The 128,217-nt window shown below is 42.4% G+C and overlaps 1 protein-coding gene and 1 pseudogene across 7 annotated transcripts; both read left to right on the top strand.

The window, feature by feature from the left end:
- Window positions 1-21,612: 21,612 nt before the first annotated feature.
- SEC24B (SEC24 homolog B, COPII coat complex component) lies at window positions 21,613-99,827 on the top strand (the record flags this gene model as incomplete). Of its 6 annotated transcripts, none has more annotated exons than XM_084252176.1 (24): window positions 21,613-21,739; window positions 42,213-42,968; window positions 47,116-47,289; window positions 55,431-55,535; window positions 66,567-66,647; window positions 70,822-71,045; window positions 73,679-73,863; window positions 76,272-76,374; window positions 78,535-78,661; window positions 79,358-79,467; window positions 81,640-81,752; window positions 84,822-84,940; window positions 85,313-85,368; window positions 85,642-85,848; window positions 88,137-88,260; window positions 88,652-88,810; window positions 89,926-90,099; window positions 92,009-92,119; window positions 94,105-94,280; window positions 95,201-95,338; window positions 96,068-96,172; window positions 96,950-97,042; window positions 99,364-99,467; window positions 99,713-99,827. In XM_084252176.1, the coding sequence occupies 24 exons, from the start codon at window positions 21,613-21,615 to the stop codon at window positions 99,825-99,827; spliced, it is 3,786 nt and encodes a 1,261-aa protein (XP_084108302.1). The 6 variants fall into 6 exon arrangements, with proteins under 6 accessions (XP_084108302.1, XP_084108303.1, XP_084108304.1 ...); XM_084252177.1 differs by having other exon boundaries at window positions 73,682-73,863; XM_084252178.1 differs by having other exon boundaries at window positions 47,122-47,289.
- Window positions 90,842-91,329, top strand: LOC311182742 (transcription factor BTF3-like; annotated as a pseudogene). The gene has a single exon. The product of its transcript is annotated as a transcription factor BTF3-like (transcript).
- Window positions 99,828-128,217: the final 28,390 nt, after the last annotated feature.

The raw sequence follows: 128,217 nt of genomic DNA on the forward strand, positions 1-128,217 counted from the left end.
GTAAGTTCCTTAGCATCTTAAATGCTTCTCCTGGCATTTTTGCCTTAGAAATGTTTTGGTTGACTCATGATTCACAAATTATTTATGAACTAAGATTGAATTAAGGGTTGGCTGATATTTCATTTGTCTAATTCAGCAGTGTTTATTTATTCCTTTGCTAATTCATTCTATAAAAATTTTTGAGCCCTGATTTTTGTAGACACTGTTTACACAAAACAGTCCTTGGAGTATTTGCCGTCCACTAGAAAAGACAGATGCTAAAGAAATTATGCACGATTAAATATGTAAATGATAATTTTATATACACAAGGTTTCTGCCATGTGACACAACCAGAAGGTTCAAATATTTCAGTACTGATAAGGCCAGCTTCAATCTTCAAAATACTTCCTGCATATAATAGCAATTTCTAGTGCATGTTATAAACAGGAGCCAAGAAGAGCACTAATTTGGTCTTTATGTTTGCTCATTTTTAATGGAAGCACTAATCACTATTCATGTGAAACTCTAAATTTTTATTCTAGATGAGTCCAGGCCCGTTGGATAGACTTTGTGCATTAGTAACATGACAGAATATACTGCAGGGAACACATAAAAATGTACAGATTCATTTCCTTTTAAGTTTCAAAAAAGGAGTCTTTGACTCAAATGGAGCTTCTGTTTGGTGAATTAATGGGTCACCATAACCAAATGATTGTAAGTCAAAATTTAACTGAAAACCAGAAGGATAAAAATAGCAAAGACTAAACATATAATATCCTTCTTTCTTCATCTTTGCTTCTGGAAGGTGTGTCTTTCCTGAACTATGAATCATTGCCACAGACCTTGCAAATTTGTTCCAGAAGAGGGAAGGACCAGAGCAGCAGTAACGCTCTCCTTGTGGGCCCCCGCTCGGGAGGCACAGGGGACAGTCTGCAGTTCTGATGGCCTCCTTCCCACAGGTTCATGAAACAGAGGCCAGCGTTCCAAGAGAAATATCCATGTTGTTTGAACTTGTCCTCTCTATAACCACTGGTGGGACCATCCTCACACAAGGCAAGATCTTATTGCCTCCTAGCCTTCTTGAACTTGAGTACTATCACAACCAACACGCAGAACTTCCAACATCTCAATCCTAAAAGGTAAATGCAAACTTGGACCACAAAATTGGCAGTTTATGCGTGGTATTTGGGCAAATAGCACTGTTTGGAAAGCCTGGACATAGAATGAATAGGACTTGAATTTTGGACCACAATCAAAATTAAGGGTTTTTTTTTTTTTTTTCTAGGTTCTGTTTGTTTGCTACAGGATTTTACCAGATGCCCAAATTTAAAATCATTGTATTAGCCAGAAGTTTTTTTAATACAGTTACACGAAAAGCATTGTCTAAAGTCTATGTACTTTACCTCTGATTTTTTTGCACTTCTTAAAAGTTCTATTACAAATTCTCTTTGGTTTTATTAGAAAATAAAAATTAGTATTGACTTTTTAGCTTTCCTAAGACATTTTTCCTTCCATATATGAAACTAAAGTTACAAATGACAATATTCAATATTATATAGAAATAATATATGTACCATTTATTTTCTTATTTGTCTTCCTAATAATAATTACTTAAATAATTATGATAGTAAATTTGAGTTTAAATTTCTTTAGCCTCTTTTGACTAATTCAGTGTACAACAGCAACACCTAGTGGCCATTTTTACAGTTTGCTGAGAAGAATCTTCACTGCCTTTCTAAGCATGGAATTGGCTAAGGAATGCAATTAGTATGAATACTGCTTCTGATTATGTCTTTCAATATTGCTCTGGTGAGAAAAAGTGTGGAAGGATTTATACAATTCACCCATTGCAAAAAAAGGGCAATCAGTCTCACAATTAGTGAATATTTAAAAAGTGAAGTATTTAAAATAAGTTTGAAGATACACCTGTGCTTCGAGTTTAGTATATCCTATTATTTTCTAAAATAGACTTACAAGGGAAGTGGAGCAGTGTCATAATTGCCAGGAATAAAACTTCGCAATTTCCGGACATTCATTCTCACTTACATCTCTGTGTATCAATGAAAAGATGATTAACAGAGGTAATTTCTGCTCTTGTGATAAATCTAAGGCAGAAAGGAGAAAATCATGCATGCAATCCCAGGAGTAGATATGTAAATGCAGTTTACAAGGAAAAAAGTTCTGCAAGTACCAACATTCTTATTTTCTTTTCCAATAGTAAGGTTGGGTTTGTCAGATGTTCAATTAATTTGTTGTTGAATACTTACTCAAAAATGAATATCATAGGTCAGTGCTTCTCACCTGAAAATTAATCAGTCTGGGTCTGATTTGGGCTTTACAAATGGTCTGTTTATATATCTATTCATTTATTTTAAACATCCTTGTTTATTTTTTTCACAGTACGGGATTTTTCCCTCAGGTACTGTCACCATAGTTTTTCCCACCACCAAAGTGCCCACAATCCTCCACCACTCCCCTCCTTACTCTCATCTACTGTTCTCTACTCTCTCCTTTGTCCTTCCTTTCCTTCTGCCCTGCTGACTGTCTCAGATCTATGGTCCGCTTTCAAGGTCAGTCTTACAGTTTGTCTTGTCTGATCCTTTGGCTTCTCTATAGTCCACATCTAAGTGAAATAATCCAGTATTTATCTTCATCTTCTGTTTCACTTCACTTAGAATAAGTGTTCCATCCATGTTCCTGCAAATGGAATGAGTTTGTCTTTTTTGATTGCTGAGTAGTATTCCATTGTGTACATCTACACCATCTTCTTCATCCACTCATCTGGGGCATTTGGATTGTTTTCATAGCTTAGCTATTGCTTCTATAAACATAGCAGTACAGGTTTCCTTTCAAATTAGTATTTTTGTGCTCCTTGGATAAACACCTTCTCTTTACCTCAACCATCTTTTTAATTGTTACTCAAACACCTTTTTTTTTTTTTTTGCCATGTTATAGATCTATAACCACTCTTTAGTCTCTGGTGGCTACCCCCACTGCTTAGACATAGCTGACCTGACTGGAATGAGCTTGTAGCAAAAGAGGGACTGTGGTTTGGTAAATCCTGAGGGGTGAAGCCACACAACGAAGGATGTTGTCACCCTGTGCTTATCTGTGAAGTCTTAGAGCAAAGAGGAAAGATGTAGGAAAAGCAAATCCTGAAGCCCAGAGAGGCTAGATGAGGTGTTGAGCTGAGAGCAGGGTGAGGACCAAGCCCCAGAGAGGACTGGTGCCAAAAGCCAGGAAGGCTAAGATGTGGAAGCTGGGAGCCAATGAGCGGGGTCCCTGTGCAGCAGTGCGGTCAGGCCGGCCAGGTCTGCCGGGGGGAGGAACCCCTTACAGAGGACACCAGGCTGAACTGACGCAGTCCACTCCCCCGACTGTGTTCCAGATGGCGGGCGTTACAGGAAAGTGGTGCTAACACATCCTGGCACAGACCTGCTGGCAGGTCAGCCAACAGAGTAGCAAGAGATATGCTCTCGGGATGGGTTTGGTTTGGGTTTTTGGTTTTTTTTTAATGTGTGAACAGTATTTTTTTCATGGTAATATTGGTTTACATCATTGTTTGCAATTTGGGGACGAATAGGATCCCTCCTTCAGGTGTTACTACCATAGTGCAGCCTCACCAAAGCACCTGTAGTCCACACCACAGCCTTGACTTGGCTTTTGAAGCTCATATTCCAGACATATGCTGCTGACCCATCTGGCTCGATTCCCAATGGCAACATGTGACTTTTCTTTTGCCCCGGGGTTGCTGTCTCCCGTCTTCCTCTGCCCTCTCTGCAGGATGCACGGAGAAGGCTTCCCGGAACGGAAGCAAATCAGGATGGTGGGAGCAGCAGTTCTGGAGAACTTCCCCTCATTCTCTGGACACTGCTTATTTCACACGGTGGATTTATAATAGAGCAGCTGTGTTTCAACTTCTCCTGGAAGACAAGCAGCAGAGAAATACCGCAAATTAAAACAGACAAAAGGAGACCACAAATTACTTTACCAGCTCCTCCCAAGTTGACAGTGTGTTGAAGATTACAACCGAATCTTAAAGTGTCTGCAGGCCAGTTGTATCTTTCTGTAGCTCGTACGTGTCTGTGTGAAGACCTAAAGCAGGTGATGTTTTCGGCCCAGATCCAGAGTTTAAAACTCGCGTAATATAATATAAGCCTACCTACAGTTTTATGAGAATTTCTGCTAAGCTTTTGGAAGTTTGGACTCAATGCTGTCATCCTTCATTTCAAAGAATCCATTTTTTTATGATGGTGTTTTCCCATATATCCTTCTCATTGTCGGCAACATCTACCCTGAGTTCTTTATAAACTGCCATCAAACTCCCAAAACTCTTCTGCCTCACAGCATACTCAGCCTGATTCGCTCCCTTTTTTTTCTCACCGTGGTTTGGAGAAACAGATGATCATAAAACTTTAAGAGGCGGTTGATGGGTTTGTGTAATAGGAAAAAGCTTGCAGAGGGAAAGGAGGGATTGGAGCATGAAGATTTTAGAGGTTCCTGGCAAGAGGTGCAAGCCTCTAGGAAGACAGGCAGTATGCCCCCCATGGTGCTGGTCACTGGGAAAGAGGGGTGTTTCCTGTCCATGGGAGCGGGAGTTTGTCCTGCCTCTTCAGAATGCTGTCAGCAGCCTTCTGCAGAGCAGCTCTTTTCTGCCCTGGCTGCCTGCGGATCCATGACCATCCTGACTGACAGTCCTGATCCAGACCAGGAAGTTCATGGCCAACCCCCTGCTTCAAATGGTCATCATCATGCTTCACTCCAAGGTGGCAGCGGCACCTCAGACAGAAATGCAGGTAAAACTTGCTAAAATGTACGAGATCAGCCCCAAAATCCTTTTTGTATTTGGATTCAGTGTACATTTTGGTGACAAGCCAACTGGCCTTGGCACAACCTGTGGTTCCTTGGGTTACGGATAGAAAAATGAACCCAAATATAGACTTGTAAGACATGGCCTGTTGTTTTTTTTTAAGATTTATTTTTATTTATATAAGAGCTGGGGTATAGGCCAGAGTCGTGGGAGGTGAGAGGATTCACCAGAGACAGAGCGGGGAACAGAGCAGGCAGATGGACCAAAGCAGCAGGCGGGACAGGAGAGGTCTGCCCTGCCATGTGGGATTCTCCCTGGCCGGCTGGGAATCAAACCAGAGCTGCAGAGGCTGTGGACAGCTTCACAGCATGGCGCTCAACCCGCTGCGCCACTGGGGAGGCCTGACATGGCCTGTTTGAGAAGCAGATCTCAGGAAAAATGAAAGGGACCCAAAAACAGAACAGTGAGCCAGGGAGACAGTGAAAATTAATGCTGACAAAAAAAGGAAGAAAGATTCAGCACTCACTTATCTGTGCTGATTATACAAATTTATCATAAGGGATTAATAATTTAAAAACTTTTATGTGTCTGGTTTTTTTGGGGAGAGGAGGAAGACTTCTCTACCCATGAATGCTTCCTTGGGCCACTGCAGGGGACAAGTGGATTCACATGCAACCTTCCTGATGAGAAGCATACAAAAAAGATTTTGTCTCTCCTGTATCCAGGAGACAGGCCTAGGTCCTTGTTCTGATTTTCACTAACCACTAGGCGTGTGGCCCAGGTAAAAATCACTTAGCTATGTATCCTGCTATGTTTTGTGAATAAAAAGGGGATCAGAGTAAATAATCCTCCTGGCCCTAAAAATCCCAGGGCTTCTCATCTACCCGTGTTGCTGGCAACTTGGCCAGAAGTGAAAGTCTGGTGCAGCGGTTCTTCTAAAACTTCTATCGTCTAGTCATGTCTATAATCAGGCCAAGTCCCGTAGTTGGTGGGATTAACACGAGACACAAAATAGCTGTGTATCATCAGAAGCGAAGAGTTTGGAAAAGACATTTCCCCTAACTAAATTAAATGTCACTGCTCAAAAATAATAAAACGCTACAGAAAGAAAATATCAACGTCACCACAAATCAGCATCTGCGGAACAACTCGAGAAAACATCTGGAAAATAGCATTCAGTTAACAAACCACTAGGTGAAATGTTGGATTTCCCAGTCACTGATGTTCCTAACTGCAAAAGCACTTACAAGCTTTTATGAGGAATAAGATCTTGGCACTGGATGAACAGCAAGAAGACCAGCTGCTCTCGCTTGCTGTGTAACCAGTGCCAGTGTGGATACGGTTGTCCACCCCATCTTTGGAGGACGGAAGAGCAACCCACATCATGAGATGGGACCCCCTGACTCGGCAGGCAGCAGCCATCAGGCTACTGGGACTAAGTAATGAGCCAATGCTGCTTTTTACGACAAACAGCTCACTTCCCAGACAACTTCCTTGTGACATGATGTTTCTTGCTGTATATTCTTCGTTTGCTTTTACTAGAAATTTATATGATGGCCTGGAAAGAACTTCTATTTCCAGGGTAGAGTCTCTGTAAACCATAACAGATGTTGAATATGCTATGAAACTGGCCAAAAAAGAAAAGGAGGAGGGGATTTCAGCAGCGGCTATGTCAGCGAAGGAAAAAGAAGGGGGTTGGCAGGGGAGCACACAAGGAGAGAGAGAAACGGAAAAGCACTCTCAAGGAAGAGCGTGCCATTCCTTGAAACTGTCCACCTCACAAGTCCAGAGGATTATACCATCCTATCATTGAGATTTTGAAAAAGACTAAGGGAACGTTTCAAGAGAAAGGAGAAAGGAGCGTGTTCATGCATCCGGACAAGAAGCTTACTTGCTGTACTACTTAGCTGCTCATTGAAATCAGCAATTCTTTGGAATTTAAAAGGAAAAGTTCGATCCACTTTACTATCGTTCATTCAGTGGTCTATTGTTGAGTTCTTCAATATGTGTCAGGAAAACTTAGTTGCAGATCGCAGTGAGAGAGGAATAATAGTGAACACAGCAGACATGGTCTCACATGGCAGACACATTATTCCTGTAATTTCATGAATAACAGATCAGTCATCACCTATAATAAGTGCTATGAAAACAGAAATGACTTGTGGGGAAGAGATTTCTTCTCTTTCCTCTATATAGCAGAAGGTGGATAATGATCAAATAACTAAAAAATAAATGTAAAGTTGCAGCTGGAAAAGGCAGATGGTTCTATAAGAAGTGAACAGAAGATTTTAACATGTCAGAGCTAAGAGATAGCTTCCTTGAGGAAGGGATAGTTCAATTTTAATGTCAACTAGTGGTTAGTGGAATGTTATGAGGTGAAGGAGGACCAGGCATGGAGGAAGCATTCTTTAGGAAAAGTCAGAATAGGTAGTATAACCCAAGAGTCACAAGGTCATTGCTCAGGAGTAAAGAATGCACAATACGGAGCAAGCTGCAGGCAGAAACTGGAGAAAAATGTAAGAGCAAAATTTGGAAGAACCTACAGACCATACTTGTCAGTTTTCTGAAGGCACTGGAGGTTTTTTTTTTTTTTTTAAAGATTTATTTATTTATGCATACAAGAACTGGGGCACAGGCCAGAAGTGTGGAAGGTGAGAGGATTCACCAGATACAGAGCAAGGAACAGAACAGGCAGATAGACTGAAGTACACTGCTGAGGGGAGCAGTGGGAGAGATAGGAGAGGTCTGCTGTGCCATGTGGGTAGCTCCCTGGCTGGCTGGGGATGGAACTTGCGCTGCATTGGCTGCGGACAACTTCACAGCACTGTGCTTAATCCTTGGCACCACCAGGAAGGCCTGTGGAGGTTTTTGTTGGGGATAACATGATGGGATTTGACCTTTAGAACCTCACTCTAGCTACAGTGTGTCGAATGGATTACAGAAGTGAGAGTGGAAGCAGATGGGGCAGTCCCTAGATCATTTCTGGCCAGGTGATAGAAGATGGTAGCTTGCACTAGGAGCGTGGTGATGTAAAGGAGATGGAGTTTCTTCAAGACTAAAAGTCAGTACATGGTGTCTACCTAAATAAAGAGGTAAACTAAAGCAAGCTCAAATTACCAGAAATTGAATTTATTCAGTAAAAGCAGATGAATTGTTATTTAGGAAAAATGCTGTAAGGAACCGCAGGCATATTCTTTGAGGGTTTGGGGCTGGGTGTGTTTATGGTCAAGGAGTGCAAAGAGGGGGGAAGTCCATTCAGAGTTCAAACATTAAGTTTATTGACTTTTGGAGAGAGATTCTTGGCAGATGTTCATTGGTCTAGAGGTATTTGATTACTATATATTTTTAAATTTTACATGATTTTTAATTACTATAGCTTTTAATTATAGATTTTAACATTACAACTTTTAATTTATAGTTTTAATTACTGTAGCTTTGTAGTGTAGTTTGAAGTCTAGGAGTGTGAACCATCATTCTTCCTCTTTTTTGTCAGGATTGTTTTGTCTATTTAGGATCTTCTGGTTTCCATAGGAATGCATCGGTCAGACATTTACGGGAAATCAGTCTCTCAAACCTTAAGTTCTGTTCCTCTGAGGGCACGTGCATGAGAGTCTTCCTTTCACTTCTTCTGTTCCAATTGTGATTGCAATCCTTTCACAAAGTAATCATGTTAGGTCCATGATTAACCAGGAGGGGGTGCTAAAAAATTCCCAGAGAGCCACACTGTTCATTAAAGAATGTGAATTCAGAATGCTGAAAGAAGACAATGGTACTCTAAGAAGCACAAGGAACCTCCTATGTCCTTTCTTTTTTGTATTATTAATGGTTCCTTTTTATTATTATCAAAATAGGCATGATTTAATTTTCTTTTTTTTTTAAAGATTTATTTATTCATGTATACAAGAACCGGGGTATAGGCCAGAAGCATGGGAGGGTGAGAAGATTTACCAGAGATAGCAGGGAACAGAACAGGCAGACTGACTGAAATACACTGCTGAGGGGAGCAGCAGGCCAGTCAGGAGAGGTCTGCTGCGCCATGTGGTCTGCTGTGCCATTGCTCCCTGGCCAGCCGGGATGGAACCCGTACTGCAAAGGCTGCAGAAGCTTCACAGTGCTGCGCTCAACCCACTGCACCACCAGGGTGGTCCCTAAATTTCTTTTTTTCCTTTCCTTTTCATTGAGGTAATGTTGGTTTACATTGTTATTGGTATTTTAGAAGTATAGGGCCCCCCTTCAGGCGTTGCTACCGTAGTGCACCCATAGCCACTACCATAACACATTGTGCTTCCTTCTCTGTTTGTCCTTCTCTCATGTCCTCCCTGCCTGGATGCTTCAGCTTTATAGTCAGCTTCCAATGGTTAGTTTTTAAGCTTGTCTTTATATGACCTTTCCCTTTGTTTCTCCATATTCCACAAAAAAAAAAAAGTGACACCATCAAGTATTTGTCTTTTTCCTTTTAGCATCATCCCTATGACTTTTCTTAACATAACTTCCTTCACTTAACATCATTTGCACCAGTTGGTGACTTGGAAGGAGGGGGGTATACAGGGGAACCCATAGTTCTTGCTTCTTTTATCCTCCCTTGTTCACCAGGATGCTGAAAGTAGGATGTGCACATACAAATGAGTGAAAGAGAATTGAGGTGCCTTATCCCTTATTTCCACTTTTCTGTTAAGAACAAAATGCATATTCATGTGCAGGCTAAGAAGCACTAATAGTGTTATTTTGGTGATTCCACAAATTAAGTGCTCTTCTATTTATCTAAGCGGGTATTATGTAATACAAAGATAAATGGTAAATTTCAAAGCAATAATGAAACGTTTTTATCTTTATTTAGAATGACATTAAATTTTACTTTTTATTTTATTTTATTTTTTTTTTTGTGGGACCCTCACAGGCATCCAGGGAACAAACTGGCGCTGCAGAGGCTGCAGGCAGCCTCGCAGCCCAGCGCTCAGCCGCTGCACCACCAGGGGAGGCCCGACATTAAAATTTAAAAACCATCATACATTGAAAGAGACCAGGCAAGAAAATACAAAACCTTTTTGGAGCCTCTAGTACCACTTTTCCCTTGCTCTTTTGAACATGGCACCTGTGTTTTTATTTTGCACAGAGTAGGAAAAAATTATGTTGCGCCCAATGTACTACTTGCTAGCTTGTCAGTGGCTATGTGTACTAGATTGACCTGCTGCTGAACACATAGTAGACAGGAAGGAAATATCCAGTGAAAACTAATCTGAACATAGGTAAGGAGAGTCTGGGTTTAAAAGAGTTACTGCAATAGGAGGAGGGGGACTCTTGCAGCAGAGAAAATGCTCTGTCCACGCCAGAATAGTAGTGGTCTTGATAAGAGCAGATTAGAACACAGAAATGCATGCCTAGAAGAAAGATCACATGAGCACACAGAAGAGAAGCTGAGGACGGAGGCTTCCAAGAACCCCAACCTACCATCATTCTGATCTTGGACTTACAACCTCCAGAATGGTGAGAAAATACCTTTCCTGTGTTGAAGCCACCCAGCCCAAGGCATTTTGTTACAGCAGCCGTTAGCAAACCAGTGCACACTCCTAGAGATACTTACATATTCTGTACACCAGTCCTTTGTCAGATATGGGAGTTGCAATGATTTCCTACTCAATCTTGCCTTTTAATTTTCTTTCTTCTTTTTTCATTGTTATTGAAGTACCATCCTCACTAGGGTTTTGACAGTATAGGATTGTTCTTCAGGAATAGCCACAGTAATCCTCCCGCCACCGAATTGTCTTAATAGTGTCCTTTAAAGAAGAGAAATCTTTAATTTTCATAAAGTCAAATTACTTAATTGTTTTATGTCATGTTTTGGCCTTCTTGTAGCATCATTCCAAACTACCCCCGTGTTCCCCATCCTATCAGCCAAGGTCCAGTCAGGAGATAAAAACTACACCAGTGACTTAAACAGGAAAGTTTAATGTCAATCATTGTTCAGTAGCAAACCGTGATCAATCACATGCTATGAAAACTTGCTGTCTGAAATGTCACCAAATTCATCCAAGGTAATTATATTTTATAACAAAACTGATTTTGTGCTTGGCTTATCAACTGGTTTTGAAAACATTTCCTTCTATAACTCATTTGACTCTAAGAAACAGGAATAAATAGAAAAGAGGGGAGTTTCTTAGGAGGAGGAGCAGGTCTGCTGTTGAAACTCTGGAACGGACTGGACTGAGTCCTGTGATCACTGGCAGGAGCAGTCAGTGTCACCCTGTGCTTCAGGCTTCGGTACTGACAAGCATAGTCATCCTTTCTTCGTTCATTCATCCTTCTCCTTTTCTTACCGCCCTGGCCACAGTGATGGAATTACAACCGTTGGCAAGAATCTCCGTAGACCAGCCTTCCATAGCTTCTCCATTCAAGAGATTCCAAACTGAGGTTAGATTATTTTATTCACACCGAAACCCAAAATGAAGGGACTCTGATTTACCTAGTTTGGGCCCAGTATTGCCTACTCCGATTCCAGCTGCCAAGACATGGCTAAGTGCTATCTCTATAATTACAGGAAGAGAGGTGAAGAAGGAATAGAAACTAAATGATTCTAGAGAAAAGGAACCAAATACATGATCCACTGGACCATGCCACCAGGCCATTGTTTAAAGAAAGATCAGGTCTGTGTAGAAGGAGAATCCTGTACATCTATAGGGTCACCCCTAAATTTAATGTCAACTAGCCAATGTCAGTAGGGTGGGGCCAGGTTCAATGTGATGTGGTAGACATGAAGGGCGTAGAACTCATTCATAGTGAGAAAAAAATTCATCCATGTTAACTTAGAGGCTTAATTGCCTTAGTAAAGGATCGTTGAATGGACAGCATCCCAGACCCCCACCCCCAGCCAGTAGAAGGGTGCGCCCAGGAATTGGTACACAATGGAAGGTTTTATAGTCAGCAAGGCAGAGGGCTGTATTATTGGCAAAAGATTGTTTCAGGGCAGGTCACCATTCCTTGGGGAAAGGTTATTGTCATGCAGATGATTTCACAAGTGCTAATCAAGAAACTCCAGGCCAGCTGGTTTAAAGTTCCACTTTGGGGAGAGACAAACTGCACTATGTTAGGTAGTAAGTTTTCATGGGGCTTGGCATAAAAGACTCCCTTTTGGTCCTGTTGTTCTTTTCTTCACACCAGTCTCCTCACTACCACCTCTGGCGCTGGCACCCCTCAGACAGCTCCCGTATTGCACAGCAGCGGCCTAGAGATTGCTGAAGGCTGGACCCAGGGGAAGGCTTTAGGGCTGGGGATACATGGAAGCTTTTCACTTCTGGTGTGAGTGAGTCATCACCCAAATTGACCATGCTGAAGGTAGCATTTATTTACAAAGCTGAACAAGTTCTAGTAAGTATGAAGAAAATTATATTTTAACACATCTCATACACTTGTCATATATGTATTATAGGGGATGAGGATATTGGGCAAGCTGTATATTCCACATCTCACTTGTTTTACTAATAAAAAATGGCTGAGATTATATATAAAGGAAAAAACCCCGAATATTCCAACCTGTTCTGAAGCCTGTTGTCAGCTCTTAACCACTATCCTAAAATCATACAGATTTTCAACTTTTTTTAAGATTTATTTATTTATACAAGAACTGGGGTACAGGCCAGAGGCATGGGAGAGTGAGAGAATTCACCAGAGATAGAGCAGTGAGCAGAACAGGCAGATGGACCAAAAACACTGCTGAGGGGAGCAGCAGGTGCAACAGGAGAGATCTACTGCGCCATGAGGATATCTCCCTGGCCGGCCGAGAATCGAAACCATACTGCAGAGGTGCAGACAGTTTCCCAGCACTGCACTCACCCCGCTGTGCCACCGGGGAGGCCCCTGGACCTCCAAATTTTTAATTCACAATTCATTACCCAAAAAGGGCCTCACAGCCCACCTAACCCCCCATGCCACATAACCACGATGGAGTTCTGGGACTACTAGTGACTTGATTGCTATTCTCAGTAACACGCGTTCCCCAACCACATCCCCACCCTAACATTTTAGAGACATGTCATATCCAAAAGGATTGTCTGCATTTTAAAGTTAAAAGAAATAGGGCGGACTTCTCAGAAGGTAGATCCAAATGTTGACGTTTTCCTGTAGAAAGGGGATTGTAGACATAGAACTGGTGTAGATATGGCATGGAACTCCCAGTCTTTCTGATGAAGCTGCTGGGCAGGAATCTTTATTTATGGTGGTCCCTGGTGCTAGGCTTTTTATGATGTGTTATATGCTGTAGAATACAGGTTGTAGGATGCTAGCTGAATTAAATAATATTTTATTTTGGTTCCATTGCATTCTAGCTTATAATCCAATACTTAAAAATAACACCCTTTGGTAATTACCAAGAAACAGACTATCTTTCATCTATGTAATATTTATTTTCCTGTACATTCCTTTCAGATTAATTGCACTAAGGCAAATTTTCAGTCTCCACAAACCAGTGTCCTTGGGTTGAAGCACCTCTAATGTTGTCCACCAGGTGGCGATACACGCCCATGGATGTGGGCTATACCCCAAAGGCGGAGACTCATTCCATAGAGGGAAGGGAGGTTTCTGATCTGTTTTTATTTTATTTTAAAATTTTTTTATTTATATACATATTTTTCACACCATTTGTTCATTTTTGTACAGTGCATGCTTGTATGCTTTCTCCTTTCAGGTGTATCCCCCATAAAATTCCCACCACCAATTAATCCATGAACGATCACCACAGTCCCTTGTGCTCTTCTCTCCCTTGTTTTGATTCCAGTCTGTTTTTTAAACCTAAGTGTTAAATGGAAGAGGGCTTCTTGTATTTTCTAGCCTGAGACAATGGACTTTTTTAAAAGCCTGAATTACAAAAAACAAAACAAAACAAAACAAAAAAACTTTTAGAAATACGTGTTGGTGGCAAAATGTTAGTAATCTAACTCGATTACATTTTCTGTTTTTTTAAAAAAAAATTTATATTTAAATAGCAGGTTTATTGGGGAAAGGGACAGAAGAGTAAAGGGCACTTGCATAGGCACCAGCGGGCAGGAAGAGCTGCCCCGAAAGGGATAGGTTTGCTAAGAGAGGCCTGCGTGGCTGCAGGCGGGCGGCCTTGAGGAGAGCTGTCTCCACTGAGGGAGGTCAGTAAAGAGAAGTCCTGGCATGGTACAGGTCACGGGCAGGCAGGAAGCTGCTGCCCGGCAGGAGAGAGTTGGTGAAAGGAAGCACATGCATAGGTGAGCAGAGGGAGTGCTGCTCTGGTTATTTTTTAGTGAAACAAAACAAAACAACACTGAACACCACTGCCTGGGTAAAGTTTGCTAAGATGTTTGTCTAAAAGTATTCAGCAATGGGCTTTGTTAAGCTTGTTGGCAGTAGAATGGAGTGGATAGAATGAAAAGTGATATTCCACAATAAGCTGGAGGTAATGTACTTTCCGCCTCTAAGGCAAATGAGAGAAAATAGAAAGTAAAGCTTCCTGCAATACCGCTACACATCTCCCCTATCTTCAAAGTTCCCTACTCACTACAGCTAAATTCCTCCTCTGTCAATCCCCCAGTCCCTCCATGTTGAAGTCTCACCGTTTTGCTTCCTCTCAGTTTGCTGCTTTCTTCCCACGCGGAGTGAAGTGAGGAGCCTTCGGTTCTCCTGCCCTGCACACCAGCCACATGTGGGGAACAGCTAGAGGCCTCCCTGCTCTGCTTTTCTGGTAAGAAAATGTGAAATCCCTCGAATATAGATTTTACTCTTCCTGGTTATTTTCCCCCAAGAGATATTTTTTCTCATAGAAAATTTCTGGGGAATAACATTCATCCCCATTATATATTTAAAAGGAGAAAATCTCACAGGACAAATTCCTGTGTGAAAAAAAAAAAAACCTTTCCCCATGCCAAGCTTCCTGTAGCTCAGACCCCATAATCTCAGAATGCTGAAGTCTGATAAAGACTTGTTTTTGTGTGTTAATAGCAACTCTGTAGAGAAGCTTGACTTCTACTTTTTATTAGTGAAGAAAAAGTTATCAGAAAAAAAAAAGCTTTCTGAAAGAAATGGTAAATCAAAAAAATCTATTTCAATCCTTGAACATAATACAGAGGAATGTGAGGGACATGGTATTAGTTTGTTAGGGCTGCCCTAACAAAATACCACAGACCAGTGGTCCACGCAATGAAGTATATTTTCTCGCAGTTCTGGAGGTTAGAAGTCTAAGATCAAGGTGTTCAAGATTTGGTTTCTTCCGAGGCCTCTGTCCGGGGCTTGCAGATGGCTGCCCTTCCCCTGTGTGCTCTCTTGGGCTTTCTCTGTGCCTGCATGTCTGTGTCCTGATCTCTTCTGCAGGGACACTAGTCATAGCAGATTAGAGCCCACCCATATGGCCATGTTTTACCTTAATCACCTCTTTGAAGGTCCCATCTCCAGATACAATCACACTGGAAGGAATTTGGGGGTTAGGACTCCAACATATTGAATTATGAGGGAACCTAGTTCAGCCCCTGACAGAGATTTAAATTATATTGTATGTGCCTTTAAAGACTTTAAAGATATTAAATATCTGTCATTGCTGAAAATATTGAGATAAATGAAAATCAAAGTGACAAATAGAATGACATGTTATGGTATGTGGAACTGGGAGAAGTCCCATGTCCTTGAACTTCCCTCCCAAAGTGGGGGTACCTTTTAGGGGTTCGTGTCATACCTATGTGCTTGAAGGTATGGCATATATTCAACTTCAACTCATTTATCCTTGGTGTGCCTCTTTCCACGCCTCAGAAGACCACTTTCCAGTGTGTAGGGAGTTGATCATTTTCCCATGGTCGTATCTTCTCTAGTCCATCTTCCCCAATTCCTTGATGTTTTTGGCAAGGTAAGCTTTTCAAACATCTTGCCATGTTTTTTAAAAAGTATGTCCTTCACTCCTACTCACTAGTATGCTGATAATATCTTATTTTTAATTAGACGTTACTGAGGTAGTAACCAATGTCACCGCAGTAAATTAAATTAAAATAAATCTGCTTTCCAGAGCAACACTATGCCAGCTCGCCTGCTTCCAGACGGTGGCGCTATTGATTATGCACAGTAATGTCAGTGTAGGCAGCGCCACCTGGCCCTTCATGTCACAGCACTGGCTAGAAAATGCCACCTGAGGCATCCTCAACTGTCCCCAAGTCTGGGAAGGAATGAGATTTTGACTCATCTTGCAATGCACTGCAGCCCACAGTATGTGCCTCTGTACTGAGTGGGAAGTTCTGAGCTGGCCCGCTTACTATTGATATGGAACCTATAATGCGCTTACCTTTTTCAAAATGATTTCATAAATATCAATCCCAACATTTATGTCAGTGAGAGTTGTGAAGGTTGTTTTGAAAAAGAATAATTTCAAGAAGATGAGAATAGAAGCAGAGATTTAACCATGGAAATTCCTCAATAAATAAGTCAATAAACAAGGAAACTCATAATAGTGAAATGGGACAAACCACTTGAAAGTAGGAAAAAGTCTTAAGGACAAAGATTTGAGTCATGCCGTTGCAAAAGTGCCATTTGCTGTAGACTGTATTATGTCTCCCCGAAATTCATATGTTGAAATCCTACCATGCCCTTGTGTCTGTATGGGTAGGGCCTTTACGGAGGTGATTAAAGGTAAGGGAGGCCATCAGTGACCACACTTCCAGCCTCCGGAACTATGAGAAAATACATTTGTGTTGTTCAAACTCGCAAATCTATGGAACTTTGTTGTGGCAGCCCAAGCTCATACACCATTTTTCTAGAGCGAACAATAATCAACAAGGAAAAAAGTAAATGACAAAATGGGGATGCCACTGAGTGGGTGGCAAGGTGATCGATGTCAATGTGGGCATCCACTCAACCTCACTGACCACCAACCTCAGTGGTCTATGGAAGCTGCCAGTCACGATGAGACCCCATTGTAATCAGCGCATCGACAGCAGGACCCAGGCAGGTGCAAGTCACTGCAGCTGCTGAGTAGTCCCCTTAGTGCCTTCAAGGAGGGGCTTTTCTTACCTCAATGGTCTTTCAAAGGTAAATGAAAAAGATGCCCCTTGGAAACTTGCTACTCAAAGTGTGGTCCCTCAACCATCAGCATCCGCATCCCCTGGGTGCTAGTTAGAAAAGCAGAATCTCAGGGCTTCCCAAACCCACCAGACTAGAAACTGCATCTTAACAAGATCCCAAGTAAGTCATCTGCACAGTAAAGTTTGAGAGGCACCACTTTACAGCTTGTATCTACAAATAAAGAGAAGCATAAGCTTGGTCAGAAAGCTTCGAAGAACTGGCTTCTCTTTGGTTTGGTGGAAATACATTGATGGCCTGAGGAGAGCACACTGCTTGCTCTGCACTTGTGGGGGTTGGAAGTTAGGGACTCTAATAGCCGGGCTTTGGGGGCTCTAATCTGTGCATATGTAAAACAGTTTCTAAGGTTCAAAAATGGGAGGTTTATCCCTGTTTTCTGAAACAGAGTGTAGAGTATATTACGTATACATATCAACACACGTTAGAGTGCAGAGTATGCTGTCTCTTTTTATGTCTCAGCTTTTTCAAGTTACATAGTAGGTGCTCAGTAAATGAGGGTTCCTATTATTCAACTCCATTCAGAATATCATGGTAGAAAGTCTCAGCTGGCAGAGACCTGTGGGCTCTGTCTATCACAGTCCCAGGGGAATATTGGGTTGTTTGATTTGACTAATTGCCTTGGACTGCTGTGCATTTTCAGTTCTTCCGGTTTTCGAATTTTCTTGTCTTTCCTGTACTTACTCTGCCAACTGCTGTTGCTTGCTGCTCTCAACACTGCCTGTATCAACAGCACTGCCTTTCCTTGCCTTGAAATTCGTTGTTTGTAACCTATTGTGGGCTGGGTAAGTAGATAACTACAAGATCCCAATAAATCTAAAACAAGAGCCAAGTATTTTAAGTGAGAACTTGAGAGAATTTGCCATGAGTGCGTGGGTTGGCTCTATGGGATTATGCAGCTAGTAGCAGTGACACACGATCCTTTCCCATCAAAATGAGTAGGGGACACTCATAGCAGGAATCTAAAAACTTAAATAAGGGACCAGGAAAATGAATATAAGAAAGTGAAAATCAAAATCAACAAAAAACTATGAACCAGAGACACTTTTAGGGGGGCGGGGGCGGGAGGGGAGGGATTGGGGTAAGAATGGGGGGGGGGCTGCAATTGTATGGGGAATATAACAATAAAATTTAAAAAAAAAATAAATAAATAAAAATAATAAAAGCATACAATTAAAAAAAAATGAGTAGGGGAAACTCAACCTATAATGCCACAATGAAATGAAACACAGGAACAGTAGGAAAAATAATAGCAAATATGAGGGAAAGAATTAAGAAAACTAAACCTAAGGAAGACAGTAGAAATATATGTAAAAAGGGCCTCCCCGGTGGCGCAGCGGTTGAGCGCTGGCTTGCGAAGCTGCCCGCAGCCTCTGCAGCACTGGTTCGATCCCCGGCTGCTCCCCGGCCACCGGAGGAGGGTCCCACATGGCGCACAGACCTCTCCTGCCGCCCGCTGCTCCCCTCAGCAGTGTACTTCGGTCCTTCTGCCTGCTCTGCTCCCCGTTCTGGCTCTGGTGAATTCTCTCACCCTCCCGCGCTTCTGACTGTACCCAGTGCTTGTATAAATAAATAAAAATAAATCTTTAAATATATATATATATATGTAAAAGATATTACACAGCATTTTTTTAAATTGAGGTAGTATTAATTTACAGCACAGTGTAAGTTTCAGGTGTCTATGGCTTCACCCCCATCACTAAGGGTCTAGTTCCCATCCACCACCATCCAAACCACCCCCTTCTCTCTATTCTACCTTCCCCACAGTCCCTTCTGGTAACCACCATTCTGTTGTCAGAGTCAAAGCATTTGGTCTTGTTTGCTTTGCTTTATATTTTAACCATTAGTGAAATTGTATGGAAGGGGTTGTCTTTTTCCATCTGACTTATTTCACTTAGCATAATCCCCTTAAGGTCCATCCAGTGTGACACTGTCACAAATGACACCATTGCATCTTTTTTCAGTATACATATGGCTGAGTCATGTTCCGTGGTATATATACACCACAGCTTCTTTCTCATTAGCAACTTAGGTGGTCTCCATATGTTGGTATTGCCTACACAGGATTCTTGGAGCCAGATTTTCTCTTATTCATCTTTATTATAGTCCTAACACCTGGCCTACAACAAATGCAGTATATGTATAAGCAGATCAGATAAAGGAGGATAAGAAAAGTATCTCTTCCTATTAAGAAAGGAATGCCACTAAAGAGGAAAGGTGCTTGCAAAGGCCAAATGTGACTGTAAAACTGGGGATGAAAAGACTGGCTGAGGAGGACGGGAAGCCAGGCTGCAATAAAGAACTGGGCAATCGTGGTTGGAGATAAGAGATAAGCGGTCAGCTCCCATAGCTGCTGTTACAGAGGAGGCCCAAGCTGGAGGGTAACAAAGAGTGGCAGTCAGGTCAGAATTGGGCAAGCCACAAAAACTGTCCTCCTGCGACTATGGCCAGGCTTGATTTCACGTTTTGCTCTCTTCCCCAGAAACGCAAGACTTGGCTTAAGCACCTGCCTCAACCTGTCCCTTGTACGACAGAATTAACAAGGACACTACCACATTTGGCATCCTGTTTCTGTCCTCACACATCCACAAACTATAACGTTTAATGATTGGCTAAAGATTGGAGAGGTGTCCCAAAGAATGGGACCATTATCTCTCACTGTGAAGAGGCCTGAACCAATTCAGTTTAGTTTTGCTATTCAAACGCAGTGGTTCTCAAATTCTCCTGTGCATTAGAATCCCCAGGAGACCTGGAAGGTGGGTCAAGCTCCAGATTTCAGTGAGTCTGGGTGGGACCTGAGAATTTGCTTTTCAAACATTCAATATGTAAAACTGAAATCCTTTGACTAGTAAAATAGTACGTAACATCATTAGCAGAGTAAATTAACTCAGAATAGTTTGTAGTGAATACCAGAAAGATACTGGAGCTAAATAAAACCTTGCTTAGATCTATTTATAGGTTGATGATTTTTAGTAAGATTACTGGAACTCTATAGGCAATGGACAAGTGGAAGTAGTGTGGACGATAAAGATATTTAAAACATAAGCTCCTGGGGCTCCTTTTTAGAAGTCTCGCACAGACCCATTTACCTCTGATTAAAAAGGGCTTTTTTCACCCAGGAAGGTATATTCCAGGGGCAGAAAGCCAACCACATTGGCAATCCTCATCCACTGAACAGTCGCCCTTAATCCAGAGCTTTTTACTGAACCATTTTTCAATCTTCCCCGGAAGTGTTGGTACCTGAAATTGGAGCAGGAAATTGTGACCTTTTGCTCCAGTCTGATGTAGGTTTCTGTGGAGAAGCTGGAAACCCCGTGGAAAAGGCTTTGCCCTTTCCGTGTTTATGGAGCGAGATGTGTTGTTGAAATCCCAAAACTCAAAAGTACAAATCCAACAAGTGAAGCCCCATTTGTAGTTCACTTGGTGCGAAAGCATCGAGTATCGTTAATTTGGGGCAACAACTAAAGGGAAGCTTTGCATTATTCGAGGACTACAAAACAATTTTTGATTGGCATGCTCTTTCAGTAAAAAAGTGCTCGGTAAATATCAACATCTCCCATTCCGTATCAGAAATGAAGTTGCTCGGGAACACGGAATTCAGAATGGCATGTAGTAACATGAGTTTACTGGCTGGATTTGTACTTTTGTGTTTCAGGATTTTCGACAAATACATCTTGTTCCAAAGACACAAAAAGAGCATGGGGCTGATTCCCGGGGAGAGATGTAGTCACGAGGTGACGTACTGCCAGCAGCTAGCAAGCCGGAACAGGCCGGAGATGCAAAGTGCCCCTAGTGTAGACAAAGCAGGCTGAGCTCTTGCTTTGAATGCCTTCAGCTTCCGAACAAGCCGCATGAGGAGCCAACCCTGGGCAAAAAATCACGAGGAAGACAAAGTTCTGTCTTTCAATTCCCTCAGTGCATGGTCCCTTGCCCCCTCCCTGGTGGAAGGCTGTGGAAGCATTTTGAATAATGCAATGATGGACCTTAAGGGGACTATGTATGTATCAGAGAGAACTATTCTGACTTCTTCGCCCCGGATTATATTTCGGGGACCCAGACTGGGAGCTTGGATGCCATATTCCCCGAGAAATTAATATTAAGGGTGTGGGAAATCAAGATTATTAGGCCAGAGATGCTGCCTGCTGCGCCACGTGGGCTGCTCCCTGGCGGCCGGGGATCGAACTCGTGCCGCAGAGGCCGCGAACCGCTTCACAGTGTGATGCTTAACCCCTTGCGCCACCACGGAGGCCCCAAAATCAAGCTTGAAAACCCCCACTGAGCAGAGGGTCGTCTCAGGAGGAAGGGGCGGGTGGGGTCAGGCGGGCCGGCGCGCTCACCCCTCGGCCTCGACGGCCCCCCCAGCCCTCAGGGCCCGGGCGGGGCAGGGCCCGGGCCCCCCTCCGCCGCCGGCCCTCGCCTCCCCCTGGGGCGCCCCTAGGGGCGCGGCGCGGCTGCAGCGCCGGCGGCGGCCGGCAGGGGGCGCGGCGGCGGCGGCGCGGGCGGACGTGCGGGCGCCTGGGGGGCGCGGGTGGGGGCTCCGCGGCCCCGCGCTTGGCGCTCGGCGCTCGGCGCTCCCGGCTCCCGGCGCGCGCGGGCGGGAGGGCGGGCGGGGCGGGCCGGGGTCCCGCGGCCGAGCCGCCCCCGCGGGCGCGCGGGCCCGAGCGCGCCGGAGCCTCCCCCGGTGACGCGGCGCGGCCCTTCCTCTTCCTCCGGCGCGCCCCGCCCCCCGCCGCCGCCGCCCGCCGCCGCCGTCATGTCGGCCCCCGCCGGGCCCCCGCGCGCGGCCGCCAGCGCCCGGCCCCCGCCCCAGCTCGGCGGGGCCGCCGCCCCGGGAGCCCCGCCGCCCGCGGGCCCGGGCCCGGCGCCGCCCCAGCAGAACGGTGAGAGGCGCCCGCGCGGGGCCTAGTGCGGCGCGGCCTGCGCGCCGGCGGGCGGGCGGGCGGGCGGGCCGGGGCGCGCGGGCCGGGGCGCGGGGGCGCGGGCGGGCGCTGCGCTCGGGGCGGGGGGCGGGGGGCGCCCGGGGCGGCGGTTTATGTAACGAGACCCGGGGCCGGACCCCGCGGGGGGCGCGGCCGGGGGGGGGGGGCCGCGGGGCGCCCAGGTGCGGAGAGACCCCGGGGGCCCTCGGGGGACCCCGAGCCCCCCGCGCGGGCGCCCGCGCGGAGCCGAGGCTGCGGGCGCGGGTCCGGGGGCGCGGGGCGCCCGCCCCGGGGCCGGCTGGCTGCCGAGGCCCGAGCACGCTGCCTGCGGGGAGCAGAACTTAGCGCGCAAGTTTGTGGACAAAAGGGTGGAAATGGGGCGCCCGGGCGGAGCCGCTGTCACCCTGACCCACTTCGGCCTGCGGGGCCGTCCCTGCTGCGGCGGCGGCCCGGCCTGTGGAGGTGGCTCGCGTTGGAAAGGGAGCAGGTGTCAAACGGATTTCAACGAAAACCTTTAGATCTGGGTGGCTGGGGTTTGTTTTTTTTTTTTTAAATCGGAGCTTCACTTGCAGAAATACAAAAAAACGTGCCTGAGCTGGTGGGGCTCGGAGGCCCGGCCCCCAGTGCGTTGTGAAAGCCGCTTTGCTGCTCAGGTCGTTGGCTTCCTGCAGGCAGGAGTTTCAGGCAAAAGTGAATGCCAGAGCGAGGGTGGGGGAGGGCGGACTCTTGTCTACACTGCTGGGAACCCTCGGCAGTTAGGGAGTGAATGCACGAGGAAAAAGTCCTGTGTTTGTACGAGAACACAGCCGTGCTAGTCCTCTTCAAAGGCTTGTTGGAGGGACCTATTTTATTATTGTATTAATGAAAATGTACTGGGACTCGTAAATCAGATCAGCCAGCATCTCATTTTTACAGCTGATGCTTTTTAAACACGGAATTTGTTGAGAATCACGTGGAATTTTCTCCTGAGCTCAAAGCAGGGGCCCGGTGCTAGCAGCCTTTGGACTGCTGGCCTGCAGCAGGCATTGTTCACTCAGACGGAGCGGAGTGGCAGGTTTTGTACTCCTGTCCAGAAAGGGACTCTTTGTGGGCACTGTTTGTTGTTGTAAACTTAATATAAATTCCTATTTTTAAACTGCTTGTGTGAGCAGAAAGTAGAACACAGTCATTTAGGCAGCGATCCCAAGTGTTTAGGAGTATTGTAGGCCCGTATCCTGCATTGATCCGAGGCTTGTGTCTTTTCTTGATTTTCTGAGAACGCGTTGTCGTGAACAGTTTTTAAAGCGGTGAATGTTTATCTTAGCCTTACGGGTTTGGCGAATGCTCAGGCAGTGTCAGGATAGCCTTTGTAACTGGGATGTTCGATCTGTAAGAACACACCAGCCTGTCTAGTTCCATGCCAGATGATGCTCCCTGACTCTGCTGCGTGTAGTCATGCCTTCCCTTCAACATGATCCGTTCCTGATTCAGTTCAGCATTTCCTTCGTGCTTATCAGTTGGCTCCTCAAGCTGAGCCTGGTAGAGAAGATTTATGTCACCTGTATCTTGGTGACATTCCATTTGGTCCAGGCATTGAGGGACCAGGGGTGGCAGGAAATTTGACAGGGGTGGCAGGAAAAGGCTCTCTCCAGGCAGAAGGTTAAAGCACAACAGCCGTCTGCAAGTGTGAAAGTGCAGTTTGTGTTCAGAAATTAAGCCTTCCTGAGTGGTAGGGAAACCCAGAGCACTCAAACTGGGAGAAAGGCCTGATGTGTCAGATGTGGAATTTAGGAATTAAAGAACTGGGGTCAGTTTTGTTGTGTGGGGGGGAGTAGTTTAGTGAAATAACAAGATCAAATCTGTTTTTGCTAATCTTAGGGAAAAAGATAGTTTTGCCACATTATATGGGCGTATATATTATATATGTAAAGATTAAGCAATCGTTTACGACTTGTAGTTTATTCTTTAACCCTATTCTGCTTCTAATGTGTCTCTGAGGAATCCCAGACATGATAAAAAAGAAATAGGTCAGAAGTCTGAGTATGAAACTTCACAGAAGACAGAACTGTGAAACTGGAATGCTACCTAGAGGTCATGTCGGTTGTTATCAGATGTTTTAAAATTGCTTTTTCCTAAGGAAATTGTCTATAGAATCATGATGGAGAAATCAGATGAAAGCAGAGAGAGGGCCAGGTATTTTTGTTGCAGTCTGAAAAATACCTAGTGGACTTCCCAGAGGATCAGGGAAGGATCAGGGTGTTTCTCAGCAATTCGGATGGGCCTGTCACGGTAGCACTGGCCACTATTACATGCTCAGTCCCTGAAATGAGTTACAAGTATTCATGAAACGTTTGTTAAATGAAGTCTAATTCAGTCTTCTAGGTGCATGTACACCTCTCCCTTTCCATTTGCAGACTTGTTTCTTTAGAAACTTTCACATTCTCTGCTTCTTTTGTGGGTCTGGCTGCTACCTTGCTTTAACCTAAACCACTCCGTTGAACACAGTTTGACTGAGTCTGTGAAGTGTTTCTTTTAAACTTCCTTCCCTGGCGTTGTGTTTCTACACTTGAGCTTCATTGAGCAGCATATGGACTTTTGGAATTGGTTGTATTTCCATATGAAGTGGTGAATATTTTTCAGCATTTACGCTGCCTTTTGAGATTCCTTCCAAAGCTGTATCCTCAGACCTAGCAAGATTGACACAAATAATATTCTGGTAATGATAACATAACTCTAAGATTTATTCCAAAGGACTTGAATTGATAGTGGTCTTTAAAAATTTTATTGGGGGAGGGCTTGCACCCAGATTTAGCAATAAACCACTGCTTTTTAATTCTGCTTTTAAAGCAAGTGGTGCTCATTTTCAAGTGAAAATGTGTTTTCTTACTTCCATATGCCTTTTCTGAGAATGGTACTACTGGCAGTTTTCTCATTGAATTGTCAATAATACATGAAAGTTGGGATAGTCATGGGAGTTAGGTGACTTCATTCTCAGGGTGTAAATAAAGATACCATTCACTCAGCAATACTATCTGGTTAGATACAGGAAACCCTTCAGTGTTGAGAGCACATGCAAAATTAAAATGATAAACATCTCCTAGGGTGTCTGCAGTGAGTTCCTTTTGATCAGAGCTTCTCTGTGTCTCAGGTTTCCGGCATCCTTTGTATCCACCCAGAAGCATCAGGTCCTCTCCTGATAACTTCTGTCTAACTTCATTACTGAATACCTCAAGGATCTTATTTCCAAAAAACCAAAAAACAACAAACCACTGGTTTTCTGTAAACCTAAGTCTTTCATCTGGGCTTAAATTTCATTTTTCATTCTCTATATATTGTTTTAGGTATTTGCAGTGACCTTTCCTTCCCACCCCATTCCCTTGCCCGCAGGTTTCTGAGATTGTATCTGCAATAATTTTTGTCAATCACATGCATCACCACTGAGCCTTTGGAATGCATCTGTAACCCCTGATGTAGTGAAATGGACAACAGGGCTTTCCTAGGAATGAGAGCTGCTTCCCGGTCACCCTGCTGTGGGGCAGTGCCTGTGCAGCCTCGTCAGGAGGCGGAGCTAGTGGTGATTGTAGGCTGTGACACAGTCTAGGGTTTGGTGCAGAAAACGTCCTCGGGCTTCAGGGGATAATAATACCTTTCTTGGAGGGTTGTTGAGGGGCTTACATTACATGAGGTACTATTTTGAAAGTATCTGATGCTTCACAAAGCATGTACGAGATGCTTACCAAGGAAGAGTCCCGTTCATTAGCTCTCCTCCTGATCCCCAGGATATAAATTCTTTCGATGACACACTGTGTGCCTTTTCCTCATCGCATTCCCAGTGGTGGCACGCGGTGACCATTCGTTGGGGCCAGTGACCTTGGCTTCATGTTCATTACTGCTTTTGAAAATTGACCACTGATGGGAATCCGCATGTGACCAGCACTCCTCACCCCTGTCTTGTATTTAAGTCTCCATCTCTCTTTTAGACTTTTTAAATTTTCTTATATTGTCCATCTCCCTTCCCTTGCCTTCCCCTCCACAGGCACTCCTGGAAGGTTTCTTCTTCAGTTCACCTGCTTCAGTTAGCTGACTTGTGGGGCGGGTGGGGTCCAGTCAGTGTCAGGTTTTCTAAAAATGTGTGTAGCAAGGAGCTTGTAGCTGGAACTGGTGAAAAGCAGGATGAAGTGGGGCAGAGAGAGGAAAGAGTAAGACAGTGCCATGCCTAACCAGCGGCCTCGCCTAGCTCTTCTGCATTCTTACTATATCTGAGAAACAGATACTGAGAAGTGTCTGGCTTCCTCACCACTTACCACTTATTGAGAGTTATATGGATTAGTGCCCTTCCACATCTTTATTTGGATATAAAATGACAAGTGACACTACACATTTGTCGAGAATCATATAAGATGATATATAGAAAAGCAAAGCACCTGGCGTGTTGTAGGTTTTCAACCAGTATTGGTTTCCTTCTGCTTTTAGCACCTACCATCATGGCATCTGGCTAGAGTAGATGGTAGGTGAGGGCCAGGACTAATCTGCTCTTACTCTGGGAGACTGGGTCAGATGGACCAGGGGCTGTGTCTCTCAGCACAGTCTGTAGCAGGAACTGGCACAGTTACTTTGTAGGTTTTAGCCTTCCATTAGCTAATCCAGGGTGTCGGGATGAGACTGGAACTCCCTAGGTTTTAAGTCACTAGGGCTTTTTTTTTTTTTTTAAGAATTTTTTTTTTTTTTATAGAGGCATGTTTTTATTTATTTGTTTGTTTGTTTGTTTTTGTTTATACACGCACTGGGTACAGTCAGAAGCGCGGGAGGGTGAGAGAATTCACCAGAGCCAGAGCGGGGAGCAGAGCAGGCAGAAGGACCGAAGTACACTGCTGAGGGGAGCAGCGGGCGGCAGGAGAGGTCTGCGCACCATGTGGGACCCTCCTCCCGTGGGATCGAACCGGCGCCGCAGAGGCCACGGGCAGCTTCGCAACCCTGCGCTCAACCGCTGTGCCACCGGGGAGGCCCAGTCACTAGGGCTTTTAATTGTAGAGCTCTCTAGAAGGATGTCTACGTAAAAAATTTTTTATGCTTTTTAACAACTGCATTTTAATAATATTATTGATATTGTTGGCAGGGGTGGCATGTTATTAATGTGAAATAATTAGTACCACATGCACTGACCACATGGATTCTGGCTTTGACTGGAACAGGGCCCTGTAATCATGCCTGTGCTGTTCCAGACTCAGTCCTGTGGTGGGAGCTCGCGAGGTCTGGAGTCTGGGGCGACGGGGCCAGCCGGGTAAATTGTGACAGGAACTGTCACACTGTTTATGGCTGGTTCAAAAGGGTTAATAGCGCGACGGGGATGCTCTTGACAGTGCTGCTGCTTGAAGGGCGACCTCCTTCTCCTGCTTCACTGATCAGTTAGTTTTGTTTCTCAGAGGTGCCTCTCCAGGCAAGTGTGGAAATGCCTCGTCTGGACAGAGGAGTTTGTACTCTGCTGACCTTTGATGCTTATTTTTAAGTTAATGAAAACTTTTCATTTGGCCTTTTAATAAGTCCTAATATCTGATTCAAGAAAAGATTAATGAAATGAAGGTTTTTGATGTTTCATTCGTGCTTCTCTGTCAAGGGGAGGGGCATCTTATGTAATTTTTTTTTTTTAATTTTTAAAAAAGATTTATTTATTTATGCAAGCACTGGGTACAGTCAGAAGCACAGGAGGGTGAGAGAATTCACCTGAGCAGGAGCGGGGAACAGAACAGGCAGACTGACAAAATACACTGCTGAGGGGAGCAGCGGGCGAGACAGGAGAGGTCTGTGCACCATGTGGGACCCTCGCTGGCGGCCGGGGATCAAACTGGCGCTGCAGAGGCTGCGGGCAGCTTCGCAGCCCAGTGCTCAACCGCTGCGCCACCAGGGGAGGCCCTTATTTAAGGTTTTAACTCATTAAATACACAGAACCTATGATTAATTTTTTGTACAGGGACTAGAAGTTCCATAAGTGCTTGTTTTTTAAACTGTGATTTCCACGTCAGGTTTGCTTAAAGCAGAGATTTGATGAGAATCTAGTCTGAAAGGAGACTGTGTCACACAGGTGCATATATCCTTTGGGCAGATCCTGTGATGAGTTATTCTTAACAAAGGGGGCATGGATGCTTACAGAAAAATCTCCGTGGTGTGTGACAGTCTCAGTCAGAATGACCATTGTAAAGGTATATAGACTATTTGTTAAAGATACCTTGTCCACTTCTCAAATTGGATTGGTACCAGTGAGTAGATAGTGTGTTAGAATGATCTATTTCTTTGTATACAGGCAGTCCTCACTTGAAGCCAAGTATGTACATTTTTTTCAGTGATTGTATATAATCTGCTTTTTCAAAGATTGTTAATATTTTTTACTGAGGCACGTTGGTGGATAATTTTTGTCATAATTTTTGATTCTAAGATAGATTTCCACATTTTTTTTTTCATACTTTTATTTTCATATGTGCATATGTTCAACTCACCCTCCAACAAACCACCGTTTCTACATAAAACTAAGACATTGTGGTGTGACTTAGAATTGGTGGAGTTTTTAAGTTGTCTTTACCTGAAATGGACGTCATGACAAATAGTAGTTGTGTGCAGATCTGCCTTAGACAACTAAATGTGTCTGAGTGAAGCCCCCAAATATCTCCCCATTCTAACCTGTGAAATCTTTGCAGCTGGGATTAGTTAAGGCTCTTCAGATGGGGAGAGGCCAGGGATCTGGGTGGGCCTGATGTCAAACTGGAGGAGTCGGAGCCAGCAGAGAAAGGAAGAACTGAAGCAGAGGTTGGAATGATGTGCTTTAAAGGTGGGGGAAGGGGCCACAAGCCAAGGAATGTAGGTGGCTACCCGAAGGTGAAAAAGATAAGGAAAGGATTCTCTTCTCAGAGCCTGAGAAGGAACCAGCTCTGCCCATCACAACTTGACATTAGCCCAGTGAAGCTGATTTTGGACTTCTAATCTCCAGAAGTGTGAGAGAAGAAATCTGTGTTATTTTATGCAACATGTTGTGGTAGTCGTAGGAAACCAGTATATCTGGTAAGATTAAAAAAAGATGGGGGGTGGCAGTATCAAACACCGTAGATGTCATGAAATACAGTGGATTTATGCTTTCCTATGGGTTGATCCTGCTCTTATACTCGAACTACTACAGAATAAAAAGTGTAAAATGCTGAAATAAAAATACTTGAACCTGTATAATGGTCTTGTACAGGACCAATATAAGTTACGTAGTGGAAGCCCTTAAAGTTTTGACTTCCTTCTCTTTTAAATGCCATGTTGTGTAAAATGCTGAAATAAAAATACTTGAACCTGTATAATGGTCTTGTACAGGACCAATATAAGTTACGTAGTGGAAGCCCTTAAAGTTTTGACTTCCTTCTCTTTTAAATGCCATGTTGTTTGTGTTTATACACTGTGGTGGAGTAAGTGCCTGACACACAAATATTTTTCACTTAAGGAATTTACAGTTAGATATGGTAGTACTTATCATCATTGTAAGTATTTTGTGCTACAACATTCAGTGTATTCTTGAAGGAATTAAAATTTGAACACCTGCATGTTTAGAAAGGCAATTTTCAGAACACTATCCATATTTACATATTTACTTAGTCCCTTCAGAATTCTTTTTTTTTTATTAAATAATAAATTTTATTTTTATATTCCCCCATACAACTGCACATGCCCCATTCTGACCCCAATCCCTCCCCTCCTGGGCCCCACCCCCCAAAAAGTGTCTCTGGTTCATAGTTTTTTGTTGATTTTGATTTTCACTTTCTTATAGTTATTCTTTTTCCTGATCCCTTATTTAAGTTTTCTAGATTCCTGCTATGAGTGAGACCATCCGGTATTTTTCTTTTTCTTTTTGGCTTATTTCGCTGAGCATGATCCCTTCCAGCGCCATCCATGTTGCTGCAAATTGCATGTGTTTATCTTTTTTGAATGCTGAGTAATATTCCATGGTATATATGTACCACATCTTCTTGATCCAGTCATCTATTTTTGGGCATTTGGGCTGTTTCCAAAGCTTAGCTATTGTAAATAGTGCTGCTATAAACATAGGGGTTCAGGTGTTCTTTGGACAGAATTCTTTATAAGACAACTATACTCTGCCCTAGCCAACCTCTTCGATGGTCTCTTAAAAAAAAGCTCTGGTGTAGTCTTTCCTGATGATGTGCTATGAATTCTTGGCTTTTTTTGTGCCAAGCCATCATCCTATGTCACGTCCCCATGACAGTAGGCATCTAATATGCAGAATTACCTTTTATTTATTCATCAGATTTTGACAGACACAGGTGAAGGCCGTGTGTGGGTCAGGATATTAAGGCACACAGGAAAGTCATTGTGAGCAGCAAAGCAGGAGAACTGAACTGAGCATGCTGAGATTGTGATGGGCCTTTGCATTCATTTCTCTTTGCCATTGTAACAAATTACCTAAACTATTTGCTTAAAACAAAATGAATGCATTCTCTGTAGCTCAGAAGTCTAATGGGGCTAAAATCAAGGTGTCTGAGGACTGTATTCCTCTCCTGAGGCTCTAGGGGATAATTCATTCCTTTGCCTTGCCCTCCTTAGAGGCTGCCCACATTCCTTGGCTCACAGCCCACTCTTCCCCATCCTAGCCAGCAGCCCTGCATCTCACTGAGAAGGTGACTGTCCTCACATCTTCTTTTGACTCTCCTCTGCCTCCCTCCTTCACTTTTAAGGACTCTTTTTTTTTTTTTTTAAACACTACACCCCTTGGATAATCAACGATAATCTCCTTGTTTTGAGTGCAGCTGATTAACAACCCCAGTACCATCTGCATTGTTCACTCCCCATTGCCATTAACCTTATGTTTGCACAGGTTCCCGGGAGTGGGGCAGGGACATCAGGTGGGGAGGAATTATTCTGCCTTCCACCACCTTAAAGAATTGGTGAAAAGACAAAGCATCAAATGGCTTTAAACTAGGAAGTTGCACCATCAGATTTGCTTTCTGGAAAAATCACTCTGGCTGTTTGGTATACTCATTTCTCTAAAAAGTTATATCATACAGTTTAGTAGGTCATTTCCAACATTTTTTTTTTAAACTTTTTTTTTTTTAAATAGAGGCATGTTTTATTTATTTATTTATTTATTTGTTTGTTTATACATGCACTGGGTACAGTCAGAAGCGCAGGAGGGCGAGAGAATTCACCAGAGGCAGAGCGGGGAGCAGAGCAGGCAGAAGGACCGAAGCACACTGCCGAGGGGAGCAGTGGGCGGCAGGAGAGGTCTGCGCGCCATGTGGGACCCTCCTCTGGTGGCCGGGGAGCAGCCGGGGATCGAACCTGCGTCGCAGAGGCCGCGGGCAGCTTCGCAACCCAGCGCTCAACCGCTGCGCCACCGGGGAGGCCCCTCCAACATTTTTTTTCATCAGTGTTTTAAAAACTTGTTATTTTGCGGTAGGTTTAAATTTGCACAAGTGATGCAAAGATAATAGAAAATACTGCACCCTCTAGTCACCTTCCCCTGAAGTCTTCTCATGTCTCAACATCTTCCCCCCAAAATGGTACATTTATCAAACTAGGAAACTAACTTGGATGAAATACAGTTAACTCAAATACAGTTTTTATTTCATTTCACCAGTTTTTTCACTAAGTTAAAGAATTCTTGTCCCGGATCCAGTCCAAGGTGGCATGTTGCACTCCGTTCTCCTGTGACTGTTGCTCAGTCTTTTCTTTGTTTAGGACTTTGTGCTGATTAGCTGTTTCGTAGATGTTCACTCATGGCAGGTTTGCTGGCGCCTTTTCATAAAGGAGATTTCATGGGTTCAGAGTCGGATGAAGTGTCCTTATCAGATCAGATCAGGGGTTACGTGATGGCCACGTGTTTCTTACTGGTCCTGTTAACTTGACCACTTGATCAAGGGAATGCCTTAGTCAACTCGGGCTGCTGTGATAAATCCCACACACCAGTGGCTTAAATCACAAACATTTATTTTCCACCGGTTCTGGAGACTGGACCCTGAGGTAGAGTTGGTTGGTCCTGGGAAGACCCTCTTGCTGAGTCGTGAGGCTGCCATCTCGCCGTGTTCGCGAGGTGTTTCCTGCACGCACGCGTAGAGAAGAGACCGCTTCCTTTTTCCATTGCGAGGACCACCATGAGGTCTCGTCCCTCGTGACTTAATCCATCTAATGACTTCCCAAGGACTGCATCTTATTACCATCAAAGAGGGGTGAGGGCTTCAACTTAAGAATTTTGGGAGTATATTTGCAGCCCACAGAAGGGTCTGCATGCCTGTATCTTTCACAGTAAAAGTAGTATTTTTTTCTTGTTCTTACTCTGTTAGGACTAAGTCACTTAATTCCTGACTGTGTTCAATAGAAAAGGAACTAAGTTTTACCTCCTGGAATAAGGGCTATCAAATACTTTGTGGGCATATTGTAAAATTGCCACAGGAATTAATACATATTCTTGGGGAGATCCTTTGATGTCACTGTCCTTTTTCTCCTTAAAATTTCAGTCACTGGGGCCTCCCCGGTGGCGCAGCGGTTGAGCGCTGGGTTGCGAGGCTGCCCGCAGCCTCTGCAGCGCAGGTTCCATCCCGGGCCACCGGGGAGAGTCCCACATGGGGAGAGTCCCACCTGGTGCGCAGACCTCTCCTGCCGCCCGCTGCTCCCCTCAACAGTGTATGTCATCAGTCTGCCTGCTCTGCTCCCTGCTCTGGCTCTGGTGAATTCTCTCACCCTCCCACGCTTCTGACTGTACCCAGTGCTTGTATAAATAAATAAATAAATCTTTTTTAAAAAAAAAATTTCAGTCACTGATTCTAGTAACCCTTCTTGGTTCTCACCTGCAGTAATTATTACTGTAAATTCTAATGAGTTTCTCTTTCCCTCATCCCTTCTACTTGTATTATTTGGAATTTTTCTGTAAAAATAAGACTTGCCCTTCTTTTTCCAGTATAGGCCCCTGAATATTTTCTTTCTTTGAATTATAATCTAGTACTATCATTTATATTTGTTGCTCAAGTTGTTACAACTTTGGCCATTGGGAGTTTTTTCAGTTGACTCCTTTGTGTCTTTGCCCCCATCCTTTTGTTTTTTAGCACTTTCTTACTTTTTGGCACCATAAGATACTCCATCTTGTAGTTGCTCAAGCTCAGCACTAGAATCAGCCCTTTGTCCGAGGAGCCCCTGTTCCTTTTGTTTGGACTTGGTATTTAGAAACCAGGAACGGGACCCTGGATATCCTTCCTGGTACCAAGGTGTCACTGCTTCTAGTCTCTCATTGGGCAAAGCTAGGAGATACGCAGACATACCTCCCCCGCAGCCCATTTGCATAAGCATCTAGAACTGTGTGTTTCCATCTGTGCGTGGATTTACTAAACACCTGTCAGGTTATGCATTTGTAATAGAGTTAGATTGATTTGTCATTTTCCGTTCCATCCTAGATTTTTTTGACATCCTCATTGACTTTTTGCAACATTTTGCATGTAGTTTGCATCCATTCTCTAGTACTGCTTTGCAGGTTTTGACAAAAGCAGCAGTCAGGCACCACCACTGCAGCACCTACGGATCAGTTCCAGTCACCAAAAAGGTTGTCTGCATATAGGCCCTTTGTAGTCAACACCTCTCCCCTCTGGTTACCTGCCCTGTAACCATTGCTCTGTTTTTCATCCCTCCCACTCTGCCTCTTGCAGAATATCTTATAAATGGAAGCATAAAATATTTAGAGTCAGCTCTATTCATCCAAGCTGTTGCATGAGCCAACCTCTGTTCTCTTTTATTGCTCTGTTGTATTGTGTTGTATGTAGGTGACAGGATTGTTTATCCACTCCTCTGCTGTTGTTGCCAGTCAACTGCAGTAAACATTCATGTGCTGGTTTTTGGGTAAACACAAGGTTCCGCTCAATGAAGTAAATATGTAGGAGTAGGACTGCTAGTTTAATGGTTAGCCTGTGTTTAATTTACAGGAAACTTCCAAACTATTTTCCAGGGTGGTCGTACTATTTTGCATCCCCTACAACAATGTGTGAAAGTGCCTGTTGCAGCACATCTTTGCCAACATTTGGTATTTTTGTTTTGTTTTAGTCATTCTAATGAATGTGGAGATATGTCATGATGGTTTTAATTAGCCTTTTTCTGATGGCTAATGATGCTCATCCGTATATCTTCTTTGGTGATTATCTTTTGAGATTTTTCACCAGTTTTTGGTTGGATCATCTGTTTTTTTTTACTATTCCCTTTAAGTGTTCTTAGTATATTCTGGATACAGTCCTCTTTTTTTTTATATTTAATGGGCAGTTTTATTAGATAAAGGATAGGGCAGTAAAAGACAGTTGCATAGACGCAAGTGGGCAGGAAGAGCTGTCCCAGAAAGGACAAGTTTGCTGAGAGAGGCCTGCGTGGTTGCAGGCAGGCGGTCTTGAGGAGAGCGGCCTCTGCTGAGGGAGGTCAGTGAAGAGAAGGCCCCGCAGGTGCAGGTCACGGGTGGGCAGGAGCCTGCTGCCCTGCAGAAGGAGAGAGTTGATGAAAGGAAGCACCTGCATAGTCACAGGAGGGCAGAAAGCCCGCTGCTACAATCCTCTTTTGAGTATGTGATTTGCAAATATCTTCTCCTAATCTGTGGCTTATCTTTTAATTTTCTTAGTGCTTTTAGCAAAGAAAATTCTTAATTTATAAGTCTACTTTATCAGTATTTCCTGTCACTGATCATGTTTTTAATGTTATAGGTAAGAAGAACTTAATGCCAAACCCATATTCACCTAGATACTCTTCTGTATTTTCCTTCTAGAAGTTTTTTTTTTTAATTTTATTTTTAGGTCTGTAGTCATTTTGACTTAGTTTTTGTTTGAGGTCTGAGAAGTGTTGAATTTTGCTTTTTTCCCTGTGCATTGCTTGAAACCCTTTGTTGAGAAAACTCTCTCTCCTCCATCAAGTTGTCTTGTGCCTTTGTGAGAAATGAGTTGGTCATGCTTTTGTGAGTCTATTTCCACACTGTTGTCTTCTGTGTGTCTATCCTTTTACTAGTGCCACATTTTCTTCATCACTGTAGCATATGTAAAGTAAGTCTGGAAAGGAGGCAATGTGAACCTGCTGTTTTTTCCCCCTCAAAATTAAAAAAAAATTTTGCTGTTTTACTACCTTTGCTTTTCCATAGAAATTTTTAAATCAACTGTTGATTCCTGCCAGAGAAGCCTGCTATCTTTTATTGAGGTTGTTTTCAGTCTGAAGATCAAAGTTAACATAAATTCTACCTTAGTATTAAGTCTTCCAATCTATAAACATGGGATGTAAATGCATTTATTTAAAATCTTGATTTCTTTGATCAGTCTTTTGTAGCTTTTTGCACATAGATCCTTCATGTTTCATTAGGTTTATAGTCTAATCTTTATTTTTGATGTTATTATAAATAATGTTTTGTTAAAGTTTAAATCCCATTTGTCTTTTGCTGGTCTTCGGAAGTACAATTTACTTTTGTATTTTCACCTTGTATCTTGTTTCTTTGATAAACTCTCTTATTAGTTACAGGCTTTTGTTTCGTAGAATTTTTTGTAGTTTTTACATAATCATGTCTTTTTATAAAGAGAATGTTTTATTTCTTCCTTTATAATCTGTGTGCTATTTCTCTTTTTCTTGCTTCATTGAAGTGGTTTGTACATGCTGAACATTTTTAAATAGGACTGGTGAGAGAGGGTATATCCTTATTTTTTCCTAATCTAGAAAGAAAGCAGTTTGTATATTGCTGTTGTATGATGTTTGCTGTAAGTTTTTGGCTGTTCCTCGTTAGGGACATTTCCTTTTTTTCCTTTTTAGTATGCTGAGAGTTTTTGTAATCATGAATGGATGTTGATTTTTGTCTTGTGATTTTCTCTAGCTATATGGTGAATTACACTGAATGTACTTCAAATGTTGAGCCAGTCTTGCATTCCTGGTGTAAACCCCATTTATTTTAAAATCATTTCTCTTTCTTTGTTTATATTAGCTACATGTTCATTCACTAATGAAAGTGCTTTGAAGTCTTTTTTAAAAAAAAAAAAAAGATTTTTTTTTTTAATTTTATTTTTATATTCCCCATACAATTGCAAACCCCTTATTTTGACCCCATTCTCTCCTTTCCCCGCCCACCCCCCATAGTGTGTCTCTGGTTCATAGTTGTTTGTTGATTTTGATTTTTTCTTTCTTATAGTTATTCTTTTTCCTGGTCCCTTATTTAGGTTTTATTTATTTATTTGTAAATTCTTTTTATTTATTTATTTATACAAGCACTGGATACAGTCAGAAGCGCAGGAGGGTGAGAGAATTCACCAGAGCCAGAGCGAGGAACAAAACAGGCAGACTGACTAAATACACTGCTGAGGGGAGCAGCGGGCGTGGCAGGAGAGGTTTGTCGCGCCATGTGGGACTCTCACTGGAGGCCGGGGATCGAACTGGTGGCGCTGTAGAGGCTGCAGGCAGCTTCGCAGCCCAGCGCTCAACCACTGAGCCACCAGGGGAGGCGTAAATGTATTTACGCATACAAGAACCAGGGTACAGGCCAGAGTTGTGGGGGGTGGTGAGAGGACTTACAAGAGACAGAATTGGGAACAGAACAGGCAGAATGACTGAAATACACTGCTGAGGGGAGCAGTGGGTGAGTCAGGAGAGGTCTGCTGCATCATGTGGATATCTCCCTGGCCAGGGATTGAACTCATGCCACAGTAGCTGCCGATAGCTTCATAGGTTGCGTCTTAACCCCCTGCGCCACTAGGGAGGTCCTGAAGTCTTTGTTTTTTGCTATATTCAGCTTGTGAACCACTTTGATTTTGATCTCTGTGTGCTTTTTTTTTGCTGGACATCCTGGTGTCTCTCCTATGTCTGCACAGTTGCCAAGTAGGACTTGACCCAACAATTGTAACTGATAGTGAATTACTTTTAGAAAAGTAAAACGAGTAAATACAAAGGTTTACCTAAAATATACTCATTGCCTTGTGGATTATTTTTTTAAAATTAAAAACAGCGTAGATGGCCAATAATAGAGAATTGATTAAAATAAATGACTGCCATTCAAACATTAACAATCCTGATGGAAAGATATTCAAGTCATGCTAAATAGAAACCTCATATGGAAATATACACTATAGTCTCACATCTGCCTAATTAAATTATGCAGGTATTTGTAGAAAGGAAATATTGGAGAGACATACAACAGAATGTGAGTAGCAATTCTCTCATATTGCAAGGCTGTGAATTTTTTTTATTTGATCAGTTTGTATCTCTTCTTACAATGACTGTATTTTATATCTACTTCAAGTTATTTTTTTCAAAATTAAACTAGCCACATAAATGGCTGATCTCTTCTCTCCACAACCTTTTAGGAGTTTTAAAATATCAGTTAGCCTTTCCATATATGCTACAGAATCATTTGGAAAGATCTACAGATCTGTATCTAATTTGTCCCAGAAAGCCAGTTATCATTCCTTTTTTCTTAGAAGTCAGTAGCTTTAATGAGATTTGGCAGTACCTCAAAATGACTTTTATAATTAATATTTCTATTCATGTCTAAGTGTTTAGATCCAGGTTAAAAGCATTCCATATAAGCTGTGATTAATTTCCCTTTGTCTTTTCTGCTGTAGCAGCATTCTGTAGGAGTTAATACACGTCACATATATAATTTAGATTGTCTAGAAAATATACTAAAATATAAAAAAGATGTAAGTAAAATAAATTTTAATTTATCCAGTTATCCCAATATATACAAGTATTATCACTTTAACTAGTATTCATTGTTAAAAAGTTACTGAGACGTGTTTACCTTTTCCATACTGTTTCTTCAAAATCCTTTGTTTGTTTTATTTTGTAGTACTTACCAGTTAGGCGTAGCCCAATTTCACTGCTCAGTAACCACAGTTGCTGGTGGTTGCCTTGTTGAACAGTGCAGAACAGAGCACATGTCTGTGTTCCAGCAGTTTTGCTGTCATGAAAGACCTGATTCTCAGCCCTTAGTTGTTTCCCTTTTTGTTCTTTTTGAGGGTACCTGCACTGTTTTTCCCGTATTTTACTTAAGCTTTACAGCACTCGGATAATGTATTCTAAGAAGAAACTATTTTTCTAATAGGACAGCTTAGTGCATTATGTACATACTTACACAAATTATGTTTAACTTATTTGAAGATAACGTTTTCTTTTGTGTTTAGTAGAAGTGGATGTATTTCAGTTTTAGAATCTGAATTTTTAAAAATAGTAATTAGTTGCTGTTCCCAGTTGCTATTACTACATATTACATCACACCCAAACTTAATGACTTAAGACAACCACTTTATTATGCTTGCTGATTCTGTTGATCAGGAATTGGATAGGACACTGCTCTGATGTTTAGGAAAACTTAGGAGTGATTCAGATTCAGTGGCTGGAGATTGGAATAATCTGGAAGGCTCATTTATTCACATATCTGGCACCTGGACTGGAATGACTCAAAGACTCAGACTTCAAACCAGGGTACTAACATGTGACCTTTTCTTGGGGCTTGGCTTCCTCAGACCAAGGCAGCTCTGGAGTAATTGGACTTCCTCTGTGGCAGCTCAGGGACCACATGCAAGTGTGCCTTCAAACAGTACAGAAGCTGATTGATTACCTGTGCCCACACCTGGAAAGTCACACAGCTTCTCCTCTGCCATTGCTCAGAATGAAGGAGTGTAGATATGGACCCAGAATATCAAAGGATTTAGGGACTGACTATGTTTTAAAACTGCCGCAGTTGCTGAGGAAAATACAGGCAAATAAAAATGCTAATATTAATGAAATTCTAATACTTTTCTGTACAATCTATGTTGTTTTTAAGAACAAATATAGGCATATATAAACTTTATAATAATTGCCACACTTAGTTTTTAGTATTTTTATACAGAAGAAGTAAAATGTTAATATTAGTTTCGGTGTTACATCTTAAAAGAAAGAAGAGTTGTTGCATGTATTTTAAAATTAATGAAAAGAAAGTGCATTTTTTGTTAGGTCACGGTAAGACAAAGTTTTAAAAAATATTTTACTTGTCCTAGATTTTTTTCTTTCAATTTAATCCCTGTGTTTTTGCCCCAACTCTCTTTTTTTAGGTTCATACTTTCAAAAAATGATTTAAAATATATGAAAGGAAACAATTTGCTTTCAAAGAATTCTTGATTTGTTTATCATTTTTGATTAAATTGTTTTCAGGTGCTTTTTCAGATATTTGTCATTTAGATTTTGATATAGAGTAAGAAGTCATAGGCGTTAATATAGTTATCTGCTGTCATCTTCGCATGTCCAAAATGAGTCTTATCTTTGCTGAGAAATAAGTAGACTTCTTCTGGTAGGTAATTCAGGTCTGATCAATTTCACCAGCAACATCATTCTTGTTATTTTTAGAAGAATGACATTTGAGTAGCTTAGACATGATGATGATTATTTCCCTGTTTTCAGATCATGTAGCATGGATATGCCAAATCAGTCATTAAGTGAGTATATACTTAAATAGATCTAACGCCCACTTGGCTCTTCCCTTAGTTGATTAATTCTTACCTGAGTAGTGTTTTCTAACACAGTAGTGAAAAGTGACAAATTTCTCTTTTTATAAATATTTTAGGGAGGGAGAACATTTCACTTTATTTTTTGATGTCTTAACAAAAGACTCCTATTAGGCTTTTTTCATTTTAAGTAAATAAATTCTTTCAGGTGAACTATGACCTTGTGAAATATCCTGTAAGAATAAATTATACACCTGGTTAAACAGTGGCATCTGAGTTTTGGTTCTCTGTCTTCAGTATTATAGAAATGTGGCTATTATTTTTTCTTTACAGCTTGACTGTGTCAGTTAAATTTGTGTCTGCCATAGAATATGCGTTTACTTGACCAAAGATTAATAAGATGCCACATTGAATAAGGAAAAGTAAGTTTTATCTTTGTGCCTTTCATGAACGAATGTTTTTATCTTTTATATTTTTATATATAATTATGGCAAAGGATTCATTGGCACTTCCTTTATGTCGGTGAACTTGAGTCAGTTTGTAAATACTATCCTTTCACTTGTATAGCACAGGGATCTGTTCTCTTCAAAATGGGAAGATTAGATTTTAGGATTATTGAATTGCCCTTATTTGGAACCCAATCAAAATTTCTGTTGTTTGGACAACTAACCATTTGTTGGGCTAACGAAAGCCCTCCAGATTTTAGTGTAGAGAGTGAAAGCGGATCATTGTTTAAATCATGAATTTGATTCAGATCCCAGCCCTGTTGCTTCTTTAGTATGTGGTTGTTTTAAGCAACTTTTGTGTCTCATTTATCTTACTTATAAAGTGTATATAATGATACCATTTACTTCAAGGGAGATTGAAGAGGATAAAAATCATTCGATATATAAATAAATAAGGCATTTAGAATAGTGAGTGACACAGTGTAATTTGTTTACTATTTATACAATTGATAAGTTTTTTTTAAAGATTTATTTATTTATACAAGCACTGGGGTACAGGCCAGAGGTGCGAAAGGGTGAGAGAATTCACCAGAGACAGAGCAGGGAGCAGAACAGGCAGAAGGACTGAAAGCACTGCTGAGGGGAGCTGCGGGCAAGACCGGAGAGGTCTGCCGTGCCATGAGGGTATCTCCCTCGCCAGCCGGGAATTGAACTGGCGCTGCAGAGGCTGCGGACAGCCTCACAGTGCTGTTATCAACCTGCTGTGCCACCGGGGAGGCACTGCTATGAATAGATTTAATAGTAATTTTTATGATATTAATAAATACATTTTATAATGATCAAAAATATAAATACTGCATATTGAAAGCATTAATACACTGGAAGAAAACATGGACTATAGTTTTATAATATTGCAATGGGAAAGGCTTACTAAGCATGATTTGAAAACTTACCATCAAAGAAGAAACACCCAAATGACGGAGAAATATTGGAGAGAGTCACAGCATCACTCAAAGTTAAGTGCTGCAAACTAGCGTTTGTTACTAACCAGCTTGGCAGTATTAAAATATTACTCAGTGTTGGGAAGATGAGGCTTCTGGAGCATTACTGCTGGAAGATGGGCATTGATTGGCCTTTTTGAAGAGGTATTTGGCAGTAACAGTCAAATCCAAAAACCCTTTGAACCTCCAGTTTAATTGCTAGGAACTTACACTACAGCTTCATCACAGAAGTTGACACCTCATACATATAAATTCACTTCCTGAAATATTCACCATAAATACTCATTTATAAGAATAAAAGTGATTTACATATGCTAACCCAAAGAATATCTAGGATATATTAAGTAAAAAAAAAAAAAGTAAGTTACAGAACTGTAGAATGATTACCTGTGTTTAAAAACTTTATATGCTAAATATGCATTACATGTGTACGTAGGTGTGAAAAGGATACATAGGAAACCATTATGCACCTGCCTCTTGGAGCCAGGATGTCACTTACCAGAGAGAGAAGGGGGCTTTCTTGTACTTTTCACAGTCTTCATTGTTTGAAAAAATTTGTTTGCAATGAGTGTTGTTTACTTTTTTTTAGAAAAATATTTATTTATACATGAACTGAGGTACAGGCCAGAGGCGCGGGAGGGCAAGAGAATTCACCAGAATTCACCAGAGACAGAGCGGGGAGCAGAACAGGCAGATGACTGAATACACTGCTGAGGGGAGCAGCGGGCAAGACAGGAGAGGTCTGCTGTGTCATGTGGGTATCTCCACGGCCAGCCGGGAATCGAACCCGTGCTGCAGAGACTGCGAACAGCTTCACGGTGCTGCGCTCAACCCTCTGTGCCGCCGGGAAGGCCCGTATTGTTTACTTTTGTATTTCTTTTTAAAAGATTGTAAAAAGGATTTGAATTTCTCTGCTATAAGCCTTTTAGATTTTCTAGTGCTGCATAACAGTATGGCCCAACCCTTAGAAACTTAAAGCAACAGAGTTATTCTCATCATGCACTTGGGAGCAGCCTAATGGCTGGTTCTGGGGGGTGTCATGAGATTGTAGTCAAGCTGTCCACTGGGCTGTAGTTTTCTGAAGACTGCAGGGTATCAAGGCTCCACCTCCAAGTTTGCTCATGGGATTGTTGGCACGCCTTGGTTTTGCTTTGCTCTTGGTTAGAGACCTCAGTTCCTCACCACATGGGCTGCACCACAGGGCTCTTCATGGCCTGACAGCTTTGTGCTTCCAGATGAACAGTCCAGGAGAACCAGAACCCAGGACTAGGCTGTCTTGGAAGTGAATATCATTACCTCAGTTCTGTGCTGCTGACTGCACAGACTAATCCTGGTACATTGTGGGAGGGCATGAATTCACATGCAATTGCAGATATCATAAGTTGTGCGTATTGGAGGCCATCTTGGGAACTAGCTACTACCTTGGGTCTATAACTATATATTTTGTGACAATTTGGGAGTATAGAGAAGTAAATTGGGATGACAGTTTCTTGGAACTGACGCTTAAAAATTACCTCCTTACCAATCTCCGTAAATGTTTGCTTTTCTCTTTCAGGTCCAGCACAGAATCAAATGCAGCTTCCATCTGGGTATGGATTGCATCCTCAAAACTATATTACTCCCTCAGGACATTACCCTCCAGGACCTGGGAAAATGACCTCATTGCCATTGGAGAGCCAGTGTGGTAATTACTACTCTGGTGTCTATCCAGTACCAACTCAAAATTTGGTAACTCCTAACACAGCGAACCAACAGCCAGGAGCACAGCAGATGTATGGCAGGGGTCCTCCTGCCCCTCATGTTGTGGGATCCACTCCAGGGTCTTTCCAAGGTGCCGCATCATCAGCCTCCCATCTGCATACGAGTGCCTCCCAGCCCTACTCCTCGCTAGCGAATCACTACAGTAGTCCCGCCGTGTACTCTGCCAGCTCTTCTGTTGCTTCTCAGGGATTTCCCTCCACGTGTGGTCACTACACTCTGTCAACTGTTTCTAATCCTTCGTATCCTAGTGTTTCATATCCCTCTCTGCCTGCTGGTGATCCATATGGGCAACAAATGTTTACCTCACAGAACGCTGTGACTGTCAGGCCCGTTAGAGAGCCTTTGTTTCCTGGTCAGAGTGCAGCCGTCACCCACCCATCACTGCTCCCTCCTCCACCTGTGCCCTCACAGCAGTACCAGCAGCAGCAGAGTCTTTCAGGATATAACACTGTCTCATGGTCAGCTTCAGGCCTTCCCTTGACCCAAGACAATCTCGTCCGAAACCACACTGGCTCCCTGGTGTCAGCCAGCAACAACCCAACAAATACTGGTAAGTTTGATGAAAAGGTCACAGAGCGTGGCTGAAAAGGAGTGCATTTCCAGTTGGGGTTTTATTTGCATGAAGCTTGGAGATGGTATTGCCCAATAGAAAAATTGGAAATTAGCTCATCTTTGCAATTTCTTTCTTTTTTAATTGTTTATTTTGCATCATCACCCAAACCTTTCCCTTTCATCTCATCACAGTTAGCTGCCCAGCTGCCTGCCTTGTGTCACCTGAGTCTTTGTCGTTATTGACATCTCAGTCAATATTTATTGATTTATTGATACATTGATAGGTGTCTGTAGTGGTTGTCTTTAATGTGAGTTAGATGGCAGGGAAAGTAGGTGGGTCTCTTGGCATGTGTGCTTTGTTCGCCATTCCTTTTTCATACTAGCTCAACTTGGGAAAACGCGTATTCCAGCCAGCACCTTGCTGCAGAACAGATGATGCCAAGTGTAACTACACCGTCTCCTCTAATTTACCTCCTATTAATGACTCACAGAAGATTTATTTCCTACGCATTAACGCTGATGTTTTCTCATTCTCAGAGTGGCAAGTTAGGATAAGATTCGGGAAAGGGGAAGAAACACTTGAAGAACACCCTTGTAGTTAGTCTTTCTGATCTTCCTAAACCAAAATGTGGTTGATTGGTTTAAAAATTATGTGTTAAGGTATGTAGTGCTTCAGTGAGGGGGCTTTCATACTCGTTTTCATTCAGCTTGTGAACTTGAGCAGAACAGAATCTACTCTTGAACTGCTCTTGAACTGAATAAAAATTCCTGTAAGGAATGGGCATTGGTAAAGCCGTGGTAGTGTTTTGAATCTTTAGATTGTATGTCAGAGTCTGGATAACCTTATGTCAGGAGTGTTGTAAAGAATTCTTCTTGCCATTGTTGATCTTGCCAATTCTTCTTAGTTTTTTCTAATTAGATTAGAATTAGAACTTTAGGATATTTCTCAGCTAGCCCTGTTGAGTTACCTGTGGTCATTAAGTTGGAAGCAGCTGCTTCTGGGTCTCAGTTTCTTCTGACTCTCAGTCTGCCCTTCTCAGAATCAGGGCTTTCTGCTCCCTGGAAATTCTGTTTTCTTTCTCTCTTTCATCTGTCCTTTTGCAGATCAGCTTATAATGTCCCTCTGACTTAAGGATTCTTTGACTTTCATGACAAAAAAGGAATACAGGCAATTCCTATCTTATTTCTGAGATGGGAATGGGACCCTGAATGGAACCAACTTCTGTTAAGATATAGGATCAGAGAAATACGGAACCATTTGGCTAACAAACAGACAAATTCAGCTGAACCTATTATTTTAAAAAATATATTGAATAGCATCTAAGAATAATTATAAAATTACATTTTATTTGAATACCTAGTCATTGGTCCTTTAGGTAGCAAAATGGGCTCTAACTGCATTGTTTTAGCCCTAGTGTTGGCTGTGAAAACGATGTTAAACCACTGTCTTAAAAGTGCAGTGTGAGATGCCTTATCAGCTGTCCCAGCCTGGATGTGTCCTGGGATGTGCCTTCTGTCTGTCATACCCTTCCAGGACCCAGCAAACGGCAGACAAAGTGTGCAGATATTGTGCAGCCAGTATCCACAGAGTAATGGCAGCCTGGAAGGTTAGGCTTATTTATCTGAGCTTTCAGTGTCTTAAGAGATTTTTGGCCCAGAAGTTCATTAACACCATGATAGGTCTGATGATGTTAAAAAGATATTTTTAAACATAGCTTTTAGAGTTAAAAGTTAGTTTGGTAGGACTTTTGGTCCTGCTTAACCTCACCCATCCTCCACCAGAGGCATGTACAATGTTGTTTTATAGAGAGAGTTATAATTTCCTGTTATGAGCAAAGGTAAAATAAGTATATTTTCTCTATTTTCCATACTCCTTCCTTTTTCTCTGTCACCTAATTTTGGGTTATTATCTCTTTCTTAGTGTTTACTTTGTACTATTAAATATACTTAACACTGTTATTTTAGCCATTTTAATAATTGGCTATTCAGTGATACAGTGCTGGTATAAAACAATATAATTTATTATTTTTCATGATTTTGTGGTCTCTGCTGGTTTTTCCTCAACTTGCTCCTCCTTTGACCTCGTTTAACTGGAGAGCTGGCGGGACTGGAAGATGGGAGGCCTTCACTCATGTGTCTAGCAGTTGGTATCGGTTCACTGGGGCATCAGAGCTTTTCTCTACTTGACTAAACTAACTTCCCTACTTGATATTCTCTGGGCAGGCATTTCAGGAACAGAAAGACAGAAGTTACAAGGCCTCGTAAGATTGGAGGTCAGGGATTCAGATACCATTGCTTCTGCTGGATTCTGTTGATGAAAACCAGTCGTGAGGTCACTCCCATGCAGGCATTAGGGGCGTAGACGCCACCTCTTACTGAGAGGAACGCCAAATATGGCTGTGCCTTGGTCTCCCATGACGATATTTGTCCTTCCTAAAAAGGGTGAAGCAATCAGCAGAGTTAGACTAACTCCACCTTCTTTCCCCGTTCCTCTGTCTTTATATTTTTTTGTACGCTGTTGGCACATTTAACACATTTTGTCACCATATGCTTACATTTGTTTCAGTCTTAAACCTAAGATTCTTTCTCTGTGAATTCACATGTATAGAGAGAGACACACCTGCATCATACATACGTACACATATGTACCTATGCCTGTATCTATCTCTGTGTATATATGTTTGACATCTTCACTCACTCCTAGTCTTTTGCCTTAGGTTCCCCCTCAGCTTAATTTAGATATAATTGACATAACACTGTGTAAATTTAAGATTTACGATGTGATGATTTGATACACATGTTTTGCAAAGTGATTTCACAGTAATAGAGTCTGTTGCTTAGCAACAGGGTTATGTTCTGAGAAATGCATCATTAGGCAATTTTATCGCTGTGTGAACATCATGGATTGTACTTACACAAGCCTAGCTGTGCACCCAACCACGCAGCTCGGCTGTGTATCGGGACCAAGTCATATATGCAGTCCTGCAGTGTCTGAAACACTGTAATGCCACACATGATGGCACAGCCCTCATCTTACACAGTGAGTGTGAGAGTGTGTGTGTGTATGTGAGAGTGTGTGTGTAGTGAGAACATTTAAAATCTAATTGCAGCAACTTTCAGGTTCATTATACAGCATTATTAGCTATAGTCGCCATAATAGAATTACATCCCCGGACTTACTCATAACTGAAAGCTTGTGCTTTGACCAACATCTCACTGTTTCTCCCACTCCGTAGCAGCTACCATTCTGCCCTCTTTTCTATGACTATTATTTTTTAGATTCCATATATAAGTTTAAGTCATGCACCATTTAACTTATCTCAGTACAATACCCTTAAGATTCATCCATGTTGTTGTAAGCACAAGACTTCCTTTTGTTATGACTGGATAGCATTCCAGTGCACACATCTGTGTTTGTATGTGTGTGTGTTGTAGATGTACACACACAACAATGCCACATTTTATTCACCCATTTATGTGTGTATGTGTATATGTAAAATCTATCACATTTTCTCCATTCATTTGTTAATGTCCTTAAGTTTGTTGTGATAGGTTTTCCAGTGATCTCTTGGCTGGCTGAAGATTATCCTCTAGGTCCGGTAATTTGAGCTATCACAGAATTCATGTGTTTTATTCCAGAGATTCAATCTAGTGTTACTATTAGACCTGCCTGCCGTTGGTTATTTGTGAAATACAGCATCTGATTAGTGACAGCCAATGAGAAGTGGCAGTTTATAATATAAAATGAAATTTGAGTTGAAGCTGGAAGTGTCTGGAATTCACAAATGGCAGAAGCAAATAACTTCTGTTCATCTTACCTGAGGTGCCATGCATGGTGCAATAATTACTATCAATGGTAGTGATCATTAGTAAAGATGGTCATCTTTACTATTTTGGGTTCAACTTAACGTAAGAAGGTAAGGACACTTGTGAAACACTTTAGGAAAATAGGCATTAAATATTATTAAAATATTTGGTGAGCTTTCAAAAATCATTTTTTTGGACCACTCATTTTCTAGCTATTGATACACTAGATGAAAGTGATGCTACTGAAGTTTTTACAATAACTTCAAATAAATTATCTTGTTAATATTTTAACTTATATTAAGTTTATTGCTATGGATGAAATGGTTTCTTGTCTTCAGTTGCAGAGTCTTTAGCCTGTCCTGCTATACAAAATGTGCAGCCTCGCAAGTCCAGCCCTGTAGTATCTGCTGTTTTGTCAGGAAACTCATCAACAAGAACACCTCTTGCTGTGAATCACCCACTTGAGCCTGTGGCCTCAGTTACACAGCCAGCAGAGTTATTACAACAGAAAGGTATTTGTATAATTCCTTACACCAAATATAGCACACACACGCTGACTCAAGTAGCTGACCTTAAAAGTTAAACTGTGATCATAATTTATAGAAAATGTGTAAGAAGTGATTTATAATCTCAGTACAAACTCAGTTTTCTTTTTTCTACATTAACACTCAATCTCTGTGATTCTATTGTATCATAGCTTACATGCCATTTTGATTTTGCTTTTCCACTTATTATATGCAGTTCTTCCTGTATCTACATAGTCATTTTCGTGGCTATTCCTTTCTGTGTCAATAATGGATTAATTTACTAATCCATTATTCTGTTGAACATTTATTTTGTAATTATTACAGGTGATTATAATTTTCTTTTAGGATACAGCACCCAAGATTTCTTATTTAGTGAATCTCCATATCTACTGGTTGATTGCTGTGCTTGTCACTATTAATAATGGCAAGTGATTTTTGACCCAATTTTGGGAATGAGAGATGAAAATGAAATTGTAATCCACACTCTTGCTTCATTGACAGACAGTGCACCTTATTTGTATTGTAATCACACCCCCTACCTTGAATATGAAGAACTCGCTCATGTCCTGAAATTGGGGAAAAGCATGATAAATCCTCAGGTTGATCTTATACTTATGTCTGTTAAATGTTTATGTGGTCAACAGAGGCTTTTCTATCAGTGATCAGTTTATATATTGTATGATATATCACTTTATATATTATTTCTTACTTGGTTTTATGGGAAGTCCAAGGAGTATCTGTTGATTCCCAGTAAGCCAGTGGGTGTACTGGGAATAGACTAGTTATCACAAGTGTTTGCCTTCAAAGTGAAGGGCTGGTAGGAAAGTTTTACTTATAATCAGTAGACAAAACCTCAGAGTAGGCTGCAACCCTCCCCAAGGAATGGTGTCTTCTCACGGCTTTCCCAGGCATCGGTGACTGCCTGCCTTCCCTCTCACTCACTTGTTTTCACCTTTATGTTGCCCCTGCTGATTGCTTTGTCATACCTTATTTTCTTCTTGACCACTTCACTTTAAATAACATCTCACCATCCCATCATAGGTATCATTTTGTAAACCACCTTTCCACTAAATAATCACAATTATATTTCATTTTTTTCTTATTGATTAAATTTGAATAGAGGAGCTATCATTTATTCACTTATGACATGCCAGGTACTTTACGTTTATTATTTCATTTAACCCTGTGATGTGAACATTATGCCTGTTTTACAGATGAGAAAAGTGAGATCACAGTGGCTAGGTAATTTGCCCAAGATTGTAAGTTAATAAAATAGCAGCGTGAAAGATTTTTAACTCAAACCTTTCCGTCTTGTGCTCTTTTCTGTACAGTGAGGCTGAATTTTTGTTGTTTGCTGTTAACAAACTCTTGATTTACCAAAAATAAGCTCCTTGAATAATTAACAGGGCAGCTAATACTGGAGACATTTTAATTGCAGCTTTCATTGTTCCTTTTTCTTAAGTAGCAGCTAGGTTTCTTAGTTACCTCTTTGTCTCTGCATGGATCTGGGCCACACAACCTAATTGTATGAGTTAGGATACGGTATTTGTTGCGCAGGTTGTAGTTTGTGTGAAAGGTGCCTCTTACAGGTGTGTGGCTGTGGCCTACCTGGGGCGTGCTATGTGTCTGATATGACTAAAAGAGTAATACTTAAAAGAAATAAGTCTTTTTCTCCCAGCTTCAAAGATACCCCTGCCTGGTTATTCTCTCTAGTACTTAGCATTTTTTGCTGGTTTTTAGAGGTGAAGTCTCAAATTTTTATGTGCATATCCCCTAAAATTTTTTGGGAAAACTCTGTAACTACTTGAACATTTTTTAGATTAATATATAAAAATTTATATTAAATAGTTGCAATTATGTAATTTTCAACATATATGTTGACTTTTAAAACAGATGTTACATTTTTCTCAGTATCCACTGAAAAGAAACCTGTCATCATCCCTTCAAAAAATACCCAAATCTTGAGCATTCAGAAAATTTGTTTTACCTTTCTTCCTTAAAATCATACCCCCTCTACAGAATGTAATAATATATAATATATTCTTAAGGTAAAAATGCTTTTATCTTGCTTTGCCACAATAATATATAAAATTGAAATTTCAAATTGTTTTTATTGCTTGTGACCATTAATGTCGAAGTAGTAACCAGTTTCCCCTGGATTAAGCTATCAGTACAGCTTTTATTGGTATATAGGCAGTCAGAACAACATAAACATTGTGATTTTTGTTTTTGTTTAAGAAAGTATATTTATGAAAGTATAAATTGGAACTCCATCTTTCAGTGAGATGAATGGGTCTCCCCTACCCCACCATAATTTATGTTCCTTAGGAGAAATCTCATTCATAGTTTTAACTTTTCACACATGTAGTTACTGAGAAACTGTTCACATAAAGTAGATGGGATGATATTGAGAGGGATTTATTAGAGAATGTCAATCTCTTGTTTGTTTTTTAACCTTTGGAATTACATGTCAGAAATTTTTACTGTTTGTTAGATTTTATTTCAAAGGTTGTAGATAATTGGTAGCATTAGCGTTACTTTGATGTAGCAGTTTGTAATTTTAAATTACCTTTAACTTTTATTATCTCACTTGTTCTTCACGGGAAGCAGGCATATCATTTCATCTTCCTTTTAAAGATGAGGCAGTTGGGGTTTAGAGAGCTTGTCTTTCCCAAAGACATAGAAACTGTAGGAGGAATGCCAAGACCCAGTGCAAATCTGCTGCCTCCAAATCCAGTGCTCTTTTCACTGAATCAGCGATCATTTAAAATATGCTCCATTTCATTATGCCTTTGCCAATATAACATCATGTCCTTTAAATGTACTTTTATACAAAACTTAAAACTGTGATGCAGCTCATTTATTTTGTGAATGATGTTATAACCCAATTGACTAAAGCAACCCTCATTTTCAAGCCATTTGAGAGACAGATTTTATTATTTTTTTTCAGAGAGTCTGATTTCATTTTTTAAGCCAAGAAATTGTATTCCTGGAGTTTGAGGGTGTATCATGAACACTAAGAAATAAATTGCAGTATATGCTAAGGCAAATTTCTAAAAGCCATCAAATTTAAATGTCAAGGATATAATGTAATGAATTTATCATTTTTTTTTGTATAGTAGATTACAAAATCTAGGCAGTGAATCAGTATGCTATTTCTCATTACTGAATTTGAAATAAAAAGATATAATATGTACCTAATTAATATTACACTACTTTTGGAGTGAGGGTTATCTTGAAAAGTATTGTATTCCTGTGGCAAAATATACGCAGTGTATGTGTTAAACTCTGGTATTTTAGTTTATAAAGTATTTAAATAAGAATCAAGTATAAAAAACAAATTATTAATTTCATCATATATTAAAAATGTTTCTATATATTTTTAAAAAGATTTATTTATTTATACAAGAATTGGGGTACAGACCAGATGTGCGGGAGGGTGAAAAGATTCACCAGAGACAGAGTGGGGAGCAGAACAGGGAGATCTACTTAAATAAACTGCTGAGGGGAGCAGTGGGCAAGACAGGAAAGGTCTGCCGCGCCGTGTGGGTATCTCCGCAGCTGGTGGGGATCGAACCCGCGCTGCAGAGGCTGCAGACAGCTTCACAGTGCTGCGCTCAACCGCCTGTACCACCAGGGAGGCTCTATTTCTATATATTTAATTAAAATGAAGAACTTATGCTAGGTACCAATAGGTTTGTGTGGTAACATTTTTATTTTGAGAGGAGGTAGAAATAATTATTGTATAAAATACAAGGATATGAGAAATGCTTATACTTACAATATTTTGTAATAAAGTAGTTTGTAAAGTATTGAGCATCTCATATTGAGTCTGAAATATGATGTTTAGTATTTTTGTTGACGAATTTTATCCAGTATAGCTTGAAAAAAATTGGTAATCCTAAAAAACATTGTCTTTAAAGGAGTTAGCATTACTAAGAATACTGAGGTTGGTGGAAGTTTCCCTTTTTCCTAATTAATGAATGAGTTGCCCTAGTGATAAGTATTAAAAGTAGCTGAAAAAAATATGAGGGGCAGAGACAGGGCATCATCTAGGCCAGCATTCACATAATTGTTTCTGGCAGACTTCTAGTCTTACTTTAAAAAAAAAAGAAAGAAAAGAAAAAGAATAGCTGAAAACTTTTTTTAATTAAATACACACAAAAACATGTACAGTGATAATAATGCCTAATGCTTACATAATATCTAATATATTTTCAGATTCCATCCTAAGCTTTAAAATATATCAATTTACTTAATCCTCACAAAAGCCAGTTGAGGTAGTTTTTACCCTACTCTCCAGGTGATTTAAAGAATGAACAAGAAGTTAGTAACTTGCCCAAGGATTCACAAATAGTAGTAAGTGGTAGAGCCTGGAATTGAACCTAAGAGTTTTCACCTTTATCTGCAATGTCATGTTGCTTCTCTATTAAACTATTTACTTTTTTTGCTTTGTTGTCATGGGATTCTTTCAGAAGTACTGGGTTCTCTGACAGTAGTGGTTGGGGACTACATACACACAGAATTATTAAATAAATTTATTATTATTCCTACTACCCTACTTTTTAGTGTATCTGAATTATATTACAGTATACCTGTAATATATACATTACAGGCTGAGCTCTGTAATTTAATTTCATTAAGTGAGAAGTAATCTTGTTCCTAACATAGTTCATCTTTACTGAAACGTATTACAAGGTACAAGGTTTCTAGATTTAGGGTGTATCGATTAATATGTAAGGAGGTAGGAAGCTTTCCCTTTAGCACCTGAGGGACTGTTTTACCTGAGGGAAATAAGATACAGTAATACTTATAAAAAGTTAAAGCTTGCTTTTCCTTTGAAAGGTGAGACAAAAGTTATTAACACAGGCACTTATTTAGGTGGATAAGTTTTGAGAAACTTAAATGGTTTTGAGAAACTTAATGGTTTCTCATAAAACCATTCTTTTGTGAGAATCCTTGGAAAGTCTTCTGTGTGTCTATCCAGTTTGAAGACTAGCTGAGAAAAGATAGCCTGAACTCTTGAATTAAAAAAAAAAAAAAACTAACCTCCACAAGGGATTTTTTTCTCTTAAGACTAGTTCTGTTTATTCCCAGTGCAGCCGTATCTAGGGAACAGTGGAAATGCCTTTTATTAAGCAGTCCCAACAATATGGTCTCCTGGAGTTTTGCCTGAAGACACTTTCATGACAGGTAGTTTAAGCTGAAAGTCCTTTTAAAAATACTGGGGTTCTCAATCCAGAGCTCTTCATCATGTCAGATGCTATCTCTGAAATGCTTCTTGCCTCTTTTGTACCTAGCTTCATACCTTGGCGCCTCTCACTGGGCACCGGTCAGTAAGTTAGAGAACAGCTTTCCCTCCCTTGTTGATGGTGGTGGTGGCTGCAGTGAGAGGTGCCCCAAGCACATTTCCACACTCGGTTTCAGGCTGAGCTCTGGAAGACAATCTGATGTTCTGCCACCCCAAATAGGCTGTCTCTGTATTTCATTTGGGCCCTGGCTTTTAACGGTGGTGTGAGTGAAAGCACTCAGGAAGCTCGTAGCCACTGCCCTCTCGTGGAGTGATGAGGTGGCTGTCACCTGTATGGCTGCAGCTCCCTGTGCTGCATTTGGAGCAGGAACTTAAATATGAATTAATTGTTATTCTGAAATTCTTTCCATTCCTGTGTAGATTAACTAAAATATCGTGTTCTTTGCCATTAATGTTTCCATGCTTTTAACAGATTTTTACTTGAATAAGCAAACAGAGGCTGAATTCTGAGTCTGCAAGTCACACTGTGGCAGGCTTTTCGATCTTGACCCTTTTCTTCTTCAGCATTCCTTGGAAAGGATTGCACCGTTTTTCAGAAAATTAAAACTAAATTATGTTGGTCACATTGTGTTTATTTGTGCATTGGCGATCATAGTGTAATCTAAAATGATACTGTAATTCATAAAGTGCTCTGTGCCGTTCCTTTAGCAGGTAGTTCCAGTGTGTTCAGTAGTTGTTCCATAAATTTTCATAATCATTGCATAGCATTTCATGTGCTTCCAATTAACAGTGGATATTTTCCCAAAAATAAGTGAAATAAATATATTTTGTACTCAGTGTACCTGGAAAAAGAGAGGAAACTCTTCACCTTATGTGGAATGTACCCTGTACTTTGGCTCCTTTGACTAGTCTCAGAATCAGCAACTTGCATATTCATTCCATCATTCCGTCAGGAAAATAAGAGTTCCTCTTCTAACTTTTTTTCCTGTTGCTGGCTTCTCTTTGCTCAACACAGTAAATGGAGTTTCTTATTTCTTCTTCATACTATATAGTACATGTGTACTTTTTTTTTTTAAAGATTTATTTATTTATGCATACAAGAGCTGGGGTACAGGCCAGAGGTGTGAAGGGTGAGAGGATTCACCAGAGACAGAGCGGGGAACAGAACAGACAGACCGACTGAAATATACTGCTGAGGGGAGCAGTGGGCGAGACAGGAAAGGTCTGCTGCGCCATGTGGGACCCTCGCTGGCCGGCCGGGATCGAACCCACACTGCAGAGGCTGTGGACAGCTTCACAGCGCTGCGCTCCATCCGCTGTGCCACCGGGGAGGTCCTACATGTGTACTTTTTAAATAATGCTAATTGCACTTTGATAAAATACTTCATTTTAAAAGAAGTCCTTAAGTTCAAGAAAATTTCTTTTCTATAAATCTTTTTACTGTTAACTATGTTTAAGTGTGAACTTACTAGTTTATTGAATCTAAGGTCCAATATTATTCAAATTTTCATTTTAACTAGATTTTTTTAGAGGAACTTGCCACTCTGAATTTGGTTTTTCAGGGTATCAGGTTTAGTTCTTGTATTGCCTGAGTTTATTTACATTGATTTTTACTTTCGCAGATAATTTTGTATTAATTGCTATTTTGACTATGGTTAAAGCTATTTCAGTAAAGCCAGCAGATTTTTCCAGCTTCTTTGGTCTTAATAGGAAGGTGGAAGCTTCACTTGACCACAGTTTAACCTTTGCTATCTTTTATGCTCAAATTTTCTCTTTATTGATAGCCTTGTCTTTACTGTAGACATGGTGTGTTTCCCCACGCTAAATAAACCCGTCACCTGCCTGACACAGAGGAGGCAGGAGAGGGGCCTTCCTGTGCCTGGCCGGCAGGGTTTCCTTGTGCTTCCAGTATTGGGAAATGTTCTTGAAAATCCACTTTGTGGGGTTTTTCTTTTTCTTTCAAAATTGAGCTAGAAGATTTTCCTTACAAGGGTGTGTATTCTTATTTATGAAGTGCTTTCATTTTTAATTAAGTATATTCTGTTTGCCCTCTTAAAAATTTTGTTGGGATTACTTTTTTAAGTCTCAACTTCACCAGATGAATTAATAAAAATACCCAATCAGCTTGTTTTCGGGCAGTGTTACACAGCTCCCAGTTGTACTTTTCCACAGAATCCGCCTTCTCTTGGTGTAGCTCACGTGGAGGGCCCGTCTCCCGCACCTGCCTGAGACCCACTATAGGCAGTAGAAGCTGAGGAAACTGGTCATCTCAGGAAGGTCACCTTTCCCTAACTGCTGTAATCAACACACTATGGGGCCACAGTTAATACACCTTTTTTTTGAGCATCTGCTCTGAGCAGAGAATTGTGCTGAATACAGTTCTTTTTTTTTTTTAACTGTCATTCTTTTTCCGTTATGGGAAGTGAGTCACCATCAAGGTGGCCTTAGCAGAAGGAAGACACCCAGTGTCTCAGTGTGTTGTATACTGAGTAGATTCATTTCCCCAAAATGATCACTGCTCAGCAAGGGTGCACAGTCCCAAAGGAAGCATACCACGAGGTGACAGCAGGTAAACAAGTGTAGAGCGCAGGGAAATGGTCAGTGTGTCATTGTGGCTTCCTCAATATTATCAGGGTCACACGTGGTACCTTTTTTCACACTTAAACCAGTTTATGTTAAAAATGCTTTTACTGAATGCTTTGCAGCGATTTTCTAATGATTCCCGTTTTAGCGATCAATTTGCTAATATTAATATGCATGCTGGGATGTCCTTTGGAATGTCAGAGTTCTTTCTCACTTTAATGCAATGTCAAAATTTTGTTTCTCATCCTTTCCTGTTGGTTTGACTCTTGTGTTTGTGCTTTCCACTTTACAGGAATGCAGTATGGTGACTATGTTAATAATCAAGCTAGCTCCGCACCAACTCCCTTGTCATCAACTTCCGATGATGAGGAAGAGGAGGAGGAGGATGAGGAAGCAGGTCTGCTTTAGCTTTACACCAGTCCTTGATCTTTTTCTATTCAAGTTTTCTTTAATCTCCACAATCTTAGCCTTTAAAAAGTGTTTTTTGCAGATTTTGATCAATTACCTTGCTTAGTTTGGGTTATAGAAGGTTGGGTCACTTGAAATGAGGTGTTCTGTATATTTATTTGTTTCATTTTTACTCCTTTCACCATTTCATAAATAATACATCTTTCATGATGGTAGAATGTTTTGTTTATTTAGAAGTGCATTTCCTCTCATGTCACATGCGAAAGAATGCATCTTGATTCCTGCTTGTGGCCGATGACTGCTCTACACTCTTAAGAATGAGTTTTTATTTCCTGCTTTGCATGCAACTTCACTCTAATCAAAAGGTGACCTGTGAATTTTATAATAGTGACAGAGATATAGAACAAAGTTTCTTTGATGTCCCTTTGACCCTTTTTGTCATATATTGAGATGACCCAAAATTTGTAGTTATTTTCTTGCTTTTGAAATAGCTCAGTCTTACTAGTTGAGGAAGTTGTGCATATGGTTATGTGTTGTAGTCTGTGTAGCGTGGTTTTCTACCTGTGATGGGCAGAATCCTGCTGGGCATTAAATACTTCAGTTCCTACAATTCCAGTGATTCTAATAGTTCAACTGAACATGTAAGTGGTGAACTTTCTGGTTACTATATGTGACTGTGATTCTCTTTATTATTGAGTGGGATGATATAGTCTTTTATGAAAAATTCCTTTAAAAATTTCTATTTCCTGGGCCTCCTCTGGTGGTGCAGCGGTTGAGCGGTGGGCTGCGAAGCTGCCTGCAGCCTCTGCAGTGCCGGTTCAATCCCCGGCTGCCGGTGGGGGTCCCACATGGTGCACAGACCTCTCCTGCCGTGCCCGCTGCTCCCCTCAGCAGTGTATTTCGTCGGTCTGCCTGTTCTGTTCCCCGCTCTGGCTCTGGTGAATTCTCTCACCCTCCCATGCTTCTGACTGTACCCAGTGCTTGTATAAAATAAATCTTTAAAAAAAATTTTCTATTTCCTGTCCATTTAAAAAATATTTAAGTGTATAATTTGAGGGGGTAGAAATAGAAAGCTGCATATGGGATATAATTTTTATACTCCATGTCAGTGCCATCTATCTTTCTGATTTTTCTTGTAATTTTTAATCTTACGTACTTTCAATCTTACAGAAAAGTTGTAAGAGGAGTAGAAGAAATTCTACTAACCGCTTTACCCAGCTAACCCACATTTGCCCCACTGCTTTTTAATTTTCTTTACCTGTACACTTTTTCCCTATATCGTTTGGAAGTAAGTTGGAGATGTCATGAAATTTCACTCCTAAACATCATTCAATATGTGTTTCCTAGTTACAAGGAGGTCTCGTACATAGCAAACACAGCACAGTTACCAGGACACTGAGCACTGATGCAGCACTACCTGCTATATAGCCCTTAGTCAGATTCAACAGCTATCTTCAGATCTTTTGTAGCCATTTTCACAGTATAGGATCCAGTCCAGGGTCATGCACCGAATTTTGTTGTTTCTGTTTTGACTCCTTCAGTCCCTTCTTTCTCTTTCCTTACCTTTATATTTTTGAAAATAACAGGCCAGTTGTTTTGTGGACTGTCCCTCAGTTTGGATTTATCTGATGTTTCCTTGTGATTATATTCAAATCATGCAGTGTGGGCAGCGTTACAGTTGAAGGTAGTATTCTCCAGTAGATGAGACCCCTGGCACATGTTGTAGACCATTCCCATGTCGTGATGCTAACTTTGAGTCTCGATTAAGATGTTGTCCACCATGTTTCTTCACTGTAAGTTTAGTACTTTCCTACTGGAAATTAGTAAGTAATTTATGGGGAAAATTTGATACTGTGGGAATGCCTTATTCTTTATTTATTTTTAAAGATTTATTTATTCATGCATACAAGAACCAGGGTACAGGCCAGATGTGAGGGAGGGTGAGAGGATTCACCAGAGACGAGCGGGGAACAGAACAGGCAGACTGACCGAAACTCACTTCTAAGGGAAGCAACTGGCGAGACAGGAGAGGTCTGCTGTGCCATGTGGGTATTTCCCTGGCCGGCCAGGATTGAACCTGCGCTGCAGAGGCTGCGGACAGCACGGTGCTCAACCGCCTGCACCATCAGGGAGGCCCATGATGACTTATTCTTTATTAAACAGTCACCCATTCCTTTTAGGACTCATTTATGATTTTCTAATTCCAACATTCCTTTTCTATCTATGAGTCGGGTTTTATGATGAAGAAGAGTTTTCCTTTCTCCCTTGCTGATTTCTTTGGGTTCATATTGACAGACAGGTTCTTATTTTTTTTCATTGTATTATAATCCATTACTGTCATTGATTATTTTGGTACCATCTTAACCTATGTCTGACCAGTCACAGCTCTTTCCTCCTTTTCTTTTTTAGATGTTCCCATAAATCTTTAAGCACTTACTTTAAATACCTTAAGCTTCAGTGAGATGCTCCTGGCTTGTCATGCACTTCACTGCTGCTAGCCTGGGCCGAGCCACTTCCCTAGGGAGCCCTGGTCCCTTTAGTGAGGAAGGATGTTTTAAAACCAAGATTTGATAACAATGTGTGATCATTGGTGCTGGTGCTCCCAGGCTCTGAATTAATAGTATTGTCTGAAGGTAGATATTATTCCAATCCTAGATAATGTCTTTATCTCATAATCCTCAAATTACATATATCAAAAATGTGTTATTTTGTATATGTGTTACTGTAATGCAAACTTACTCCCATTTTTGCTCAGCTTTCAATTGGATGCAGTGGTTTGAAAATTCTGTCTCCTTAGACCAAAGCAGAAATTGGAAGATTAAGAAGACTTATCTTTTGGCTTTTCTCCTAGACCTTACCACCTTATCTTATTTAACTACTTTTTTTCTAGGCGATATTTTATGAATTCAAAATTCCTGATTTCAGAGTTCATGACACTTAGATTTTATTAAGACCTAATATTTTTGAACACTCACTGTGTGCCAGTCACCCTGGGTTTGGGTAGGCTTTCCTAGATTCACAATCTAGAAATGTTAGGTTTCTGAATCTCATTGAACCTCAATTTGCCTTCTATAAAATGGATGTGATAAAAGGAACAATTATTTCTGGTGGTTTTTCAAGGATTGAAGGTATTTTTGGTACAGAGCATATAGAGCGATAATGGCAAATATTGAAAGAGCTAATCTCAAAAAGATTAGCTCTCATTATTATCATTGAGAAGTTCTTATCTCAGTTTCTGCTGAATCTTGAAGGCAGAGATAATCATCTCCATGTTACAGATGACTTGACTGGGATCTGAACAATTTGCCTGTGGTCATACAACTCAGTAGCAGCATGGGGTCGGTCTGAGGTCAGTCTACAGACAGGAAGGCATCTCAGATCTGAATGAGAACGCCAGGCCCAGGTGTGGAGGGGGCCCCACAGGTAGGCAGAGTGCTGCAGTGTTGCTCACTTCTCTCCAGTATGGCCCATAGTGGGGAGACTGCTGTGTGCTTGTTCCCTGGGCTCCCAGTGTTCTCTATGTGTGGTTCGTAAAAACAAGATCATGGATTGTTGATTTCAAATTAAATGGATGTGTTTTCAGTGAGGAAAAAGAAAAACCAACTTTAGAATGAATTTTTATTTAGTTTTTTAAAAATGGTGCTTTATTACAGTATATTTTTCCTTGGTGAAGAGTTGAAGAAAGTGTAGGGCAGTGTAGGAAATGTATACAGCTGTCTCTAAGTAGAGGTTTGGAGGGCTCTGTTTCTCAAGCATGTCAGTGTTAGTCACTCCCTACATTCATGACATGTTTTATAGGCTTAGTTTATGTGGAATTGTTTTCTAATTACAAAAAGTGAAATGAGTGGTGGGGCCTTGGGAAGAGGAGGAGTAGGAGCAAAAGGCACTTCATCAGAAATTAAATCGTGTTTATGGTTGGCTTGGGTATCTTGAAAGCTAATGTTGTATTTTAACACAGAACAAGTTGATTCTGTAAGTAACAAGACAGTACTGACCTGCATAACTCTCACTGCCCAAGATAATTTTTCTTAATATCATGTAGGGTTATTTACTACAATCACCTTCTTGTGCATTAGGTCCCTGAGTTATAACTGGAAGATTTTATCCTTTGATCATTACCACCCCTTCCTCCCCAGCCACCAAAAAAATTCCTCAGAAGAGGTCAAATCTATATTTCATTTGTCCTCTTTTAGTATTTTAACAAGTAAATACATTTCAACTGAATTCAATACATAGTTAACATTTCTTTTTAAAGTTTTGTAAGTTTAACATATGTCCTGGGTCTGTGAAGATTATAAAATGATGTTCATGCAGAAAAGTATTAGTTTGAGGTTTTGGCATATATACATTGAAAAGAAAATGTGGTGATGTATTTGCAAGTGACTGCTGTTACCTAAGCATTCAGCTGGCATGCTTCCTGTGTATCCGACTGCTGTCGCTGCAAACCCCACGTTCTCTCTGAGGAGAGGGGACAGAGTCGTGGGGCTCCACTGGAAGAGGATTTGATGCCAGCATGCAGTTAGAGTTCAAGTGGGTGACTGGATGTCTACACTTGCCCCAGATCTAACAGAAACACTAAATGTTTGCAAATGATTTTTCTCCAGACTGTTGCAAATGTATACTGTGTAATTAACAATTTGGAGTATGGTTTTTGTAATAGCCTATCAACTAATTTGGGATAATAAGTGCCAGTTATTTCTTTATTTCTCTGATAAAGTAGATTCTAAATTCTGAACAACCAAATATGTTTATAAACAGATTATTTACTAATGCACCATTTATAAGAGTGATTAAAATATCCTAGAAGCTCACAGTCTACTTTGGAATATAGAACCAAATTATACTAAGTCACTTTGTCGGTCATCATCTTTATAGGAATACATAAAGGAATCTGGTACCAGCTGTAGGGTGGGACTACAGAGAAGAGTCTCTAGGTGGGGGTGGTGGGGATTGAAACGTGAGCGGAATCTAAAAGAAGTTGAAATTAGGAAAATGAGGGATCTGGAGTGAGGCCAAGACACTTCCCAAAGCAAAGCGAGAAGCTGAAGAGAAGATGCTGCATTGGGGGAACATTGGCGAGTCTGGGGCCTGTGATTATGGGGACAGTGACATGAGGCGTTGGAGGAACTCAGGTAGCATGGCTGAGTGAGATCCTTGAGAACCTTGATTTCACATCGAGGAGTTGGATTTTGTCCTAATGGCAGTGAGGCGTCCATGAAGGCTTTTACTCTGGAAAATGATATAACCAAGTTTGTATTTTAGAAAGATCTTAGAGAGGAATTAATTGGAGCATATTATAACTAGAGTTTACGGAAATAATGCAGTGAGAAAAATGAGTTCTTCAGCTAAGGTATTGGAAAGATTGGCAAGGGCGCATATAGCATACCATTACCTAAAGAAGGAAACCTTATGAAAATCAAAAGGTCTGGGGTTAGCTATGATAAATGTCAGTGCAAGTTTGGTTGAAATCTGAGAAGGAGCAATTGACTTTAATAATCAGGAGCTTCTTCCTTTTTCTTTCTCCCCAAATTGTAGCACTGTTCGAGAATGGGGAGAGGGAAGGAAGCAATGCTGGGCATTTCCTTAATCTCTGCTGGCTCTATTTCCATCTGTTCATCTGTTTTGTCCTCACAGTACCGCATGGAGTGGGGGGTGTTGCTGCAGATGAGGCGTAACTCAGAGATGTTAGGTGTCTCGTCCATTTTCTCTCAACGGCTAAGTGATGGAGGTAGAATTTGACTTGTACTGTCGCCATGTTTTATGCAACTTATGAGGATATAAAATCTCAAACTGGTCAGTGTCAAGTTTAGTGATAGTATTGAGGGCGTTCGGTTTTGTTGGCCTTGTCGCTGGTCTTTCCGAGAGAGCCAGCAGCATCCTCTTTTAGGACTAAGTGCATCCTGCTGTGCTCCTTCAGCTGCTTAGATTCTGAGCTCTTCTTTCGTTCTCTCTGCCTTCTTGCCTCCTCAGATTCAATGTCCCTTTTCATCTTTCCCCTTAACCTGTGCCATGGAGCCAAGGAAAGGATGAAGGGAAAATCTTCCAAGCACTCCATTCATACTTACCCCCTCCTTTGATATTAGATTATTTACTATCTGGAGTTGCGATGTGAAGTGACTGCGGGGAATCTGGTGTGAACAAGCCACCAAGCCATTCGTTCAGCTGAACCAGCTCATGCGCAGAAAGCAGCGGTGCAGCAGCGTCACTACCTAGCAGTCAGTAGGGAAGCAGACACCAAACATGTTTGCAGAGCAGCTTGAAAAGTGCAGTGGTATAGACTCAGGAAAATGTACCTACTTGGAGAGGAAACGAGTTTTCATGGGTGTATGAGAAAGGTTTCAGATAGGAAGTCTGTGGGATGTATGGAATTTGCCACGTGGAGAAAGGAGGTTTAGGCTAACAGACCAGCATGCACGGCGCAGGAATACGAGAAGAATGGAGTGCCTGGGAAAGAGCTCGGAGCTCACTATGCCTGTGTCCTTAGGTCAGAGAAGGAAGATGTTACGGGAACCGGGGAATAGGATGAGAGGAAGCCAAATTTTGAAGTTCCTCTATTACAGTAGAATTCAGAGTTATTTCTCTCTTTTTTTTTAAGATTTATTTTATTTATACAAGAACTGGGGTACAGGTCAGAGGCACGGGAGTGTGAGAGGATTCACCAGAGACAGAGTGGGGAGCAGAACAGGCAGATCTACTGAGATACACTACTGAGGGGAGCAGCAGGCGAGACAGGAGAGGTCTGCTGTGCCAAGTGAGTATCTCTCTGGCTGGCTGGGAATCAAACCTGCGCTACAGAGGCTGCGGACAGCTTCACGGTGCTGCGCTCAACTCGCTACACCACTGGGGAGGCCCTAGAATAGTTATTTCTTGGTGCTTCCATTTAAGTCTTTTTAACCAGAGAGAATACTGTTATTTTTTTGATGAAAGTCTTTTCGAAATGTAATGCGAGATAATCACATAAGATTCACTCATTTAAATTGTACTATTTGACAGCTTTTTGTACATTAACTTAAGTTCTGTAACCATCGCAATGTGATTCCTTAGCATTTTCATGCCTGCCTGTCCTGTCAGTCCTCATTTCCTGTTCTTCTCCCAGACACACAGCTCTAAGCAGCCGCCTCTCTAGTTTTTAATCTCGAGATTTGTCTTAATGTGGGTTTTGTGTATCTGACTCTTTTTTTAACATAATGTTTTCAAGGTTAAGCCATGGGTTGGCATCTGTCAGTCCATTGTTCTTTCTGATTCCCCTTTGTCAGTGGATGGACATTTGGGTTGTTTCCACTTTTTGGTTCTTAAAGCACGGCTGTTAAATATTCGTGTACATGCTTTTATGAGGAGGTATGTTTTCATTTCTTTTGAGTGAAATTTCTGAGTCATGGTAACTAGCCATTTGTTATTTTCTTTGGTGAAATGCCTGTTTTAAGTCCTTCGCCTATTTTTTTTCAAAGATTGATTTATGCATACAACAACTGGGGTACAGGCCAGAGGTGTGGGCGTGGTGAGAAGATTTCACCAGAGACAGAGCGGGGAGCACAACAGGCAGACAGACTGAAGGCATTGCTGAGGGGAGCAGCGGGTGAGGCAGGAAAGGTCTGCCGCACTATGTGGGTATCTCCCTGGCCAGCAGGAATTGAACCTGCTCTGCAGAGGCTGCGGACAGCTTCACAGCACAGTGCTCAACCTGCTGCACTGCCGAGAGGCCCCATTTGCTTATTTTTAATTTAGTTATTTGCCTTTTCATTGAGTTATACGCATTCTTTGTATTTTTGGATACAAACCCATAACGACAAATACATAGTTTGTAAATACATTCTCCCATTCTGTGGATTGTCTCTTAACTTTCTTATTGGTAGCATTTGAAGCATAAAAGTCCAATTTGTTTATCTTTTTTTTTTTTTAAAAGAGAGGCTTTTTTTTTTTTTTTTTTTAAGATTTATTTATTTCTACAAGCACTGGGTACAGTCAGAAGCGCGGGAGAGTGAGAGACTTCACCAGAGCCAGAGTGGGGAACAGAACAGACAGACCGACGAAATACACTGCTGAGGGGAGCAGCAGCCGGCAGGAGAGGTCTGTGCGCCATGTGGGACCCTCCTCCTGTGGCTGGGGAGCAGCCAGTGATCGAACCGGCGCTGCAGAGGCTGCGGGCAGCTTCGCAACCCAGTGCTCAACTGCTGCGCCACCGGGGAGACCCTGTTTATCTTTTGTTGCTTGTATCTTTGATGTCATATCTGAAAAGTATCACCTAATCCAAGGTCATAAAAATTTTCTCCTATATCTATTCTAAGATAAAACTTTATAGTTTTAACACTTACATTTGGACTGTGATTATTTGGGATTTTAGTGTAGGTTATAAAGAAGTGTTCTATAACTTCACTCTTCTGTATGTGGATATTTAGTTGCTAACGCCATTTGTTGAAAAGAATATTCGTTGGGGGCCTCCCCGGTGGTGCAGCGGTTGAGCGCTGGGTTGCAGGGCTGCCCGCAGCCTCTGCAGTGCCGGTTCAATCCCCGGCTGCTCCCCGGCCACCGGAGGAGGGTCCCACATGGCGCGCAGACCTCTCCTGCCTGCTCTGCTGCCTGCTCTGGCTCTGGTGAATTCTCTCACCATCCCGCGCTTCTGACTGTACCCAGTGCTTATATAAATAAATAAATAAATCTTAAAAAAATCTTAGCCATTAAAAAAAAATTTTAAAAAAATTAAAAAAAAAAAAAGAATATTCGTTGCACATCAGTGTCTTGGCATTTTGTTTTGTTTTGAGGTGAAAGTCACATAACAGCAAGTGACCCATTGTAGAGTGTTCAACTTAGTGGCAGATGGTACAGTCACAAGGTTGTGCGGTCATCACTTCTCTAGTTCTAACAATATACTGAAGCAGGTAGAACTAAAAAGTTTCATCATTTTATTTTTATTTTTAAATTATGTCTTTTTTTTTTAACATTTATTTATTCATGCATACGAGAACTGGGGTACAGGCCAGAAGTGTGGGAGGGTGAGAGGATTCACCAGAGACAGAGTGGGGAATAGAACAGGCAGATTGACTGCAATACACTGCTGAGGGGAGCAGTGAGCGAGACAGGAGAGGTCTGCTGCGCCATGTGGGTATCTTGCTGGCCAGCCAGGATAGAACCGGCACTGCAGAGGCTGCAGACAGCTTCACAGTGCTGCACTCAACCTCCTGCACCACCAGGGAGGCCCAAGTTTCATCATTTTAAAAGAACTTCAATACCTACTCCATAATGATTTTCCATTTCCCCCTCTTCTAAACCCTTGGCAGCTGCCAGTCTACTTTGTGTCTCTCTAGATTGGCCTAGTCTGGATTAATTGACTTAAGTGAATTCACACCATGTGATTGTATCTGGTTTCTGTTACTTAGCATGTCTTCAAGACTCATTCACACGGTAGCCTATGTCAGTGCTTCATTCCTTTACCTGAAAGGCTTCCTACCGTAGAGGTCTGCCACGTTTTTTTTATCCATTCATCTGTTGATGGATATTTGCTTTTAATGTTTTATATTTTATGCTGTTACTTCAAGACTTTTGACCTTTTATGTCAGCTTTATTCTATAGTTGCAAATTCACAATATAAGGAACACGAATGGAGAGCCATTACTTCCTAGTCTTCAGAGTGATGACATTCATGCATCAGTTTTCTGTTTATCACAAAGGAAGCACTTAGTAAATATTAGTGTCTTTGACCTGTAATTTCTTTTATTTACCACCTACTTTCAAATTGCTTTATAACCATTGTCTCATTTAAGCCTCACAAGAACATTGAATAACATGCATACATACATAGGCCATTTCTAAAATTGTTCTCATTTTGCAGAAGAGAATATTGATGATTGCCACTTTCCTAAAGTTATATAGCAGGTAGATGACAGAATCTAATGCAACTATAAGAAAATACTCTGTGCAAAAAGCTTTAGCTCCTGTGCTCTGAGACAATGTTTGATTCTTAGTTATCCAGAATTATTCAGTGAAAGATAATTATGCATACCTCTTCTTTTTGTATGACATTTGAAAATTAACTTAGAATCTGTTGTAGTTTAAGCTCCAGTTTTACTATTGGTGCTTTCATCACTGTATACCGGAAACTTTCATCTTTCAGTGCAACGAACTCTAGCACAAGAAGAGCCATGTACATTTCAGTTTTAGTCATCATTATACACTCTAGCATTATCTACCCAAAGCAACTGTAGGTTCTCAATAAAATATTTTGAGTGAATGAGTGAACAAAGTATATTGTATGTTCTACTAGCTGTGTGACCTGCCTCTGAATTTCTTAATCGCTACTGAACAGTCCTCTTAATCTTACAGATTTTGAATGAATACACATAATAAAAATTCTTATAGTTGAACGCTTACATTTACTAGAGTATCTTTCATTTATATTACCTTGTTACATGTGGCAGGGACTATTTTTAATCTGCATTGTGCAGATGAACATGCCAAAACATAAAAGCTAGTAAGGTGCTAGGTAGCAGCCCAAGTCATAGCTGTGCTGTGTTATAACATTCGCTAAAATTTAATTACTTTAAAATATCCTAATACTGATAAGATGTATTTGATAACTTCAGATTTGGAAGATGCAGTCTCTGGAGTGTGACTATACATTTCTGTCAATCTAAAATTTATGTTTGTGTTTACTATTTCTAGTAGTTTGATATCTGTTCTTTTCTCAGATGCCTTCACATGTGCTTGATTAAATTTTTTCCAATTTTTTTAACTTTTAGTATGCTTTTATTTTTTTAACTGAGGAAATATTGGGGAACCCCCATCAGGTGTTACCACCTTAGTGCACCCACTACCCTCTTACCCATGGTCCACCCCCATTGTCCATTGTGCTTCCTTCCCTCTTTGTTCTTAACGTTTTTGAAAATGTCTTAATTATTAGTCATTTTATTTTTGTACTAGAGTTAGGGATTTCCTAGTTCAGCATAACCTCTTTTTCACAATTGCTCGAGGCTGCTATACAGTGCAACTTCCTTTTTAACTTAGTAGATGCTGTGTTTTCCTCTAGGTGTTGACAGCTCCTCTACTACAAGCAGTGCGTCTCCAGTGCCCAACAGTTATGACGCCCTGGAGGGAGGCAACTACCCAGGTAATGTGTTCTGTGCTACTGGGATCTGTTTGAAATGTCATGACCATCAGTTGTCTTTAAACGGCAAATATATATCACACATAATTAGGAAGCCTGTTTTAAAACAACACAAAGCAGAAAAAGGGGCATTTTCCCCATACTTCTAGGCCTTAATGGTATTCATTGTTGTGTAATGAATGTTGTTTCTGGGTGGCCAAAGGAAATTTATTTTTTCTTCTTGTTACCATGCTGTTTATCTTTTTCCTCTTCCTTTAGTAGTGAATCGTTTTTCCCTCTACTTTTCCCCTCCTTTTCTTTTTTTTTTTTAATTTTTTTTTTTAATAGAGGCATATTTTATTTATTTGTTTGTTTGTTTGTTTTGTTTATACATGCACTGGGCACAGTCAGAAGCACGGGAGGGTGAGAGAATTCACCAGAGCCAGAGCGGGGAGCAGAGCAGGCAGAAGGACCGAAGTACACTGCTGAGGGGAGCAGCGGGCGGCAGGAGAGGTCTGCGCACCTTGCGGGACCCTCCTCCCGTGGCCGGGGAACAGCCAGGGATCGAACCGGCGCCACAGGGGCCGCGGGCAGCTTTGCAACCCAGCACTCAACCACTGCACCACCGGGGAGGCCCTCCCCTCCTTTTCTTATGCTAATAATTCCTTAAATAAATAAATTGTATATTTAGGTTCTCATGCTCAGTTCTTGAGTTCCTTCCAACTAGCCTATGAATATAAATAGTCTTTGACTCTCTACTCCCATGGCTCCTGGCTGCCTCCATCAGGCAAATAGGTTAAACCACCTTGGCAATAGGTTTTAGAGGCATTGCTTTAACTGTATCTTGAAATAACTTGGTCATTACATAGGATCAGGAGTGGATGGTACTAAGAGAAAAATATATATGAGCTTAACTTTTAAAATTAACAGTCATTTCATTATAATATCTTATGCTGTGATTTTCCTTGCTCACCTTTCTCCTGTCACTAACAGCCTGATAGCCACACATATCCTCCCCTTTCTCTCTTATGCTAATGATCTCATACTTCAGGACTAACAGAGTAAGACATTTTGCTCTTTACTGCTTAACTGTTTGATAATAATCCAGGAAGAAGCTTAATTGAAGTTGCAGAATGCTGTACTTAACTAAATACACTATCTTGCTACCACTGTCCTATGAATCAGTCAAAATCTTTAGTCTCAGCTTAGTTTAAAATTCCCTTTTTAAAAAAATATTTATTTATTTATTTATACAAGCACTGGGTACAGTTAGAAGCACGCGAGGGTGAGAGAATTCACCAGAGCCAGAGCGGGGAGCAGAACAGACTGACGAAATACACTGCTGAGGGGAGCAGCGAGCGCAACAGGAGAGGTTTGCGCGCCTTGTGGGACCCTCACCAGCGGCCTGGGATTGAATAGGCGCTGCAGAGGCTGCAGGCAGCTTCGCAGCCCAGCACTCAACTGCTGCACCACCGGGGAGGTCCTAGAATTCCCTTTTCCTATCAAGAATACCAAATAAGCTACTAAGTTTTTTTATGGTTAAGAATTTTCTATGCCCCTCTGTGTGTGTGTGTGTGTGTGTGTGTGTGTGTGTGTGTGTGTGACAGACAGACAGACAGACAGACACATTTGAACTGTACAAATGTATGAAACAGTGTCTCTTTCCTGAAGAAGACCTCCATGTCTCTGACATTGTGTCCTCATTTCTCATGCTGTCACAGTAAGAGACTTTACTACTTGTGTCCCAGTCGCCCTGAGGAGGGCCCAGCAGAAGAGCTAAGATGTGACCCTGGGTTGAAGCTCTTGTCCTAAGAAGCCTGGGAGGCTAGCAGGGAGACAGTGAAGGCCTGGGAACCTGTCTTCAGAACTGGAGCTGGTAGGGTCAGTGGATAGTTGTGATTCCTCAAGAAACTTAAAAATAGGGCCTCCCCGGTGGCGCAGCGGTTGAGTGCTGGGTTGCGAAGCTGGGTTGCGAAGCTGCCCGCAGCCTCTGAAGCGCCATTTCGATCCCCGGCCACCGGGCGAGTGTTCCACATGGTGCGCAGACCTCTCCCGCTGCTCCCCTCAGCAGTGCACTTCGTTACTCTGCCTGTTCTGTTCTTCTCTCTGCTCTGGCTCTGCTGAATTCTCTCACCCTCCCCCACTTCTGACTGTACCCAGTGCTTGTATAAATAACAAATAAATAAATCTTTAAAAAAAAAAAAAAAGAAACTTAAAAATAAATATTATTGTCAGATGCTTTTAAGAACATGAACTTTGGAGTCTTATCATTATACCAAAACATTAATAACAGTTCCCTTGTTGCAATTTTTAAGATTTCTTTTAGTTGTTGATATTCTTATAATGTTGATTAGATTTTCTGCAGTTTTAATGAAGTTTTAGTTTTGGTTCATCTTTTAGTTTAGTTTCTGGTGCCTTTATATATTCTTTGGTATTTACAAAATCTGAGTTTTCTCTTTGTCTACATCCTTTTTGGAAGGTTAGCTCTAGTTCCCCATGAGTTTAATTCCCCCCACACACATACCATCCCTTATACCCCTTTAACCCTTTCTCCCTCCTGTTGCCCTCTGAATCCCAGAAGCTTCACTTCATTTATTTGTGTCTGATAAATAAATAAAGTCTGATATGTATTTAGCTTTGTTCAGTTGTCCACTGTCTAAATGTCTAGTATTTGTCTTTGTCATTTTGACTTGCTTTAGTACAAATAATTCATTCAAATGTTTTCCATCTTTCCTTATGACAGAATAGTACTTCGTTGTGTGGCTGTCCCACATCTCTTGATCCAGTCCTCTATCAATGGACACTTGGGTTTATCTCTGGACTTTCAGTTCTTTTTACTCCATTCATGTGTCTACATGTTATTTTTAAATTACTGTTGTTGTGTGATACAGTTCAAAGGCAGGTAGCTTGATGTCTCTGTTTCTCTTTAATTTTCTCAGAATTGTTTTTGCTCTCTGAGGCCTTATATGGGTCCCATATAAGTTTTAATGTTTTTTGTTCAATTTCTCTGGAGGATATTGTTGTTCTTTAATGGGGATTGTATTATATATTGTATTTATTAGTACAGCCATTTTGCCTATGTTGATTGATTCTCCCCATCCATGAGCTAGGAATATTTACCATCTTCTTATAATCATGTTCTTAAGCTATCTATAAAATTCTTTAATAGCATCTTATAGATTGCGTTGTCTAAGTCTTTCACATCCTTGGTCATGTTGATTAGATTTTCTAGTTTTTTGTTTGTTTGAGGTTTTTTTTTTTTTAAATATACTCTTTTTTTTTTTTTTTTTTTTAAGATTTATTTATTTTTATACAAGAGCTGAAGTACAGGCCAGAGTCACGGGAGAGTGAGAGGATTCACCAGAGACAGAGCAGGGAGCAGAACAGGCAGACGACCGAAATATACTGCTGAGGGAAGCAGCAGGCCAGACAGGACAGGTCTGCTGCACCATGTGGGAATCTCCCTGGCTGGCTGGGAATCGAACCCGCGCTGCAGAGGCTGCAGACAGCTTCACAGCGATGGGCTCAACCTGCTGCGCCACTGGGGAGGCCCTGTTTGTTTGGGTTTTAACCAAATTTTAGTTTTTGTTAAAATTTATGTAAGGGAAGAGCATTTAGCTTTATTTGACACATATTACATGCCAGACTTTGTTTTAGAAGCTGGATGTTATTCTAGATATTGTCACACTTTTCATGGTACAGATGATGCATGCTTCTAGGGGATTTTGGGAAATACACTACTCTCCCTGGACTTCCTTTCACAGATGGTTAAAGAGTAGGTGACACCTTTTTTATTGTTCTGCTTAGTTTTCTGCTTCTCATCGCCATTTCTGCTGAGAATAAAAGGAAAAATAGCTGTATCTTATATTTATATAATTTTTTATGTTATTAAGAACAAAGTATCTATATTGGCAAAAGGATGTAAAATACAGGATTGCCTTACAAATAATCTTTATAAATAAAAATGGGATGGAACGTAAAACAAGAATAGCAAAATATTGATGATTGTTGAAACTGAGTGATCAGCATATTGGGTTCATTATTCTGTTCCCTCCTTTTGTTTACATTAAAATTTTCTCTTAAGAAAAAGTCAAAAAGAAAAAGGGAAATGCCTAAAATTAGGACACACCAGGAGCCATCTTTATTATAGAGTGAGCCCTGATTAGCAGGGGTGAACATCTCCTTTTTCCTCTGTTAGATATGCTTTCGTCATCAGCAAGCAGTCCTGCTCCGGATCACGCGCCTGAACCCGACCCAGTGCCAGCTCCAGCTGCCACAACTTCTCAGCCTTCGAAAATGGTGAAACCTTTTGGGTATGGTTATCCGACTCTTCAGCCTGGCTACCAGAACGCTGCAGGACCACTTACTTCTGGACCACAGCCCAGCAACCCAGTGTATTCTGGATTTCAGCAGTATGCGCAAGTGTGTATTTAGTCCTACAAATACATCACATTTCTTAAAGTTGTGGAATTCTGACAAATCCCTGATGTTTCAAAAGGATCATAGGTACAAACACAGATAAGCTGAGATCAAACATCCCGAGAATTTGATTCTAATTTTTTTAATATATGCATATGTGATAAAAGATAAAATGAAATATGAATACCAACCTGTTGAAGAGGTTAAATCTGAATCAAGAGGATAGCTATGATTTTTCTTTCCTTTACTCTTCTTCTGTTTTTCAGGATGTCTCCAATGCACAGGTATTAACATTTATTTCCTTATAATAAAATTAAGTTTTTAAAAATTTTTATATTACTCAGCTGGCTTTCTCCTCACAAATGACTTATTAATGTGGTTTGGGATTTGGGTCCCAACATGTAATTGGAAGAAATCTCTAACATTTAGCTGAGACTCGTGGAAGTCTCCGTCCACACAAATGTTTATCAGTACTTGAGCTCAGTAACTACTGCTGTGCTGAGAGCTGACCTGGTTCTTTTTGGACTCACCTCTGAAATACCGTATCAGTTTAAGAGTCAGAGCAGTAGGTTAGCTATTCCCGCCTTTACATCTTCCACAAATTCACACATATTTATTGAGAAGAGAATAAAATATTAGGAATTGACTTAAATGGCAAAAGCATTCTACTTAAAATGAAAAACTGCTATTAGTAGGCTAACCTTTGAAAATGTATCTTATGGTGAATTAAGAAAGAAAAGTAGAGGGGAATAGGAAAATTGTTTTTGGAGTTTGAGAACTGAGGTGCAGGAGGATAGTGAGAGAAATAGAGAAGTGTTGTTGGTTGATACAGATTTCCCACCTTCTGTTTCATAGATTTTCTTTTTTGGTCCAGATGAAACACTTTTATAGTCTTTTTTTTTTTTTAAAACTGAAATAACTTTGCATTATTATAGTCATTCTTGTTTTATCCTTGTGTTTAGGCAAATTCCTATTAGTTTAGTTCTACATTTTTTTTAAAGATTTGTTTTATTTATGTATACATATAGGAGCTGGGGTATAGACCAGAGATGCAGAGGGTGAGAGCATTTATCAGGGACAGAGTGGGGAAGCAGAACAGGAGGATTGACTGAAATACACTACTGAGGGGAGCAGTGGGCGAGACAGGAGAGGTCTGCTGCACCACTTGGGTTAACTCCCTGGTTGTGGATCAAACTTGTGCTGCAGTGCCTGGCAATAACTTGATAGTGCTAAGACTTATTAACCCCTTGCACCACCAGAGAGGGCCTGGTTCTACATTTCAATGTGGGAAAAACCAAGTTTAAAAGAAGAATCTGGTTCAGAGAGGAAATGTTGGGCAATGAAATAATAGTTTTGAAATAGGGAGCGGTTTTCTCTAATGACACAAGAGAAGATCCTTTGGCCAAATCTGGCTTGCTGCCTTCTTTTGCAAACAAACATTTATTGGAACACAGCCCTAAACCTCTTTCATATATTCTCCATGGCAGCTTATGCACTACTGAAGTATGATTGAATACTTGCAAGAGGCCATCGGGCTCTTTAGACTTTAAAACATTGACTGTCTGACCTTTAGAAAAGTTTGCTGACCCTTGCCATAAAAGAATGGAAAGTATTGTTGTTTTCCCTTTATAGTGTAGGATAAAACAAATAGGTAATGGGCCTCCCCTGATGGCGCAGCAGTTGAGCGCTGGGCTGCGAGGCTGCCTGCAGCCTCTGCAGCGCCAGTTCGTTCCCCGTCCGCTGGCGAGGGTCCCACCAAAAAAAAAAAAAAACAAAAACAAAAACCACCAAATAGGTAATGTTGTTGCTATTAAGAATCAAACATTTTAATGAAAGGTACAGGTGTAAAATCAAAAATATAAATTAAATAATGCCATCATCTTAAATTTGAGGAAGTGAACTTACTTTCCCCCCTCTAAAAATATTTATTTTCTATCTTTACCTATTGTAAAAGTCTGGAAGTAGTGATAGCATACTGCAATGAGTACCCCAGCTCCCTAGATTATGATCTCTGGAAATTTAGAAGGAACCAAGATTCTTTTTGGATACATGACAAATTTGAGTTTTGAAGAAAGAATGGTACAAAATGCTATGCCAGAAAGCATGGAAGCTAACAGACTAGTATGTTCATATCAAAGAGACATTCGGGCCATCTTGAAGGGACACTGTCACTGGCCAGAGATTGGATACGTTGGGACTTAGATTGAATAATAACTATAATTAATTAAATCCCTTTGAGTTAATAAGAAGCCATGAATTCATACCACTCAAAATATAACAAAGAAACAAAACATAAGCAATATAGAATTCATTGTATGTGACACGCATTATTCTGAAAATAGATAATTGGAAAAATTTTAAAATGTCAACATGTATTCTACCTTTTCTATATGAATATATTCAGAAGAAGCTAAACAGTTGATTTAACTGTGCTAAAAAGATTTAAATTTTTCAGTATTTTTGCTTTCAGGTTCTTACAAAAGTGCTTAAGTTGAGCCCTATTATGTCATTCTACTATTATCACAGATTTAAATTTTCTTCTTGCCTTTCCTGTACATTAAAATCCTTAAATGGTATATATAATAGTTTATTCATGTTGTCATATTGTTCTTTTTTTGTTTGAATTGTTCTGTCAGCAGTATCCTGGTGTGAACCAGCTGTCCTCCAGTCTGGGCGGGCTGAGTCTTCAGAGTACCCCACAACCAGAAAGTCTGAGACCGGTGAACCTCACTCAGGAAAGGAACATTTTACCCACGACTCCTGTTTGGGCTCCTGTACCTAACTTGAATTTAGACCTCAAAAAGTTAAACTGTAGCCCAGAGTAGGTATTTATATCTTACAATCTTTAGAAAGTAACATACTTTGCTGAAAACATTGTATAGGACTTGTAAAAATTGTAAAAGTAAATATTAGTATTAATTAAGCTTTGTTAATGTGCACTTTGCTCTTCTAGTTTGTATGGTTGTTTTAGATTTAAAATTCAGTTTGGTCATCTGTTCTGTCCCCGTCTGTCTCCATCCAGCCCCACTCCCTGTCACCTAATGCTAGGGAATTTTTTTTTCCATTTTGAGTGCATAATTTCAGGAACCTAAATCCAACTCTTAACACTCACTCTTTCTCTCTCACTCTCTCTCTCCATATATGCTTTTATATATCTTTTATATATATAATATATATTTTGCTTTTTTTTCACTTTTCACCACTAATCATTTATGAGTTTTTTTTAAATAAGATAGACTCTTGAAGATTTTATTCCCCCAGTCTTTGAAAAGAAGACATTCTTCACTAATATAATCCTAAGAAAGGGTTTAGATAAGTGGTTTGTCTCTGAATTTTCATCCTCCACTCTAAGTATAAAGTATGAGGACCATCACACACTTGGTTATCTGGACAGATTGTCGGTTTGGATTTCTGTTGTTGTTTGGGTTTGTGTTGTTGAGTATTTGTTCCCCTCATGGAGAAGTTTAGCTGGCAGCCTGCATTTGGCCCACCACGCCCTGTGTGTCCCTGGGTGGGTATATCTCTTACTCACTCACCAGGCCTCTAAAACCAACAACTCTGTGGTCTTGCCTGCTTTCAGTACTACTGTCTCCTAAAAGTAGGGTGTTTCGCTGTACTGGATCCCCCTGCTCCTAGAATCTCTCTTCAGAAAGTGAGACCTGAGTCATAAAATCACATTATCTTCTTCCTTGAGTAAAAGCATCAGTGCAGTCAGAGCCAGTATTTGCCTTTTCTTGAGACACAAGTTCTCCAGCTTTTCAAAAAATCCTGCAAAATCTTATATATGTGTTCAGTACAGGAAAAAAAATGAAGGTGTTCTGGGGGTTTCCCTTCTGCCACATCCTGCAGCTAGCCCCTTGTGGAGCCTAAGGCAATGCCAAGATCATTTCCATAAAAATATGTCATCATTGATTATAGGTTGAAAAGTTTGCTGTCCTTCTGAGTGTGAGCTGCTCTTGGGTGGATAAGTGTGTGAATTACGGCCTTGTATTGTAGTTAGATATCCCCTAAACAGGTGAACGTAGCATATGTGTGTGTGAGAGAGCCCATAGGCAGGGGATGGTGCCTACATTTCTGCTCAGCTATGTGAAAATAGCTGTCTTACCAAAATAGCAATAGCAGCGCAGGCTTCACAGTTGGACAGACCATGGTTCTACTGATAAATAGCTGTGAGGCCATGTACAAATTATTCAGTAGCTCAAATTCTCATTAACAGAAATTAAACAAGAATAATAACTATGCCTGCACATTAACATAAATCATTCTTTCCATAAATTTTCACTAAATGCCTTCTTAGTAAGTGAAGTGCCTGGCACTGTTTGGAGGCTCTGTTTGTAAAATGGTAAGCAAAACGAAGTTCCCAGTCTTCTGGAACCTACATCCTATTAGGAAAGTCATGCTACAAAGAGTCCAACTGTGGAATACAAGGTGCTATAAAATAGTGAGGGTGGGGCCAGGATAGGTTTTCCCAAGGAGTCAGCATTTGAGTAGAGGGGCCCTGGAATGAGACTGGGAGCAGGGCCAGGTGGCCTGCGCAGGAGTGAGCAGCCTGCGCCTCATCTCGGCAGCTACCTGGCCAGCACCACATCACCCGCTCTTCTCAAAACCCTTTTCCTGCTTTCCAGTCCTTCAGTTTCTTTCCTCCATATGTTCCTGTATTGCTCTGCTTCTACAGTTGTAACTTACAGCCCCTGTCATGGCTTAGTCTGTGAAAGGATAGGATAGGATCATGTGAAGATCGAGTGACCTCAGATCTCAGGTGGAGCAGACAGACGAGGTACACAGAGCAACCAGGCTCTTTGATGCCATGGATCATAACCGTATCAGAACACAGAGAATTCATTCCTTTGGCTTGTGAGTCGGGGGAAGGGTGGCTTCAGAAGAAGTGACAACTTTGTGTCTTATACTAAGTTTCAACATGGGAAGAACAGGCAGCAAAGATGCAGCAGTGTATCTTTTTCACTCCCTATTCATGGCCTCCAGGAGAGTCAGTGTTTCCCTGAATGTGCTGCACATTCCCCCAGGAAAGCGCTGAGTCCTTAATTTAGGTCTTTTGACATGTGTTACATAGACGCCTGTTTAATCAGGACCTTCCTAGTTGTTGTATATTGCATACCCAAGTGATTTTCGCTTATGCCTTGAAATGTTCTTAATTATCTGTAACTCCTATCTACTTCATTATATTTTTCTCTGCTAACACAGTTTGCATTGTTTATATTTTTTTTGCAGTTCATTTCGATGTACTTTGACGAATATTCCACAGACACAGGCTTTACTGAATAAAGCTAAACTTCCTTTGGGATTGTTGTTACATCCTTTCAGAGACCTAACGGTAAACTTAACATTTTAAAATATTTGTGGGTACTGATGTGTATGTTAATGGTCAGGGTTCTTGGATTGTATATTTTCTTAGAATATTTTCCATCTTTTTTTTATTTTTAATGTTTTGAGGACCCTCCATACCATTTCCCCTACTATTGTACCAGTTTACATTCCGAGAAACCAGTTTATAAGGGTTCCTTTTCCCATCTCTTTGCCAGTACTTGTTATTGCTTACCTTTTATTTTTAAAAGATTTATTTTGATTTACTTAATGCATATAAGAACTGGGGTGTAGGCCAGAGGTGTGGGGGGTGAAAGGATTCACCAGACTGAAAGGATTCGACAGACTGTGGAGCAGAACAGGCAGATCTACTGAAATACACTGCTGAGGGGAGCAGCCGGGGAGACAGGAGAGGTCTGCTGTTCCTTGTGGATCAGCTCCCTGGCCGGGGATTGAACTCATGCCAAAGAGGTCATAGCATGATAGTGCTGAGACTTAACCCCTGCACCACCAGCGAGGCCCTTTTTTCATCTTCTTTTATTTGAAGTTAGAAATCATCATTTTGGCAAAGTTCAATTCAGTAAGCACTTTCTGAGCACCAGCTCTGTGACAGACCCTAAAATGAGTACTGGTGAACACAGAAGATAAAGTCATTGTCCTTGCCCAAGATAGTCTTACCTAATGGAACACAGTTGCAAAGCCAATAATTATGGTGCAGGATCATATTCTACCAGGTACAACATGGTTCCCTCTGGTATGGAGCAGTTTTCTACAAGGGGTGAGGTATGAACCAAATTTGAAAGAGTGGTAGTTTCGGAAGTTGGACGGCCGTGAAAGGTAAACTTTACAAATCCTTTATTAAACATAAATGAAGTGCCAACAGTTCTGTCTAGTCAGGCAGAAAACTGTATGATTTTCCCTAAACTTACTTGCTAAAGTTTCCTTAGTCTTAATTTGTTTTAATACTTCACTTGACAGATTTTTACCACATGCTTGTGGTATTTCATGAAAACGTGTTGGATTTATAATGTAACTTTTAGAAATAGTTTATCCAGGTACATTTTTTTATACATTATAAGTTGTTTTCCCCCCTCACTTTTTTACTACTGTAGTTTTCTGCCACTCTTAATGATACTGGATTTCTTTACTAACATTCATCCAAAAAGTATTTATTGATTACCTATCATGCTCTTGTAGATACTGAGAATGTAAAGGTCAGTAAGCTTCCTGGTGGAGCTTACTTTCCTACTAGGATATATAGAAGGGAGCAAAGGAATAGAATACAAAATAAAATACAGTAAGTACCTTGAATTGATTCATTTAGTAAATAATACTTGATCACCTAAGCAAACTTCACCTATATAAATAGTGAGAATTTTTGTCTGAATACAGATTCCATCTTTGATATCTTCTGGAAATAGATACACTAAGTTAGCAACAGTAGCTTCCTTTAGGATGTAGAATTCTGGGTAATTTGTTTTTGTATTTTTCAATTAAGTGTACTTACTAATTTTCTTTGCAAATCATATGTAGTCACTGAGTAATAAAAACTATATGTATGGAGAAATTTCATACAAAAGGCATGAATGAGATGAAAACAGAAGTATTAATGTTTATGTATAGATGGGAGAAAAAAACAGGAAGAGATATACTAAAATGTTGAGGTTAATTCAGAGAGAAGAATAAGTGATTTCTTCATCTCTTCACTGTTTTCTAAATTTCTTATATAGAATATAAAGCTCCTTTCCCACACTAAGTCAGAGTGGTGTGTTCTTAAAAGGCTGGTAGAGGCATCTGGGGTGTGGGGCCAGACCTTGGTGCAGGGCGTGGCTGTAGAGACAGAGACATTGACGCGGGGTCTGTGTTTCTCTCTCACTGCTACCTCTGCATTCCCGGGGATGAGCTCTGAGTTCCATTATTTTCTTGGCCAACTAGGCTTTTCTTGTTAGTCAGTGACTTTTATTATACTTGGTGTGGCATTATGTGCTTGTTAACTTCTAGTCTGTGACAAGAGAGGGAAGAAATCTCTTGTCCACTTATCACTGGATTTTATGGAAATGCTTCTATTTCACACGCAGTTACGGTTACTGTACTATACTGGCAGTGGGATGGGGGTGTTCTATCTCCCTGGCTCCTTTTTCTGCCACAACCACCTTCTTTTACCTCCTAGCAATTACCGGTCATAACATCAAACACCATCGTGAGGTGCCGGTCTTGTCGGACATATATCAACCCTTTTGTCTCTTTTATTGATCAACGGAGGTGGAAGTGCAATTTGTGCTACAGAGTTAATGATGGTGAGTTTCAGACTCTCAAAATAAGTGTGTTAAATATTTAACTTTTTTGCATCTTTGTCATCTTAGCTCCTCATTGCTTTAAAAACTAATGCCATGTTTCATGGAGAGAATATAGGCTAAGGACACTTCCCCTGGATCGGCCATGGGGAGAGTCGAGAATGAGGGAGTGACAGGACAGGAAAAGGTCCTGAGGGTGGGACTGTCTCATTTTCACTGTGGTCAGTCGGGCTCAGGTAGGCCCGCACGGTGCAGGCCTGTGTGTATACCTGTCTTTTGGGCAGTCATTTCTTAGCTCCTCTAACTGTAAACACTTTTAAATTTCTGTTTTTCTCTGATTTTTTTTTTTTTTCCTGTGTCGTGTGATATAATAGAACAAAAACCTAAGAAGCGAGGTTAGCTGTGTCATGGTTTCCTCCCCTGATATAATAGAACAAAAACCTAAGAAGCGAGGTTAGCTGTGTCATGGTTTCCTCCCCTGATTTCAGAAATTAAATGGTTGGCCTTTTTAAAAATCTTTCTGATGTATTCTTTAAAGGGACCATAAAATACCACTTTTTAGCCATTCGATGTTGAGAGAACTCCTGTAAACTTCTTATAAATACTGGTGATAGAGGTGTTTATTTCCAGGCTTGTCTGTATGTGTTTGATTACAAATTGTGTCCCTAAATTTATACTAAATTCTTCATTCTTTCCTAGTTCCTGAAGAATTTATGTATAATCCCCTTACCCGGTCTTATGGAGAACCTCATAAACGGCCAGAAGTTCAGAATTCAACAGTGGAGTTCATCGCTTCTTCAGATTACATGGTATCTATTCAGTGTTCAGTTAGTAATGGAGTACAGTGGTAGTGGTAGTTTATAATTGGCTGTTACAGGAATTCTTGTCCAAATTTTAAAGTTGTCCCTAGTCTGAATTTTTTTTTAAGTAAATTAATGCTGAAAGTTTATGTTTAACAAATAGAAAACTTTCTAAAGGTAACTCTATTTCCTAGAAGAATATAATTATATCACTAAGAAATGTTAGCAATGTTTTATGGTGAACACTAACATTTACAGTTTATTGCCTTTTTTTACTTGATTACATGCTTATAATGGTTATAAATACTCTTTCACCAACTAATATTTTAATACCCTCAAACGGAAAAGCACATGTTTTCCCCAAAACACAGTTTTAGGCCCTTACAGAGATCATCATTCTGCTGGGTCAGCCAATATAAATGTCAAGGTAAATGGATATTGACTTCACTCTACTTCTTTTCAGTTATAAGGTTCTGCCTGTTCCTGAATTAGTTCTGATTCTAGATCTCATTTCCACATACAAAAGTGGATTCTTGCTCTAAGTTCTGCTCATCTTCGCCATCATTTCTGCTTATTTTACACATACTCACAAAAATTGTTTCTTTTGTGTCCTGGTTTCTAGTCTGTTATCTTTAAAATTTTAAAGCATTACTAGTGAGAAAAGGGACAACTAATGTGTGTTAAATTCTGGGTGGTTAACCCATTTTTTTTCTCTTTTTATAATTTGGTTTTGTTTTTGTTGTATTTATTGAGGTAATGTTGATTGGCATCACACTGTGTGTCTTTGGGGTAAAGGTTTACACCCCTACAATTGCATTTTATTTTCCCCCACCCACCACCAAAACTCCAGTAATCCTCCATTAGACCCTTCTCTCCCCGTTGCTCACCCCTGCCCTATTCATACTCCCCTTCTGGTAACCTTATTTTTATTTATTTTTTTTTAAAGATTTGTTTTATTTATACAAGCACTGGGGTACAGGCCAGAGGCGCAGGAGGGTGAGAGAATTCACCAGAGACAGAGCAGGGAGCAGAACTGGCAGAAGGACCGAAATACACTGCTGAGGGGAGCAGTGGGCGAGGCAGGAGAGGTCTGCCGCGCCGTGTGGGTATCTCCCTGGCCTACCAGGAATCGAACCGGTGCTGCAGAGGCTGCGGACAGCTTCACAGCGCTGTGCTAAACCTGCTGCGCCACTGGGGAGGCCCAGCCTTATTTTTATCATTTTAAAGACCCTTTGTGTCCAACTTAGTATCTGCCCATTTTAACCTAGTATCTTCTTGTCTGTTGCATATTAACTATACTAATATTTTCTTTTATCACTTTTACTCTCAAGTTTTTGTCTTCTGTACAACTAACTCATTATGTCCCTAACTCTATTCTGGCTCCTTTGGAATTTTAATGTAATTGAAGTGGTGAAGCAAAAAGTAATTTTTAATTTTGGCCATAAAGCCCATGATATCCTTGATTGGCATGCTTTTAAAAAGACTTTTTGTGCCCCTTTTTAACTTTCTACAGTAGTAATATGCAGGTGTGTTTAAAAAAAAGAGAGAAAATAGTATCTTAACCATCATTTACTCATCACCAAGCTTCAGTTATCAACATTTTGCTAAATATATTTCATTTTTCCTCAGTCCTTCCATGACCCCCTTCCCTCCCCCACACTGAAGTTTGTTAATACTAATCCCAGTATCATGTCATTTAACCCATAAATACTTCAGTGGATATAGCTGGCAGATAAAGCTTTGCCATACGATACTATCACAAGGACTTTCTTATACTTAGTATAAGTATACTTTCTTATACTTAACCCTTGAGACTAGTCCTAATGGTTGTCAGGTTTTAAAAAGTATATTTAAAAAAAAATTTTAGGAACAGAAGAAGGGAGGAAATACAGAGATTAATATTAAAAAACAAACTCAATTGTTGCTTGCAAGATATCTCAGCCAACACTGTCAAGCAAACGTTCAGCCCATCTATTTAACCATTACGGCGTATTCCCTGCCCTATCATACTTAGCCAGTTAGCTTTATGAGAAAAAGTTAGAGGAAGATCTTATAAAACATCAATCCTGTTGGATTTTTTTTTTTTTTTTGGTATAGTAGACTCATAAATATAGTATTAGTGACATGAGAGAGGTATATGTAGCTACTAAATAAATCACATTATTTTTATTCCTTTTTCAGCTTCGTCCCCCTCAACCAGCAGTCTACTTGTTTGTTTTGGACGTATCTCATAATGCAGTGGAAGCTGGGTATTTGACAATTTTGTGCCAGTCGTTACTAGAAAATTTAGACAAGTAAGAATTTTTTTACTTACTACATATATGTGTGTATGAGTGCATGTAAATTTCATGTGTTTATTAAACTATGGGATTGGTTTTCAGTTAAATTTGATTTCATTTATTCATTGACTAAAATATTATATCCTGTCCTCCTTAGAGTAAGGATCCTGCTACTTAGATTTTTGTGATTTATGACTGGACATCTTAGTCATGAAAGCTCCCCATGCTTAATGAGGAATTTAGATCTAATTATCCTCTGACTTAGCAGATCGGAGCACTGCGCCTGACAGGGCCAAGATATCAGGGATGCCAGTGAGAGCGTTTCAGCTGTAATTGATGCTTGAGCAAGGAATTTTACATGAGATACTTTTAGTGGGAGCTTGAATCTGATCAAAGGAACTAGGGAACTGACTTTGTGCTGGGTATTTCAGGAAACTAGAAACTGAGCTCTTTTTGGCATATTAGGTCTGAGCTGTGTTGTGGATGAAAGTAGCACAGGAAGGCTTGCTTGTATCTGACTGGTTCCTGATCTTGTATCTACTGGTATTAGGAAGGAAACCCTCAACTATCTTTAAAAACCAGTCTTCCAAATCTCTGGGAAAAAAAGTTGTTTGTGCGTTTCTTTATTCCAATGCCCACAACAGATAAGACAGATCGTTAGTAAGAATGGCTCACGCCTTGACAGGTATGGAGGTGGCAGTGTATGATACCTTGTCACAGGTGCTCTTGGTTACTCCAGAGGGTCTCCCCATCTTCCCGCTGAGTCTGAGAGTCCCCACTCTGTTGAGAGCTAACTCTAGTCACTGTAGTCTGCATGTTACTAATCTTCTTTGCCCATGATTAGAAAAAAATCCAGAGATACTAAATGACTTGCTTCTAATTTGTTAGTAATTTAAGAGCTTTCAAATTTATCCTCTAGTCGTAGCATTTTCCCTTTCTTTCTTTTCTTTTTTTTTTTTTTAATTTATTTATTTTTGTACAAGAACCGGGGTACAGGCCAGAGATGTGGGGGGTAAGAGGATCCACCAGAGACAGAACGGGGAATAGAACAGGCAGACTGATGAAATACACTGCTGAGGGGAGCAGCGGGCGAGACAGGAGAGGTCTGCTTTGCCATGTGGGATTGTCGCCGGCCGGCCGGGATCAAACCGGCACTGCAGAGGCTGCAGACAGCTTCACAGCATGGCGCTCAACCCACTGCGCCACCAAAGAGGCCCCTCTTTTTTTTTTTTTAATTTTTTTTAAATATTTATTTATTTATACAAGCACTGGGGTACAGGCCAGAGGCACAGGAGGGTGAGAGAATTCGCCAGAGCCAGAGTGGGGAAACAGAACAGGCAGACCTGACGAAACACGCTGCTAAGGCGAGCAGCGGGCAAGGCAGGAGAGGTCTGCCACGCCATGTGAGTATCTCCCTGGCCGGCCAGGAATCAAATCCATGCTGCAGAGGCTGTTGACATCTTCACAGCGCTGCACTCAACCCGCTGTGCCACTGGGGAGGCCCAGCATTTTCCCTCTCTTAGTGACAAGGGCTTACTCCAAAGACAGCTTTAGCCATCATGATCATGGAAGACCACTCTGCAAAGAAAGCTCTTTTCATACTGAAGTTGGGAAAAGTGTGAGGGCATAGCCCTAGAAATAGGCGCCACACCGACAAAGATGAGTGACTATTTGTGGATTAAATAGACTATGCAAAACCAGAAGGGTAAAATGGAGAACAGAAAATAGTGAGTTGTTAGAAAGACATGACGTATTTTTTGTTTTCTATGCAAAAATGCTTCATGACTTTTCCAACAACTCAATAATTAAAAGCATATTTGCTTATAGGCTCAAAATAAAAACATTAAGAAAGCCAGAACAAAAAGTAAAGGTGAAGGGTAGCACCAGTATAGGAGCATGTATTTGGAAGGGGCTGTGGAAATAACTGAGAAAGAGGAATTTCATGCTGGAGCACTTCTGCCTCAGGTCTGTATTTTGAACTTGGAGGGAAGTGAGTAAAGTAGTCTCAGTTCTGATTTGTAACCGTAACAATACTGAGAGATCTTAGAAGTTGCAAAGAAGTAAGGATTAGTCTATAGAAACATCATAAATATTGACCAGTATAGATTAGCTAGCCATCCAGTAGCTCCTTGCAGTCTGTTCTCTGAAGTGCTTTTTGAACTAGCTTGTCGACTTCATCTGAATGGCCTGATCAGCCAGGCATAATAGTAATAATGCTTCTGAGCTTTCTTTTGGCTTCTAGTAATAATCAACGGTAATGTAAAGGTGCTGCTAAAAAAATAAATTACAGAACAGCGGTTAACTTAGTGACCAGTACTTAGAAACATACTTCTGTGAGATGAGGCATCTGTCTTACTAACAGAGAGAGCTTGATGGGCAATATTTTATGCTTATTGTTTTATGCTGTGGCATTGACATTTCAATACAGGCTTCTAGCAGAAAAGTTTTAAAAGATGAATGTTAGATAGAATGTCTGTGTTCTTAAATGGATTTTTATTTTAAATTTTACACATGAAAGTCTGATTTGCTTTACATTTAAATCTTTTATTTGGACAATACACGTTTGTCCTCTGTCTTTAAAATATTTAAGCGAAGTGTGCAATTTTTGTAACATTGAAAATGAGAAGATGAGTAACTTGCACTTGAGAGAATTTTTGAAAGTTAGCAAGTAATCTTTGGTTTTTGAATCGTGTCAATTTTAATGTTTATTATTTGAACATAGTTCAATCTTCTAAAAACAATTTCTGCAATTTATTTATTTTTAGTGCTAACATTGGTTTACAATATCGCATATGATTTAGACGTTTAGGATCTCCCCTTTCAGGTGTTGTTACCACACCACACCTACCACCAAGACAGAGTCTGTGACCTCGTAACACACTGGTGTTTTTATCTGAAATGAAATGTTCCATTCTTGCTCTTCTCTGATAAATAGTGACCCAGACAAGAATAAATTTTCTGTCCTCTGGAGAAGCATATGTAATTATTTCTAGACTTATTATTTCAGGTTTTTTGTGGGGTTTTTTTGGCAAGAAAGTAAGTTACTGAGCACGTGGAATTTAAAATTGTCGTTTTTATCTTTAGGCTTCCTGGAGATTCCCGAACAAGAATAGGATTCATGACCTTTGATAGTACTATTCATTTCTACAATTTACAAGAAGGATTATCACAGCCTCAGATGTTGATTGTATCTGACATAGATGGTAAGCAGTGAATAAAATGTCTTTTCATGACAGATTTGGGGATTCACATTACTTAATTTTACAATACATGTTGTCATAATGCTGTAAAGTCAGTTTGGTGCAATTTGATTTTTGTTTTAAAGTAAATGATTTCCTGGAAAGTACTTGATTCTGATTTTCTTACATCTGTATGTGGTGTACTTGCATGCACGTGCACAGACATGTGTATATATATTTATGCAGAGTATACATATTTAATAAAATGATTTTATGGTGCCTACTACATGTGTGGCCTGACACAAAGATTTTTAAATTTATTATATTGTCTTGACTTGATTGGCATTGATTAAAATATTTAAAATAAAAAAATATTAAAATATTTCTTCCCTATAGATGTTTTTCTGCCTACACCGGATAGCTTACTTGTGAATCTATATGAAAGCAAAGAGGTGAGATGGATTCTTTTTCCTTAAGGTAGCAAAATATTTGTTATTTCAGCTGCCCATGTTTGTGTGGTGACTTGTATTTGTGTGGTGTCTCCACGCTGTCGGTGTCTTCACAGTGCACGGCATGGCGGGCGGTGGTGGGGTGGGGCGTGTCTGTTCACTTCTCAGTGTATGTTTTGCTGCCTACAATACAGCAGCAGATACTACACTTGGGGTGTTTTAAAAAACATTGCCTTGCCTGCTCCGTAATTGAGCTATTAATCTTTGCTTTCCCAGCTTATAAGAGACTTACTGAATGCATTACCAAGTATGTTCACCAACACAAGAGAAACTCACAGTGCCCTTGGCCCTGCGCTTCAGGCTGCCTTTAAGCTGATGTCTCCAACGGGCGGCCGTGTGTCTGTGTTTCAGACACAGTTGCCTTCGTTGGGTGCAGGGCTTCTGCAGTCCAGAGAAGACCCTAATCAGCGGTCGAGTACAAAGGTATCATCTATTTGTTTTCTCTGTCATAGTCAAGATGGTATTTTCTGCCCTTGCAGACCATTCAATTATTTGTTCATTATCTACTTTTCTACTTCAAGAATAGTAAAGAAAATGAAAGCTGACAAGAGAATTTAGTTTGAATTACTGTTTTGTGTTTGTGTTGTAATGTGTTCTTTTTATTACTTTGTTTGCAAGTCATAGAAATTTAGAAGTCATTTTCTCTAACCCTTTCATTTTGTAGATGAGGAAACAGATTAAACTGTCTTGCTAAAGATGTTAAATAACTAATGGTAAAAATGGGACTCAATGTTCTGACTCCTGTGCTCTTTTCTATTATGTACATGATAATACTAAATCTCAGATAGTAGAATTTAACGTGCTCATTAATTTTTTTTTTTTTTTTTGCTTACTCAATTTTATCTTTCTACCCTGGGGCAAGACATTTAAGAAATCACCATTTGTTTTGTAATGGATTGTCATCTCCTTTGCCAAACAGAAGTGTAGAATACATCTTGTTTGTCACAGATGTGCCCACTTTCTGTTTTACTAAGAAAGAGGTGTTTAATCTTGTAACATTCTTTCTCACAGAGGAATGCGACAACTGCTACAATAAGAACAGTTGCAGACCAGTAGCTGTGGAATCATTAGTAAATTTTTAAATTATAAAGATAATACAAATCATTGGAAAGTAGAAACAAATTTATCAGTAAACTCACTGAGATAATAGCATTTAGTTTTACAAATACTTAAGTAAGCATAATCGGCCATCACACATGTATGCTATATTGTTAAGTGATCTTTTTCCACTGAGGGTATATTGTGAGGGTATATTGCATTTTCTGAGACCCCTAAAAATCCTCTTTTTTAAAAAATATTTTTTAGTAAATGTGAACTTTTTTATTTAATTAATGGCATCCTATCAATTGAATTGTCTCTACCAATTAAAAAAAAATGAGACTGAATATTACTTGGATTTTATTTACATGAGGATTTGATCACAATATTTTAATCTCCATTTCAAATAACAAATCATACCCATTGTTTTTGATTTTTTTGATGAATTTTATTCTACCTCAAATAAATTTTGAGAAGATACCACTACTACTAGTTATGAATTAAACTATTTTAATGGGGTCATAAATCTTGTCATAAATCATATTTAGATTCTCCTTGGGCTCACTTCCTAGTAGTATTGGTTCAAAGAGTAAAAACTTGATTGAGGGCTTCCTCAGTGGTGCAGCGGTTGAGCGCTGGGTTGCGAAGCTGCCTGCAGCCTCTGCAGCGCTGGTTCGATCCCCGGCTGCTCCCCAGCCACCGGAGGAGGGTCCCACATGGCGCGCAGACCTCTCCTGCCGCCTGCTGCTCCCCTCAGCAGTGTACTTTGGTCCTTCTGCCTGCTCTGATCCCCGCTCTGGCTTTGGTGAATCCTCTCACCCTCCCGTGCTTCTGACTGTACCCAGTGCTTGTATAAATAAATAAATAAACAAACAAACAAACAAACAAAAAGAGAGTTCTCCTTTAAAAAAAAAAAAACTTGATTGAACTTATTAATGCACTCACTTATTGAACTCTGCTTATGTTTTAGTCAACCTGTACTCCTAGGATGCTCTTTTTGTAACTGCCATTAGTTATTGTGGCTTTTTCATTCTTTACCAAACTGTTAAAGAAAAATAGCACTATGTTTTACTTTTTATAGAAATTTGAAACTAAATTGCTTTTTGAGAAAGAAGCTAATTTTAAAATAAATTGGGGCAAGTGTATTAAGAGTATTGAAAAGTTATATTATACAGTATTTAAAAGTTATATTAAAAGTTATATTATAATGAAGAACTTGGAGCCTGGTCCTTGCGTTTTTAACTCTTTCTCCATTGCCATCTCAGTTCAAGTATCCTCATACCAGTAGGAAAAGCCTTCATAACATTCCCTGTAGGCCTGGCTGCAGGGTTTATTTTCCAGCATCCACCACTCAGTAACTACATGAGTGGTCAGTTTACTTAAGCGGTTTTGGCCTTAGTTTCCTCACCTGTAAAATGTAGATAATTCATTAAATAGATGTTATTATGAGGGTTAAATAATTTAATTTATGGAAAACATCTTGAGCAGTGCTGGCACATGAGTGCTTTATAAATGTTAGTGATTATTATTCTTACAGAAAATCTATGTCAACTGCCTGGAATATCGCTGGTTTTATCAGGAACGGGGGTATCCTCTCTCTTCTTATAAGAGAGACATTGAAAATGTGTGTAATTCAAGGTTTCCACCTCTCACTTTATGACCTATTGACTTAGGTTGTGCAACATCTTGGCCCCGCGACTGATTTTTATAAGAAACTCGCTTTAGATTGCTCAGGGCAGCAGACAGCAGTGGATCTGTTCCTTTTAAGTTCACAGTATTCTGATCTTGCTTCTCTAGGTAAGAAGATATCATTGTATTCATCTGTTTTTGTAAACATTTTTAGCATATAATTAAATCTCAACTCTTTACTAAGAGTTCTCAATATTTTGGGGAGAAAGGCATGTGAATTAAATAATATCTATGAAAATTATCAGTAAATTTTAAGGCACTGTGTAGATATAAAATGCTATTACTATTTTGTTTTTAAAAATACAGTTCCTTTACCACTCTGCTCAGCAATAAACCTGATACTACATTTTACTTTATTTATACTTGTGTTTTTGTTTTTTCGGATTTATGTATTATGCTTGTTTTGACAGTTTACTTTTTCTCATGACTTAGGTTTCTTCATTATATAGAATCTGTACTGTGGTTGGACAGTAGCTAATACTTCTATTTCTTTCTAAAGCTTGCATGTCCAAGTATTCTGCAGGGTGCATCTATTATTATCCATCTTTCCACTTTACTCACAATCCTTCACAAGCAGAAAAGTTACAAAAAGACCTGAAGCGTTATCTTACAAGAAAAATTGGATTTGAGGCTGTTATGAGAATACGGTGTACCAAAGGTATGAAATTATAAAAAGTTATATACTTTATATGACATACGTCTGTGAAAATCAATAAGCATTTATATATTGACTATCTGTGATTTCTTAACATGATTATTTGTTCATCATAAAGGACGTGATCCAGCAAATTTGCTTTGCACATACGGAGTTGTTGAATAATTTTTAAGTAATTTGAGTAAGTGGGCAGACATAAGTGTTTTGCTATATTGAGAATAATGTAAGAGGGGCCTCCCTGGTGGCGCAAGGGGTTAAGACACAACCTATGAAGCTATCCGCAGCCTCTGCAGCATGAGTTAGATTCCTGGCCAGGGAGCTACCCACATGGCGCAGCAGACCTCTCCTGGCTCGCCTTCTACTTCCCTCAGCAGTGTATTTCGGTCATTCTTCCTGTTCTATTCCCTGCTGTTTCTCTGATGAATCCTCTCACCCCCACACCTCTGGCCTATACCCCAGTTCTTGTATGCATAAATAAATAAATCTTTAAAAAAGAGAGAGAGAGAGAGAGAGAGAGAGAGAGAGAGAGAGAGAGAGAGAGAGAGAGAGAGAGAGAATAATGTAAGAGAAAACCCATTTTGGAGGTGACTTTAGGAGAATTTAGAAGAATATAGAAGTTGTTAGATTAATGATACTTGTCTTCATAATCATTCAAAATAGTCTTCAGTTACATTACTTTGGTTTTATGAGCATATTTACTGAAGGGGATTCTGTTTTCTTCTTTTAATTCTTAAACGAATTGTAAAATGACCCTCAACAATCTTCATAATTTTGTACATCAGTTAGATCTTCATCTTCAAATCACAAATGAGAAAGTATTATAAATTTGTTTATCAATTCAAGTTAAATATATAGTCTTCCTTTTATATAACCTGCATTGGGTTCTTTGAATTGGTATTATAGAACATTTTTAGCATAAAATTAAATCTAAACTTTACTAAGAGTTCTCAATATTTTGAGGAGGAAGGCATGTAAATTAAATAATATCTACTGACATCCCCTCCAACTCTGAAATTATCCTTTCGATTCACAATCAGCGACATCTTTTACTTTAAAAAGTAGCTTTATCCTGAGATAAAGATTACTTCATCTTTTATAACAAGTTCTCTCTTCCCTAGGTCTCTCAATGCACACTTTTCATGGAAACTTCTTTGTCCGTTCCACTGATTTGTTATCCCTTGCCAACATCAATCCTGATGCCGGATTTGCAGTACAGCTGTCAATTGAAGAAAGTCTGACAGATACTTCCTTAGTGTGCTTTCAAACAGCCCTCTTATATACATCAAGCAAAGGTATTGTTACTGTTAAAAGAAGACACAGAACCTGTGTCATAAACTTTCCTCTCCTTTCACATGCTGGAGATAATGGGGAGAATGGCGGAACAGACAGTAGGAAAAATGGAATTTACATTGTTTCATTAAATATATGTCCCTTTGGGCCTCCCCGGTGGCGCAGCGGTTGAGCGCTGGGTTGCGAAGCTGCCGGCAGCCTCTGCGGTGCCGGTTCGATCCCTAGCTGCTCCCCGGCCACCGGAGGAGGGTCCCACATGGTGCGCAGACCTCTCCTGCCGCCCGCTGCTCCCCTCAGCAGTGTACTTCGGTCCTTCTGCCTGCTCTGCTCCCCACTCTGGCTCTGGTGAATTCTCTCACCCTCCCACGCTTCTGACTGTACCCAGTGCTTGTATAAACAAACAAACAAACAAACAAACAAACAAACAAATAAATAAATAAATAAATAATGTGGGAAAGCCTGCTGCTTTCAAAAAAAAAAAAATAAATAAATATATGTCCCTTTTTTTAACTAGCTTTTTAATCTTTAAATAATGTGTTTTGACCCATGGGAACCATGTGTTCCTAGGATCACATGTGTCTGATAAACAAACTTTGCCAAATCCAGCTATTCCCATCCTGAGCATTATAGCTTGACTCAGAAAATAAAAAATTCTGCATAGTGGCCTAATCTCAGCTGGTCTGCCCGAGACCCCCTGAGCGCCAACCCTAGTCCCCCATGTGGCCCCTTTTCCACTCCAACAAGATGAAAGAAACTATCATGAACCAGGAGAAACTCACCAAGCTGCAGGCACAAGTGCACATTGGTGGGAAAGGTACTGCTCGCACAAAGAAGAAGGTGGTTCACAGAACAGCTACAGCAGATGATAAAAAACTTCAGTTCTCCTTAAAGATGTTAGGGGTAAACAACATCTCTGGTATTGAAGAGGTGAATATGTTCACAAACCAAGGAACAGTGATCCACTTTAACAACCCTAAGGTTCAGGCATCTCTGGCAGCAAACACTTTCACCATTACAGGTCATGCTGAAACAAAACAGCTGACAGAAATGTTACCCAGCATCTTAAACCAGCTTGGTGCAGACAGTCTGACTAGCTTAAGGAGACTGGCTGAAGCTCTGCCCAAACAATCTGTGGATGGAAAAGCACCCCTTGCCACTGGAGAGGATGATGATGATGAAGTTCCAGATCTTGTGGGGAATTTTATGAGGCTTCCAAAAATGAAGCAAACTGAATTGAGTCAACTTCTGAAGACAATAAAACTTGAAGAAGTTACTGGGAGCTATTTTATATTATGACTGCATTTTTAAATTTTGTTCATTGATCTGATAAAATCTAGATCTCTAATACTTTTCAGCTTGAGCCCCTTGGACACTGCAGCTCGTTTCAGTTTTTGCTTATACACAATTCATTCTTTGCAGCTAATTAAGCTGAAGAATCCTGGAATAATGTTTGAAACAGGTTAATAAAGTCCTTTGCCTAGTATCCAGCTTTATTTTTTATTTCATTGACACTGATTTGTACAATAGAAAGCTAATCACGGCATGTAATATCACTGATAATCTTTGATAGAATTTGAATAAAGATTTTAAATGATAGTTAAAAAAAATTCTTTATAATGCTTAAAGCCTACATCTGTTATTTGACAGTCTGAGTTTTCTGACATTTTACTGTGTTGGGTATGATTAAGATGAGTGATATTAAAGTTAAGAACTGGGACCTAATGTGTTCCTGCACCCAAAATTCCTTGTATGTCCATCGTCTGTCTTCAGATGTGGAAAGTGTTCCATTGTCTTTAAAACGTGTTGTCATTCAGTGTATTCCAAACAATAGCTCAAATCATATTTGCCCTGTTTGCTTGTTTCTTTTTGATCGGATGTATTTTGCACTGACCTTATTCATCACTTCATTAGGTGAGCGGAGAATCAGAGTGCATACGCTCTGCTTGCCAGTGGTAAGTTCACTGGCTGACGTCTATGCAGGAGTGGATGTACAAGCTGCCCTCTGCCTTCTGGCAAACATGGGTGAGTACAAAAGTGAAGAGCAAGTAAAACATTTTTTTCTAGCCTATAAACTGAAGCCTGGGCACTGTTTTACCCTAGAAAGCCCTTATTTCCAAAACATATGTGTTTTACATTTTCATTCACAGCAGTGTGAACCAGATTGTTCTTGTATTTCTTACTAATGCTTTAGTTTAGAAATCTTTTATGGGGATTCATAATCACTAAAAACTGGTAATATCCCAAATGTCCTTCAGATGGATAGTGTATGCACAAAACTGGGGTCCATCCATGCAGTGGAACACAGCTCAGAAACAGGAAGCAGTGCGCTGCCAATGTGACAGCAGACCTGAGTGACTCCCAGAGCCATGTCAGGTGAAAAGAACTTAGCCTTGAGGCTGCATCCCTCGGGTTCCATTGATAGGACATTCTGGAAAAGGAAGATCATAGGGATGAAGAACAGACAATTGACTAATGGGCTAGGAATGCAGGAAGAGTTTTCTACCTAGAGGCAGCGGCACATGGGATGTTTTGGGGGGGCTAGAACTGTTGTGTAGAGATTACATGAGTATGCATTTGATATGAAACCACCGTAGACCTGCACTCAAAAAAGTAAATTCTACTGTAAAATTTTTCTAACCCTTTGGGGAATTAATATAACTATTTTTTTTTGTTGTTGTTTTTAATGAATTTACCTTTTAGGTGAATTTGGACATGTTATTTCCCATGTAGTACAAAAATAGCCATTATTACCCATTTTGGGAGAAATTATAATAGCCTTTACTAAGCATCCCAATTTTTAAATTTACATTTTAGATTTTTTTTTTTTAAAGATTTATTTATCCATTTATATAAGCACTGGGTACAGTCAGAAGCACGGAAGGGTGAAAGAATTCACCAGAGCCAGGGGGGAGAGCAGAACAGGCAGACTGACGAAATACACTGCTGAGGGGAGCAGCGGGCTGCAGGAGAGGTCTGCACGCCATGCGGGACCCTTGTCCGGTGGCCAGGGATCAAACTGGCGCTGCAGAGGCTACGGGCAGCTTTGCAAACCAGCGCTCTACTGCTGCGCCACCAGGGAGGTCCCAACATTTTAGATCTTTTTTCAAATTAATTGTACCATAACTGATTGGATTTTGATATATTTTAAAAAACATTTTCAAATATAAAAGTTGATTTATTTTTAATACTTGGCATATGTATGAAAATGCCTCTATTTTAATAATATATGCACTTGAAAGATCTAGGTTTCAAACTGATAGTTGGCCCTTCACTATGTGAGACTCCTTTTACTTTGCTCTCTGTCGACATGGGAAGATTTTGACAAAGAAAATTTCAAAGTGATTTAATACACTTGGAAAAATAAAAAGATTTTCGTGGATCATTCAGGTTGCAGAACTGACACTGTTTATGCAGAAAAAATGATACTTTACACATGTGGCTTCTATTTGCATAATGGAAATATCTCTAGGACTTTCTCAAAGGTAGATGTACAATATATGCTTTCCAGCAATCCAGATTTTTTCTGATTGTCGCATCTATTTAGATTTATTTTGGGAATAGTGTGTAATGAGGGCCTCCCTGGTGGCGCAGGGGGTTGAGTGCAGCACTGTGAAGCTGTCCGCAGCCTATTCAGCATGGGTTCCATCCCAGCTGGCCGGGGAGATATCCACATGGCGCGGCAGACCTCTCCTGTCTTGCCCACTGCTCCCTTCAGCAGTGTTTTCAGTCCATCTACCTGTTCTGTTCCCCGCTCTGTCTCTGGTGAATCCTCTCACCCTCCCGCACATCTGGCCTGTACACTGGTTCTTGTATGCATGAATAAATCAATCTTTAAAAAAAAAAAAAAAGTGTGTAATGAGTCCATACTTTTAAAATGAGTGACAGGTAAGATGTACTTTTCTATCCGAAAAACAAAATCTTCTTTGGCTTCTTAAGTAAATTTTCTCTCTTACAGTATTCATTGGAATCTAGTAAGCAAATACATTTTCATTTTCCTTGCTTTGTAGCTGTGGATCGGTCTATTTCCTCAAGTCTGTCGGATGCGAGAGACGCCTTAGTGAACGCAGTGGTGGACTCGCTGTCTGCCTATGGCTCGGCGGTCTCTCATGTGCAGCACTCGGCCCTAATGGCACCCAGCTCCCTCAAGTTGTTTCCGCTCTATATATTGGCTCTTCTCAAACAGGTAGGTAGTTCTCTATATACTGTTAGTTTGTGTGAAATCTTTTTAAATACCTGATACGTAGATGAAATGAGATCTAGATTTTCTGGGTTTTTTAAAAAATATTTGATTAGAAGATTTTGCAGTTAGCATTGGAAGAGTTTTGAAGAACAGGGAAAAACAGTGGGCAGTGAAGTTCAGGCGAACACATGACGGCTAGTGATACCTCTGTTCTTGCTCCAGTCCATGGGAGCACCTTCAATGCTCATGTGCCTGTCGCACTCTCAGAAAGTACTTCAAGGAAAGGACCTGCTGTTCAAGGGACAGTCTCAGCACCACCATAGGTGTCATGTCCATTAGCTTCTGTATTCCTTACAGCAGTCTTAGATGCTAGTTTCCCTATTTTTCTTAGTTAACAATATAACTTTGAGAAGTTAAGTAACTTGGGCCTCCCCGGTGGCACAGCGGTTGAGCGCTGGGTTGCGAAGCTGCCCGCGGCCTCTGCGGCACCGGTTCAATCCCCGGCTGCTCCCCGGCCACTGGAGGAGGGTCCCGCATGGCGCGCAGACCTCTCCTGCCGCCCGCTGCTCCCCTCAGCAGTGTACTTCGGTCCTTCTGCCTGCTCTGCTCCCCGCTCTGGATCTGGTGAATTCTCTCACCCTCCCGCGCTTCTGACTGTACCCAGTGCATGTATAAACAAAAAACAAACAAACCAGCAAACAAGTAAATAAAGCATGCCTCTATAAAAAAAAAAAAAAAAAGAAGTTAAGTAACTTGCTCACATACCTACCGATATTAAATGTTAGAGTGAGAATTTAATCCAGGGTTTTCTGATTTGAAGCCCAGAGTTTCCCATGATTGATAGTGGCTAGTATATATTTGTTTCAAAATTTGTCCTCTATAGTTATGTTTTACTTGAAATGTTTTTAACTTTTTCCAAACAGAAAGCATTTAGAACTGGTACAAGCACACGTCTGGATGATCGTGTGTATGCTATGTGTCAGATAAAGTGTCAGCCCCTTGTTCATCTGATGAAAATGATTCATCCCAACTTATACAGGATAGACAGGTTGACCGATGAGGTATGATTTCTTTTAGTACATTTGAAATTTTTTAATTCAAATCTAATTGATGTCTTGATTCTATAGCTAAGGTGATAATGTATTATTAACAATACTTTTGTTTGGTTCTTTCCCCCTGTAGTAGTAATACGTTAAATAAGGACTGTGGTTATAGGGTTTTCAAAACTAGTTTCACATGGAAAGTTACTCACCTTGTGGGTGTGGCTATATTTTTTACAAAGCTAAGTTGGAGAGTGGACATTTCCATTTGCATTTGTATATATTCAGTGTTTCTGATATGATCAGAGTAACGTTTCGATTATTATAAACCAAATCTGGTATTCCAATAGAATTTTTAATGTGCATGTAAAAATATAGGTTTTTTTTTTCTTCTTCTTCTTTTTGTTAAAACTCTCCTCTTTGGAGTCTTCTCTACATCATGTCACTAGAGCTGTGCAGCAGTGCCCTGCTTGCAGTGGGTATCCTAGTCACACTTTTTGTATATCCTAGTCCCCAAAGGGATGGAAATGGGTAGATCCTTTTGCATTTTTATGATTTTATATTTAATTTGAATATATTTGAGTGTCTTGATTCTACAGCTAAGGTGGTAATGTATTAGTAGTACGTTTTGCATCCTAAATTCTCCAGTGTCACTTTTTTATTTTATTAGCACTTAGCGGTTGGTTATTAGCTTGCAAACTGTGATGACAGCAATGTAAGCTCATTCATATTCCACCTTTTTCTTTTCAGGGCGCAATACATGTTAATGACAGAGTTGTACCTCAGCCACCTCTCCAGAAATTGTCTGCAGAAAAGCTGACAAGAGAAGGTGCTTTCCTTATGGACTGTGGCTCTGTAAGCACCCTCTACTACAAAGCTTAACTCAGCTGGCAAAAAGAAAACTTGCAGCATTCAGCTGTATTATCACAGATAAGCAGTGAAAGGGAGATCAGGAAATTAGAAGCAATAAGTTGGTAACTGGCATAAGAGGTCAACTGACTTTAGACTTTTTGAGTTGGACATCATATTGTTATCTATAGATGAAAGAATTTTTTATTCTCATGGATTATTTACTGTCATGGATTATATATGCTTGATAAAGAGAAATAAAAAGATGAATTTTGGGTGAGCGGGTTGGCTGTGCATGCAGGTAGCCGCAGCTGCCTCCTCACCCCTTTAAAAAAAAAACAGATGATTTTGTGTCTTCAGGGAGTCTACCATCTAGAATCATAAAATTCATAGGGATCTCAAAAGTTTATCTAGTTCAACCTATATCCATGTCAGAGTTCAGGGTGGCAGGGTGGGCAGGGTGGTGATGAAGTCTTCATAGTGATTGAGATGACTTCATAAATAACACTTTATAGGCAGGAAATGGATTCAGAGAGCCTTACAAGGGATGCGTAGTTTGGAAGGTGAAATGTATTCTGTAGGAAACCTTGATATCAAAGCAAAAAACATATGAATCACTCAAGTTGTGGGTGTAGATTTCCAAAATGTGTCAGTTATATGATTTGTTTTTAGGTCTTAGTCCGTACTTTGAGATGTGTAAAACTTTACCTTGTTTGTATGTGGTGCCTTAAATGGGTTTCTGATTAAGGAATTTTAATTTGGGGGAATTTGTTTGTTTTTTAGGTTTTTTACATTTGGATTGGAAAAGGCTGTGACAGTAACTTCATAGAAGATGTCCTTGGGTATCCTAATTTTGCATCAATACCACAGAAAATGGTTAGTGGAATTTTATGCAGCCTTACCATTTGTGTCCTTGTTTGTTATAACTTCTTTTATTGATAATAAGCTCACATACAATTCACCATTTTAAAGTGCAAAGTTGATTAGTTTTTAGTATGTTCAGTGTTTTACAACCATCAAGAATTTCTGATTTCAGAGCTTTTCGATTAGTCCAAAAGAAACGCCTATCTCCCAGCTCTCCCCTCTTGTCTTCCCTTGCAGTGGCTAGTCTGCTTTCGCTCTGTGGGTTTGCCTGCTGTGGACATTTCATGGAAGCAGAATCAGACACCATGTCACTTTCTGCGTTCAGCCTCTTTGATTCTCAGTGTTTCCAGGGTTCATCCGTCTTGCAGCATATATCAGTGCTTTATTCTTCCTCACGGCTCCACTGTGTGGCTATGCTGTGTGTTGTTATCCAGTCATCCACAGACATTTGGTTGTTTCCACTTTGGAACTGTTGGAATAGTGCTGCCACAAGCAGTTCATGCACCAGTATTTGTTGGAACATGTGTAGTCAGTTCTCTTGGGTTAGACTTAGGAATAAAATTGCATCTTTTGGTAAACAATGTTTAACTTTTTTGAAAACAGCCAAGCTGTTTTTGAGCAACTTTTATTTGTATTATTTTGCTGATAAACACAATTTTTAGTAGGTCTTTTTTTGTTTGTGTATTAGCCAATACCAAAGAAATCGATTCTGAAATTAGTTGTCTATGTTTAATTAAGAAGCCTACCATGTTCTTGAATACTGTGAATATGTCCTTTCTCCTGAAATTAATATAGTCAGTGTAAATCTTAGCACATTTTGCTGTTGTTTGATTGCTATTTATGTGTTTTATATTGGACATGGTACTCTCAGTGCATTTCGAAGACTCAGCATGTGAGGGTAATGAGAAATTTGGAAAACAGTAACATCAACAAAGAAGAATAGCATATCAAAGCAAGTCCTACTAAATAAAATACTCAACTTTATATTTCAACTTTATTTTTAAAATAGTTACTTAAGCACTGTGGTACTGGCACAATAAACAGTCAGTGAAACAGAACAGAATTCAAAAGACCTAATGCATGAAAAAATAAAATCTCATAAAGATTACATTTCAGGGCCTCCCTGATGGCGCAGTAGGTTAAGATGCAACTTATGAAACTGTCCATAGCCACTGCAGCACGAGTTCGATCCCCGGGCAGGGAGCTACCCATATGGCACAGCAGACCTCTACTGTCTTGCCTGCCACTCCCCTCGGCAGTGTATTTCACTCAGTCCACCTGTTCTGCTCCCTACTCTGTCTCTGATGAATCCTCTTACCACCCCACACCTCTAGCCTGTACCCCAGTTCTTGTATGCATAAATAAATAAATCTTTAAAATAAAAAAAAAGATTACATTTTAAAATACTGGATGGAAAATGGAATGTTAAAAAAATAATCCTCATTATAGTAAAATATATAAGGCCTTTGAAAGTCAGTGATGGGAAAGATAATAAATCTGAGAGCATAAAAAATGAAACAGGCTTCTTAGGTCTTTTAGAAATAGTCTGGTATATAGTTTTACAATATATTTACACATTCATGCTGTTCTTCAAAATTCCTTGCCCTTAAATCTTTTTTTTTTTTTTAAGATTTATTTTTTATTTGTACAAGTTACAGGAGCTGGGGTACAGGCCAGAGGCGTGGGAAGGTGAGAGGATTCACCAGAGACAGAGCGGGGAACAGAACAGGCAGACAGGCTGAAAGCACTGCTGAGGGGATCAGCGGGTGCAACAGGAGAGGTCTGCTGTGCCATGTGGGAATCTCCCTGGCTGGCTAGGAATCGAATCTGCGTTGCAGAGGCTGCAGACAGCTTCACAGTGCCACGCTCAACCTGCTGCGCCACCGGGGAGGCCCTCCTTGCCCTTAAATCTTAAGGACTGAAGGCAAAATACAATTCTCTGAGAATAGCTATGATAAGAAAATATAATTGTTAAGTGAACTAGGAACTAAGCACTAACCCCCCTCCATTTGAGTATTTCCTTCAGAAGAAACACAAAAGTGCAACGTTATCCCAGCATCAGACTAGTCGTTGCACATGTCTCATGGATTTATCGAGAGAAAGCATAATATTAAGGTAAAATGTCAGCAACATGTGAATCGTTGTGTATGATTTTTGACTTAGTTAGGAAAATGTAAATAGATTTGCCATCAATTTAAATGTCCTTTGGTTGCTGCTTTGGGGGTTGGAAAGTGTGCAGTAATTGGTTGGCGGTAGTGGAATCATGACTCGGTTCTAACACAGCTAAAGTGCTTAGCAAGGAAACTATTTCCTAATTGTATTTCTTTCACCAGACACATCTGCCAGAGCTAGATACACTTTCATCAGAAAGAACCAGGTCCTTTATAACCTGGCTTAGAGAAAACAGACCACTAAGCTCGATTCTTCACGTGGTAAAGTAAGTACTACTGTAATTTTAATTACAAAATTGTGTTAGCCTGTTCAATCTGTGTGAAATTGCTCATCTTAAAAGTGCATTTCACTTAATATCAAAATATGTTGTGGTGGTAGATTGCTATCAGTCGATGAATATCCCATGATGTCCCATTTTCCTAAAGTACCCTTATCTTAGTAATTTTAAAACTATCTAATGGCTCTTTAATAATGCATATTTTTAGGTAAATACCATTTTCTCTTTTTCAGAGATGAGAGTCCTGCCAAAACAGAGTTTTTCCAGCATTTGATTGAAGACCGGACAGAAGCTGCATTCTCTTATTACGAATTTTTGGTTCATGTTCAGCAGCAGATTTGTAAGTGAGGTGGCATAACGTTTAATCAAGCGTGAAGACCATGACTTGGGTAAAGCATAATCTGTCAGAGAAGCACATAGAACATTTGGAATGAAGGCATTCCTTGTTATGAGGGACTGTGCGTAGCATCGCACCTGTCTGTGGCTTTGTTAAAAGGTAAAGGGGAGGGAAGGACTTGATGGAGCCTTCAGCCTAAATGAATGGTTATGACGTTGTGATGATGCTGTTTCACCCAGCATGTTTGAATTGGTTTCCACACATTTCCAGTAGTCCAGCAGGTCAGTGCTGCCCATTGTCAGCCGGCAGACTTACGTAGTGAGATGTCATAATGTAAAGTTAGGTAAATTCTTTTTTCTTATAATTAATATAACATTTCTGGACTCATACTCTGACAAGAGATGCCAACAGGCAGTGGTACCTTGGTATTTGTTTATATGAATTACTTTTTAACAAGGAATGATACATGTTCATTAAATGAATTCAATATTTTCCCTGTACAAACAATAGAGTTTCAGTACTCGAACTATAGAGAATATATATAATGTACATAAATGTTACATTTGTAAAGAAATGTAAAAATGTAACTACACAGAAGATGAATTGCTTAAACTGTGCTGCATTGTTGGGTGACAGCTCTTTTCGTCCCAGTTAGAGAATGAGGTTGACTAATGCGTATTATGAATTGAGTCCACAAAAGAAACACAAAACTCTTTGTAATTCTGTTAAATCTTTTATGTGGATTTATTTATGATCAGCCTACTAATTAAAAATATTTTGCTTGACAATGTGGTTTGGTGTTTTTTGTGGGGGGCAGGGAGTTAGTGTGTGGGGTTTTTTTTTTTTTACATGTAGGTAGGATGCATTCAACTCACTGCTTAGAGAAATGCAATGATAACAGTTTCAATTATATGTGAATCAATAGGTTTTCATTAATTTATGGTCATTACTAAGCACTTGTTCTTTCTTGTTCCTAAAGCAAATGCTTCTTGCAAAATATTTATGATTATTGGCTAAGTATAATCTTAATTTATCTTTCTCATTTAAGATGGCATTTTTCTGTTCATCCATAGCAAGAAAGTTTGATATTAATGTGAAAGTTTGATAGTAATGTGACTAACACATTTTATTGACTTTAAGATTACCATCTTGAATTTAATTATTCTGATAAAAAAATCTCATTTACTACTCTCTCTTTTATGATAAAAAAAACTAGTAATGATCCTATTGAGGAATAGCATTTTATTTTGCATGCTATGGAAGACCCATTAACTTTGAAAGGAAAAAGTCTCTTGATGTGTGCTGAGTGCTTCACTGGTTTGTGTTTGGTAGAACTCTTTTGTCTGAAAGTAAAAAAATATACTGTCACATCCCCTGATGTGAGGGGTTAAATGACTCATCTAAAGGACATACTAATTAGTGGCAGAACTAATAGTAAAGCCAATTTTTCACCCCACTGAGCCCCACCCCACCTCCACCACAGAGGAGCTTACCGAGCATCAGGAGAAACTGCAGCATGTGGTTTTATATAGAAAATATGGTGCTACTCTAAGGAGACAAAAACCCTTTTTTCTAGGTATATTTTATTATTTACTGTACATTTATAAGCTCTTAATATTCCCCACATGTTGTTCTAGGCACATCTGTATTTGCAGCAACGGAGCTGTCCACTGAGAAAGGGCAAGAACGTGAGCGGGCATGAGCTAGCCGCCCGAAGAGTGAGACCCCCGGAAGGACAAGTGGCGGGTCACAGGGTTGTCGAGCACTCAGGGAGGGCACTTCAGGATGTGAGTCACGAGCTTACATCAGTGAGGCCGGTCAGCAAAGCGGGGTCAGTGTAAGGGGTCGGTGTAAGGAACAGGGGACAGGAGAATATATGCGAAGACTGACTGCCTTTTAAGCAAAAGGGGCACAGAATGGCTGAGGGAGAGAGGGGGGAAAGGCTGCTTGTTGGGGGTCCCTTTGAGGTCAAGGAGCAGTGAGAGATGCTCCACAAAAGAGAAGCAGGAAAAATAGGATGTGGGAATCTTGAGGTTCAGTTTTAGATGTTGGTAGTGACAAGATCTAGGGTTTGTCCACAGGAGTGGGCGGATGGCTGAGGTGGTGACTGTGATGGGAATAGGATGAGAATTTTCTGGGAGAGCTTTTTTGATAAACATCTATTCCTCCTCAAGTCTGGTGTTCACCATTGGAGTTAGGGGGATGGCCCGGGTGGTACGGAAAAATCCCCTCATCCTAATAGAAATACTGTTTAAAGGGAACATACAATTTGATTTACAGAAATGTTATTTGGATACTACTTTTAAGGAATCCATCTATAGAATAGATGAAGTGCCCCGGGAGAGAAAGAATTCTGTTTTTATATGTTAATGTATATGTGGGCTAAAATGTATTTGAAAGCTAGTTCTGAACATGAATCTGTGATTGTTAATGCATGAGGCTATGAAATGATCATATTAGCAAAGTCTTGTGTTACTAAAACCACGAATCCTCCTACTCAGAGTGATTTGGAAAACACTGGGAATGCAGTTAAAAAAAAAAAATAGCTTTGGCACGTGAAACAGACCTGAAAAATCAAAGTGGTGGCTAGACAATTTATGATTCACTCATCTTTTGGTTTTGGTTTCAGAGATGGAACCTGTATGTACAGAAAGTTGGGTGTCTTTCCTGCCTTCTCATAACACCTGTGAGAAATGCATTCGACATAAACAGGTGGTGGGGGGCTGTTTGTCTGGAGGGGAAGGCTGCCTGATGGGGGACACGGGCCTCAGTGCCTCAGCTTCCCATGGGTCAGGAGCTTCTCTGCATACACAGGTCCATTCTTTACTTCCCATTAGTAAACAACAATGCTCACTTCTGTAGATTGTCATGTCATTTTAGGGGGGCAAAAAGCAGTTCTTTCTGATAGCCCACTAAGCAGCTTGTCAGAGATCACTAACACTTGTCTCCACACTTGATATGCAGTGTTTTGTAAGCGTTTGAGACTCTACTGCTCTCCTGCAAAGCCTGGTTCTCGCCCAGAATTTGTAATTTTGCAGAAACTCCCCAATGTGCAAACACGGACACGCTTCCACAGACACAAGTCTGGCAGCTGGCTGACCAACCTCCCGCAGCACGACAGCCTTCTAGAAGCCAGTCAGCATGCCTGGGCAACAGCTGTGTTCTTGGTGGCTCTTCTTGCTTTTGAGGTATGAGTTAGCTCTGCAGTCACTTAAGATTGTGGTAGAAAATTCAGTTCTTGGGTAGTGATGCATGTATGTGTGTTTTTATACTAGAACTTTCTAGCTTCCTGTGGCCAGATTTTCTACTTTTGGTAGAAATCAGGTGATAATGTTTCCGTTGCTAAAAGGGAACCATGCAGAGCCCCCGCCTCTGCCTCGCATGGCCTGCTGCACAGCTCATGTGGCCACGGAAGTGCAGCGTAATCACTGGGTTCTTTCGAAGTTAATAGGTTATCATTTTATAATGCTAAGTCATGTGTTCCAGCCTGTTCTCTTTGGAAGTAAATAATAAGCCATTTCTAAATATTCCTCTCAATTCTTGATTACATAGGAAGTGACTTTAGGGCAGGGGTTGCGTCATGGGTCATTTTGGTTCTCATCCTCCCTCACGCGGCCCTGGGTTCCCATCCGGGACAGGCGACGTACAGAAACATGCGTTTTTACTGAATTAAATGACTGGTAAACTCATTATCCTTTCCTCTAATAGAGTCTTTTTCTCAGTGAACAGGAAACAGCTGTAGAACATTGTACCTCTTTGGGAGGCCCTGTTCCGTTTTTAATGCAACTTTTTGTGGGATTTTTTCGCTGTACTTATTCCAGTTTCTGTCAAATCCTACTCCTTCGGGACTTAAGTCTTATGAGACATTTTACTAGAGTGTGAGACGCTGTGCCCTGCAAACTATTTTCTATCAATTGTGAGAAACTTGTAAGGAACTATTTGCAGAGTCAGGAATGGGAGAGGCAGCTCTCCGCCCTCCTGTGTCTCTGCAGACATCTCTGTCTTAAACCTACCCCTTTCGATATGCAGGTGTTGTCTTTCAAGACTGCCCTTCTGTGTCTATGCAGCCGTCTCTTTCTATAATAAACTTGTCATGTGCTGATGAATGGGGGGAAGAAAGAGTAACGGAGAAATGGAGGAGTAAGAACAGGTAGAAAAGGTCAAACCTTAGAAATGAGTTACTTACTAGCTGTGTCCCCAAGCAAGATGGGGTCTAAAGAGGTACCTTTCCACCAAAGAGACAGAGAGCAGATAGGAACCAGAAAGACAATGTTGAATGTAAGGAAGACTGAGTGTACCCCATAACAGGGGTGTCCCACCTGCAGACCCTGGCTCCGCCCCTGCTGCTCCATTCACCTGAAGAGCCCCTTACACCCCTACACCAAGCCCCCACATCCTTCAGAGCTCAGCCTACGGATTCGCTCTCTGCTGGCTGCCTTTCCTGACCCCCTTCTGGGGTGGATACACCTGTGTGTTCCCATCACCCCTTCCACGTCTCTCTGTCATAGGGCATACAAATGACACTCACCTTGATATCGGAACTGTTCTCTTAAGACAGCTGTCGGCTCAGTGCCCCGTCCCTGCCACAGAACAGGCACTCAGTAAATGTGTGTTTAAATCAATTTGAAATGATTGTAAGAGAGAGAATGGATTGAAGACCTGGAGACAAAAGGAAAGAAACAATCCCTTTCGACGAAAGAAACGTCATAGCCTACTGCATGTACAGAAATTAAAGGGAAGTGGGAAAGAGAGAATGGGACTAGGCCAGAAGGTGGAGCTACTGCTGTGGAGGCTCAGGAGCACTGCACCTCTGTGCTTTCCAGAGGCCAGTTGTCGGGAGCACGGGGCAAGGTCCCCTCCAGAGTGGAACGAAGTCGCTGCTCTGTGTGTCCCCCTCCCACAAATTGAGGCACAATGCTTCTTGCCTCTTTTGGGTCTTGGAAGCTACATAAAACATCTTGCAGGATGCCACCCTGTCGCCTGAGGAACGTGTAACCCACAGAGTAGTCAGAGACAGAGAAGGCTGTCCAGCAAGGCCCGCTGAAGCACAGACTGCCCGCCGCCACACTTGAGTTTTATTGACCCAGCAGATCTGCGGGCAATGGGGGGTGGGGGGTGGGGTCAGCTGGCAGGGCAAACACCAGTGCCGCACGGAGACTCGGGGAATTACAGGCCACCGAAGCGTTTGGGGCATGTTGTTGTGCGAGATAAGTTTTTGTTTTTGAGACCAGCTCCTAGGTTGCTACTGACCTACAAGACATCAGGTACCCTCTGTGGTCCAAGCTGATCATGTGTCCAAGCAGGCTATCACTAAACGTGAGGCCCTGTCAGCCAGCAGACTCAGCAGGTCCTGTGTCAGGTGTGTGAGCAGTTGGCTCCGACCAGAGGCCGTACCCCTGCTGCCCTGCTCTGTCCCTCAACCACCCTGTGGCCTCAGCAGGTATTTCCCTGGGGTCCGCTAACTAAGGGAAAAGAAACAACTTAGTTTTAAGCCAAAATGCTGGCACCAGCTGCACTCCTGCAGTCTAGTGGGAAAGGGAAGTCCTGCTTGGGGGGACCCTCAGGTGCTACATCTGTCCAGAGCATGAGGTGAGGTCCACAGAGCTTCATGGTGGTAGCTCGTGGTCAGGTCAGTGCTCAGGGACTTGGAAGGAACAGGGTTGGAAACTGGTGGCACAGAAGTTTGGAGAACAGGCATTTAGACAGACTTCATGAAATGAACAAAGCATGAAGACACTTGTGTCCGTGTGAATATACATCTAAGGGTGTTTGTAGCTGAAAGTGTCCCCTTGACCAGGTGACTCATCTCTGAATGTTGGCCCTGCCTTCCCCACCAGTGTTTTCTCAGTGGCCTACATACAAAGTTGCCACCCTGTAAGGATAGAGGCTGTGCATGGGCAAAATGTCATCAGTGTCACCTCCCCAAGGCTGAAGTGGCTGTCACTTCTGTGTCCCTAACCTTCCACCGTCTCTGATTTCTCAATATGGTATCATTTCTTGAGAGAACGAGGCAGACACCTGGTAACTGCGTGGTTACATGGACCCTTCCATCGTGGAACAGCTTGCCTTCAGCAGGATAGCTGCATTGTCTGAATATGGGCTCCCCTGCCCTGCCTGCAGCATCTGCCAGCACCAGCCTGTTCGCTCACAATGCACCATCATCATCAGTTAGGACGTCCACAGCATGGCTTCCGGTCAGAGCATTCAATTCCTAGCAAAACAGATGTGGCATCGTGAAATCAGTGGTCCTGTTACAAGCTGTCACCGCACAAAGCAGTGGGCCCGATGAAAAGTAGATTGACAGCTGGTACACCCTCCCGCAGGATGCAGACTATACTGGGAGTCTACAACATTGTTCTCCTATAGCCAGCATACACAGGGCTGGGGATCAACATTGGAAGAGAGAACTCTATCTAGTCACAGAATTTTATGGTCCTCGTTTGCAAAGGACAGATGCTTGCATCAGGCAACATAAAAGTGTTCTTTCTGAATTGGAAGGGATAGCTGCTACTTGGCCATTGGAGTTCCGTATACCAACAGCCAGAGGACATTGATCCTGCTTCTGAAGAGGAGTTCATTTGCTGCTTTATGGCAGAGCGGGGAGGCCACTATCTGGGACCCACAGGACTTTCAGGGTGCCTCTTAATACTTTCATGTTCAGTTCTAAAATCTCATGGAATAGCACAACAACCCAGTTGGAGAAGGGGGTCACTGATGACACAGACCCTCCAAAAATTTGAGTTATCTCTCTCCCCCTGGGTAAAGAATGCCAGCCAGCTCTCTGCACTTTGGTGGATAGAAACTGAAAGATCATCCAAGAGGCAGAGGGACAGCCAATTAGGTATCAGTGATCAAGAAGAACACTAGTGGAGTCTGTCACATTCTGTTACATGAACTTGCAGAGACAAATTAGGGGGTTGAGAGCCAAACAAAATTTGAATTCTAGTCCCTCTGCTCAGTATAACCTGGGGCAGTCCCTGTGTTCTGACCCTTTTGTCCCTACTTGGGATACTTGAGATGCTAAAGCCAGGGTACAAGTTTTGTAAGAACATGTGGAATGAAGTGTTGAATTTCTCATGTAACACCCGGCTGTTGGTGATTGAGTGCTCAACAGAGATGCACAGGCAGACCTGGGTGTGTGGAGTCTGCAATGTATATAATCTGGGGACACGCTTGGAAAAAAATAAAAAATAAAAAATTAGGAACATAAAATGGTCATGATAATGAATATTTAGTTAGAGCAAGAAAAGTGGCTAACCCAAGAGGTAAAGCAAGAGGCAAGCCAGAATTACCAGAAACTGAGTTGACTGGGGAACAGCAGAGGAATTCACGCTACGGATGAGGCCATTGAAGGTTTGGGATGGGTGGGGGAGGTCAGACAGCACCAGACAGTGATTTTTTTAGTTTGAGGACAGGGAGAGATTCTTGGCTGACATTACTGGTCAGGAGCTAAATGTTAGTCCCCTGTAAATCAGCACTTACAGGGAAGGAGTCAGCCTCTCAGTCCTTCAGATTTATTTTCCTGAGAGCACGTGTGAGATTCTAATTCATATCTTTTAGCTCCATTTTAGATTCAACTCCTGTCACCGGAAATGTCATAAATCACAATTTTCTTTAAAGCACAAAGCCCAGAAAAATAACACTTTAAAAAATTAGTTGCCCTCACCCACATCACTGTATACTTTTTTTGAAGGTTTTTGTCTACGTTCCTTTTAATTGTGTGTTCTTGGGGCAATTTTATAATACTTTCTATGGAAGGAACAAGGAAGATATTCATTTTCTTCTCTAGAATGCTGGCTTTGTTTCATATCATTAATAGTTTAGAAAGGCATCTGTAAACGGGCCTCCCTGGTGACGCAAGGGGTTAAGACTCAGCACTCTGAAGCAATCTGCAGCCATTGCAGTTCGACCCCTGGCCAGGGAGCTGACCCACAAGGTGCAGCAGACCTCTCCTGTCTCGCCCGCTGCTCCCCTCGGCAATGTATTTCAGTAGATCTGCCTGTTCCGCTCCCCATTCTCTCTCGTAAATCCTCTCACCTCCCCACATCTCTGGCCTACACCCCTGTTCTTGTGTGCATAAATAAAATAAATCTTTGGGGGGAAAAAGATGTCTCTAAAATTTACAACTCTCTATTGGATATGTCATGTCCATCTTTGTGATTGTTATTAAATTGGGGAAGACATTCATAAGTGCTCTCATGTCTGGGCTGTAACTGGAAGAATATGCTAGACTTCTGCATCTGTTCAAGTGTCATTTCTTTTGAGTAGTCACACACTTGTGATAACTTGGTTCCGGGGGAGGTCAGCAAATTACTTCAGAGACCCCGTGTATATTCAAAGGGAACGTGTTCTCGGGGATTCTTGTCCGCCCTCAGCTCAGCACAGAGATCTTTTCTGTGTACAGCTTGTGGGGATACTGATGAGGAAGAAGTATTCAATGCAAACTAGTTCATAAACACTCCCTACATATGAGTCTTTGCACTCTTGAATCGCTCATCTCAGCTTTCAGAAAAAAATGTTCACAGCTTTATTAAAGCAAAATTTACATACTAGAAATTTCCCTTATTGGAAGTATACAATGAAAGGATTTTCAGCAAATTTACAGATTCATGCAGCAATCAGCCCAAATGGGTTTAGAACATTTCCATAACTCAGATTCCTAGAGCTCATTAGCATCCCTCCTACCACCTCCAGCCCCAGGCAACTACTGGTCTGCTCTCTGCACCTACAGAGGTGCTTCCCTGGAGCGCTTGTGGAAGTGCCGGTCAGGCAGGTTGTTTTCATAGGCCCTTCCTTCCTGTGTGCCTTCCCCTCTCGTCCTCAGGGTTCCATCTTTCCCTGCAGCACTTGACCAGGCGCTTCCTGTCTCTGCATACTGTTATCCTTCCTATTTATAGCCACAGCTTCCAGACTTTCTTAGTCACATCTGTTTTAAGTTTTTCTAGTACTCCCTCTTCCTTTCCATGAGCATAATCTTATTCATTGTTCACTGAGTCTCCAATTCGAAGCAGGTTCTGTTCAAGGTACAAAGGTTAATAAAGTCACGCCTGCATTTATAATCTAGCTGGAGAGCCAGATGTGAGTGCTGGTAAACTCAGTGCGATAAGCTATAAAAGACAGGCACCAAGGGCTGTGGGAGGTTTGGGATAATAATATTTATTGCAGACTTACGTGTCAGCAAAGTTGACTTAGATTAAATTTCAAGGCTCTTCACACGTGCAAGTTTTTTTCCAAAGCATGGTAAGGGGAGCTAGCATTATGTTCACTTGGTCATATTTTTGTAATATTTTTTATTATTTTTTTATTTTTTTTTTTAGAGGCATGTTTTTCTTTATTTATTTGTTTGCTTGTTTTTTTTTTGTTTGTTTTGTTTATACATGCACTGGGTACAGTCAGAAGCGCGGGAGGGTGAGAGAATTCACCAGAGCCAGAGCAGGGAGCAGAGCAGGCAGAAGGACCAAAGTACACTGCTGAGGGGAGCAGCGGGCGGCAGGAGAGGTCTGCATGCCATGTGGGACCCTCCTCTGGTGGCTGGGGAGCAGCCGGGGATTGAACCGGCGCCGCAGAGGCCGCGGGCAGCTTCGCAACCCAGCGCTCTACCGCTGCGCCACCGGGGAGGCCCCTATTTTTGTAATTTTTTTAAAATAAGGTATTTTAATTGGAATCAATTAAAACCACGTCTCTTTGCTCTCCATCCACTCCTCTGTGACACATGCATCCCTCTGTGTCAGGTGAGCCATGGCCATTTTTAAGATCCAGCAAAGAGTAAGGTGAGTTGGAGATACATTTGTTTTGGGTTTTGTGGGATATTTTTGTGTGACTGTGTATTACGAAGGTATTGCTAGTGGAGCCCATGTAGGAATGGCTTCCAGAAAGTTGTCCTGTCTCCCCTTGTCTCACCTGACCCTGTGCTGTGCCACAGAAGTACAGGGCCAAATGTCGTACTGCAGTATGAATGTGTCCCAGTTACTAGAGAGATGTGACCAGTAAACAAATGATGCTTGAAACAGCAGACCCACAAGTCTAGCATGTTCTTTCAAATGTTACAGCTAAGACATGAAAACATTTAAGATTGTCTTTTCTAATTTAATAACAAAAGATGAACATGATGTCTCCAATAGTGAGTTGTAAAGTTTAGAGAAACTTTTCTAAACTGTGAAGCAAAGCAGTCATGCTAGAGAAGATAATAAGTGTCTTTCCTGTTCCCTCTATAGAAAGTATTATAAAACTGCCCTAAAAACAGGCAATTGAAGGGAATGTAGACAAAAACTTTGAGAACAACACTATGACAGTGGTGTGGAGGGCCAGATTCTGTGCTCCAAAATGAACTCCTTTTATTCTCCATTTCTTTCCTAATAAAGCACTTTTCTCTCCCTCCCCCACAAATCTCTTGGTATAATTAACAAACATAAGGTATGTAAAGTGTCCAACATGTCCCTTTGATCCAGGTCTGCATCATGAAGGATTCAAGTAACACTTCCATCTCCTCACTTAGTTACCTTGTGATTGTGCTTGTGCTTGTGTATGTATTTTTTAAAGATTTATTTATTTATGCATACAGAACTGGGGCACAGGTCAGAGGTGTAGGGGGTGAGAGGATTCACCAGAGACAGAGTGGGGAACAGAACAGGCAGGCTGACCGAAGTACACTGCTGAGGGGAGCAGCAGGCAAGTCAGGAGAGGTCTGCTGTGCCATGTGGGTTGCTTCTCGGCTGGCTGGGGGATCAGCTTCATAGGTTGCGTCTTAACCCCTTGCGCCACCAGGGAGGCCAGTTGTGCTTGTGTATGTTGAATACAGGTAAGATCTGCAGTCGGCGAACTATAAAATCAGATATAAATTTTATAAATTTTCACAAATCATAGTCCACGAGCACCATTGATACTACAATCTCGGTGCTGTGCCCTAGAGCCTCACAACCTGTTCATCTTCTGCCTGAAAGTTTGGTCCTTTGACTACATCTCCCAGCCCCTGGGAGTCACTGTCTACCTTCCAGCTCTGGGTTTGACTGTTTTAGATTCCACATGTAAACGAGATAAAGCAGGGATTGTGTTTCTCTGACTGACTTCTCGGAGCTTCATGACCCCTTGGTTTATCCATATCATTACAAATAACTGGGTTCCCTTTTTGTGGGTGAATGCTTTTTCATTGTGTATACATACACAAGTGGTCCTTGACTTAAAAAGGCTTGACTGATTTGTGGGTTTTTTTTTGTTTTTGGTTTTTTTTTTTTTTTTTGACTGATAGGGCAAAAGTGATGCATATTCAGTAAAATGGAACTTTGATTTTTGAATTTCAGCCTTTTCCTGGTCTTGTGCTATGTGGTAACATCCTCAACAGGTGCTGGGCAGGGCAGCAGCTACAGCTCCCAGGCAGCCTGGCGATCACAAGGCCGCAAAGGTACGCCACAGGTTCTTTCACCTTCAGTAAGTGTTCCATAAGTGACGTAAGATATTAAGGACTTTGTTATAAGACAAGCTATATAGATGACATTGCCCAGCTACAGATTAATGGAAGTGGTTGCTGCACATTCCAGTTCAATTAGACTAAGCTATGATGGTCAGAAAATCAGGTGTATTAAGCCTTGTGCAAGCACTGTCCATTGGGCAGACAACAGATTCAGGAGCCATCGATGGGTTTTACAGGCTTTTAATATTGGAGCAGGGAGCCAGGTAACCTGACACACAGACAGGAAGGGTGGGTGCAAGGAGGCAGCAACTGAGCCTTCCACCCCCAACGAATCTCCATGCTTTCTTTCTGGTCCCTTTTGAGTTCTCAATCTCGTGTGGTCTCATGGTCTCTCTCCTAGAGTGACCTGCACTTTCATGGACTCGACTGTCTGGGCCCAGGTGTCCACACCCCTAACCCTGGGCATCCAAGCTAGCGGAGGGAGGGCACAAAAAAAAGCCTGATAACTTCATTAACCCTACAAATGTATTTTCACATTAAGATACTTTCGACTCTCATGGGTTTATCGGGACAAAACATCATAGTTCAAGAAGATCGGCATGTCACGTTTTGTCTATTCGCCCCTCAGTGGACACGTAGCCAATATGTTGGCTATTGGAGACAAGAAAACCCTGTGCACCGCCCTTGGGAATGTAATTGGGAGCAGCCACTATGGGAAACAGTATGGGGGTTCATCCAAAACTAAAAACAGCAGCTATTCTGCCTGCCTGTGTCCATGCAGGCATTTCTTTTTGCGTTTTCTCTTTGCCTTAATAAACTTGCCTTGTGCTGATCAAAATGAAATAAAAAATAGAGCAGCCATAGATCCAGCAATGCCACAGGAAATGAAACGAGTAATCAAAAAGACAACTGCACTCCAGTTCAGTGCAGCCGCGCTCACGGTGGCCCAGAAGCAAAGTTGTCTTTCTTTGGAGCACTAACTGATGAAAGGACAAGGCTACGATCAGTGTAGAGTCAGGACAGGCCACAGTGCAGGTTTTCTATGATCCAGCAGACCGGGTAAAGGAGGAATCGGAGTCCTCAGTGGTTTTGCAGGTTTTTTATTGGGATTACCAGGTACACGGCAGGCAGGGGTACTGGGGAGCTGGGAGGTTGGCAGGCCTCCCAGCCCCCAGCAAGTCTTCACTCTATCTGGGCTCTCCGGCCTTCTCTGCTTCTCTCTCGGCTTCTGTTCGTTCTCGGCTTATTGGTTTCTACTGGTGTCCCCATGACGCCGTCCTTAAAAGCCCAGTCTCAGCCCAGGTGAATCCCATCTACCTAGGCCCACACCCTACTCCAGGGGCCGCCATCAGGCCTGCATTCAGGACCGCAGATCTGTCATTTGTCCTGATGGTGGGAGGGCAGAAAAGCCTGATATTTTTTACGTTACCCTATAATCAAGTAAATTAACTTCCCCCAGAACTTCATGTTTAAGGTGTCACCCTCTGTCTAGAGCAGTTGTTTTTTGAAGAGCAGATGCCATTTCACAAATGCATTTGTCTTCAATGATAAGAAAATGTTTACCACGAGGAAATGCCACCTTTTTTCAATAAAGAAGATAGTGAAGAGAGATTTGCCCCTTGCGGCTTTGTTCGCCAGCTGGGAGCCATTAACTAAAACTCCCTGCAGATTTAGCAAATAGAAGTACAGGATGCTCAGCTAAATCTGAGTCAGGTAAACAACAGCTTTAGTATAACAGCCCGGTTATTTCAGTCTTTAAAAGAAGGGCTGACCCATGCAATGTTCCGGGCATATGTACACTAAAAAAATTATTGCTGTTGGGCCTCCCCGGTGGCGCAGCGGTTGAGCGCTGGGTTGCGAAGCTGCCCGCAGCCTCTGCAGCGCCGGTTCGATCCCCGGCTGCTCCCCGGCCATCGGAGGAGGGTCCCACATGGCGCGCAGACCTCTCCTGCCGCCCGCTGCTCCCCTCAGCAGTGTACTTCGGTCCTTCTGCCTGTTCTGCTCCCCGCTCTGGCTCTGGTGAATCCTCTCACCCTCCCGCGCTTCTGACTGTACCCAGTGCTTGTGTAAATAAATAAATCTTAAAAAAAAAAAAAATTATTGCTGTTTATGTGACATTCAAATGACGGGTCATCCAGTGTGTTATTTAGCAACTCTAGTAAACTATGTCAGAGCACTAGTTTTGTTTTTCTTTTTTTAAGATGTAGGGTTTTTTGGAAAGATTTATTTATTTGTGCATACAAGAACCGGGGTACAAGCCAGAGGTGTGGAGGGTGAGAGGACTCACCAGAGACAGAGCGGGGAACAGAACAGCCAGACTGACTGAAGACACCGCTGAGGGGAGCAGCGGGCGAGGCAGGAGAGGTCTGCTGCGCCATGTGGGATCGAACCCGCGGAGCAGAGGCTGTGGCCAGCTTCACAGCGGGGCGCTCAACCTCCTGCGCCACCAGGGAGCCCCCCCCCCCATTAGTTCTTTTCATAAACACCCACTCGCTAAAGCTTTGGGCGTTAGGAAGACAGCTCCTTCCAATAAGTGCCTCGAAAGGGCCTCCCCTGGTTGGCCTGGAAGCGAGGGCCAGGCTGTCCTGAGGAGCTCGGAGCCGGCCGCCCGTCGTGGGGACGGGCGCGGGGCAGCCACGCCAGGCCGGCCGGGCCACGCGCCCGGCCCCTCGCGGGAGGCAGAGTCCTGGGGCCCGCTCCCCGCTCGCCGCAGCTCAGCCCTGCCTCCCCCAAGATCCCGAGGCCCTTTCCGCCCCCGCCAGCGCCCCTGCCGGGTGCCGCGGACCGGAGGGCGCGCTCTGAGGGCGCCAAGTGCCGGGACAGGCCCGCCCGCGCCCATCCCCGAGACGGCTCGGGGCCCACGACCGGCGGGGCGCGCGGGGCGGGGCGGGGCGGGGCGGGGGGGGCGCGGGCGGGGCTCCCCGCAGCCTTTCCGCGACACGCCCCCTCCCGCCTCCCGTTTTCGGTCGGCGGAGAGAAAAGCGCGGGGCGGGAGCGCCGCGGCCGGGACACACCCTCCGCGGGCCGCCCCCGAGCGCGCGGCGGCCCCTGGCGCGCTGGCTGGAGCGGCCGCCGCGCGCGGAGATGCTGCTGCGGAGGGGCCCCTGGCCGTGGCGCCGGCCGCCCGCCGGGCCCGCGGGGCGAGCGCCCCCGCCGCCGGCCGGGCCGCAGGTGAGACGCGCGGGCGCGGGGCGCGGGCAAAGTTGGCGCGCGCGGCGGGGGCGCCTGCCTGGCGGCCGCGCGCCGAGGCCCCCACAGGTGGTCGCCGGGCGGGAGCCGCGCCCCAGGCCCGCTCCCGGGGCGGGGGCGAGGTTGGGGGGCGCGGGCGGCGTGTCGGGGCGCCGGGCGGGGACCCCGAGAGCGCCGCCCTGCGCGGGGAGGGGAGCGCGGCCGCCCCGAGCCCGGCGGTGAGTCGGGCGCGCGCGGTAACAGTTGTCCCCGCGCGGCGCCGCGTGGGGGTCCGCTGCTGGGGGGGCGGGGGGGGCGCGGGGCCCGCGGGGGGCCCGCAGCCGGGTCCCCGCCCGGAGCCCGCGCCCGCCGGGGCGCGCCGGCCGGTTTGGGCCACACCCGCCGGGAGACGAGTTCCAGATGGCTGGGGAGGCGCAGGCTTGTGCGTCGTGGCCCGCTGCGCCGCGGGGGAGAAGCGCCGAGCCCGGCGACGCGGTCGGGGTGCCACTTTCACTTCCTGCTCCTGGGGGGCTCGCTCTCGCGCAGCGCTCTCGGGGCGTCACTTTGGATCCATGCAGGAGATACAGACGGTTCTAAAACACCTCTCCAGTGTTGGAGAGATGCGGCGGTTCGGGGTTTTGCTCCTGGTGGCCAGGAAAAGGGGCAAACGCCTTAAAAATCTGAAATCTGAAACGACCAGAGCCATTGGAGAGGCTTTTTCCGCTTGCAAATTGTACTGGGGAGTCGGAGAGAGACCCAGGACCCCCCTTCACCATGCGCCGTTGAAACGTAAATGATTGAGTTTTCGGTTACATCCATCTAACAATCTGAGGGGCATTTTTCTGGGTCCCCTGACGGGCTGCCCTTCCTTAGATGGTCCAGCCTAAGCCTTTTCCCTTATTTCCCCATCGGACACTGTAGAAGGTGCTGCTTCTCCACCCTGCCCCCCACTGAGGATGCGCTTTTAAAAGAGGTGCAGGGTCCACTGATACATAACTCCCTGGCGGTGCTGTACGCCTGAAGTGAAGTCTCGTTATATGCAGTCACAGTTCAGTATTTTTTTTTTTTTTCAGTAAAAGGTGCCACTGGCACGTGATGGCTCTTCACTAGGGCCAGCGGGCAGTACCCAGCCTCAGGGGATCCTCTTCAGGAGCCTGGCACCTCCCAGGTTCTCATTTGCAAGCTTTCTCTCGCGTCGGAATTATCCCTGTTATCAAGTCTGATTGTTGAACTTTCTTGGAAATGAAAGTTGTGTCTGAAAATGAAAGTTATTTGTCTGATAAGACTCACAAAAAAAGAGCAGACTTTGCTTCTTTTTATTATGTGTCTTTGAAATGGTACCATAAAGAAACTGACAATCTAAAAATGAAGACCCAAACTAATTTTTTTTTTTTTTTAAAGGAAGAAAGAACTATCTGGCCTCTTAGGTTCACTGAGCCCTTTTTTTGTAAAAGAAATGAACTGACCAGGGAGACATTTTTTCACTATAAGGTCTCACCATTTAGTGGTTGCTCCAGCTGACAGGAATAGTGCGGTGGCTAGAGGCAAATGTTATTTCTCTATATTTTTGTCACAGTCATTCAGACCCCTAGAGCCTGTGAAAGCAGCACAAAAAGGAAAAAAAAGAGAGAGAAAAAATCCCGTCAGGTTTGCAGGGACAGCTCGTGGCTGCTGGGCTGCTTGCCAGGACTTGTCACTAATAGTACGGGAGCAAGCGGTTCCGCCTGCGTTGGGCCTTTTCAGAAAGCGTGAGTGTCCCTTCCAGGAGCGCTGAGTAAGGCACTGCTCCGCCTTCTGTGGTAGGAGAATAATTGTCTGCCAGTGTTTTCTGGGCGGGGAAGCAGTTTGTTGGCATGGATACGTGCAGTGTCACAAAAGTGCTTTTTAAAGGACACATTTAGTCCCAAGCACCCTGCGCCAGCAACTTGCGCTGCCCCCCTCAGCCAGCCAGGCCCACAGTCACATCTGCAGGTGTCAGCACTCTGCCTGGCTGTCCCGGAGCCCGGCCTCCTGGGGGACTGTTGTGTTCGAGGACTCTCCAACTATGCGTGTCTAGAATAACTGGTGAATTATCTCTCAACAGAAAGCCCTTTCCTCAGTGTGAATTGTCGCTTTTCTTCTTTTTTTTTTTAACTGGTGGACAGGTCAGAGGTGTAGGAGGTGAGAGGATTCACCAGATACAGAGTGGGGAACAGGACAGGCAGATAGACTGAAGTACACTGCTGAGGGGAGCAGCGGGCGAGTAAGGAGAGGTCTGACGCGCCATGTGGGTAGCTCCCTGGCCTGCCGGGGATCGAACTCGTGCTGCAGAGGCTGCGGACAGCTTCACAGCACTGTACTTAACCCCTTGCGCCACCAGGGAGACCCAATTGTCGCTTTTCTGCTTTGATCAAGTCCCCCCAGTAGGATTTTAAGTCCCCCAGGACAGCATTGGAGCCCCTACATGAGCTGTGTTTCAAACTTAAAATGATCTCCCCATCGGTAGACAGTTGGGCCTAGAAGCTGTGGCTGTGTCCACACTGGAAGACTTTCCAGCCCTCTGGAAAGATGAGGTGCAGCCATTTTCAGCAAAATGGAGGGGGTGGGAGGGAGTTCTGTGTGGTAAGGCAAGTGAGCGGCAAAACCAGTAGTGGACATTTACCTGTTCAACAAAGCAAGATGCTTCTTAAAACCTAGCAGCAGAGGCGATATGAAATGCTCCCCTCCCCTTCCTGCCTCCCCCTTGGTGGCTCTGAGTTTAAAGGGGAGGCTGAGGAGCCGGAAAACAAAATCAAGTGCACTTTGCAGAGAAACTTAAACATTGAGTGTGCTTTTTAAAAAACTTCCAGAAACAAAGACTATACCTGTTTTAATCCCAGCACCAGATGTTCATTGACGGTTGTATTCTTGTTTGGAATTCAGTAAGCGTGTGGTTTTTGTGTGGTTTTTGTTTGGGGCGTGTCCGCCGCTCTGCCAGGCGTTGGTCTCAGCCCTTCCAGGCGGCTCTGTCCGTGAACCGTGAGGCCGTTCCCCCCATCACGTAGGGGTTGTGTTAGCGCTGGGTCTCTCGTGGGTCTTGAACAAGACTTGCCTTTTTCCCGATCGCAGTGTATCAGCAAGGGCTAAGCTGGCAAACCGCTGTGGGTTTGGCTGCTAAGTATGGGTTGAATGAGGCAGCCCAGCCGCCCAAGAGGAAAGCCTGGGGCTCCTGCGGGCGCTGCCAGGGCTGCACACGCCCAGTGCTAAGGCTCACGGAGCAGAAGTGAGCAGCTTGTCCTTCCGCTGGCTACAGGCTCTCAGGGTGTCTGAGAGCCAGCCTCACCCTGGCCCCACAGGCCGGAGACCAGTTGGGCCAGTTTCACCCCCTTTTCAAAAACAAAGCATCTTGGCTAAATTGTTCTCTAAATTCCTTTTTGTCTGTTTTACCAGAGGATGTGAGTGTAATACTGGCTAAAATATTGCCCCTGTCAGGCCTGTCTCCCCGGTTGAAAACCCCCCTCTGTGCTCGCAGGCAGTGACTCGGGTGGTGGTTGGGCTGCGGGGTTGTCATCACTGTTTCCCTTTACAAAGCAGTTGAAATTTATTTTGTGGGGCCAGCGTGGCGCGAGAGCGATGGAGGCTGGCGGGAAGGCTTCCCGCTGTCACTGCCAGCGCTGCGTCCTAGGACTCCCTGCCGCACGCGTCTTCAGCCAACTGCAGGCCGCGCGCCAGCAGCCAGCGGGCAAAACGGTGTTCTCTGGGCCATCGCCCAGTGGGGCTTCTTTCTGGGTCCTGTTAACTTCCCACAATAGTATTTTTTCTGGGTTTTCAGATCCATGCCGCTCTCTGCTTGCTAACCTGAACTGGGTGATGGGGAGCCCGCACCCAGGTGTTTTTACTGACCTCCCCATATTGTCCAGTCCCTTAAGAAATGACCCTATGAACCGTGACGGTTGGTGACAAGGTGCCCTTTGAGAGCACCCCTGGAGGAAAAGCCTGTCCCGTCTTCGTGTTAGAATCTCTGGGTTTTCCTTGAACTCTGGCTGAAGAAGTGACACTATAAGAGGGGCGTGCAAACTGGGGGGACCCAGTGGACTGTGGTGTGCGGAGGCCTGTGGGTGCTCTCCTGGTGGGTGGGGTGGGCACAGGCACCTGAAGGTGACCTGTTGCCCTCAGTCATATACCCTGCTGTGAACTAACATGACCTCAGTAAAAATGATCATAAAGAAGAATCCTGGGGTGTCTTCTCAGCAGGTGTGCAGTTTACTGGCCCCCAGTTTCCCCCCAACCTGCTGGCAGGCACGGAAGGCCTCAGGACATGTGTCTGGTGTACCTGCCACACGCAGGATTCATCTTTTCCACCTTCATACCCTTTCCCCACAATGATCTATCGGGGGAAAAAGTGATGCCCAGTAAGGTTTTAGGAAGTTTGTAAAAATCTGCTCTTGATGTCGGCAGGGGGAGTGGAGCAGACAGGTCTCTCTGTGGGTCCCGCGGGCTCCCCTGTACACCCACTCTGGGAACATTGCCTGCCTTGACTCGGGTTGCCTGGAGAATCTAATGTTGATGTTGTGGTTCTGCTTTTCATGGAGATGGGTTGACAGCTGTGTTTCTCTCTGAGCCAAGCAGGCTCTGGAGTTGTTCACTCCTCACCTTTTTTGTTACTACATTTTGTTTCCTTTGTTTCTTTCTACCCTTGACCACCTGTGCTACATCTTCTGGTTCCTTGCAGCCTCCACTACCCGCACCTGAGTTCAAGTGTAGTGTGGGCCCACTGCCAGACAGGTGACTCTACTCCGAGAGTTTCCTGTCTCATCAGCTCCCAAGTGATGGTATTTCATTCCTCATCACTCTCTCCTGGCTCAGAGGCTCTTCAAGAGGAACAGAAAGAATTGAGGCCCGGGCTTCCTGTTGTGCAGGAAGATACTTGCTCGAATGACAGCAGGCCGGGTCTGTCCGTCATGTCTGTAACTGGTGTGGACTCAGGAGCTGTTTCCACTGCCGCGGGGAGCCCTCCACGATGCTGGTGGTGGTGGGAGGGCGCTTAGACTAAGCGCTTGCTCCGATCACATTTCTGACACCTAGAGATGAATCGCCTTCATTTCAGCCTCCCGCATAGACAGTGCATCGTGAGTCAGGCCCGCAGGGAGATGGGATTCTGGGAACAACCCTCGTCGTCTGTCTCTACTGCATGTGTGTTTGCGTGCAACTTGTTTGTGAAACGTTTTGTTTCTGGTCTGTGAGTTTTCCTGGCAGGCGGAGTGTGATCTCTGAAGAGGGGATTTGAAAGGGTGCTGATGAATATAACTTTCCCTTCCAGTGGGTAATGCAGCCAGAAATCAAGTGCGCATTTTTATTGCAGAGGCTGACAGGCCCACAAACCTGAAAAAAGAACATTCATTTCAGAAAATGTTTTGCAAACGGAGCCGCGCAGTGCTGGCGCTCCGGCCCTGGCAGGGGATGTTTGTTCTCTCGTTTTGCAATCTGATAGCGCGTTTCTGCCACCCTGCCGTAGGAGAGGAGCGTTTCAGGTAGTTTGCGCTCTGCAGGAGGAAGTATGGGTTCTCCTCACCGTGCAGATACCCCTTTGTGGGCATTAGTTTGGTGGACCCCAGGTAAGCAGCCTGGAACACCTGCACTCAGCTGGTCTTGCTACCATCCAGGGCTCAGTTCCAGCACCCACCCGCCCGCCTAGCTTGCGGGCCGGCTCTGCACGCAGCGTCCCTCACCCTCTCGCTCCCGGCTGGTGGCCTGAGCTTACTCCAGGCGACCTGGTTAGCTGTGCCCGTGTGGTCTCCACTCTGACTTCTTAGCACCCTTTCAAATCCCCTCTTCAGAGATCTCACTCCGCCTGCCAGGAAAACTCACAGACCAGAAACAAAACGTTTCACAAACAAGTTGCACACCAACACACACGCAGTGGAGAGACGACAAGGATTGTTCCCAGGATCGTGTCTCATTCCGGGCCTGACTGACGATATACTGTCGATGTGGAAGGTTAAAATTAAGCCCTTCTCAGCACTTTCTGGGCAGAACTCTGTTTCTCCTCATCCCTGACAGCCTCTGCCCTGCAGCACTAGGTGCGTAATGAACGCAAGTGGGTAGAGGAATGAATGGGCGCTCAGGAACACCCCACCCGGGGATGGGCTTCCTCAGTGCGGACTTTGCCTCAGCCTCATCTCTGGTTCCTCTGCTTGCACGGAACGCTTTCACAAACTTAACCAGTCTCTCTGCATTCTCTTTTCGATTAAAGCAGTAATCTTGAAGCATATTTTGGTTGCTTTATCTCAGATACGCTTTCACATCAGGATTTTTAAAGGCCATCGCCAACATAATGAAGCGTGTAAATTATCTGGATAGTCCAGCCTGTAAATGTTTTCCGGGCTGCTCAGGAAGTGGGTGTTGGCTTAGGAGGTTGGTGTCCATGCAGGGAGCCACTGCTTTTTCTCCGTGGACAACAGCCCTTCTAAACGGGATTCCTGGAGTATTAGATCATACTGGTTTCAGATCTGTGAAGTGCTGCCTGCTATGGCCAAAAATTATTCATTCAGTATTGAAAGCCTAGTCATTAAAACATAAATAATTTAGGGCTCTAATCAAACATCGATTATGAAAATACTTACTTGTAAGAAGCCACTCTGGTGGCTTCAATATAAAATTGAGCTTTTGCAAAAGAAAACCCCCAAGAAAAGATGATAGCTTTTGATACTAGGAATTAAACGGATCCCTTCCTGTGTCAGTGTGTTCGTTTCTCAAGGGGGGCCACGCCCTTAGGGCCTGCAGTGGCCATGCCTTAGGAGACTCTGCTGGTCTGTGGCTGAGGCTGGTTGATGGGGGGGGGGGCCCTCTGTGCAGAGCAAAGCTTGCTGACTATAGTTGCAACAGCCAGACCCTGGGTGGGTGATCCTGGGCAGCGCTTGCCTTCAAGGGTTTTCCTTACACAGCAGTTGCCACTCTGTGAAAGGTGTGAAGGGCATTTTGTAAGCTTACCAGGTACATGCAGAACTGTGGCTGTTGCCCTGATGTTTCTGGACTTGGGGATGGCCTGGGGAAGCAGTATGGGGGCTGTGTTCCCCAGGCTTAGCTTGTGTGGCCCTCACCCTTATCACCTCCCTGCACTGGATCTGGCTGGAGGTTGAAGGTGTTCTAGCTGAAGGTTTGGCTTCTGTTTCCCCATCCTGAGGAGGCTGGTCTTCTCTGGAGACAGGTGCCCTTTCTTATGCCTCTGGCCGTCACGGTGACTCCTACCTACACGTTTTCAGGGTCCGTATTCCCCTGCCCTCGGAGGGGGTTTTGCCTGTTATCTGAGCCCTGAAATCTCAGTGGTGGGGCTTTGGGACCTGAAAGCTGAATCCTCGCACAGAAGGCCCTTATGTAATATGGAAGATGAGCCACTGCCCATCTTAGAGGGGCGTTTCTTTGCCTGTCTGACTCACGAGGGTCAGGTAGCACAGACAATAAATACTGATGGAATTTGGAGAAGGAACTTTATCAGAAGTTGGAGCTGAGAATTGAAATTCCAGCTGAGCTGAGAGCCGATCTGGTGAGACTTCTAGAAGATGCCGATGAGGTCGGTTCCTTAATTCGACTGGGATTATTAGTCTTTCAGACACCACATTACGATGGACAGGAGTTGTGTTCATTAAATTAAGCTGAGTCACCAGCGCTGCAGCACATTGCTCCCCTGGGGTATTAGCAGCTGTTTGCGAGGTTAGTCCACATCATCCCTAGTCACCTCATCCCCAGAGCGGCCACACCATACCTTTGGGAAGCACTGCATGCGAAAGTAAGTCTAGAGAAAATGAGTACATGAAAAATTAGTTTGGGGCCTCCTGGGTGGCACAGCGGTTGAGCACTGGGTTGCGAAGCTGCCCGTAGCCTCTGCAGCGCCGGTTCAATCCCCGGCTGCTCCCCGGCCACCAGAGGAGGGTCCCGCATGGCGCGCAGACCTCTCCTGCCGCCCGCTGCTCCCCTCAGCAGTGTACTTCGGTCCTTCTGCCTGCTCTGCTCCCCGGTCTGGCTCTGGTGAATTCCCTCACCCTCCCGCGCTTCTGACTGTACCCAGTGCTTGTATAAATAAATAAAAATGAATCTTAAAAAAAAAAAATGATAACCCTTCATTTAAAAAAAAATTAGTTTGGTACAAATTCATCGGTTGCCACTTTCACTTTCTCACGTTAGTGATCTGCTAACAAATTGAGTGGTAAAGTTACTCCATCTGGGTTCTCTTGTGCCATTGAAAAAACTAGAGGGTCGTTTATAGCTAGTGAAAAATAATAAGGACATAAACTCTAGCACCTGGAGAACATAGCACAGAAATGTTAGTTTGGAGATGGATTAATGACATCCTTTTAGTTCCCATCCTGTTGCTGTTGATTTATTTAATTTTTTAAAGATTTTTAAAAAATTATGCATATGAAAACTGGGGTGTAGGCCAGACATGCAGGGGGTGAGAGGACTCACCAGAGACAGAGAGGGAAGCAGAAGAGGTGAATCTACTAAAACACACTGCTGAGGGGAGCAGCGGGCGAGACAGGAGAGGTCTGCTGCGCCAAGTGGGTAGCTCCCTAGCTGGGGATCGAATGCAGGCCATAGCAGTGATGGTGATAGTGCTGAGACTTAACCCCTTGCAGCACCAGGGAGGCCCCTTGATAGTAGTCTAAATTACTTCATATTAATTTTAATTTATATTGGTTGGTTTTAATTTAAAATGTATAATAGAACATTAAATTCCATCAGATTATACTATATTTAAAACACTAATCTTAGTCAAATTAAAGATCCTATTCACAAGGACCCTCTTCACAGGGACCCTCTAGCAGGCTGATCACAGGGCTGATAGACCCCACACTCCCCTCATGGGCTGCTCGTACTTCTCACTCCAGCCTTGCTCTCGGGTGTGGATGTCCTGAGCTCTGGCTCTGGTGGGGGGCCTTTCCTGGACACTGCATGCTGCAGCCTTTGTTGCAGCCTGCACGGGACCCGGCTCTGGATGGCTTCTGGGACATAGCCATGCCACTTCTAGTTCACATCTGTAAGGGTAGGACCTGGGCACAGTGCAGGTTTTCCTGATTCCATGCAGACCGGGTAAAGGAGGAGTCAGAGTCCTCAGTAGTTTTGCAGGTTTTTTATTTGGGGTTCGCCAGGCATATGGCAGGCAGGGGTGCTGGCTGGGGGGCTGGGAGGCTGGCAGACCTCCCAGCCCCCAGCAAGTCTTCACTCTATCTGGGCTCTCTGGCGTTCTCTGCTTCTGCTTCGGCTTCTCCTTCAGATTCTGCTGCTGCTGCTGCTGCTGCTGCTGCTGCTGCTGCTGCTGCTGCTGCTGCTGCTGCTGCTGCTGCTGCTGCTGCTGGCGTCCCCCCGTGACGCCGCCCTTAAAAGCACAGTCTTAACTCAGCTGAATCCCATCTACCTATGCCCACACCCTATTCCAGGTGCCCGCCATCAGGCCTGCATTCAGGACAAGGATCCATCATCTATCCTGATGGCGGAAGGGCAGAAAAGCCGGACATTTTCTTTACCCTACAACATCCCTGCTAGGAAGTGGTGCTCTCTCCTACCTGTGCCCCTCCCACTGGGCTGGGGTGCAGGTGCAGACGGTGACCCAGCTTGAACTTGTGGAGACCTGCAACCCACAAAGTTGCTGTGTTGCAGCCAGGGAAAGAATCTGAATCTGCTCAAGTTTTCTCCCACAGGAGGGGTTCGGAGGCGAACTTCGTGCGTTAGCAGTGGCTCTGCTCCACACGGTCCTTTAGGGACCCAAACTGTTCGGGTCTCCCATCTTCAGCATGAGGCTTCCAAAGAGAAAAGGTGTTGGGGGGGGGGGGTCAGGGAGTTGAGGGCTAGGCCCAGAGGAGTTACCTAGGACTTGTGCTCAGGTTCTTTGAATATTTTATTGACAAGGTCACAGGGTCGCATTTAGCTCCCAGGCCCTGAGAAAAGCAGCCCTGGTGAGAGCCCCATCCCCGCTAAAACATGGCGGCACTGCAGGAAGGGAGAAAGGCGCTTGGGTGCCGGTGGGCGGGGAGCTGTTTCTGTCACACTCCTCTGGACCAGAGACAGCACAGTTGGGCTTTCTGTGGGTGCCGGATTTCCAAGGCGTGGCTGAACTTTGCTGATTAGTGTTTCTCAGCAACAGATGTTTACAGGGAAATGATTTCTCCCTGGGAAACTTAAAGAAATGTTGAAAATTCAGCATTTTTAATTTGGGCTGGAACAGGCACATTTGACACCTCCACGGGCTCATTATAAGCTGCCCTCCGGCTGTAGCTTATTAGGGAAGGGCGTAGTGTGACGTGGGCAAGCTGAGCGAGCAGTGAGTTACTGTGGTGCCCGTAGAATTTGAAGCCAGAATTCAAGTTTAATGCAATGCCACTTGATACAGGGGAACACAGGTACAGCTGAGAGAAGACCGTGGCTACTGGCTTTAGGGAAAGGCTTCCTTTTTAGGAATTGTGCTGAGTGAGTCCTGAAAGTTCTAACAGAATCAAGCTTCTCCAGTATATAAGTCCCACGACCTTCTGTAGGCTCCCCTGTGATAATTATGGCTTTAAAGAAAGGGCAAACAGATGTCAGGATGGTTGAAAGATGTGGTCTTAGAATGGAAAGTACTTGGTATCTGTAATAACCCTGAGACTAATCCCTGTCATTTAGGGCAAATTCAGAAAGAAGAATATTATTAGTATGGCCTTGTGTAATATTTCCTCATCAGGTTACTTTTTCACACTTTTTGGTATCTACACAGCCTTTTAAATTTTCGTTTCATTGAGACTTGGATATCCCTACTGATTAGGCATAGCTTTGTCGCTGAGATACTAGAAATCTTTTCCCATTGCTTTTCCTAATGCTGTTTTGCATCGTAAGATGGCGAGATGCCTATATATCCCTACTTTGTCCATAAAACACAAAAGCTTCCATGCACGAGTGTGTTACATGCTCATACAGGTGTATGTTATATAGTATGTACATATCATGTGATAGCCCACCTGTATAAAAAGATGGAGACAGTTGGAGACACTGTTGTGGCTGATAGGAACATCTGATCTTGGCGCCTGGGCCTGGCAGTGTCAGACACAGCCCATCGCTGTAGGTCTGGTGGGTTGCCCGTTTTCCATAGCTTATTCTCCTTTCGTGCTGCAGGACATCCGAGCTCTGCTTCCAAAGTGAAAGCAAACCAGCTGAGTGCCCCTGGAGCTTGGTGGAGGGGCTTCCTGAGTGAGCTCCAGAACCTGGAAGCAAAGCCTCCTCCACTGTCTCTCTGGAGACAGCGCCCCCTACTGGGGAGACGTTGCCAACCCACAAAGGAAATACAGTCTGAGGGCCCAGAGCCATTTTCCCAGAGTTTTCAAAAAAGGCAGACTCCGAGCTTCCAGGCAATGATTACAGGCAACCCTGGAGGCATGAGGTGGCCCATAGGCATGACGAACCCTAAGGGAACAAATAAGACAGAGATCAAAAAAAAATAAAAGGAAATTGGGGTACATGGGAAGGTAAGGGTGGTGTAGTGCCAGGTAGGCACAGGGCAGGATCTCTGTGATCCGAGCGGATGGGTAAAGGAGAGTCCTGGAGCCCTCAGTGGCTTTTTCAGGCTTTTATTGAGCTTTTACCAGTTACACAGCAGGCGGGGTTGCCGGGAGGCTGGCAGGCCTCCGAGCCCCTGGCGAGTGCTCACTCTTCCCTGGGCTTTCCGGTGCTCTCACATGGTCTCTGCCTCCCTGATGGTTCTGCTCTCGTTCTGTTGCTCTCTTCTGCTGGTTGCATTCTGCTGGCATCCCCGTGACGCAGCCCTTATAAGCCCAATCTCAGCACAGGGGTGCCCACCTATGCATGCCCACACCCCACTCCAGGTGTCCGCCATCAGGCATGCAGGACCTCAGGGATCCATCTTCAGTGTTAATGGTGGGAGGGCGGAAAAGCCTGATAATTTTTCACTTACCCTACAGGTGGGTTGTTGAGAAACCAAGTGGGCTTGAGCTGGCATCAGGCCCAGGTGCACATGGGAGCAACCCATTGGGTGCACACAGCCTCCTGTGAGCCCTGGGGGGTGCACTGGCTTTGCTGCCTGATGTGTGGGGACTGGCAGCCTCGGGTAGTTAGCTAAATATCAGCCAACTGCCCTCCTGCCTTCACTCCTACCCCCCTCCCACCATGGGAAAGCTTTGGGTGGTTTATAGGATAATTGCTCTCCAGTTGGGGTGGTTTATGCTCGGTCTGTTTCTGTGGCTTGATGCTGTCAGTCCTCCTGTGGAGGTCTGGTCTAGCAGGCGTGGGGAGGTATCCCCTGGATGTGCCCGGGTGCTGCTCTCTCCCTCATGTGACGTCAGCAGGCTCTCTGCTCGCAAGGCTCCTGGCCCTTTGCTTAGGAACTTCACTTTATAGTGAGCGCAGGCTGATTGACTTAATTAGATTACTCTGTATCCTGTTGGGCTGTCCCTGGGGCATAATGAGAGGAGCTTGGCAGCTGCTGCGCTTTGTGAGCAGCAGTGGTGGTTCTTCTGCCTGCAGTTACATGGAGACATCAAAGTCTCCCCCTTCTTGGGCAACAGTTAGGCTCTCGAAGTACCCCTGAACTGAATTAGGATGAAACATCTTGATAATTACGCTGCTCGTTTGAAGCTCTTAGGCAATAGTGGGCTTTCATGGGCTCAGCAGCCATCATTAAAGCTGTTCGTGCTTAGGTTTTAGAATCTTGGTTTTAAGACTTCAGAAGACACCTTTGTGGTCTCTGCTTAGTCACCTTGCCTTGCCCGGTAACGTCCCCACTTTTAAGTACATAGTCCCAGCGGAATTGGCCACCTCCATACCACACGACCTTCATGCCATTGGCCCTGCCACCCTGGGGTCTGGACGCGGGCTGGGGTCGCCGCTCACCACCTGCTTCTGGGGACGGTGAGCCAGGTGCGCCCTTGGGGCTCCCGGGGACGGCCATCTCCTGCCACACGGGCCAGAACCAGGGAAAATTATTTCACAGGGATAGGGCAGCAGGGAAAAGGAGAAATGGAGTGGCAAATTCAGGAGGATGTCCAAGCCTCTGCATAATACCACAGTCCCTGCTTCTCGTCCATTCCAAGGCCTTCCCTGCGGGTGGTGCACTTTGAGACCTCAGATGCTTTATGAAATGATTTTTAACAAAGCAGCTAATTTTTTCTAAGTCAGGCCTCTCACATTGTTTCCCTTGTCATCCCTGAGGCTGTTGAAGCAGCACTTGTGTCTGCATTGTCACACGTACAGGTAGCCCGTCTGTAGCATGAGCCACATGCTGCTGGACGCCGTTCCCCACGCCCCCCGGTGAGCAGCAGAGGCCCGAGCCCAGCCTGCCCTGCTAAGGCCCCCGGGCCGTCTTGTCTCACGCTGAAAAAAAATGAAATACCAGTGTCTTTTTAGGCTTGGGTCATGATGATGGGATTGAAGAAGAACCTCGAATATTACTAGACTTTGAATTTTTCATGCTCTGAAATGGACCCTTGAATTCTACAAGCCCTGAGATTGAATTTTAAAGTGTCCCCCAAAGATGACCTTGCCATACCAGTTTTGTTTGGGCACTTGTTTATGATCTGAAAGTGTCGTTTCCTAGAATCATTTCAAAAAGGCTTCCAATATATAAACTACCAAAGCATTCCGTGTTAGTTCTCATTCTTGCTAAGGTAGTAAACTGCTTTTTTTTTTTTTTTATCAAAATGAAACTCTTGACTTTCAGAAGAAGGAAAATTTGAAGTTAATTAGCATCCATTAATTAAGACACTTCAGTTCCTTGTACCGTCAGTCTGTCATTCCATGGTCAAATGACTTCAGCTCACCTAAGGATATTGGGGAGCCTCAGTGTGTCTTTGTTCAGCATCGTATTCTGTAGCAAGATTCTAACAGACTCA

The sequence above is a fragment of the Talpa europaea genome, assembly GCF_964194135.1.
Source record: "Talpa europaea genome assembly, chromosome: 13".
NCBI lineage: Eukaryota > Metazoa > Chordata > Mammalia > Eulipotyphla > Talpidae > Talpa > Talpa europaea.